The 143,709-nt window shown below is 47.7% G+C and overlaps 1 protein-coding gene across 4 annotated transcripts; it reads left to right on the top strand.

The window, feature by feature from the left end:
- The first annotated feature begins 47,513 nt into the window (after positions 1-47,513).
- Positions 47,514-115,913, top strand: BCORL1 (BCL6 corepressor like 1). 4 transcript variants are annotated; one of them, XM_029607406.1, is made up of 14 exons: positions 47,514-47,647; positions 51,231-51,378; positions 57,224-57,314; positions 61,167-63,857; positions 65,402-65,543; positions 78,532-78,612; positions 85,213-85,605; positions 88,034-88,266; positions 102,130-102,354; positions 105,342-105,508; positions 106,293-106,438; positions 106,603-106,680; positions 108,814-108,961; positions 113,120-115,913. In XM_029607406.1, exons 2-14 carry the CDS (start codon positions 51,293-51,295, stop codon positions 113,388-113,390), a joined length of 4,752 nt encoding a protein of 1,583 aa, XP_029463266.1. In that variant the 5' UTR covers positions 47,514-47,647; positions 51,231-51,292; the 3' UTR covers positions 113,391-115,913. The 4 variants fall into 4 exon arrangements, with proteins under 4 accessions (XP_029463266.1, XP_029463268.1, XP_029463267.1 ...); XM_029607407.1 differs by lacking the exon at positions 47,514-47,647 and adding an exon at positions 50,537-50,630; XM_029607408.1 differs by lacking the exon at positions 78,532-78,612.
- The last annotated feature ends 27,796 nt before the right edge of the window (positions 115,914-143,709 follow it).

The raw sequence follows: 143,709 nt of genomic DNA, 5'->3' as shown, positions 1-143,709 counted from the left end.
AAATAAAGAGAATATAAGGAAGTTTGTATGAGAATGAACATGTGTGTTAGAGAATATGTATATATATGAGAGGAGAAAGTTTGTGCGTATCTCTCACCGCTGACTAATCCACGATAATCTCAGGGTGACTGGAATCTAAAGTTCCCAGGTACGGAGAACAAGGGATTTCTTTTAGCTTAGTTTGAATTATTGGGTGTTTAATGTGTCTGCTGTTTTGAAATATTTTATTGATGTTTAGGAAATTAAAAAAACATATTATATGTTTGTAATCACTGTATGTTCTATTCATCAGCTGTTTTGAAATATTTATCCTTCTTATGAGTTTGGTTTTACTATTATGATTGATGTTTTATATTTCTTAATTTTATTGTTTGATGTTTAATGAGGAATGGAGATGTTCTCTTTTCCATTGTTGCACTGCATACGGAGTCTGGCTTGTTGCGGTTTCCAGTTCAGTTTTTGTTCTCATGTTTCTATTTATACTTTATTATCTCTTTATTCTGTAAGTGCTGAGGGTCTGACTGTGTTCTGTATGTGTGACTGAGGTGAGGTATTCTGTTGGCATGTAGTTTCTGTGTAGGGATCTATAACAGCTTGGTTTGTTCTATTTTCCTAATAGTAAATGTATTGGTGTTTTAGGCGTATTGGTGTTTGTAATATTTGTAGTGTTGTCTTTTCTTTGGTATGGTTGTTACTGTGTCGACAGTCAGTGCTGTTTGAATGTGGGAGGTTTACTATATTGTAATTGTAGTTCAGTTTACTTATGGTTCTTTGAGGGCAAGCCTACACCCAACACTTGTTACAATTGGCCTAATACCATATGGGTTCCAAGTGTCTTTTTTGCAGGGTTTTGTGGTTGCGACCACAATAGTAAATATATATATATATATATATATATATATACACATGTTATAACTGATGTTTTTACCTCATAAGACTGTATATTGAATGTTCTTTTTCCTTTAAACTATTATTATTGCATAATTTTTAGCTGAATGTGGGAACAAAGCTGCGAGTTTTCTCTAGGGCACCTAATACCCATACACACACCCTCACCATTCACCCATTTTCTACTTCCCCAGAGTGTAAATGCTCAGGAAGGATGGGATGCAGGTGGTAAGGTTCCTGGAAGTGTGACAGGGTTACCAGCTTCCTAGAAATATTAGAAGATTTGACACTCTCTCTGCCATTCCTCTAGGAATCCTGATCCTGCCTCCCCCCCTTCCCCAGCATTTCAAATTGCTAAAAAGGCAAAACTCTAAGGGGGACCCCTCCCCCTTTTGCTGATCTGACAGGTGCTACACCTTGTGAGGGGGGGCACCATCTCACCCCTCGTCCCAGACAGCAGATTGCCTTGAGCCGCCCTTGGGTGCACCTGAAATTCAAAGAATTCAAGCTAAACCTTTTGAAGATTTAACATTCTGTGGCTGCTTTATTAAAGTAATTCATGCACTTTTCATGGTGATGGCACTGATTTTTTATCAAGCCTTTTCCCATGTAAACTTAAAACCCTTTAATTCAAATTGTCCTTCAAACCACTATTGTACGCTTTCTGGGTTACATAAGATAAGTGAAATATGTCAAATATTTTGGTGATTGCAGTGCAACAGCACAATTGACTCATGTTTGGAATGAATTTGAGGCATCATAGTAATTCCTGTATTGCCTTTCTTACAATGTTTTCCATTTTCCTTTGATTCTGCAGCACATCTAGTGAATGTGTTGAAAGTCATCAGTGCACATTCTGATACGTTTAATGACTGTATCTTAAAAGAGTTGTGTTAAGTTTGACTGGCAGAATAACTTATGCCCACAGCGATGGGAAAAATATGTACAATTTAATTATGATGTTATATACCAGAGGTGGCCAGTTCTTGAGAGCCACAAACAGGCAAGCTTAACAGGATATTCACAATGAATATGCATGAGATTGATTTGCATACAATGGCTGCCTTAGAGCTGCGCGCGCGGCTGAAGACAGGATTTAAAGGGGCCACGACAGGAAGTTGTCGTGGCTCCCTCCTGAGACTCCTCCCTCAATTTTAGGTACTTAAGGCAAGATCTGCTCCTCAGACCTTGCCTTGGTATTGAGGCTTCTTGCTTAATTTCCGGTGCCCGTGTTCCTGGACTTGCTTGGCTCTTCGTCCCGCTCCTGCTTCTCCTCTTCATTGGATTGACTCTGTGGCTCCTGACCTTTGGCTGTGGTGAGTTCCTGGCGTTGACTTCGGATTGGCTTTGGACCCTTCTCCTGTGTTGCTCCTGGACTGGCTTCGGACCTCTCTCCCGTCTGTTCCTGGACTGGCTTTGGACCGCCCTCTGGACTTCGACCCTTGGACCGGCTTTGGACTCTCCTTTGACTTCTACTCCCAGACTGTCTATGACCAGCTGGAGGCACCAGCTGTCTGGAATCACCAACCTGCAGGAGGCGCCTGCATCCAGACCTTCATTAGTCTTCAGGGAGTTCCTTAAGTCCCAGTGGCCAGATCCCTACAGGCTCCTCCTGGGGGGATCACAAGCTTCCAGAGTGAAGCCTTGCCCTCCGACGGTAAGGGCCTAACAGATTCTCTGTCCGTTTGGGTAGCACCAACTCTACCTTGGAACAGGGGTCCACCTCCTGAATTCGTAACAGAAGCTGGCGTCTATTTGGAAATTTTGTAAGCCCCTTGATTATATGAAATAATTCCTTTCGCCGATTTAATGATGATAGCAACTTAGAGAAAAAGGCCTTGTGGGAAGAATTCACCTGAGATCTATAAACTCTTCAAACTTCTTGATATCATTTCTGATATTCACTAGAAAGATTTTTAAGCCATCTTCGTTCTGCTTTCCTAACCATCTGTTTCGTATCGTGTAAATCCCTACTATACCATGGTACCCTCCCAAATCTGTTTTTATAGCTTTTTTCTGTATCGGAGCTACCCTGCATGTTGATTCCCCCAAAGTATCTAGCAGGGAAGTTGCAAAGGACTCAGTGGAGTCTTGAACTATCTTCCCCTTCATCTTCCTCCATTTGATTGCAAATTTATCTTCATCCGCTTACTACCCACAGAGTAATGGGCAGATGGAGAGAACCAACCAGACCCTCAGGGATTTCTGAGAGCCTATGTCAATGAACAAACAGGATGATTGGGTGTCCCTACTCCTGTGGGCAGAATTTTGTCACAGCAATCACACTGGAGACTCCTTAGGATCATCTCCCTTCCAGATAGTATTTGTCAGGCATCCTTGGATACCACTGCCTATTCCAGTGACAATCCCATGACCCACAGCCAACATCTTGGGCCAAGATCTGGCGAAATTTTAGCAGAAGACTGCCAACTCCTTATATCAGCTTGTGGGAATGAGTGGTGATTCCCACAGGCCTAGAGGCAGAAAATCAGTCTGACTCCAGCCTTTCTTAAAACATGAATTTTATTCACAGCTTCAGTCATACACACAGCAGTAGAATGACTTTACCTTCAGACAATGTTCTCTCTCTCTACTCAGTTATGCTGCTTTGTTTCAGTTCAATGTTTGGACAGTGTTATCAGGGCCGGTGCTAGCCTTTTTGCTGCCCTATGCAAACAATTACTGTGCTGACCCCCTCCTCGTTTGTTTTTTTAACCCATAATACCCCACCTCAATTAAACATGCAGAATACAGACTAACTCTCGCCAAATTCAGAATAAAGAGACTATAAAACTATAAACAGAAACTGAACCGCAAACCGCAACAAGCCAGACTCTGTATGCAATGCAGCAATGGAGAAACAGAAACATCACCAGTCCTCATAAATCATTCATCAAACAATAAAATCAAGAAATATAAATCAATAAGATTAGTAAAACCATTCTTGGAAATATTATTTTTATAATGATCTAAAAAATAGAATAACATCCAATAATTAAGAGCTCATACAAAATTTTAAAAATTTCCCAAACATGAATAAATTATTTTAAAATGGCAGACATAGTCATCCAATAAGTAAAACCAAGGATGGAAAATTCACCGCTCTCCATATCTGAAAACTTTTTATTTCCAGTCATCCTGAGTAAGGCATGGATTAGTTAGGCAGCACAAACTTTCTTCACACACACACACACACACAAACACACCCAGGCAGGCTCCCATTCACACACATACACCCCAGACAGGTTCCCATACACATACAACCCCCCTCAGATAGGATCCCATATGTACACACACACACACACTCCAGCAGATTCCTACCCACCACACACACATCCCAATCAGGTTCTCATGCACACAGAAATACACACACATACACACACATCCCCCAGACGGTCCCTATTCAGACACAAACATCCCAGACAGGTTCCTATTTGCATACACACAACCCTCCAGTCAGGCTCCCATTCATATACTCTTCCTTCCCCCTCCAGTCAGGCCCCATTCATATACTCTTCCTTCCCCCTCCAGTCAAGCTCTAATTCACATAAACCCCACCCCCCAGGTCAGGCTCTCATTCACACACACCACATCTCTATACCCCAATAAGACTCTCGTTCATACACACAACACCCCAGAAAGGCCCTCATTTATACACACCACACCCCCTCACCCCAGTAAGGCTGTTATTTATTCATTCATTCACACACACACACACACACACACACACACACATACCACCAGGAGCCATTCTGCTGCTCCTCTTCATGTGCTGGCCTCTATGCTGATCTCATGCATTGCGAGATCAGCATAGAGGGCCATGAACGCCGGCACTGAGAAGGAGTAGGAGAACGGGCTCCTACTTCTTTCTTCAGCCGCTGATGGGATGGGGTCCACCGGCAGCTTCATGGGCCTCTTCCGGGTCACTGATGAGATGGGGCCCACTGGAGGCCCTCATGGGCCAATTCCTCTTCCAGGCCGCCAGTGAGATGGGAGTCCACCCGTGGCCCGGAAGAGGAATCGGTCTCTACCGATTCCTCTTCCGGGCCGCTGGTGAGATAGAGTCCATCAGCAGCCTTGTGGGCCTTTCCTTGCTCCTGACACCGCCCCACCGGGTATGCTGTCCTGTGCAATTGCACACCCTGACCCTTGGCCTGGTCCTGGACATCATCTGCTTGCTGCCCGCCCTGACCCTTGGCCTGGTCCTGGACATCATCTGCTTGCTGCCCGCTCTGACCCTTGGCCTGGTCCTGGACATCATCTGCTTGCTGCCCGCCCTGACCCTTGGCTTGGTCCTGGACATCATCTGCTCACTGTCTGCCCTGACCGCTGCCCGTATCTTGACTTCACCTAACTGCTCCTTCCGGAAATTCCGCCTAAGCCCCGCCGGCCCCGAGAACCCAAGGACTCGACCTGCAGGAAACGTAGTTGGTACAGGTGAAGCTCCAACTCCTGTCCCAGTAAGGGCGAGCCCATCTGCTATTGGCATGCGCCTGTCGGGTTCACCTACTAGGCTGCGTCAACCACGCCACAGCTCAAGGGCCCATATCCGTGACATCCTGCAGCTGCATCAGGAAACAGAAGGCTATTCTTTGCCGAGTTTGATTCAGCATGGTGGTATGCGAGCAGTTCTTCAGCCAGACTGCTGCCCCCAGATATTTGCAGCCCTAGGCACAGCCTAATGCGCCTATTGACAAATCCAGGCCTGGACATACAATCTGAATATTGACCTCAAAGTCATTCAAATTTTCCAAGTGAGCTAAATTAATTAATTAGATTGTTTAATGGAAATCTCTAGATGAAAATTTAAAACCTGTTAAAATATAGTTATCTGTTGTGGGGATTTTTTATTTTTGTTGGTTTTTCTTTTTACTTGTAAGAAGCACAGGAAGAGGCTTGCTTGAACTCTTGGTGGTGGGTGGGAGAGAAGAATAAGGACTTAGAGGGGGGCAGCAAGGACTGGGAGGTTGGGTGGGAGGAGAACAGCACTTGGATTGTGCGGGAAGAGGGGAGGATTCAGAGACTGGGGGAAAGCTTGGCCTTGGGGATGGGTGAGGAGAGTGTGGACTTGGCAACTGAGCAGTGTTTGAGGGGGGGACTCAGAGATTGGGTGGGGAGTGTTCGATTGGCTGGGGATATGAGTTGGTACTATGAGATACGGCTGTGGGGGAGGGGGTTTCAATCTAGAAAAAAATATCAGAATGAGGCCTATCCACAAACGTGCCTGAGGAAAGGGGAGGTGGGGAAAGGAAATGAGAAAATGCCTGGAGCAAGGGAGAGGTTGGGAGAGAGAGCAAAAGAGGACAGACTGCCTGCAGGGAGGGGGGGGAAGGGAAATGGGGGGAAATGCATGGAGGAAAGGAGAGAGTGCCTGGAGGAGGGAGAGGAAAGAAGGGATGGAGGGAGAAGTGGGACAATGCTGGAAGGGGAAGGGGAGGGGGTGACATTGACAATTTTTGTCTAGTATGCCATTTGCCCTGTGTGTCAGTGTATGCTCAGTCTATCAGTTGCTGAGTGTGTGCTCAGAAAAGCCAGAGTAGGAAGTAGCTGAGAGATAGTTTACTGAAAGCATGACAGAAGACCATGTGCTAGGCTCCTGATAAAGCTACTGGCTCCTGGGAGGACTCTGAGATCTTCATCCATGAAGGAGTTCCAGTCAGGCAAAGACATGGAGCTATAGGTAATAAAGGAGATCCTCCTACAGAGTAAAATGAGGAAAATAGCTTCCTATGGTAACAAGAGGAAGAGCTTTTGTGATAGAGGAGGTGGGTCCAAAGCCCTCTGAGCCAGGATGAGGAAACAGACTGTAAGATGTTAATAGAGCTTAGACTGGTTGATAAAATGGGCAACACAATAATAATGGGAAACTTCAATTATCTGAATACTGATAGGATAAATGTCACATCTGGACATGCAAAGAGCGTAAAGTTCCTAGCTGCCACGAATGACTGCTTCATGCAGCAGTTCGTCATGGAACCAATGAGAAGGGGGATCTGCATTAGATTCAGTTCTCAGTGGAATGCAGGACCTGGTGCAAAACATAAAGGTGGTAGATTCGCTCGGCAACAGCGATCATAATGTAATTAAATTTGACATAATAACTGGAGGGCGAATATTAAGGAAAACTATTGCAATAGCATTTAACTATAAAAAGGGAAACTATGATAAAATGAGGAAATTTGTTAGAAAAAAAAAATCTAAAAGGAGCAAGTCACAAGGTTAAAAGCTTGCAGAAGGTGTGGAGATTTTTTTAAATTACCATCCCTGAAGCCCAGACAAAATGTATTCCATTCATTTTTAAACATTGAAGGGAATGTCTTTGTGAAGTAATACATGTTCCTGCTGAAGCTATTCCTCAGATGTACACACCCTTCTTTTTGCCATCTGAAAGAAGGGTAGTGATATCCACACCAGTTTCTCAGGAGGGAGCTTCTTTAAGGACAATAACCTAAATGTCACTGCACTTACTGAAGGACCCAGCATTGTTCAGGCAGCTGATAGGGGGGCACTTTTGGTTAGTTTTGCTGTTCTGCAGGACAAAGTCATTTGTTTTAAGAATGGGTCTGTGTTGTTTCATGGGCCCAAAGTGTGGATATTTCCAGATGTTGCTAGATCTATCTAGGAACGCAGAAAGAAGTTTCTGGGAATGTGTCGAAAAGCGTTCATGCTTGGCACCTGTTTTGTTGTACGTTATCCATGCAAAGGAATTCTTGTTTTGAATGTTGTTAAATATCTTTTCTTTGAACCCTCTCAACTTCATTTCTTTTTAGATTGTAAGAAAGTGTAAAATCTTTGGATTATGGTGGCATGGGGCAGGCCTCCTCTAGATGGATAATCTCTGCTGTCTTCATGCTTTTTCCTTTTAATTATTTCCTGTAAATATGATCTCCCAAATAGGTGGTCTCTAGGCAAGCAGATTGTGATTCTTTTTCTATTATTTGTTTTTCTTTTCTTGTTTATTATAATTTTCTATTCTGCTTGCATTGCTAATACAAGTTATGCTTGTATATATCTTTTGAAATTGATAAATAAAAAGTTTATTTAAAAAAAAAAAAAAAAAGGTTTGAAGGAAAACCAAACTACTGTCAGCATGGTTTAATAATGAGGTGAAAGAGGCAATTAAAGCCAAAAGGGCATCATTCAGATCTGAAAAGCAGACCCAAAGGAGGAAAACAGGGAGGAGCATAAGCACTGGCATGTTAGATGTAAAAAATGAATTAAACAGACTAAGACAGAATTTGAAAAGCTTTCCATGGAGGTAAAAACAAGTAATAAAACTTTTTCCCAAGTGTATTTGAAGCAAAAAGCCTGTGAGTCAGTTGGGTTGCTAGATGACAGAGGGTAAAAGGGGTGTTCATGGAGGACTAGGAAATAGCAGAAAAACGGAATTAATTATTTGCCTCTGTCTTTATTGAGGAGGTTGTCGGGGGTCATACCCACACTAGAAACATTTTTTGATAGTGATGACTTTGAAAAACTAAACAAAATCATTGTGAAACTGGAGAATGTAATGAATCAGATTGAGAAACTAAAAAATAACAAATCACTGGGACCAGATGGTATTCACCCCAGAGTTCTGAAGGAACTCAAATATGAAATTGAAGACCTGTTTCTGGTGATTTGTAACCTATCACTTAAAACAGCCATGGTACCAGAAGACTAGAGGGTAGCCAATATGATGCCAATTTTTTAAAAGGGCTCCAAAGGTGATCCAGGAAAATATAGACCAGCGAGCCGGACGTCAGTGCTGGGCAAAATGGTAGAAGCTATTCTTAAAAACAAAATTACTGACCACATAGACAGACATGGTTTGATGGGGAAAAGTAAACATGGCTTTTGCAAAGGGAAAATCTTGCCTTAACAATTTACTAGATATTTTTGAAGGTGTAAATAAACATATGGATAAAGGTGAGCTGGTTAAGATAGCGTCTTTGGATTTTTCGGAAGGCATTTATCAAAGTCCCTCATGAGAGACTCCTCAGGAACTTGGGAGGCCATGGGATCGGAGACAGTGCTATTAATAGCAGTCTGGATTTAATGCTGTATCTGTTCTTTCTTCGCATTGTCTGGGTTTCTGGATTGCTCCCCACAGATTTGAGACATGTGATATGGCATAGTATGCTAAGACCTCCATTTCCTTGGGTAGAAGTTTTTCCCTGTGGGGTTTCCTCTCCTTTCTATTCTGTGCCTGCCACGATCCTTGCAGTCAGGTGGTTGATAAAGAGTTGGAGAGTTACCTGAGGTCCTGGTTCGTGCTTGAGACTGTCCAGTCCAGCGTGGCAGAAGTCCCTGAAGGCTGACCTCTCTCTCTCTGGACATAGGATGCTACTTGTTTCCTGCAGCATCAACCATTGTTTCCATTTCCAAGCATATGAATGTGCAGGGTGCATCCAGTTTTCTCTTATATAGGCATTACATCGAGCAATTTCAGGGAAGAAATGTTGTTGGTTTTTTTATTAGATACATCAGAGTTCCATTTCATCTATCCCTGAAAGACGACTCGTGAGCCCTCCATGTAATTTAGCAACTGTTTGCCCTTCTATTATTGACTGGCCCTTGTGAAACACAGGAACATTCATTAGTTTGTCCCAGTTTAATATTTAAACAATTCATTTTCAAACTGATTTTGTACTTATTGTTAACTTTCCACCATGCAGGTATAAGGGACTGATTTATGTTTCTGAAAATCAGTTCTATAGATGTGTATTTGATCAACAAACATGCTTGCATTTTCCATAGAATCCCATGGAGCTACTGATAAAGGTTTCAAAGTTTTTCTAAAGTGTATGTTTAGCATTGGAGTGCAAGTATCCAGAACCTTCCTTCATTTTAACAGTAGCATGTGATGATGCTCAGTATGGTCCCTCTGCTCCTCTTCCAGATATGTACAACATCACTGGGGGTGGGGGAAGGGATGGAGAGGAGGAGACAGCAAAAGAATAATAAGGTCATGCATATTGAAATAAAACTGATGTTTCTTGCACCATTCAGAGCTAAGACTATCCTAAAATACAAAAAAAAACAGATGTCAACAGATAAAGACGAATTGGTCCACCCAGCCTGCCCATTTCTACCTGCCTACTGTGGTGTCGCAGGTCTTACTTGATCTATGGTGCTCTCCCTCCCTCTACTGCTTAAATCCTTTTGTGTCTATCCCAGGCATGCTTGAGTTCTGTCACACATTTGCCTCTGCTGGGAGTCTTTTCCAGGTTGCCACAGTCCACCACATTGTCAGTGAAAAATTATTTTCTCACATTCCTCTCTCCTCCTTCATATGATGACTCCTTGTCCTGGAGCTTTTCATTATATGGAGAATGCTGCTTTCAAAACAATTTATGCATGCATGCTAGATATACTCTCTAGTTCCTTCACTCTCTCTCTATATGGCTTATAGTGCAAGTCAGGCACCATTTAGTGGCCCTCCTTTGAACTGCTTCTACCTTATTAAAGTCTTTTTCAGACATGACTTCCAGAATGGAACACAATTCTAAAGATAGTGTCTCACCAAAGAAGTAAAATTAGTGATACCCTCTTTATGCACCCAAGTATACTATTATCTCTCCCAATTGCTTTGTCTCACACTGACTGACTAACTTGAGGTCATCAGAGATGATGACCCTCAGGTCTGTTTCCTATTTGGTGGCTGCTAGGTCTTCCCCTCCAAAATGGTATCGGGCCCTTGGATTTTTTAAAATGCCAAGCAAAGTGAGTTTTTTTTCGCATTTTCAAAATTTGCGCGCACACACCACACACATACACCAGCTACTTTTAAAAATATAATTTACAAAGGACAAAGAAAATCAACAATAAACTCAATAGTGTTATGTTTGGTGGTCCACGAACTGCTCCTGTAGACCGTTGCACTTACCTCCCCGGTTGGGTCCTTCATCCCTGCTCCCGATGTTCCCGTGTGCCACGCTCCAGCACGGCAAGACATCACTGGCCTCGGTTGACGCTCTCCTCCTTAGGCATGCACATACCAGATCTCATCCCATTTAAAGGGCCAGTAGCGGGAAAAGCCCCATGATGCTGGATGATGATGTCACACACTAAACCCTATAAAGGGATCATTTGCTCCTGCCCTCATCGCCTAAGCAACAAGTCCACATACTCCGGAAGTAGAGTGTTTTGCTTCCAGTGCCTTGTCTTCATTCTTCGTCTCTTTCCATGTTGCCCGCTTGTTCTACTCCTTGCTTGCTTGTCCTGCCTATCCTTCCTTCTTCTCTACTTGGACAGACACCTGGTTTGACCTCGGCCTGATCTTAGACATGTTTGACTGCTGTCTGCCTCTGACCACTGCCTGTTGGACATACCTGACCATTGCCTGCCTCTGACTACTGCCTGAACCTGGATATGCCTGACCACTACCTGCCTCTGACCAATGTCTGGACCTTGGACTCATCTGAACTCTGCCTTTTTCCGACCCAGGACTTCCAAGAACCTCCACCTGCTATCAGCAGAGACCCCACCTAAGATCTGCCGGCCCCAGCACCCAAAGGCTCAATCCGAGGGCTGGTATAGTCGAAGATCATGTTGGGTCTCTGCTTTGCCTGGGTCTGCCTGACAATGGTGGGAACCTGCAGGGCTCCTCCCTGCAGGTTGTACCTATATTGCCTCGGCTCAAGGATCCACAGACACAACAAATAGAAGAGATAATTAGTTAGATATTACTATTATGGTGAAGAGTCTGCCAGTACAAATTTTCTGTATTTAGTTCCCTATTTAAGCTTAACTTTTCTACTCAGAGTTTGTAGGGGAGTGACATTAATAAAAAAAATTATGTGCAAGAAAAAGGAGAAAGGACATTTATACTACTGAAATTCCAAACAATTTACATCCTTATCAAGAATAAAATTATGAGTTGCAATAGAATCTATCAAACAGTTAAGTAGGAAAAACATTAAGAGGCCTATGTACTAAAGTATAGTAAAATTGGCCAGTTACCATGGTTGCCTCAGCTTTCGTATAGCTTGGTGAAAAAATAGCCAGTATCAAATCATGTGCAAAAATATCATGTGGTACTATTTCCCATAGTATTGCATGGTAGTCAACCTAGCTAGTACATAAGTCAATAATAGCAGGGGGGGAAAAACTTGGTTATTTGGAACAAGTAGCAGTAGCAACCTATCCAAGGATAGACATGGCCATCAAACCCATTAGAGGCTGTAAGGTGGCTTGTGGTCAGTACAAATTTCAAAAGCCCAGCTGTACACATACTTGTGAAACTTTTAACTCCAGCTACCAAGTGAGTGTCTCTATATCAATCTGGGCAAAGAAAAGTAGGCAACTGATGCCTCCATGCCATCTGGCAAAGCATAGCCTCAGCGCCATATGATGGGACATCGCAGGTAACTATGAGAGGCCTCTGTTCATCATAGTCAAAGAACACAGAATCAGATGTCAGAAGTTTTTTAATATTCTGAAAAGCAGCCACATGTTGGCAGGTCCTCTTCCTTGGAACTCCTTTATGGAGAAGGCTTTGTAGCAGTTTGGCATTTGTTGCCTTTTGTGGAAGAAACATATGTTAGATGTTGGGCATTCTCGAAAAAGAACTCATCTCATTCTTATGGGGTTCCATCACTGAAATCACTGGACCTCTATCATACAAGGACAGATGTGGTGTTTTACCACATTGAATCAACTGAGAGGCTTTCTTCAAACGTTGGAATGCCTCACGTGTTGTGAGTCTGTCTCCCTACCTTCTTGCTTCCTTGAATGCGGCCAGCCAGGCCGCTGCCGACGTAGTCCCGTGGCAGGCTGTGCCGCTGTCGGGAGCCTTCCTCCGCAGCTGAGGCCACAGCTGCCGCTTCTGCTCTGTCTTCACAGCTGGAGCCGCTGCCGGGGTCCTCGGAGGCAGGGAAGCTGTCCCTGCCGCTGCCTGTGCCTCTTCTTCTGCTTCGCGGCAGGGAGCCATTCCATCTTGGGCCTCCCACGTGGCAGGATGCCGCCAATTCACTTCTGCTTCTCCTGACTCACCACAGGTGCGGGTGCGTGCCTCTCACTGGTATTTAAAGGGCAGTGGCGGGAAAAGTCCCGTGGCCTCGCTGATAATGTCATCCACCTGTTCCTGTTTTAGCCCTATAAAAGGGCCCTGCTGCCTTCCTTCAGGGCCTTCGGATCGGGTTTGCACAGTGTCTGCGATCTTCCTTCTGTTCCAGGGCTTCCGTGGTTTCCTGTGCCTTGATGGATCTTCGTTCCATGCTCGTGTTCCTGAACTTCATCTCCTTGATGTCCCTGGTCGCGTCCCTCGTCGGAGCTCCCTCGTTGCCTGTCTTCTGTTCCTGATGTTCCAGATGTCCCAAGTCCTAAGGTGCCATGTTCCTGATGTCCGATGTTCCTGTCTTGACTCCGTCCGTCTCATCTTCAGCTCTTTGTTCAGTTCCCAGGTCCCTCGTCTGTCCATCTTCTTGGCATGCCATATCGTAGTCTGTGACCAGCCCGTGGGATGGCTGTGTAGGGTGCCTCGTGGTACAAGGCCTTCTTCTTGCCTGCAGTGCAAGCCTCCGGGAGACTTCTGTTTTTAAAGCCTTGTTCCTGAATATCTTGTTCCCAGTCTACGGAGTTCCCTTGTGCCTGAGGGCGCGCTCCGCAACATCACGAGACTACAGAAGTTCCTAATGCTGAGAACACTGTCATCCCAAAGGGACCAGTTCCTTCTTTAGCTCTGGACATACTTACTTTGCCTGAGCCACCTCTGTGAGAACGATGTTCTTGGCTCATTAGGGTCTGAGACTAACTCATAGCCTTTAGAATCACCAGCTGAGCGCAGGAGCCTACCAAGACCTTAGTGCAATTGTGGGCAGCCCCAGTGATTGGATAATTATCTCACCTAGAGGGAAGGGCTGTTATGTGTGCAGTAGGGGCACTCTTGTTATATGGAATGTTCAGAAACTCTCTTGGTTCTTGTTCCTGTCTTTATCTTTTCTGGATTTCAGATGAATAAGTGCAATGGCTGGGTCCAGGTGAAATGACACTGCTGGTCCCTTGTAAGCTCCCAGCTCGTCAGAGAACACCTGAGGGAACTCATCCATGTGGTCCATGAGATGTCCATCAGTGATGACATGGACCCCTCAGATACTGATGCCTAAAGTTATGAACCAGTTCCTTTCTAAGAGGTTCTTGTGGTTACTCCATTTGACTATGAGTGGCAAGGTGTCCTGATAAGGACTGTAGCAGGCACTTAAACACAGATTCCTGTGAGCTCAACCTTCTGCCCATTGTAATCATGGAGGCTTCACTATGGGGTGGGCAACTTGGGAGTAAGAAACAAATTGTTGAGAGTGTCTTCACTGATAACTGACACTCCAGACCTAGAGTCAACCTCCATTTTGCATCAAGACCATTAATATGGACACTTCCAAATTATCTGACTCCATGTTCTGTAAAGTCTGGATGCAATATAGTTTCCCAATCTCATTACTCATTGCTGTGTTGAGCATATTTTTTTGGTGAATCAGGATCTTTGTTGTTCCCCCTATGCCTCTCGTCACTGAGTTTTGATCTGCAACTCATTCAATGTGGCTTTTCTTTTTGCAAAAATGCACTCTTTCCTTTTAAGTTTGCATATAGAGCAATGCTGTCCTCACCATTCCTGCTGCCTGAGTAGCAGAATCCCATCCTTATTACCAACAAATGGGTGTAGAATATTAGAAGGAACCAGCAGCTATTAACCAATATTTATTAGGTAGGTGGGAGCTGCACAGCCTGAAAAGATAAAAGACAGGAACAAGAAACAAAAGAGTGTCTGGCACAGAATTTGTATATTCCATACAACCAGAGTGCCCCTTGCTGCATACGTAATACAGAGAATGAGGCGTTGGATGGAGTGGTCGGAGACAGAAAGAGAGGTGGACAAGCAGAGAAGGGGGAAGGAGAGATAGAGGAGGTGAAGGAACACCAAGTGGAGAAGTAGGAGGAAGAAGAACTGGAAGAGACTGAAGAAGAGTTAGGGGAGAGGGATGAAGAAGAAAAAGGCAGAGGAGATGACAGGAAAGGCTGGAGCCCATTATCCTGAATGAATGGATGTGTAAATGGCATCACAAACAGCGATCACCACAGGGACACTGCCAGCCAAAGTATGGGTCCACAACAGCTTTTCAGAGAAGGACAATGAGCTTCTTCTCCAACAGGCCTTGGATTACTATGCACCATGTTTCAAAGAAGAGGCCTGCAAGAGATCCATGGTGGCAAAGAACAAGTTGTGGAAAGAGACAGACACAGCCGTTATCTAATTTTGAGAGTGTGCCAGTGTACCGTGGATCACTGCAAAAAGAAGGAGGATTCAAGCATCTGCAGCAGCATACAATATCTAAGGTACTGATTTATCCAGCTAAGACCAGAAGGAGGAAGCCAGGCTTTATCCAAATCAGTGCCATAGAAGAAAGACTGAAGGCTGTCCTGGGGCAGGAACAAAGTAAGGCACCATGCAGCATTTGTGAGCCTAGGAAACCTTGCTAAGCAGAGCCTACATGGCCTCCTCTGCAGTGCTACTTGTGGATGGCCTCCTGTCTCATTTGCTCTTCCACGATTCTCTCCTCCCTTTCTCTCTCTCTCATGTCTTCTCTTTTTTGCACATATTTCTCTCTTTCCTTTCCTTCTTCTCTACCTCCTCTCTTTCTTGCTCTCTCAGGGCTGTCTTTAGGCAGGTGCAAAAGGGGTAGCCACCTCAAGATGACCTTCTAGCATGGGTTGATGGTTAGAGGAGGGAGATGGGTTGGGCGCAAAGAAATAATTTCTGGGCTTGGTTTTAAGGGCAGCAAGGTGGCAGTTGGCTGTTAGCATGGGGGCCTATGAAAGCCCTGAATTTCATGACTGCAACAGGCCCCCAACTCCAGCCTACAGATGGCCTTGGTTTCTCTTTCCATTTTTTTGCATTCTGCCCCTTTTGTTTGTCTCTTTCATCTCTTTCTTGCACTTCTTCCTCTCTTTGTCCCTGCCGTTGAGACTCCACATTGACGCGAGAAGTCTGCCTATCTGGTGAACCCTTTATACTTGATGTAGTCTACATTTCATGCCAACTCTATAGTTGGGAAGACATTTTTTTAATTAAAAAAATCTGGGGTAAATACCACAACATTTAAACACTTTAGTACCTAGGGCAGAGCTTTCCAAACTTTTCATGTTGGTGACACACTTTTTAGACAAACATAATTTCACGACACGGTAATTCAGTCTACTAGTAAACCAGAGGTTAAAGGTTAAACGAACGAAACATATTTCGACAATTTATGTATGTTTCCTTAAATATATACATAAATAAAATGTTTCACGACACAACCTATCTCATGAAAACCTTAAATTTATATTAAAAATATATATTCCAAAATTCATGTTATTGTTATAATTTATGAGAAACAATAATAAAACAAATTGTCTGTCCCCCACACACTCATCTCTCTCCTCCCCCAGCACATGTCTGGCCCCCCACACACTCATATCTCCCCCCCTCAAGCACATGTCTGTCCCCCAGCACATTTGCCCCCCCACTCACTCAATCTCTCTTCCCCCAGCACATGTCTGGCCCCCACACTCATGTACCTCGTCTTTTTGATTGTTGCCAGTTAAGTGCTTCACTCCCTTCCATGATCACCAGACACTGCTGCTTGCAGTCAGTACTCCTCATGGCCAGGCCTCATCGGCAGCAGCAGCCAATGCAAGGATGGCTGGGCTCGTTCCACCCACCAAGCCCCCCAAAAAAACGCAATTGACAGCAAAAATCACCCAATAATAAGCAACCCATAAACTGAAAAAAAAAGTGAATCTCTAGGAAAAAAAAAGCCCAAACTCGCATCAGAGTTGACCGGGCTTGCGCGACACACCTGCACACTGCAGGCGACACACTAACGTGTCCCGACACACAGTTTGGAAAGCTCTGACCTAGGGTGTGAATGCCTAAGGCAGCTTTATATCTTTAATTAGTGAGCTCATTTCCTTAACTAGCATACAGAATCAAGATAATGGTTGCTGTGACCACAATACTGCTATCTACCACAACTGCAAAGGTATGATATGATAACAGTTTAGTACATAGGATGAAGTGTTTATCCATGGGAAGTTTATTATTGTGCAGTAAACAACATTTACCCCACTTAGTGTTATCATCATCATCATCGTCATCATTTTGTATAGCGCGTACCAGATGTATGCAGCGCTGTACAGACACACATAATGGGCAGTCCCTGCTCCTTGGAGCTTACAGTCTAGTCAAGGCAGACAAACAAGACATACAACAAAAACAAATAAGAGCCCTTCAGCTAAAACAGCAAGGCCATGGCTGAGAAGAATTAAAGAGATAAAATATTCTGTAGCCAGAAGTCGATTATGCAATCAAACAACACAAACTTAAAATACAAAAATCTGAAGAATAAACCAACCCCACAACAACCATCAATGCACCCATCCCCAACAAAAACATAAAAATAAAACCCCTACTCACAACCCCCAGCAACTCAGAATAAACACAAAACAATCCCATTCTCCCCAATTGCCATCAACTCATTCCACCCCAATCCCACATCCAGCACCCCAGACTCATTTCCTAATAGAAACTCAGAGGAAAGACTATATACTACAGAGAGTATTCCTAACCAAAATCTTAATGTAAAAGCCAAGATTTAAAATATTTCCTAAAGGTTAAGTAGCTACTTTCCAAACATAACTCCACAACACAGGTGCAAAAAAACTAATGGACCACTGCCTAGTTACCGACAACTTGTGGCCAGAAGTGCCTCCTATGACAATTTTAAATTCTTAGATGGTAATCCTGCAGTAGATTAACCAAATATGTAGGAGCTGACTGAAACCTAAGAGAGGATTTTAAATTTTGTTCTATAAATAATGTACCTATGCTTAATTTGAAATCTAATGGTGAGTATATGCCATAGTGTGCAAATGTTAAGGCAATCCTAATCAAATTGTATGTTTCAATGAACCTGACACAATTTCTACAAGGTACAAAGTTAAACATGACATCTTTCTGCAACTTTTAACACAAAATTACTATTTGATGATTATAACAGATTGAAAATAATAAAAATGTAAATATGGCACACGCAAATGTTTAGACACCTTTCCAGTTGATTCATTGTTGTCAATAAGGCCCAAAATGCTAATTGACTTGTTAGACCTTCAGTTAGTCAGGTGAAGACAATTCCATGAATGAAAAAATACTCTGACTCTGAATGTTCTATTTTCAAAAACCATTGGCTCCTCTAATCAGCTATCTGAGCATTTGAAAATAAAGATAATTCACACAAAGCAGGAATGGCTATAAAAACCTTTCTAAATGTTTCCAGCTAGCAATTTCAACTGTCAAAAGCATTATTAAAAAATGGAACTGTTGAGGTCAGGGCAAGATCTGGAAGCGCAAGAAAAGTCTTTGATAGAAAACTGATCAAATCTGCAAAACAGAGCCCTCAAAGCAAATGACCTGCTGAAAAGCTTAGCTGGAGTAGTTGTCCACAGGTACTTAGTACAGTGTTGCTTTCACAATGATCTGCATGGAAAAGTTGCCAATGACTTCTATGACCCCCATCACAGAAGTCATTGTCTAAAGTATGCAAAACAAAACCTGGATAAGACTAAATCTTTTTGGAACAAAATGCTTTGGCTTGATGAAACTAAAATTGAATTGTTCAGCCACAACCACACAAGATATATTGGAAAAGAAAGGAGATATTTCATGAAAAGAACACCTTACTAATCGTTAAGCATGGGGATGGATCCATTATGCTTGGAGTTGTTTTGGTAGGCAGCAGCACAAGAAATACATTCAGTTTATACTAAGATATCCAAGAAGCTAAATTTCCACAGTCAGTGAAGAAGTTGAAGCTGAAAAGAGGCTGGACTTTTTAGCAAAACAATGATCTAAGGCATATCTCAAAATCAACCGTGAAGCACTAACAGGAAAGAAAAATGAAGGATTTGGAAAGGCCTTCAGTCCCCGGATTTGAATATTGTTGGAAATCTGTGGAGAGATGCAAAGAGACCTCAGAACATTTTTAACTAAAAGAGTTCTGCAAGAAAGAATGGGGAAAAAAAAATCCAAAAGTAGGAACATTTCAGTTTTAATTCATAATAACTGTTTTATTTTGCTTTTATTATATATGTTATGTGTTTGATGATTTTGTTTGTTATGCTTATCTTACTGTAAATTACAGTGAACTACCTTGTGAGAAACTAGCGGTATATAAAAATGTATATAACAAATAAATAAATAAAACAGAAAGACTTTTATTTGGCTACAAGAAACTTTTGGAAGCTGCTATATCTGCCAAAGGAGGTGTTATAAGTTCTGCCTGAAAAGGTGCACAAACTTTTGCATGTGCCATGTTGGCTGTATTCTTATTCTGAAGCTGTAAAAAATAGCAAATAAATGTTGCCATGGATTACCTTGATGAAAATTCAATTGCAAACCAAAATATCGGTTTGTGAGTAAAACCGTTTGCCTTTAAATTGCTGGTGTGCTGATTTGTATCCTTTTTTTTTTTTTTGGTACAGCTCTAAGACAGAATCATCGAAGCTTACTCCATTTAACAAAACAGCAGTCCTACTTACTTTCACAAGTGTATTATCCAGAAAATGCTTGGTATCTCCAGGGCCAGCTTTGGCACCCCGTGTGAACATCAGGAATATTGTTCTGCATAGCTCGGAGAGTTCCCTTCTGGGTGCTGCGGCGGTGACGACCTGCTCTCCATGGCTGGAGGGAAGACCCTGCCCCGGAGCACTTGCAATCAGCAGTGCTCCTTCAAAACCCCCACTACAGAGGCCATACCGCTGTTAAGTCGGGCCTGAGTATTGCCATCAATAAAGAAAACACATTTTGGGGTTATCTAGAACTGCTCTGATTTTCACAGATAATGGTCTCACAAATTTGTGACATCAACTTTTATTCTTTGGAAATCCTCTTTTCAGATATCAGGCTTGTCCTAGTCTCAACAAACTACGAACAGTACAGATATGATAACCAATGTGCATTATGATATTTTTTTCTCTTTAACCAGATTCGTTACTAACTCTTCATTGGCCTCCGCATCAAAGGGGATAACCAATGCGGCTGAGACTTTCAGACCCTTTACCAACTGTCTCTCAGTTCTTTCATTCACGGCAATCTGAGACATGGATTTATTTTTTTTAATTCTACATAGTCGGTGAATAATTTTCTGCTAGAAAATGTAAGTCCTTCTGGAATGTACAAGGAACATTAGTTTCCCTTAATACGCCTATAATAATCACACTCGGGTCGATGCAATATAGTGCACTCAGCTGAGCGCCAGTTGTACGAGGGTTGTATAGGCGCCACCTTATGCTATAAGGGGATCAGCACCTCCACAACGCGTGTCCAAGGCAGAGTGAAACTAATTGAACAAATCTTTAAAAAACATTAAAAAAAAAAAAGGTAAAAAAAAAAAACCACCGGCAATCGGGTTCAGGAAATGGATGCTCAGTTAATAAGCGTGTTTCCTGAACCCCTGGCTGTGCGCTGGTTAGGAAAACCGACGCCGATAAATTCGGTGTCCGTTTTCCTAACTGGCGGACGGCTGACCGCTCGCAGGGCGCCAGTTGTCAAGGAGGCGCTAAGGGCTCCTTGAGAACGTGACCCCTAATTTAAATATTTTTAAATATTGCATGGCACCCCCAGGAGGGGTGCCAGGGGCGCGTTAGGAAAGCAGGCGCCGAGTGTTCACGCCCGCTTTCAGTGCACATGTATTGCATCAGCCCCTCAGAAAGAGCCCCAGGACCTACAAACTGGACTTCTAGCTTCATGACCGGGCTTCTTCACCTGTCACTGTACATTTGCCTAAGGCAGATGTAGGCAACTCCGGTCCTGGGGTGCCACAAACAGGTCTTGTTTTCAGGTCATCTGAAATGAATAGGCATGAGATGTATTTGCATACCATAGAGGCAAATATACCCCATGCATATTCATTGCGGATATCCTGAAATCTAAATCTGTTTGTGGCACCCCAGGACTGGAGCTGCTGACGTTTGACAAAAATCATGACTTTAACTTGGTAAAAAAAAAAAAAATCCTTTCATCAGAAATGTTGTGGATGAAATTTCTTATTGTGTTGGTCTCTTACCATATTGCACAGTCGTAGGAAAAACTGAACAGGCATCTGAAGAAGAGGCTGATAAGATCCCAAATGCATCTAGATCTAAAATGTTTGTGTTGATCCAATAAAAGATATCACAACCTCTGAGCTAGCTAATCAGTAATTCTGAAAATATAATGGTTTTCATTTTAAATGTTTATCCATTTGGTCACCTTACCTTAATTACTAAGTAAAAATGACTAGTGCCATGAAATGACTATAGAAACTGATGGAATAGAGAAATAGAATCAGAATCAATCCGGGGTAGAAATGGTAACATGCAGTAATGTTGCTCAGCCCATTGGGTCTAGACTAAATTATTGCAAATATTTTCCTTGTAAAGACGACAGTGGATGCCTGGATACAGCTCTGTAGTGGACTACACTTGGTCTGACCAGGGAAGGGAATTTTGGTATGAAATGTGGAAAGAAATGAAGGCTATGCCCCCCTAGCTCTTCAAGAAAGCCAGATAGAAAGTATGGAGCTTGACCTTGTACAAAATATCCACAAAATACCCCATGCAGATAAATAACTTGTCCTGAAACCCTGACTGGAACCCTTTATTCTAGAACATTATACAGGCTCCCTATAGAACCTTATTCTAGAATATTACAATATTGTTTTTACACGAAGCCCTCCCTTTCTGGCTCTAGAACATTCTAGTACATATCTAAGGAACAAATCCTTCATGCCATACTTTTTCAGTGTCTTCCCAGAATGGGCCCTCTACTCTGTAAAGAATGCTTCCAAATCTGTGTGAAAGAAATCAGCCTTTTCTTTCCTTAAAAAATGGTAGTTTCTGATAATGAATGAAACGAGTTGACTTTCAAGGAGTAAAATTCAGTCTGCCTTTTCTGAAGCTTGATAGAAAACAAGTATTACATTAGTAATTAAGGAATAAATCACCAAAGGAAAAAGATCGCAGGAAGAAGTCTCCTTCCCCCAAGTTGAGCTCCGGAGTGGCTGATATTTGGGTGTTATAAACTGGGGGGGGGGGGGGAATATCTATCAAGCCAATGCAATAATGTGTGCCCAGCCTAGCGCACAGGTTAACCTACGTTTGGACGTGCGTTTAACTCCCGATGCAATAAGGGGATTATCGCACCCAAAACACGCACCCAAACAAACGCGTAGCTAATAGCGCTGATCACATGGAAACTCCGTGTAGATGAGGCTATTAACTATTACCCTCCCCCCCCCCCCAATGCAGAATATCACCGGTCGCTCAGCGCACCCTTTTTAATGCGGCAAATTTAACACCAGCCCCGGAGATGGCGTTAAGTCATTCCGCGAGTCAAGGGCTCATGGCAACAAGATACAACAAAACAAGCCCAGTTTTTAACGCAGCACCAAAACTGTCCAGAACGCACAAGGGCTGCACTCCCCCCCTTAACTTTGCCTCAGGTCTTTTGGACAAGAAAAATAACAAGAACAGAAAAGTCGCTTGAAAACAGCTGAGGATCTTTGGGTTTAATTTCGTTGTGGTTTTTCTCCCACTCCCCCCGTGTCCTGGGCCCACGATGCATTTGAGCACTAGGAACGCACAATTTCTTCCTAGCGCCTCATTTTTAGCGCTGCAGCTCATTATAATGTAGCATCGGGTGCCCAGGAGAGGTGGTTGTGTGTGCGTTAGGAAAACAGACACTCGATGGGGCCGATGCAATAATCTAAATTAGGGGGTTGCACTAGGTGTTGCGGTCCTGGCCGCGAGCACCGCGACCAGGCCCTTACCTCCTTGTCCCTGGACCTGCTCCCGCCTCCGGAGCCCTGGCTTGCGGCCTTGTTTGGCGGCGTCCCCGCTGGGGCTGCCCCGCCGCAAAGGTGCCCGAGGACGCCCTGCTCCTAGGCGCGCGCCACTTGGGCGCCTTTCTAGCCCGTTTCCCGCCAGTAGTGACTCCACCCAGTTCCTGACGTCAGACGCCGCGGCCTTGATAAGCCGGCCGCGGCCATCCGGTCCTTGCCTTGCAACGGGTTGGTTTCCTGTTGCGTTGTGCCCCGGAGTGACTCGCTTGGCTTCGTCGCTCCGTTCCTGCTACAGTACCTGCCTGGTTCCTGCCTGCCCGCTACAGTACCTGCTTGGTTCCTGCCTGCCCGCTACAGTACCTGCTTGGTTCCTGTCTGCCTGCTACAGTACCTGCCTGGTTCCTGCCTGCCTGCTACAGTACCTGCTTGGTTCCTGCCTGCCCGCTACAGTTCCTGCCTGGTTCCTGCCTGCCCGCTACAGTACCTGCTTGGTTCCTGCCTGCCCGCAACAGTTCCTGCCTGGTTCCTGCCTGCCTGCTACAGTACCTGCTTGGTTCCTGCCTGCCCGCTACAGTTCCTGCCTGGTTCCTGCCTGCCTGCTACAGTACCTGCTTGGTTCCTGCCTGCCCGCTACAGTACCTGCTTGGTTCCTGCCTGCCCGCTACAGTTCCTGCCTGGTTCCTGCCTGCCTGCTACAGTACCTGCTTGGTTCCTGCCGGCCTGCTACAGTACCTGCTTGGTTCCTGCCTGCCCGCTACAGTTCCTGCCTGGTTCCTGCCTGCCCGCTACAGTGCCTGCTTGGTTCCTGTCTGCTTGCTACAGTACCTGCCTGGTTCCTGCCTGCCTGCTACAGAACCTGCTTGGTTCCTGCCTGCCTGCTACAGAACCTGCTAGGTTCCTGTTTACCTGCTTCAGTTCCTGCTTGGTTCCAGTACCGAAGTCTTGCTACAGTTCCTGCCTGGTTCCAGAACCCGAACCCAGTTACAGTCTTGCTACTGTCCTATCTGATTCCAGTTACCTGTCCTGGTCCTCGACCCGCCTAATTCCCAGCGGCCGGGCCCCTACTAGGAATGAGGCGCTAGGGTCACTTGCGCGACCTTAGCGCCTCCTTGCTAATGCGACCCGCTGCGGCTGCTGGTTATGAAGACCAACACCGGTAAACTCGGCCTTGGTTTTCATAACCTGCCCGTCTGCCAGTAATGAAAACGGCCACCGAGTTTATCGGTGGCCATTTTCATTACTGGCAGACGGCCAGTAATGAAAATGTACTTTTCTGTACTTCTTTATTTTTTCTGTATTATTTTTATTCTGCTTTTCTGTACTTCTTTTCAATGCGTTCAGCTATTAACGCCTGCTCCAGGCAGGTGTTAATATCTGAGCGATAAAACCAGCCTGGGCTATCCTAGGTCTGGTGCGGAGTGAATGAGTAATAGGCTCATTCACATGCATCTCATTCACTCCGTGTCGGACGCACGTTAAATAGGCGCTAATCCCCCTATTGCATTAGGGGATGGATTAGCGCCTATTTATCCTGCGTCCAACTGCGGGTTATACAGTGCGCTCGGCTCAGCGTACTGTATTGCATCGGCCCCAATACGAACGCCCGCTTTACCGCACGTGATATTGCATCGGCCCCTGAGTGAGTACTGATGTGACCTTTGGGGGAGGTGATTTTGCTGGGGGCGGAGAGGTTGGTCACGGCCCCCTTCCCCCCAGCTCCATGTATTTTCCTGTTTATTATTCAGTCATATTGCTGTGGAAGGATCCCGTGCCAGGGTGACGAATCTTCAGGTGGAGTAAGCTGGGGGGACAGGGGGAGCGAATCTTCACGTGATCCATAAAAGATTATCGTAGAAGCCTACCTGCAGACAGCAAAAACTAGGGTATCCCCAGAGGTGTAATAAGCAGGAGCTTGTTTTTATTTGGCCTACTTTCCGGTGTCCATCAAAGACAGATTTTGCATGCCAAGCTGAAAACGTCTGGCCACCCACCAGTCGACCTCGGCAGCTGTGACATCAGAGACACTGCTGGAGTGCCAAGTGTGACAGGCAGCAAACCCCTACCCACTCAGCCAGAGGTTTGTAGCAGGCAGAAAGAGGCCGGGTCTCCAGGAAGCTCTGCGGCACTGGGGAGGGTCAGGATTTTCACGATCGCGTGATCAGGGCATGCTTCTGGGTGTACACGTAACGTGGGTCAACAACACAAGAGGGGATGTGAAAAGAAATTCCTTTTAGCTTCTGGGAAATGTTTTCTGGATGCTTTCTCGGCGAAATCCGCAGAATCTCGGAAAACTGACTTATACCTAGTCTAGAAGCAGTTGGTCTTCTCAGAAAGTAGACGGATCTTCATGAGAGAGGGGTTGGGAAGAGAAAATCGCTCCAGATAGCTGCCTCGGAGTTACAACCCCTGCCCCTTGCTTGCTAGGAATGCTCCTTCTCTGCAGCCAAGTACCTAGATTTCGTTCTCTCCATTTCATAAAGTGCACCTTCAAGCACAGAGATGAGCACAGAGCAGGCATTTAAAAAAAAAAATCCTCAGGCGCGGAGACAGTCTCATTCCTTCTGCACGGCACTCCGGCTCGCACATCCACAAACCGAAATAACGCACACGCCTAAAGAGTCACCCGCCTTAGCAAATCTGCCTCACACACATGCACAGCTCTAGCAGAGAAAACCCCTTAAAGAAACAGCCTCGCAAATTCCCCTACACAGCGGCATGCGAACTCTTGCTGACGCAGGCACGCTCCGTGCAACCCTTCCGGATAGGCAGCCAGGGCTGACGGATCCGCGTTGGCAGATCAGTTCGGACCGCGCGCCCAGGCACGAGGGCGCGAGGCTTTAAGGCGCGCAGACACGCGCCCCGACTTACCTCCTGTACGGGAGATCGCGCGACCAAAGCCCCGCAGGTTCAAGCTTGCCATTTGCCAACAACTTCCCGTGTGCCCGGTGCACCAGCACTTTACAGTCACGCGAAGAGCACCAGCTACGGCTAGAAAGGCCCGGCATCCCGTCTCCCCGCACTCAGCCCCACGCTTACACTCTTTACGGTCACGGCCCGCCTCAGTGGTCGATAGACCCGAGCTGGCTCGGAAACACATTGCTCCGCGCCGGCAAACGGCTGCCCGCCGACGGCTAGAAGACGCGTGGCCGCGAAACCAGCCTGTTGCAATCTCACACCCCCCTCCCCTCCCAGCCCTCTCGGCGGCTCAGTGCGATCGGGCCGTGAGCTCTCGCGCCAAGCCTCGCCCATTTCTTTCTACCTAGAGAGAACCCCGCACAGCACGTCAGCCAGACTTTGGCAGATTTACAGCCAGGGAAAAGAGGCTGGAAGTATCATTACAAAAAAAAAAAGTATGCGGTGGCAGGAAAAAGAGCGTGGAAATCCGGCCCCGGGCTGCTGGGCGCATACATGCCAACCTGTGACATCAGCTCGTGTCCCGTCCTGCTACCATCAGCGCCCCCGCTGCTGGATACAAGATGGATGCATTCAGCAGCCCCGGGCTGGATTCTCGTGCTGATTCACAGACAAATGACTTCTTTACGAAGCGCGTCCGGGCAGGAGGCCAGGGTCGCCTGTGGAAAGTGCACCCTCGTTGTCTTCTGACCTCATGCACGTCCAAGTGTTGTCACACCAACACAAAAGCAGCCGGTCAAATATGACTCGCTGCACGATCACACGGCGTCCACAGCTAACCGTATGCACAGTTTCGGCACGCTCCCGGGCGCACGGCTTAAACACACCAGCGCAGAATTGCAGATGCTCGCAAACGTTCCAGACACAGGTACAGTTCACATATTTGCAAACCCAAGGAGCTTCTCATATTGGTCGATCCGCAATCTTATACACCCAGTACACCCTCACCTCAGACATTCACAAATATATATACTACACGTTTTGGTGTACACTTACTACAGTCACATACACATACACACACGCAGCAGCAGGTGCAGTAAAATGCTCAGGGTAACCAAACAAAAATCCCAGGAGCAATTTTGGAAGGTGAGTTGGAGCAACCGTTTTGCCGCTGAATACGAAACGCTATTTTCCTGTGCCTGTGTACACGACTGTAACTGAGTAGTACGAATATTTGTTTATATTACTCCTTCCTCTGTCCTTAAGCTATCTGGGTGCTAGAAATGTGCTTACAGCCTGCCCCGCTAGAGATGGCTGCATGCAAGTTTCTGACTTATCAATTGTAAAATGTATTGGGATTCTATTGAGATGAGAGGTGTCAAGCATTATGATGTCACACCTTTTGGGCAGATACTGTACATTCTGCTGGCCAGATAATAGTATTTGTTTTACAAAAATACTGCAGAACTTGGGTTAACCAGAGATGACTGGGAAGGTATTTCATTGGAAATGGGGTATCCTGTGAAGGTGATTAGCAGTGGATGGGCTAAGGAATCATAGGGTGGATGAGATTCGGTGGCTTAGGGGAGCGGATTTTGTATGCCTAGAAGAACTGAATAAATCACAGTTTGTAAATGAAACTGGATTATATGAGTCAGTCTCATGGGAAAGGAAGAGTTTTGGTGTAAGAAGGGGTTAAATTTAAGCCACAGCTCAGATGTCAAGAGCTAATTTAATAATATCTGGAGGAACTTGCTTATTTTGGGTGAAAAGGATAAGAATGGAGGTGACAGAGGGAACATAAGTAAGATTTGGGATACAAGGGTGGTTTGAGTCTAATTAATGGAGTTAAGGTTAGATTCTATGGTGCCAAGAGAGAACTGGTTGAGAATAGAGATGTTGGTAAACTCTGGGCATGATGAGGGGTGCCAGGAAAGAGCTGGCTAGGATTAAAGATGTTTAGAAGAGGTTGGCAAAACTTGGAATTTTTTTAGGCAGAGCTGAAGTGATGTGAAAGATAGGTATGTGGTAAAGCTGGGTAAGAAAGGGGCCTTCTGTGAGAGCTGGCTAAGGTTTTGAGTTGTCCTGGAGAAGATGAGCCTGACTTAACTGTCAGAAGGGGGGCAAGGAAACATGTTGGGATTTGGAACAGATAAAATCTGGAGTTCCCAGAGCGATCTGATGTCAGCCTAGGCATGGAAGGAGTAAAAGTGAGGTTAGAAGATGTTGGTTTTTAATACCTTATTTATTTAAGACCTAAAGGGAAGTCTCTTATGAGATTTACTCTCAGCCACACTGTGTGGCTGGTAGGGGGGTTGCAGCAGTTGAAATAGCCGTTTCCTTCCTTTCCCAGGCTGCAGTGATGCCTCCTTGGCATGCCTGTCTGACAAAAGACTCCAACACAAATCTCCTGCTCTTTTGTTAAATGAAATAAACTTTATTGATAAAAAAAAATGCATACATTCTGTACTAGCGATCATTAATGTAGCATCAGATACACTGCTATTAAAGATGACATGAACAACATGACTGTAATAACCGGCAGATTACATAAAGCATTTCCATACTTGAAATAGTTGAACTAAAAGGTTAAGCAACCGTTAGCATTCAGTATCACAGTACCAGATACATTGCAGTTAGAGAAAATCAAGCTACTTACCTGTTTTGTATGGCAGATTGCAGAAATAATTCACTTATTGTAGATGGTACTCAGCCACCACCCATCTGCCAGCGCTAACCCATTTGATTTCTGGATTGGTACCAACCTTGCTACCCCATGGCTTGCAGCATAACTGACTTAAAAAAAAAATTGTTGTTGGGCTTCTTTCTTCACCTTCCTCCTCGGGCTTGCTGATGATGATGTGGATCAGCTTGCAGCAGGTCTCAATAAATACCTCCTCCATCTAGAGTACAAGACAGTTCCTGTCGAAAGAGGATTCCCTCGATGCAGCAAAAGAGCTTCCAGGTGTCTTGGATGGCTTCCCCGTCTGTGGGTTTTTGAAAAACATTGACTAGTGAATTATGTATTTCCCGAAGATGCAGCCTCTGAATTTTATGTCCATAGCCTTCAGTAGATCCTGTAAAAAAGCACATCCTCAGAACAGGGAAAGAGTTGTCCCTTCGGCTATTCAGTCTTTTGGCAGGGCCAATATTTTTTGCGGCCCCTTGTATCTGTGAATGCTCGTATGGGCAGGCTACTCCATATGGCTATCCTAGGTCTGGATTTTAGGCATAGGCAACTGCCTCCGGCACCAAATGTTTATAGGCATTGGAGTGCAGCTCCTGCCTCCAAACCTTCATCTGTGCCTGCTGCTGCCAGAGCAGCACCGATCCTCCAGCATCCAACTCCATCAAAAAACTTCAACTTAGACATCATAAGATTCCTATTTCAAATCAGGTTAGGGACTTGGGGGTATTATTTGACACCATCCTATCATGTAAGCCTCAGGTAAACACTGTAGTATGTGGATCATTCTGTAATCGCCATGTGCTCCAGAGGCTTAAGCCTTTCTTGTCTACTTAGCAGCTTCAAACAATCCTGTAGGCCTTGGTTATCTCTGGCACAAATGATTGCAATGCAGGGTATATTGGGGTTGCCATCATCTACAATACATAATCTCCAGGTGGTACTGAATGCCACTGCCAGATTGTTGGCAAGGGTAGGCCAATATGAAAAAGGTTCTCCAATTCTGCCTAAACTGCACTGCGTTACCAGGGTACAAATTATATCGAAATGAAAGGATGGATCAAATTGGTGGAGGACTGGCACAGTATGTGAAAGAGGGCATTGAGTCAAACAGGATAAAACTTCTGCAGGAAACAAAATGCAATGTTGAATCTTTATGTATAGAAATTCCAGGTGAAAAGGGGAATAAAATAGCAGGGGGGATCTATAACCATCCATCTGGACAGAATGAACAAACAGACAATGAAATGCTAAAAGAAATTAGAGAAGCTAACAAAATCAGCAGCACCATAATAATGGGTGATTTTATTTGAAATCATTTTATTGTAAGCAAGAACAACATAAACAAATACCGGCACACATTTGATTCTGATGTGCACCAGGACAACTGTGCAGAGCAATAACATTTTCCCTCCCCTTCCATGCCCCACTCCATCCCTCCACCCTTTCATAAAGCACAAAAATTATCCAACAAGAAGCAAAGAGAAAACTAAGAACATTATATCCCACAACAGAGGATATAATCAACATCATTTAAGGATAATTAAGTACCATATTTCTAGCTTTAGGAGGAAAACTATTGGAGATATTTTGTCTCATACAGATACAAACCGCAATTTACTTTTAAAGGACCTTGTGGTATCTACATTTTCCATGTGCATAATACATGCAGGCTAGTCCTCCAGGCCCAGTAGGCAGGACTGTCTTTATCACACTATACAGAAAGCACAGACTTTTTCCCCAACAAGCACGTCTTTCTAAGAAAGAGACGGTCCCCTTTGCCCACCATGACCATCGCCTCCCTGCAATCAAATAGCACGCCTTCTGGAATGAAGGAGAGGGTATTCTGTAGCATCTATTGCAAATATCTTTTCATTTTTTCCCCAAATTCTTGAACTACAGGGCAGGACCAGAAATAATGACCCAGAGTTCTCTCTCAAATTAGCATTCCCTACCAACCCTGGAATCCTAGCAAAGGCTGAAGACAACTGTTTCCCCACCACTTGGATCGGGAGCTCAGTTGTCTATTTATCCAAAAGGGGTCTTAATGAAATTATAGTTCAGAGCCCTGATAATGCCTTCTATGAACAAGAAATACCCTTCAACCTGTATTCTAAACTCTTCCTTAAGGTTAACACTCAACATAGACCGCCAATAGTATCACAATTGATTGCAGGCAAAGCGATGACCTATAATGGGTGATTTTAATTACCGCAGTATTGACCGGGTGAATGTCACATCAGGACATTCTAGAGAGGTAAAGTTCTTAGATGAAATAAATAACTGCTTCATGAAACAACTGGTACAAGAACCAACAAAAGGGGGAAACTATTTAGACCTAGGCTTTACTAGAACACGGAATTTGGTGCGAGAGGAAACAGTGTTGGAGCCACTTTGTAATAATGATCACAACATGATCAAAGTTGACCTCATAACTGGAGGGAGGGCACTAAAGAAATCTACTATGACAGCATTTAACTTTCAAAAAGGTGACTATGATAAAATGAGGAAAATGGTTAGGAAAAAACTGAAAAGAGCAACTGGAAAGGTTAAAAGTTTAGATCGGGCATGGAAGTTGTTTAAAAATACCATCTTGGAAGCCCAGATGAAATGTATTCCACACATTAGAAAAGGTGGAGGGAAGTCTAAAAGACTACCAGCATGATTAAAAGGTGAGGTGAGAGAGGCTGTAATAGCTAAAAGAACATCTTTCAAGAAATGGAAAAGGGAGAAGAAAACAGGAAACAGCATAAGCACTGCTAAATCAGATGCAAAGCATTGATAAGGAAGGCAAAGAGAGAATTTGAAAAGAATCTTTTCGTGGAAGCAAAAACTCATAATAAAATCTCTAACAGGTTCATTTGAGAAAAAAAGCCTGCAAATGAGTCATTAGATGAACAAGGGGTAAAAGGGGCACTTAGGAATGACAAAGCCATTGCAGAGAGACTAAATAAATTATTTGCTTCGGTATTCAGTGAGGAAGATGTAAGAGAGATACCCATGCCAGAAATTATATTCAAAAGTGATGATTCAGAGGAAATGAAACAAATCTCAGTGAACCTCGAAGATGTACTAGGGCAAACTGACAAACTAAAGAGTAGCAAATCATCTGGACAGATGGTATACATCCCAGAGTGCTGAAAGAACTGAGAAATGAAATTGCGGACCTGCTATTGTACAAAGCCACATGGATTAGCTAAGGGAAGTCTTTCCTCACCAATTTCCTACATTTTATTGAGAGTGTAAATAAACATGTGGATAAAGGTGAGCCAGTTGATATGTGTATCTGGATTTCCAGAAATCATTTGACAAAGTCCCTCATAAGAGACTTCTTAGGAAATTAAAATGACAAGGGAAAGGGGGCTCTGTCCTATTGTGGATTGCTTACTGGTTAAAAGATGTAAAACAGAGAGTGGGACTAAATGGTAAATGTTCCCACTGGAAAAAGGTGAATAGTGGAGTGCCCCAGGGATCTGTTCTGGGACCACTGCTTTTTAATATATTTATAAATGTCCTGCAAATGGGAACAACAAGCGAGCTGATCAAATTTGCTGATGACACAAAATTATTCAAGTTGTTAAATCCCAAGAGGATTGTGAGAAACTGCAAGAGGACCTTGCAAAACTGGGAAACTGGGCATGCAAATGGCAAATGAAATTTTATGTGGACAAGTGCAAAGTGATGCACTTAGGGAAGAGTAACCCAAATTATAGCTACACAATGCAAGGCTTCACATTAGGACTCACCATTCAGGAAAAGGATCTAGGCAGCATCATTGATAATAAGTTGAAATGTTCTGCTCAGTCTGCAACAGCAGCCAAGAAAGCCAATAGAATGCTAGGGATTATTAGGAAAGGAATGGAGAATAAAACTGAGAATATCATAATGCCTCTATATCACTCCATGGTGCAACCTCATCTTGAGTACAGTATTGTGTGCAGTTCTAGTCACCAAATCTCAAAAAAGTATAGCAGATTTAGAAAAGGTACAGAGAAGGATGACCAAAATGATAAAGGGGATGGAACAATTCCCTATGAGGAAATGCTAAAGAGGTTTGGACTATTCAGTTTGGAGAAAAGACGGCTGAGAGAATATAAAATAATGAGTGGAATGGAACAAGTAAACGTTAATCAGTTGTTTACTCTTTCAAAAAGTACAAACACTAAGGGACACACAATGAAGGTACTAGATAATATATTTAAAACTAATAAGAGAAAATATTTTTTTACTCAGTACATAATTAAGCTCTGGAATTCATTGCCAGAGGATGTGGAGAAAGCTATTAATATAGCTGCATTTAAAAAAGGTTTGGACAAGTTCCAGGAGGAAAAGTCTATTAACCATTATTAAGGGTAGAGTTGCAGAAATCCACTGCTTATTCTTTGGATAAGCAGCTTGGAATCTATCTATCCCTTGGGATCCTGCCAGGTACTTGTGATCTGGATTGGCCACTGTTGGAAACAGGATATTGGGCTTGGTGGACCCTTGGTCTGATCCAGTATGGCATGTTCTTATGTTCTTACCAGTGGTGTGGAGAATTTTTTAAATTCTCACAATAATTCATCTGGTCCTCTATTTAAAAGGCACCATTCAGTATTAGTGCACTTCTGAAAATGTATATTCCATGCAGAACATTGCGCTCCTAGGAAAAAAAATCTTTTGGGAATTCCCTCCCTGAAAGTTACTTATGTGAAACCAGGGATCATAATTTTGCTACAGCAGGCCCAAAAATGTGGAACGTATTACCCGAGTCATTGAGGGCTGAGTCTGAGTATAAACATTTTCATAAGGATCTTAAGGCAGTTCTGTTTTCTGAGGCGTTTACTGTTTCCTAGGCCCATGTGAAAAAGCAAGTTTGCTTACCGTAAACGGTGTTTTCCGTAGATAGCAGGGAATTTAGCCATGCATAATGGGTTGCGTCGTCCACGACGTCACGGGGCGGAGCCTACTCTCTAAGCTCGAAGAGCTTTGAACTGCGCCTGTGCACGAGTTCCCGCGCTCCTCGAGCTTGCCTCAGTTTGTGACTAAGCTATGAATGGCGTGAGCGTAGCCAAGGTGACGGCTGTCCAGGGAGGTGGGAGGGAATGCATGGCTAAATTCCCTGCTATCTACGGAAAACACCGTTTACGGTAAGCAAACTTGCTTTTTTCCGTCGATAAGCAGGGCATTTAGCCATGCATAATGGGAGTCCCAAGCTGAAAGTTGCAAATAAAGAGTAATTGACATGCAGTAATGAATAAACAACAGTTTAATACTGAATACGGAACAATTTTGCAACTTACGCAGGTGGACAGCCAGAAAAAATTAAGGTAAAACAGAGTGCAAAATGGCAGTACCCAATGGGGAATCTGCTGCCGATTGCTGGTCTAGACAATAGTGAGATGTAAAGGTGTGTATGGAAGACCAGGTTGCTGCCTTACAAATGTCCTGGATGGGTACTCCTTGAATATGTGCGAAGGAGGTCGCAGTTGCTCTGATTTGATGAGCTGTAATAGATCCAGTAAGAGGAAGTGAGGATCTGGAATAACAGTAATGTATGCAAGATGTTAACCAATTGGAAAGAGTTCTCTTGGAAACTGGTTGTCCTGGGTTGTTTGGGTTGAAGGAGACAAACAATTGAGAAGACTTTCTTATTGAGTGAGTAATGTCCTTGTAGCAGGCTAGTGCTCTCTTACAATCGAGGGTATGAAGTACCCGTTGATGCTCTGTGGTGTGAGGTTCTGGATAAAATACTGGTAAGGAGATGGTTTCATTAAGGTGGAAGGCAGAAACTACCTTAGGTAAGAAGGATGGATGAGTCCGTAAGACTACCTTGTCTCGATGAAATTGAAGGTATGGAAAATTAATCACGAGTGCCTGAAGTTCACTGACTCGTCGTGCTGACGTTACTGCCACTAGGAATAGAACTTTCCATGTGAGGAATTTTAACGGAGACGTTAACATAGGTTCAAATGGCTCTTTCATTAGAGCCTCTAGGACTATGTTGATATCCCAAGGTACCATTGGTTTTTTTAATAGGTGGTGAAGGTGGAGTAATCCCTTCATGAATCTGGATATCAAAGGATGAGAGGAGATCGTGCCCTCTTTTTCCAAGCGGTGATAGGCTGCTATGGCACTAAGGTGAACTCGTATGGAAGTGACTGCCAGTCCGGAGAGAGATAAGGTGTGTAAGTAATCTAGTAAAAAGGCAGGTGAACAAGAGTAGGGGTCTATCTGTTGCAGTTCACACCACGCTGAGTATCTTTTCCATTTAAAGGCGTAACTGCGCCTCGTGGAAGGTTTTCGTGCTGCGATTAAAATGTCCGTAACCGCTGTAGAAAGGTGTAAGGAGCTCAGTAAGCGCCGTTCAATCTCCATGCTGTCAAATGAAGGGATGCTTGCATCGGATGTATGAGGTTCCCCCCTTCTTGTGAAAGTAGGAGTGGATCTTTCGGGAGTGGTAGCGGTGGGAATACTGATAGACGGAGGAGATAGGTATACCATGGTTGCCTTGGCCATGCCGGAGCTATCAGTATTAAGTGCGCTTTGTCCCGTATGCATTTCTGAATTGTGCGGGAGATTAGCGGAATCGGGGGAAAGGCATATAGAAGGCCTTTGTTCCAGTGGAGTAGAAAGGCATCCTGCGAAATTCTGTATGGACTGGGGAGAAGAGAACAAAATAGGTGAACCTTCCGATTCTCTTCTGTTGCAAACAGATCTATCTCCGGAGTGCCCCACAGTGCGAAAATCTCGTTCGCGTTCGTTTGATTGAGTGACCATTCGTGCGGGTGGAAAACCCTGCTCAGCTTGTCTGCTCTGGTATTGGCTAGGCCTGGTAAATATGATGCCTGTAGGAAGATGTTGTGGCGTTCCGCCCACTCCCAAATTTGTACTGCTTCCTTGCATAGGGCTAAGGAGCCGGATCCCCCTTGTTTGTTGATATAAAACATTGCTACCTGGTTGTCGGTATGAATCATCAAGGATTTTCCTTGTATCCATGATTGGAATGCTAGGAGTGAATTCTTTATTGCTCTTAGTTCCAGTAAGTTTATTTGATAGGATTTTTCGATGGACGACCAGAAGCCCTGTGTTTCGAGATGGAGGAGATGTGCTCCCCATCCCTTGGTAGATGCATCTGTTGTTACAACTAGTTGATGAGGCGTGATTTGGAACGGGTTTCCTTCTGACAGGACTGAAGGTTGGAGCCACCATCTGATGTCTTTCCTCATGGAGTCCGTGACTTGAACTTTGTAAGACAATGGTTGAGAGAGTTGGTTCCATTGGGATTTTAAACCCCATTGGAGTCGTCTGATATGGAGTCTGGCATTGCGAACTACGTGTATTGCTGCTGCCATATGACCCAGTAATACCATAACCTGGCGAGCTGGAACGGATCGCTGACGTAGAAGAGAGTGAGCTATGGAAGTCAGAGTTTTTATCCTCTCGATAGGTAGAAAAGCTCTTGCCAGTGGAGTGTTGATAACGGCACCTATGAACTGAATGTTTTGTGTTGGATGAAGTTGAGATTTTTCGTAATTTACTATCCATCCTAGTTGATTGAGACACCGGAGTATGGTTGCTATATGTGTCTGCAGTAAGCCAGCATCGTGAGATACAATTAACCAATCGTCTAAATAAGGAAATATAGTTATGCCCTGTTTTCGGAAGTGTGCCACAACAACAGCAAGACATTTTGTAAATACTCTTGGAGCCGATGAGAGGCCGAAGGGAAGTACCTTGTATTGGTAATGTTGGTTTGCTACCTGAAAACAAAGGTATTGCCAACAGCTCTTGTGGATTGGAATGTGAGTATAAGCATCTTTTAGGTCTAGCGAACACATCCAATCGTTTGTTTGGAGAAAAGGTAGAACTGTTTTGAGGGAAACCATTTTGAATTTCTCTGTGTGTAGAAATTTGTTGAGAGCACGAAGATCTAGGATTGGGCGAAGACCTCCCGACTTCTTTGGAATGAGGAAATATTGAGAATAAAAACCGCTGCCCTGCTGATGTAGGGGTAAGAGATTGATCGCTTTTTGTTGAAGGAGGAGTGAGATCTCCTTGAACAGGGCTGGCAATTGAATCTGCGGAACAGAGTGGTGAGTAAGATGGGGCATCAGTGGTATGTTTTTGAAATGAAGCCGGTATCCGTGCTGTATAATACTTAGTACCCATTGGTCCGTGGTAATTTGCGACCATTGCTGATGAAAAATGGACAATCTGCCTCCTATATATGCTGTTGCTGTGGCCTGGAATCTCAAAAAGACTGCTTAGTTGCTTGTTGAGTAGTTTGAGCCTTTTGAGGTCTTTGCGCCCTTTGGCGCGGTCTTTGACCTTGCGATTGAGGTGGAGGACGCTGCTGTTGAAAAGGTTGCGCCCTATAGTGAGGTTGATAAGGCTGGTAGTATCGATATGGTCTTCGGTAGTAGGAACCTCTCTTATATGTAGGATAATAACGTCTGGAAGGAGGTTGTGTCTCTGAAGGAGACGTCAGAGATTGCACTGCGATATTCTGGTCCTTTATGAGAGAAACAGTTTCTTGAAGTTTTACTCCGAAGAGATTGTCAGGTTTACATGGTAAGTTAGCTAGACGATCATGCACATCTTCGCGTATACTGCTAGCTCGAAGCCAAGCCATACGTCTAGCAGAGATGGCTACCGCAGAAGCCCGTGCTGAGGTGTCGAATGCTTCATATGAAGTACGCAGCAAGTGGCGGAGGCCTTCCTGCGTATCATTGAAAATCTGAGAGAATGAAGAGTCTCCTTGTGAATTGTGAATTAAGGGTTGAAGTTTCTGTGTGCATTGAAGCAGATATTGGATAATATAAAATTGGTGGTGATTGATACGGGAATTAAGCATAGAATTTTGATACAATTTCTTGGCGAAATCATCTAAAAGTTTGTTATCTTTCCCGGGAGGAGTATTTGAGAAAAGCCTATTCTTTTTAGCTTTTTTCAAAGCTGATTCTACCACGATGGAATTATGTGGAAGTTGCACATTTGAATAATGTGAGGTCTTTTGAAGTCTGTATTTTAAATCTAACTTCTTTGATAGTGGATTGAGAAGTAGTGGAGTTTCCCAAGACCGTGACATTAGATCTTCTAGAACCTGGTGAGGAGGTAAAGCTGTGGGCTCCGAAGGGAGGTCTAGGATTTGTAAAAGACCCATGACTTCTGTCCTTGGGTCTGGGATTTTTTTAATTTCAATATTTAATGCAAGTCCCAATTTTTCGAGGAATTTAGCATATGTCAAATCCTCTGGAGGAGACGTTGGCTGTGGTAATTCCTGAGGCGGGTCCGATGGAATTCCTGTGGAGCTGGTTGGAGATGATGGAGGAGACCCCGGTGGGGAAACTGTATGTTGTGAAAACACCGGTGAAGTAGAGTGCGATGGAGAAACATGTGGCGAGGGAGAAAAATCCGGATTTTCAGGAATGGTTTGAGGCTCCTGTGGTAAACCTTTAAAAAAGGTGTGGAGTAAAGTAGTTATTTGGAACATCGTGTCTTCAGCCGTAGCTCGAGACTGGGTCTGAGATATGTGCTTAGATTTTTTGAGCCGTTTAAGTGGTGGCGTTGTCGGCGGAGATATTGTCCTCTTTTTTGGCTGAGGAGGATCGCTGCCTAACTCAGGAGAGGTATCCCAACCTGAAGGAGGGTCATCAATTACTATATCTGATATTACAGATGAAGGAGAATGGTGTTCCACATGCTTGGAGGCGGAGTGATGCACGGAGGACACCCGCTGTGGCGAGACATGTTTTGTTTTTGCAATTGATTTCTTTGGGATCTGTTGAGTATCAGACTTATGAGATTTTGTCTTTAAGTGAGTCGAATGAGTCATGATCTTTGAAGCTGCGTCGTGGCGCTTCGTAAGTGAGCTTGAAGCAGCAGTATGCTTCGTAGGTTTTGAAGATGCGTCGTGTCGCTTCGTGAGCAAGCGCGAAGCGTCAGAATGCGTCGTAGGTTTCTTTTTCTCAATATGCTTCGAAGATGTATGACGCGAAGCAGATGGTGTTGACGCATGCGTCAAGGCGGAGTCTTCCGTCGAAGCGACGCGCTTGGTAATCGATGGCGGGTGCGACGCACGGCCTCGTGTGCTCGAAAGTGAGCTTTGTGGGGTTCCAGTTTGGGGCTTTTGCTTACCCTGAGAGGAACCCGTCGATTTGTCTTCCATTGGGGAGGAGGCTTCAGGTACTCTAAGTCTCTCCATTTTCTCCTTTCTTTGTCTCCTAGCTCGCGGGGACATTTTCCCACAGTCCCTGCAAGTAGTTTGGTCGTGGTCGGGACCAAGACATAAATAACAGTAATTGTGGTCATCGGTGACCGACATAATTTTGCCACAGGAGCAATATTTGAATCCTGGGCTTTTCGGCATTTTTATTATTTTTTTTTTTTTTTTTATCTTTACTTCTTCTTTTCCGTCGTCTTCTTTTTTTTTTTTTTTTTTGGTTTTTTGAGGCGAGAGAAAACTACCACACGTCCGTGTAATAGCGCGGAAAACAAAAACTGAGGCAAGCTCGAGGAGCGCGGGAACTCGTGCACAGGCGCAGTTCAAAGCTCTTCGAGCTTAGAGAGTAGGCTCCGCCCCGTGACGTCGTGGACGACGCAACCCATTATGCATGGCTAAATGCCCTGCTTATCGACGGAAAAAATCAGTAACAGGTGTGTTGCGGTGGTTCTCTTCTTCAGCAGTTTGGTCTGTTAGTTAATGTTTAGTAATGTGTACTGTATTTTATGTCATGTTATTGTATGTATGTTGTTTGGAACTCGCTTAGAATTTAAGATAACGTGAGTAAAAAAAATGTTTTTTAACCTAAATTAAAATTCAGCATGGGACCTGTGAGCCCTCCTGTGCTGATGGGCCCTGCGGCAGCCCCACCCCCTCACGCAGGTTTCCATAGTAATAGGAAGCTGGTGTGAGAGGAGAGGGCGGGGCACCACAGGGCCTGTCAGTGCACAGGGGCTTGCAGGCCTCATATTGAAGATTTTATGTTCAACTCCTGTCTATTCATTTTTTCTTGTAACCCTCCCGAATATGGATCCAGATGGTTTCTGTCCGCTGTCAGGATCCAAAAGTCTTTGTAACATCAAAAAATGTTGTACAGAGAAAGGAAATGACTATAAGATGAACATTAACAATAGAACAAATTAACAGAACGCCTTCCCCCACCCCCTGTGATGCAGTCATTGAGACCACAAGTAACAGCAACGTTTGTTATACATCCAATCATACATTAGGCAAATCATTGAAAGTCATACTCCAAGCTCTGTGTGAAAGCGAATGTAAATACCAATCCCATATTTTCAAAAATGCCCTATGTTTTTTGTGACTCACTTCTAACTTATCCTCATATTTTTCCATAATGCACTTGTGATTGACAGCATTCCTAAGTTACATCATTGCAGGAGTCTCTGCTGTTAACCATTTTCACAATATCAAGTTTTTGGCAAGAAAAAAGTATTTTCCTACCCCACAACCTTGAGGTTTTTACTGTAGCAGCTGCTGCTGCTGCAACCCAGGACCAGGGGCAGAGGCCAGAACCTGGGAAGGGGCGACGGTGGGAGGAGGTCTCCTTACATCGCAGGGACTTTTGGGTGGAACCCAGGGACTCTCCCGTTGCCTATGGGCATTGCCTGTTTTAAATCCAGCCGTGGGCTATCCATGTCCCTCTCTCTCCTCATTTCTCAGTCTCTTGGGGGGGTGACGTTCCCTCAAACCATGGTGCAGGTGGGCTTCTGGTAGGTTCCATCATGCCCTTTGTACCTATCAGCTTGTAGGTGGCTCTTGGTATCCCGAAGACCAGGGTGATGTGCTGTAGTCCAAATTCTTTCGTGAGCCAGGCCACCTCCTTGAGGTACAGAGGGAAAATCCACTTGTTGTGCAATGAATTCTCCCACTTGTCCCAGTCCAACCTCTTCTAGGGTGGAAGGAGGAAGTGCAGGTGTGCCAGGTGGGTCTTTTTGGTTTCTCCTCAAAGAGGCTCCAAAGTATGATGATAAGGTTGGAGACTCTCTTCCCTGCTATAGGTGCTTCTTGAAAAGAACTGTACGTTTCAGAGGCTCCATCTTAGCATTCCAGATAAAGGAGATGATTGTCTTGGTAAGGGCTCTGGTCACTGCTGGTGGAGCACAAATTCAGCCTTGTTCTGGAGCACAGGGCCTTTCTCCTGTTGCACAGGTTTGTTTGGTTTGTTTATTTTAATCTCCCCGGTCCTAGCTTCAGATTCATTTTTGCAGATCTCTCATACCACTATTTCTGGACCGTATCTCTCCTGAGCTGCACTCTCAGGATCTCTATCGAGCTTATCCTGATGGGAAAGGGGAGCAGTTCAGAAGCCATGGCCTCTTCTCCAAGCAACATAATCTCTGACTTCCCATTTGATCCCAAAACTCTTCAGAAGCCCTTGCATATATCGCTAGCATCCTCACTGAGGCTGCCTGTGCAGTGCATGTGCAGTGAACACTTTACACTACTCTGGAGTGTCCAGTGTAGTATGATGGCAGGCTAGGCATGGAAAAAGCAAAAGTGAAGTTGGCTTAGAAGTTGATTTTTTTAAATATCCTCTTTGATGATGACACAGGTGTCCTTGCTAGCCCCAAATGCTGAAGAGAAATCTCCTTTAAGAAATAACCTCTGTACTGCTCTGTGACTTGCAGCAATTGCAGCAGTATCTAGTCATCTTCCCCTGCTCCCCAGGCTGAATAGCACCTCTGCAGCCTGCCTGACTACTGCCAGCCCTATTGGACAAGAGATTCCAACACACGTCTCCTGCACCAGGGCACCCAAAGCTGCAACCTGAGCCATACGGTCATCCCAGAAGCTGGGGGTTTGTTTTTTTTAAATACATCTGAAGAAAATATTCTTTGCTGGTTAATGCTGGGAATGGATCCACTTGCAGATAGGTGCAGCTCTAGGGTAAATGTCACCCTGGCCAAGAATTGTTAAAGGCATTCCCCCCCCCCCTGAAAAAAAAATTATCTCTTGCTTCAATCCTGGCATTCTCTCCTTTTCTCATTCCTCCTCCCAGCATTCTTCCTCCATCCATTCTCTTCCCCGTCCCTCCAGGTATTCTTCACCCCTCCATCCATGTATTTATTTATTTAGTGGCTTTTCTATTAGAGGGTACATCATGTCGGTTTACATCAAACAGTAGGTAGAAAGTACAATGAACAGGGTCAGGGAATGGGAGTACAGAGAACAATAACTAGCATAATGGGTTACATGACAGAGAACATGATAGATCCATGTGATCCTCTATCCTCTCTGCTGGCACTAGCTCCCCCTTCTCCTCCCACCCTCTCAGTATTCTCCCCCTTCTTCCTTTTTCTGTCCATGCCTCTTTCTCAACATTTACTTCCCCTTCCTCCAAGCATTCTCTCCCTCCTTCTCTATCTCCTCTCGCCCAGTAGTCTCTCCTCCCTCTCTTTCTCTAGGCATTCTTTCCCTCCCCATCCTGCCCATCCAGGCCTAGCTGCCATGCTGCTTCTCATTCATGGCCAGTGCTCCTCCAGTCCTGGATCCAGGACTGTTTTAATCAATTATAGGGCCCTAAGCAAGCTTTTGTGGATGGGTGCCCTTTTATTTTTTTTCCAATTGACCCCTCACACATCTCACACCACCCACTCATACCCCCAGCTAATCAAAACCTTCCTACCCAATCGCTGAGTACCCCCACCTCAATCCCTGTTTGGCCTCCAAGTGCCAGCTCCCTCCCCCCCCCCCCCCAATCTGAACCTCCATATTCCCCGCTCTTTCCCCACAATCCAACTTCTGCTCTCTCCCCTACCCAGTCTCCCAGTCCCTGCTGCCCCACGTCTCCAAGTTCCCAACTCTCCCTTCCCACCCCACCAAGAGCTTCAAGCGAGCCTCTTCCTGTGCTTCTTGAAAGTAAAAAAAAAAACAAACCCCAGAAAAACAAAGAATCGCCAAAAAATTGTCAGCAACTGATTATTGTAACATGGTTTTCACTTTTAAGTGGAGCTTTCTTTTAAAAGAATGTAGTTCACTTGGAAAATTTGAATGACTCTTGGGTCAAGATTCAGATGGTTTGGCCAGCAAACTTTTGAAGGTAACCAGACAAACCCCTAGGCTTAATGTTTTTCTCCCTGCTTCCCGACTAAGTTTTGTCCAGGCAAAATTTAGCCACACCAAGAAAAATAAGTGGCATTGGGGGTGTTCTCATTCTCACCACATGGTTGCACTTTGCCAGGGCAACGCTGCCTGAACTAAGTTATCCAAGTAACTCTGGATAAATAGCAGTCCTAAAGTCACCCAGACCACTCTGGCCTGGCAACTTTAGACCAGATATTGAGCTGGCATAGCTTTGGGCTGAATTTCCAGATAAAATTACCCAGACATAGCTGGCTGATTGTTAACCTCTGTGAAATTATACATATAAATATGCCCACACACATACATGCACACACACACGAGCAACACAAAAAGCTTTTCAGCTGATTTGGACTCAACAGCATATCTATGGGTTATCCCCTCTCCTGCAAGCTTATACAGACCCACAGGGGACAGCAAGGTACAATAATGTGCTCTACAGCACCTGCAGGCAGTCAGACACAGCAATTTGGAAGACATCACCCCATTTTTGTGCTTTGGCCCTCACTTTGAACAAAGCTGCACCTTTCTCTGTGGTCCCAGCACCTCTGCTCTTTTGTGTGACCCATGTAGCTCTCACAGCTTATCAGTGAACCACACAGCCATGGATAAAAAGGAGCAATCGAGCCTGCCTCCTTAAAAGTGCAAGGGTGAATCGGCCAGCGCTAATTTTGATGCTGCCAACCTGGGAGCACCTACACCCTTTAGGAGGTGGACCCTTTGCAGCTAGCATTTGCCTGAGTTGCCTCTTCTGCATGTCCATACCCAGAGCCAGCATAGCTGCTGCCTAGCCCAACAGGCGATGTCAGAGGTGGACAGGGTGGCTGAGGGCGCCCCTTGTCTCCTGTAATCTGGGTGACTGCCCAGCTCACTGTATGCAAAGACTAGCCCTGGTTATGGGTGAGAAATGGGTCTGGTGCGGAAATGTAGATGACTGCCAATGAGCTCCATTTCTACTGGTCAAGCTGATCCAGTCCAGATCTTACTCCATTATAATTCTGCTTTTCTATGGGAAATGAGAATGAACGGTCCATGTATGCAAAAACTGGATTAGCCGGAACGGCAGAACCGGAACCAGATGGCAACCGTAGTGTGCGATGAGTGAATGTGTCTAGGCCTGCCCTATAAAGGCCTGTTGCTGGGCTCAAGCAAGTCGTAGCATAGGTTACAGACGAGAGCAGTAGCAACACGGGTAGTGCAAGGCTGGGCAAACGATGTGACCGCAGAACAATAGGCTGGCTTCTCGGGAACCTTGGGAGGGGGTGCCACCAGCAACTGAACGGCACCAGACTAGCGTTTTAGCAGAGATCGGTGGGGGAGGGGCTCACATCGGGACTGGGACGGTTATACTCGAGGCGACTGAGGCTGAGGCAGCTCTGGGGTCATGTTGGGGAGGAAATGTCAAGACGAGGGTGGGGCAGCATTAGAGATGCTAAGGCCTCTCTAAAGCACACCACGCGGGGGGGGGGAGCGAGGTTGGTTTAGGAGCTACAGCAAAAAGGGAAATCCTGGGGTCCGAGGGCATAGTAAAACTTCGGGAGCCGGGAAAAGCTCAGGGAAGGCTACAGGTACTGTACTGGGCTGGGCTAGAGCCCTGGTCCCGTGGTGTCTCCTTCTCAGGTCTGGCTTAGGCCGCGCTGGAGGAGAAGGAGGGTTACAGATTTCACAGAGGGTGCTCTCAGGAGGTGAGGATTTCCTCCTTTTCTTCACACTGATTCCGGGTAAAGAGGAGCCAGAAAGCTTCCGACAGTGCAAAGGAGAGTCCCCAGCGGCGGCTCCTGGTCGCTGCATGTCCCGGGAGAAGACGGGGACGGAGGGTTTTCGCAGCGGATCCCAGGGCCCCGCAGTTCCCCCTCTACACAGCTCTCACGAGTTCCGCCTTTCTCTCTTCCCCCCCCCCCCCCCCCCCGGAACCCGGCTCCGTTCTACCACCTCCGAGCTTTGTTTCTTTAAGGATTTCAGCGCACCGAGTCACCTCTTCCACCTACTAATGTGGTTTATGTGTAGCTTTTTTTTTTTTTAATTATTATTATTATTATTGTTGCTTTTCAAGGTGAATGTCTACGACCACAAAGCAGAGTTTTGGCTTTGGCGTCCAGGCCACCAAACAATCCGGATTTGGATCCGAACCGATTCGGCCGCTGCTGCGAATGAATGCCGGGAGCCGCACTCCGTACAGCCCAGTTCCTCTTTATTTGCTCTCCGACTAAAGGGGTCCGTCCGCCACCGTGCCCCAGATCGGAGGATCCTCACAGTAGGGTGGCGACGCCTCCCCGCCCCCCTCCAGAGCGCCTCTCCCTCTCTTGACGGTCACGCCCTCCAGTGCCCCCCCCCCCTCCCTCCGGACAAAGCGCCTCCTCTCCCCCAGCCGCTCGCGGCACTGCTCGTCCCTCTCTCTGCGTCCTCCTCCCCCACCCCACCACCGTGTTCCCGTCCCTTTGAGCACAGCTGTGCCCTACCTTCTGAGTCCAGCTGTGCCCTTCCCTCTCTAACCCTGCAGTGTCCCTCCATCTGCACTCTGAAATGCCCCCTTCCTTTTGAATCCAGTTGTGCCCCTCCATCTCTGGTCCTGACGTTTCCAAATCGAAGGAAATAAAATTAAATTAAATACATAAGGGCCAACTCTAGTCTGGCAGTGTTGAGTTTATTGAATGTACTTTACGTATTCGCCCCATGCAGTGTCCTCTCCTCTCCCTCTGCACGCAGCAGTACCTTCCTCCCCCTTGCAACCTTGCAGTGTTCCCTCCCCCAGCACCTTTGCAGTGTTCCCTCCCCCTGCACCTTGCAGTGTTCCCTCCCCCAGCACCTTTGCAGTGTTCCCTCCCCCTGCACCTTGCAATATTCCTCTCTTCTGCATGCAACAGTGTCCTCCTTCTGCATCCTTGCAATGTTCCCTCTCTCAGCACCCTTGTGGTGTCCCCCTCCCATTGCACCCTACAGCGTTTTCTCTCTGCACCTTGGCAGTGCCTCCTCCCTTTGGGCCCTGCATTGTTCCCTCCCTCTGCACCATGCAGTGCCTCTTCCCTTTGGGCCACACAGTGACCTCCTTCTTCTGAGCACTTGCAGTAGCCTTTCCTCTGCTCCTAGCTGTTATTTTTTTTATATTTCTGTGACTGAAGTAAAGTGTCAGTTTTCTCTGTTCAAAACAGTGCGCTTATGCCCGATGGCCCCATCTTTCTCTATGCCTAGCAATGCTCTTTCACTCATGATCATCAGTACCCAATTCCCTTTAGCAGTATCTCTCTGAGCTAGCAGGGCTGCCTTGTTTCCGTCTGTCCCCTTTGCCTCGGTATTCCCGACTACCCCGCCTTATTTGTCCTTCAACTCTCTCTCTCTGTGCCCGGCTTTGCTTGCTCCTTTCCCCTCTGAAAGGCCCCTTCCTTTACCTATCTTTCCTTCTGTGCCCGGTAGGGTTCTCCACCTCACAGGTACCTGGTAGTGCTCCCTTTCCGTTTTGTATTCCGTACCCAGGATTGCCTCTTCCCGTCTCTCTTTTCTACTCTTGGTACTTCTTCTTCCCTTCTTTATACTCAGCAGCACACCTTCCTTTCTGCCCTCCACGTCCTGACAGCGCTCCCAGCCTCGCACCTAGCCCATGCTCTCCTCTCTCATGCTTACTCGCTAGTGCCACCACCCCCTTTGGCAGTGGCCGCCCCCTCTCTCGCGTCCAGGCCCGCTATCTCCCCTCCTCGGGGACTGGGAGGTGAAATGGCTTCAGTCCCCGGCTGTACATCCGCCTTCAGCTGGTTTCTTCCCTTCTCTGACTTGGCAGGTTCCCGAGGCCTGGGGCAGGACAGGAGCCGAGACTCGACTCTGCAGCCGAGAAAGGGCTTCGGCTGCCCGGGGCTGCCGATAGATCCAGGGGCGCATTGGCTAATTAGAGGGGGTGGGGGCAGTCCTAGGGCTGTGCGCGTCTGTTTATCTCTGCTTTGCCCTGGTGCTCCCTCCTTGTGTGTACAGGGAGGAGAGCTGGGACTCTGGCCCCCTTTCAGGGCTAGGTTACATTTCAGCTCAGCACATGGCATCAGTCTGAAGGTTGTGCGTTTCTTAGGCAGGAAGGAAGAGGTCAGGAAAAACACTTTCGCTCGGTAGTGCGACTGGAAAGACAGAATATTAAAACGTTCAGCTGTTCAGAGGGGCCCCCCACCCCCACCCCTACAACTTCTTCCCTCCCTCCCTTCTATAAACTCGTCAGCCATTTGACCATCATGCCAGCTCGCCCTCTGGCATATGGAGGCCAAGCAGCAGGGACAGATCCAGAGCCCGTGAGATGGAGCTAAAGCCTGCCGAGGCCTGGGGGATCGGGGTGTGTGTGTGTGCGTGTGTGCGTGTTTTTGTTATCTCGACTTGGAAGTGAGGGTATTCCGCTGTGCGGCGTACGAGATCCACTCGGCACCTGGATTTACTTCCTGGGGGTCCGTCGCTTTGCATCTTCTATAGCGTGTATTTTTTTTTTTCTTTTACCGTGGCGAATTCTGCCATCACCTCTGTTAGGAGCTAGAGTTATGGGAAGAATGAACTTCAAGGGGGGATCGAGGGAGACCTGACAATTCACCACTGCATGTTGGATTCAGAAAAATTGCCTCCTTCTGTCGAACTTGAAAGAACACTGAACCTACTGCTCTGTGCCTTTCCTCTCACCTGCACAAGTATCTTTCGGAGAAGTGGGAAGAAGCAGTGATTCGGGGGACACGATACGAGAACCCCCAAATCATTCTAACTGTAATTTTAACGGATCAGAAAAATAAAACTAGTTTAAGTCAGTATTTGAGAGATCCCTCTTTAGATGCTTCCCCGCTGCTGGTATTTTATTTCCCCTGTGGGAGTGCAGAGGCAGGAGTTTGGGGGTGGGGGGAGTATTTATATTCACCTTTTCCCTTCCGAATCTACTCTTTGCGGAACAGAGGCATCGGCTGCGCCGCGATCCCCTGTCCTTCTCCCTCCCTCCCCCTCTGGGTCTCTCCCTGGGCTGCTTTTTTTTTTTCCTCGTTTTGCGCACCTGGTGCACTGTGGGAATCGTAGTTTCCCGGCGGCCTCGCCCTGCCTCTGCGGCTGCGGGGGTGTCGCGACTGCGGGACTACACTTCCCGTCACGCCCCCAGAGCGACACTAGCTTTCGCTCGCCCTCTCTCTCTCTCTCTCCCCTCACTCACCCCCCCCCCTGCTCCTCTCTCTCTCTCTCTTCTTTCCCAGTGTCTCCGCCGAACCTCCTCTCGCCAGCTTGGAGAGTCCGACCTGCGGCGGGCAGGGAAGGGGGCGGCCCGAGCCTCCCCAGCCGGCCGAAGAGGATCGAGAACAGGTGCGTGTCTGTGCCCCCCCCCCCTTCCTCGGAGCCTCCCCCCCCCCCACCACCACCCCGATCCCCGTCCTCTCCCGTGTCCGCGCCCGCTCGCTCGCTCAGGACATTTAAACCCCCGGGGGCTGGCCGGCCGCGACCGACCGGCCGCGCAGAGCGCTGCAGCTGCTGCCCCGGGGAGGGACCCTCGGCCCTGGCTCTCCACTGGCGCTGGGGGGGGGGGGAGGGAAGGAAGGGAGACCGTGCTCGCTTCTCTCCGCCAGTTTAGGTATCGATTTCTCGGTGTAATTTTTTTTTTTTGAGGGGGGGAGGAAATGGACTCGTTGCCTCTCCGCCTCCCCCGCTGCCTTCCTCTCTCCCACCCTCGGGCGGGGGGTCTCCATGGAAACGGGAGGGGGACGTGTGCTCATGCCCATCTTGCACACCGGGCGCTACTACCAGCTTGTATTGCCCAGATCGCGGCGAGATCCGTCCGTGTGTCCGTGCCCCTCCTTGGGGAGGGGGGGGAGGGGAAGGAGCCGGGGATCAGGAAGGGGGATGTCCCGGGGAAGGTAGTGCCCAGAGACTGCAGCAGCAGCAGCATCCCCCTTCCTCACCTGAAGGAGGGAGTTCTCTGCTCATCCCCACTGTGCAACCCGGGGTGGATGGAAGGGGGGGAGAGATTATTTTCCTGCGGTTGTTGCGAATCACTTGTCCGGGGATCGCTTTGGAGGGAGGGAGGAAGGGAGGGGGTTTGGGTGTGTTTGTGTGTGTGTGTTGGGAGGGGGGGGGGGGGAGTGTTGATGCTCGGGACGTGGGGCAGCCGGGGGGTGGGGGGGAGAGGTTGCCTGTTGGGGAGTGTTTTCTGGCCCTCCCTTGTCACATGCGGCCGGCTGGGGGGCACGTGTACTGAGTCCCGGACCCCGGAGGGCTCGCTGCTTCCGGAGGTGCTGCTGGCAGATCTCCGCCGGGTGATGTTTACCCACTTTCTGCCGCTCTCTCTGCGCCGAGTGCTGGAGCCTTCCCCAGCCAGCGCTGCTGGGCTTTCGCTTCTCAGCGCACGCAAGTTTTCCTCTTGTTTTGGGTTTCTTTTCTTTTCTTCTTTTGCTCGGGATTAACGTTTTCTCTCTCTCCAGTTCATGCCTTGTATTGATCTGATATATGTCACGATGTCTTCTTAATATGGAAACTTTTAATCCTGAAACCTGGAACATGCACATGTGATCCTTAACGTGCAGTATAAAGTGGGAATTCAGCAGTTTACGGAGAACTGGTTATTTGAGATACAAGATGCAGTGGATGCCCGTGGAGCCCAATTGTTAGGTTAATTTTATTCATTAAGTTGATGATCATATGCAAATACGTATGTGAGTGTTCAGAAGTGCAACTTCTTTCCATGATAGAAAAAGATCTGTGATCTAGTTTATATTGCAAAATGTTCTCCTCCCTTACTGGGATTAAGGTTTAAAGTGTTCAAATGTCAAAAGCACCAAACCGTTACAGCTTTCTTACTGGGAAAGTTTTAAGATCCTGTCAAAAAAGGACTTGAAACAAAATGTACTAGGGTTTAAATTTACATATTTTGGTAATATGCAGATGCTTAATGCCAGTATCACAACGTTTGCACCATGCATTGGTTGTTTTTGCTAGAAAAATAAAGAAACTTTAACCTCCATCTAGATTGTTTTAACTTAAAAAAATAAATAAATAAAAAACTCTTGGAAATAAGAAGGTGAAAATAATTGCCATCCAAACATCTTTTTTCTTAATGAGAATATTTCCAGATTTGTATACATGGAATTTATGGATTTCCGAGGACTAAAATTTAACTGAATACAAGGGTTATATTGTAACCTTGTTTTTGCCTGGAGGGAGATTGCCTTTCTAAATTCTGCTCTGGATAATGTCTCCCAGAATTGTCTCTCCAAGAAGTTTGTAGCAAAGCTGATTGTTCTAAACATAGAAGCACAGAATATGAGGGCAGATAAGGACCATAAGGTCCATCTAGTCTGCCCATTCCTGGGGCCATGCGATAGACCATAGTTGATATTTGACTTTCTCTTCACTTCATTCCAACTAGCTTGCTTGCTTGAATTCTGTAACCATTATTTTTCTACTGTGAGGCCTTTCCATGCATCCACTAGCCTTTCTGTGAAAAAAATATTATCCTGATGCTACTCCTGACTCTGTCCCATTGAAGCCTTGCACTGTGACCGCTTGTTCTAGGATAAAATAGTTTCTCTTGTTCTAGAACAGTGTTTTGATGCCAGGGACTGGTTAGCTGACCTAAATTGATGGGGGCTGGCTGGTAGATTTGGGGGAGGTTCAAGAAGAGTGGGGGAGGAGGCGCACAGGGCTCCTCTCCGTGGCTAAAGTGCAGTGGAGAAGTGTGCATACACTCATTCCCCCCCCCCCCCCCCCCAATGTTTTAATTACAAGTATTATGATAGAGGAGCTGTGCTTCTTGTACCCATCGGGGGGCAGGGGAATTAGATTTCCTCATTTCAGAGGATAGTGCAGCCAGGGGCTGAAATACTTATGCTGGCGCAGCGGGGCTAGGTGCTGCCCCTTTAAGGGGTCTAGCGCTGTTGGATATTTTTCTGTTTATTTCCAGAGCCAGAGTGAGGGCAGTCTGATCCCGCTGGTCATGTTTGGTTGGCCGGCCCGATCAGCTGTTCAGCGCCAGTGAAGAGCCGGAGAGTGCCCAGCAGGCTGCCCCTGCACCTAGAAGCAGCAGTGTGCAGTGGTGGTGGTGGGATCTGCAGTGAAACCGCCATCAGGACGTTCTGACCCAGTAGTTTAGAGCAGTAGAGAATTGTGCCGCTCAAAGCCGCAGGCGACTTGGGTGGGTACCGGTACCTGGGCGACGGCTGTGCGGGTCTGCTTCCTCCTGCAATAACTGCCTCTCTGCAGGTCTGCAAAAAGAAAAATGCTGCTAGGGACTGCTGCCACTCCACGACCAGTGATTGAGAAATAGCGTTCTAGAGCATTCCTTCCTCTGAAAAAGGTTTGCCTGTGCATTATTGATAACTGAGATCTTTGAATGTCTCTATCATATCACCCCTGCCCCCAGGGCTGGATTTAAGATTTTGGCATCCGTAGGCAGAGTGCCATGGTGGCACCCCTTGGAAACTGGGCCAGCACATGGCTCTGTGTCAAGCAGAAGCCAGCACCTCTTTGGCTGGACATTTGGTGCCTTGAAAATTTGGCACTCCAGGCAGTTGCCTATGTCTACATCTGGGCCTGCCTGTCTCTATTTTCTTTGGAACTAAAGAGGTGTTTCCCTTTCCTTAAGGCCATGCTGCCTGTTAAACATCCCTCTGCATTCATTTTTTTTTAATATACCCCCCAAAAATGGACCTAAATATGTAGACATGTTTAGGGCCTTAAGTCTCAGCTTGTATGGATTTTGGTGGAGGCCCTGCCCCATTTTGCTAGCCTTTTTCTGGACTGTTTCGACCTTGCTTATATCCTCTAGAACCGTACACAAATGGCCTGTACAGAGGCCATATCACCTTTTTTTCCTGCTAGTTATAACATTGAGTCATCAAATGAAAAGGCATCTAATGAACAAAAAACTGCTTCTTCATATGTGTCCATTTTGCAGGTGACATCACTGAGGTGGGGTCAGACGGAGCCTCAGCAGGTCCTTGCCAGTGAGTGCCTGTCATGATCTCAGCGGCACCGCTCTACAGCGGTGTGCACAACTGGACCAGCGGCGACCGTATCCGGATGTGCGGCATCAGCGAGGACAGGTGAGAACCATAGTTCACCTCGGCCAGAGCCTTCAGTGAAAACCGACGTGCGTGGGTCTGCAAACAACCCGAGAGCAATCCTCCTTCCTGCTGAAGAAGCAAACCAAATCTGTTCAACCGATTTGTCTTTCCTGCAGGCACATGGGGGCTTGGTTATTTCTCAGTGGTGATCCTTGCAGGCAGTTCCTGTTGCTTGTGGCCTGGCTTGCAGAGCTCGCCAGCTCAGACTTCCAGGGGGTCATGCACCTAGCATGGTAGGGAAGAGGATAACCACAGGATCTGAAGCTGGGCGAATAATACGATGTACAGATTGACCAGAGCCTTATGTACAAGGAATATCAAGTACTGAGGAAGATAGTGGTGAACCAGAGAGAGCGACAAATTTTTGGTTAGGGCAGTTGTGATCTTCATGAGCTGTTTGCAGAAAGAAAGTCAGCCATGTATAAAAGTTTGGTTTTGTAGGGATGGTAGGCAATGCTTTACTGTCTTATCACAGGTATGTTGGGAGGTGCAAAGCTGAAAGCTTCTTGATTTCAGCTATGTGAGAAGGTTTATAATGTCTTAAGTGTAACAGGCATAATTTGTCTTGATTGAATTAAGAAATAATTGCATCTAAAAAGATATATTTTTTTTAAGGTCCCGGTAATGAATACATCGTTCACTATTGAGAAATAAGTATCTGAACTACCAAAAGGAAAGCTTTCGGCTCTCTCTTAACATGGAGCAGTGCAAAAAAAAAAGATGGCTGGATTTTTCAGTTACTTCAGAAACCTAAGTAGTAAACCAGTAGGGCCCGTTCAAGGCTGTGCTTAGCGGTGGATTGGATCTCGATTTGGTTTCAGCATGGCCTCGTGCTGCAAGGCTTCCTGTTAGAGTGCCTCTTGCTCAGTTATAGTTTTTTGAAGCCAATGCCAGTGCAAATCACCGGGCGTCACAACATGCGTAGAACATTGCAGAAATAACCCTTGGCCCATTAAGACGGCTGCTTTTGGTGAACCACTGCCCCAAAACGTATCTCCTCCTTTGCACTATTATATTTTTTTTTTTGGGAGTTCCTCCAGAAAGCGTCTTTGTTTTGGATGGCCATCTTCCAGCGCTGTTGGATTCCAACGCACGGTGAGGGGGAAAAAGGGAGCAATGCAACAGCGCTGGAAACAGCCCGCCACCCCTCTGGCACCTGTCAGGAGGGGCAGGGAACATTCAGAGCAAAGCACTAAACACACAAAATGAGTTAAATGATCTTTTATAAGGCTAATGAATGGTTAAAGATGTCAGCTTTCATTCCATTCAATTCCTCGGGGGGGACGATGACGACTAGGATAGGGACCTTTAGTAGTCTCCAAAGCTTGCGGTATCTTGAAATATTCGTTAGTCTTAGAAAATTGTCATTTTTACCCCATGCTTTCTTGGCTCTTTTTCAAGTAGCTTGGCGATGGGTTGACACTGCTGTGTTTAACTTGTGGGCAGATGACCATCTCTACAGACAAATGAGCCAATACAGTACAGTGCGCTCCGGCGCGCACTGTTAACCCTCGATTGGACGTGCTTTTTTGACGCGCTAGCATTACCCCTTATTCAGTAAGGGGTCGAAAACGCGCGTCCAACCCCCCCCCCCCAAACCTAATAGCGCCCGCAACATGCAAATGCATGTTGATGGCCCTATTAGGTATGCCCGCAAGATTCAGAAAGGAAAATGTGCAGCCAAGCCGCACATTTTACTTTCGGAAATTAGCGCCTACCCAAAGGTAGGCGCTAATTTCTTCGGGCACCGGGAAAGTGCACAGAAAAGCAGTAAAAACTGCTTTTCTGTGCACCCTCCAACTTAATATCATGGCGATATTAAGTCGGAGGTCCCGAAAATTACCAAAAGTTAAAAAAAAAAAAAAAAATTGAAGGCGGTTCACGGGTCGAAAACCGGGCGCTCAATTTTGCCGGCGTCCGGTTTCCAAACCCGTGGCTGTCGGCGGGCTCGAGAACCGACGCCGGCAAAATTGAGCGTCGGCTGTCAAACCCGCTGACAGCCGCCGCTCCGGTCCTAGCGCGTCCCTAGCGCCTCTTTTTACCTATTTTTACCGCCGGGCCTAATTTGCATACTGAATCGTGTGCACAGGAGAGTGGCCTGTGTTCGCGCCGGGAGAGCTGGCGTTCGCCCGCTCTCCCGCGGACTTTACTGTATCGTCCCGAAAGAGAGCAGGGAGCAGTGTATCAGTGTAGCATAAATTGATGCTTCTGGTTTGTGAAAAAGAACTACGTTCACCAGTGGCAGAGGGGTCATTTTACCAGCCTGTCTGCATGTTTGATTAATCAGTCCATTGCCCTGAGTGGTGCATATCTACATCTCCATAAAGCTGTTATAGGTTCTAGGTAGATTCATTGCTGGATGTGACCTTTATTGTACACACGAAGAGATGAAGACCCTTTTAAATTTACTGTAAATGTTCTTTTAACACAACTCTTGAAATTCTGTTAGCCTTCGGGCCTGAGTAAGACACTTTATAATGGAGTCTAGCAGGACAACCTGCTCACGTTTAATTAACAAGATCCTTTGGAATCGTAGGGCCTGATCCATCAAGCCATTTTCTCATAGACACAAAATAGGAGAAATGCCCTGGTGAATCAGGCCCTTAAACTGGAAGATTCCAAAGTCCTGATGAATGGTCTGCATGGTAGGGATGTGTCTTGAGACACACAACTGCCAAGGACCATAAGGAAGGTAGTTTTCGAAAGAGAGCAGAAGGGGTCCCCAGCATTCTCCTGGGCCAGACCCAGGCTTCCCCTCCCTGACCTAATACTCCCCTCAGCTAGACTTTAGGGACCCCCTTCCTGATTCCAGAGTTTCTCTGCCAGCCCCCAGGACCCCTACCCCAGACATTGAGTCCTCGCTGATGAAGTTGGGTGGGTGCGTCAGCAGACTGGATGCAATGCAGAACGCATTCTGGGTAGATGGGCCATGAGAAAGGGAGAGGAGGGCTCGGTCTGGCCCACAGGCTGGAGTTTGCCCATCCTTGCCTCAAGCTTTGTTTAGTTTCTGTAATACATAGAGAGAGATTTATGATTTATGTTTGCGTATCTTTAAAACATACAGGGGACGTGCTGATTGGTTTGGAGCCTTTTTGCAGTATTGTGTGGGGGCCCTGATCCTGTCTGGCTGATAACGGCATTTCTCTTCGGGGACTGGAGGATTCTATCCAACTTTAGACGGTGCCTGCAATGAGATCAGTTCAGAGTGAAACACTTTAACACAGTGAGGGCAATTTCATAGCCGTGTACCCAGATGAAGTGCGATTTACCTGGGTGGCTGTCTGGCGAAAGTATGCATGGACATCTACTGTGTGCATCGCTTTTTAGCAAGAGGTGTTGCCGAGGGGAGGGCAATCAGATGGGGAAGTAAAACAGCAGGCACTCATGGGATTTCCAAAAGCACTCGTGGTGTTTATCCCCTCCCTGGCCATCCCCGCAGATAGCAGGTGTGAGAGTACAGCAGGCACTTGTAGCACGCGCACTTCACGCTGGCTGATGCTCGAAGAGAAACTGCCCAGGTAAGTTAGCTGCAAGTACGCGCACTAAAATTGCCTATGCGCCGAGCAACTATCTAGGGCTATTTGTAAAACTGACTCCGTAGTATGCACAAGCCTGGCCTGAATTAGAAATGAATGCTCATCTCTGGCTTCCATAATGAATTATTAGATTGCCAAAGATTTAAGTGCACGCTTTCTGAAAGATTTCTGCTTTTCTCAGGTGCTGAAGCCTTCTGCCTTTTTTTTTTTTTAAACATGCCTTCCAAGTATCCAAGGCTCAAGCGTGCCTAGCTCCCCCATCATTTGCTTGTTCTCCGGCATTGCGTTTGAGTTGCATTTTGCTAGTGAAGCTGTGTGGATCTGTCCAGCAAGAAGGGCAGTGGAGCTGCTGGATCACCTATCTGACTAATAACTTCAGGATTTTTTTTGTAGCCCACCCATCCAAATAATGCTAAAGGTGACTTACTGGCTCATTGATTTTCAGGTACAATAAGTCCTTGCCTTAAAGAGCTTATACTCTAAGTGGGGACAAGAGGCAATGGGAGATAACGTAACTTACCCAAGGTCACAAAGGAGTGTCAGCGGGGGGAGTGGGATTTGAACTCCGCTTCTTAGCCCATTGCTCCAAGCACTAGGCCACGCCTCCTCAGGTGGATGCAAGATGCTCTTTTCTACGAGCGTATTATCCCCTGCAGTTCCTAAATTTCATTAGTTGTTATAGTTTACTCAAGCTCCCAATGAGTCCCAATGGGAAGCAGGGCCTTTGTAGCTCTCAATTTCTTTTTTATTCCTATGTGCTGTACAGATGAGAGAGAGTTAGATCCATATTAGATATTCAGATGTGTGTATGCAGAGAATAATGTACTGCTTGCCCTTTGATTTTTCCCTGAGAAGGAATTGAGGATGACTCTCTATTTCATGAGTTGCAAAGCCAAAAATTACTTTTGGAAACTCCTTAACCTCTTAAACTCTGTGTTTGAACCAGCAGCACTGGCTTATTCCTGTTTGCTCTTTTTTGACTTCACTACTTCTTCTAGTTATTCCTTATCTTTTTCAGCCTATTGTGCTTTGTTTTAATGTTGGACATTTTGGGGTGGGAGGGGCATTAAATTCTGCGGGGTTTTTTTCTGTTATGTTCATGCTTTGCATGTGATTCCAGCATGGGGTTCTGACGTAGAACAACACAGCAGCACCCTCATATATGATTCATAATGGTGGGAGGAGCTGAGGAGGGAAATGGGAGGAGCTATAAAAAACTTTAAAGGAACAGTGCTATAAAAGAAACAGTCTTCAAGTGTTCTCATTTTTTGTTCCAGTTATGTTTTATTTCCGAGGGGCTGTTAATTGCTTAAAGACTTTGATAGCCTCTCATAAATTAGAAATATAAGTCAGGCCTTCCAAAACCTGTCCTGTTGATTTGATAGCCAGTCCGTTTTTTGGGATATCCACAATGCAGGAGAAATGTTTATAGATGTCGTGTCTCCAGTGTCTTCAAATGTATCCCTTGCATATTCATTGTGGATATCCCGGAAATCGGACTGTCTTGGGGGGGTCCCCAAGACAGTTGTAAATATGTGAGGGTGGTGCTGTGCTGATCTTTATCAGAACCCTCATACAGGCCCCTTTATAAAGAATTTTTTTGTGGCATATTCGAAGAGTGAATACAGGCAGGAGTCATTTAACAGGCAGCATGGCCTTAAGGAAATGGGCACACCTTTTTAGTTCCAAAATATTGGCAGAAAAGAAAGATGTATTAATACGATCAAAGAGGAATAGACAAGCTAATATTTTGAAGACTCTAGTTAGTACTGCTGATTGAAACAGAAATACCTTCTTGGGAATACAATAGAAAGCAGAACATTAACAAAATCATAGAAATAGTTACAAAACAACTGGTCATTAAAATCCGGGGCAGATGAGCAAATGAAACCCCCTTGCTTCCCTCCCCCATGGGCACTCATGCATCTTAAAAACTTGCTTTAACTGTCAAAGGAATTATTGAAAAATGGTTTTGGTAGTACAGCTTTAATGGGCAGGCATTATGGGAATGACATTTTGTGTTCCAAGGAGTGACATCTTAACCCTGTCGTGGCTGCTTTAGACTGCGTTGCTTCGTGTCATTGTGACATCAGCAGCTCTCTTAAGCCACCTCCTTTGTGACATCGATCGTGGTTGGCTGGCCAGAGATGGACTCTGTTTCACTCTCTGTTTGGACTGCTCCACTGGAATTTGTTTAGGAGTTGCAGACATGATGGCTAGTGAGCCCATATAAATATATAGGGTGTGCATATAGTTTAAGTGGATTGTTTGTTTGTTCCTTGTTGTAGAAGAACATCTTTGTCTGATGAGGAGTCCAAGACTGGCAGCTCTGAATGTCTGAGTACTCAGGAATGTTGTGTAAGCAGTGGCCTCTCTAAGGTGAGTTCCCATGATGATGCCATCCTGTCTGTATCATTCAGCTTGGATTTCTTGCAGATGGGGTGACTGAACAACAGAGGATGATGCATAGATTTGAGGGGGGGGGGGGAAGAAGGAAATTCCCCCGCAGGCCACAACCCCCTCCCCCTCCCCAAGCCAGAGTCCAGCACATTCCTTCCCAACCCAAACCCAGCACACTCTTCCACCCTTCCTAGTCCACCCCAACACACTCCGACCCCCCCCCCCCCCCCAGCCTAATCCAATAATTTTCTCCCCCTCCCTTCCTAATCCACCCCCGGCACTCTCCAACCCCTCATCAGCCTGAGCCAAGAACTCTTTTCCTGTATGTACCCGGATCAGTCCAGACCGTGGGTTGAGCCTCCTGTCCAGCAGATGGAGACAGACCAAAACTGAAAGGGTATCCTATATCAGGACAGAACTTACCCTGCACCCCTTCAGTATTTGTCTGTCTCTTGCAGATGCAGGCAGCTGAACCTGTGGTTCCCCTTCTTCTTAATTTCTTCTCCCTGTAGGGACTTTGTTCTTATTATTAGTCTCAGGATCAAGCAAGTATTATCTTTTATTGATAATTTGAAAAAAAAAAGAAAGTTTGAAAGAATTTCTCTGTTTGTTGTCTCGGAGACAGCTCTGTTTCCTCGTTCTGCTGGGGGCCTAGGGGGGCTTGCCCCTTGATTCGTCAGCCTAGGCTCCCCATTTTCCCGGTGACCCTTTGGGGCAATACTGATGGTCCAGTCACTCCCCCTTGCTGGCTGTCTAACCCCGGGAAGTTTCATTCCTCGGGTCTTTGGCAGGGAAGATCATTCCCCTGCCCATGCTGTTAAAAAAAAAAAAACAAAACCAAACTAGCAAGTAAGAACCAATTTTCCTTTCTCTCCCTTCCTGAGCTCGACCCCCAGCACACTCGACCCTTTGCTAGCGTGAGCCCAGTACTCGCTTCCAGCACATTCTAGCTCCCTTCCCATTAAGATATTTGCTACTTTACCATTCTCAGTTAGAACCCCCCTGCTCTGACGCTATCCAAAGAATTTTGCTATATCCACCCCCCCCCCCCCTCTCCCACATCTGACTACTTCTCTCCAGCTCTGCAGTCCCCTTTTCCAGGCCACCTACCACTGAGGCTCCATCTGGTCTCTCTGGTTCTGAGGTGTTCCCATATCTTAGAGAGCACACGCCTATGCTTCTCAGAGGATGTTGGAGTGTGCATGAGAGCTGATTTGTACCCTGCTGACCACCGAGGAGTGTAATCACATACTTTACAAAGGACACACATAGCTCAGAACTTACCATGTGTACTCGGTGAGCTAGGTACGTAGATCGGACTCTATGCACGCAAGTTCCCTGTTATACACATACTCATACACGCATGCTCATAAGTTCCAACCTATGCTCGTATGCTTTGCTGCGAGACCAGTGGACACGGGGCTGTCAGCAGGGCCACAGAAAACCAGAGAGCTTCGGGACCAGATGGGGCCATATATATATATTTACATGCATATTGATAGATAGATTGCTGGGGTCGTTAAAGAGAGGGGAAAGAGGGTTGCTATTATCTGGGTGAACTTGGCTGAATCTGAACTCTTCTCCTTTGGGTGAATAATCTAGCACAGGGGTGGCCAATTCTGCTCCTCAAGAGCCACAAACAGGCCTGCTTTTCAGGAGATCCCCAATGAGTATGCACGAGAGAGATTTGCAGGCACTGCCTCCATTGTAAACAAATCTCTCTCATGCAGACTTATTATGGATATCCTAAACATCTGGCCTATTTGTGGCTCTTGAGGACCGGAGTTGGCCACCCCTGATCTAGCAGCTCTTTCATTCTATGGTAATACCGAGTTCCAGAAAAATACTTGTAAGACTGATTTTGATGGACCACCCTTTGCATTCCTGATTCCCCCAACTGGTAATTATTCTCTTGTAGTATGGAGTAGAAGATTCCCTTGATTGAAGAATGGAGCAAAGGGGTATAAGGACAGTGTTGATATAAAGATTCTAAAACCTAGAAAACCTTGTGGCAACCCTACCCCCAAATGAGACTTACCGGGAAGAGAAACAATGCTGCAGATAAAAAAAAATAAATAATAATAATAATAATGCAAAACAAAAAAAAAGTCGCAGAGGCTAGTGAAGGCATTTTCCCATCTTTTTAGGGATATGTCATTATACGGCAGTGCTGCTTTGACTGCTGAGCTGTCAGGCCCGGGCATGCTGGGTCTCTGTGAAACAGAAAACCAGGGAAAGCAAACAGGTCTGGCTTCCACAGCAGGAAGTTCAACTCATTCCTCTCCTCCTTCCTTCTTTCTTTTTTTGTACCACTTTTTCTTCCGAGGCCTGTGTCTTCCCTCTCCTGCAGCTCCCATTGGGTCCTCTATTCTTTTTATTTAAATTTTAATCTTTCATTAAACTTTTTTTATGCCAGGATTACAGTGGAATCACAGTGTCGAAAGTACAATTGCTCAACTCGCCAAACTACAAGACAAAACATAATATCTCCACAAGATACACCTAGATCCCTCCCCCCTTCCATGCACATCTATTCTGTTAAGGTCAATATCCTGTCCCAGTCCTCAAAGATTCCTCAAAGATTCTATTCTTAACCATACAAAATCATTGCCTTCCTGCAGCTGTGCCCAGCTGGGGGGCACAGCTGCACGTTGTAACATAGTAGATGACGGCAGAAAAAGGCCAATTGACTCATCCAGTCTACCCAGTTTTTAACAGTCTGTATTGCCAAGGATATTTCCCAGCTGCCAGCCATACAGCGTGACCACCTGTAGGGTATTGCTTCTTGTCCAATACAGTCTTTGTCGTTTTGCACCTTTTGTACTTCACTCTCTTAGATAATTTATCCCCGGCCCCTCTCCCTTCCTTTTGACCTCAAAGCTTTGTACTAATCTAAATGGCTACCAATACTAGCATGGCTGCTTCCTAAACCTCTGGCCTTCTAGTTCACCCTGCAGCCTTTCCGGATGGTTTTGCACCATCCCCAACCCACTGCCTCAATTCAGGCACATAGCCTGCCAGATAGACCCAGCTATGGTAAGCACCTGCATTTCCTCTGGGGTTTCTAGTTATTACTGCACTTACAAAAGCAGGACATGTTGGCTAAGCAGGAGGACTTGTGACAAAGCTATGGTAGCCATATGACCTTCCTGCTTTCCTTCCCGGGGCTGGGTTTTGAAGAGACCTCCTGAGGCTGAGAGCAGCTATCAGTTCTCACAAGAGTTACTTCCAGGACAGCCTTGGCATCACCCAGTAGATGTTGCCTTGAGAGTTGTCCATACTTTAGCTCTTATTTTCTTAGCTGTTGTGAGAATTTGTGATACGTGCCCAAAATGGCATTCAAGGTCAGTTGTACTGACGCTGAGGAATCAGAGCCTCTTGCTGAAAACTAATAAGTTCACCCTGATTTTGGTATCCGATAGCCTGGTAATTCTGAGTGCTGAACACTTTTTTTTTTTGTTAACTAACGGTCAAGAACGGCTCCCAGGGTTGAAAAGTGAACTGTCACAGCTGCTTTTGCAGTTCTTGTAACCTTGACTGGCCTGAAATGCAGGAGCCTTTCCTGATAACTGAACTGAGATCTCCCAGTTGACGACCTCTGAACACTACTGGACTGCCAGCAAGGCCTTGGAATTCTAGTTTGTAAGAATTAACCTATTTTACCTTTTTTCTTTCTCTTGGTTTATTCTCCTCAAGCGAATAACCAGCTCTGTAGTGTTTTGCTTTGTGAAAACTCATGACAAAGTAGAAAATAGGAGATGTGACTTGGCCTAGCAGCCAGGTCCAAGGCTTGGCTATTTTTGCTAACTTCGCCTCTTTTGTTTGTTTCAGGCGGAGCTCACACCAGTGAAGAACTGCATTGATGTCCGGATGCAGGATGAAGATGGAAGCGTGGAGGAGAAAGCTGGGCACAGAAAAGACGAGATACCTCTGGATCCCCTGACAGACAAGCCAGTAACACCAGAGACCAGCAAGTTAGCTGCACCATTGACAGACAAGGGAGATCTCAGGATGCTCGACGCGTTGCTTTCAGGAACTGCGGACCTGGAGAATAGCAGGGTGGAGGCAGCGAGGACCCCGACGCTGGTCCCAGAGAAACCGATGGAAGGTCCACCTGCTTGCCTCCAGTGTGCAGAGACTGAGAGCTCTGGGAAACAAAAGACAGCCTTGAATTCTGGGGTACAAATTCCAGGGCAACCACTGGAGGGTACACACCCTGTGGCGTCTTCCAGTTTCAGCACTTTGACCCCTTTCAGCATGAGCAGGGTCTGTTACTCCACCCCCCGGGGCCCCGCTGTGCAAGAACTGCCCCTGCCCTTTCAGCCCGGAACAGTTTTAACTCAGAGCCAACCCCTCGTGTACATACCCCCGCCTACAAGCTGCAGACAGCCTCTCGGTGTGACCACCCTGGGGGTCGCGCCCACATTCACGCTCCCAGTTCTGCCCGCTTACCTGCAGGATAGGTGTCTCTCCAGTATCATGGCACCTCCAGAGCTGCGGTCCTACCCTTACACCTCCTCCGTGGGCAGGCCCTTGACTTCGGATTCCAAAGTGGTTTCCATGGAGATAAACAGACTTGCTGGCACCATGCCACCCCATTCAACCAGCTGCAGCAATAGTGTCACACCTCCCATGAATTGTGCAGATGCCTCTCTACCTTCCACTACCAAGCAGACGTCCTCTCCCCATCCTGCTCTGCCAGTGTCCTGTGGGAGCCCGGCTCCCCTCATAGGCCTCAGCACGTACGGCAGGCCGCCGTGCCCCTCTGATCAGCACGCCGAGGGCGTTGCTGGCTCCTTTTCTCCGTTGAAATCCCCGCCACAGTTGGAACGTGAGATGGTTTCCCCTCCGGACTGCAACGAAATGCCCCTTGACCTCTCCTCCAAATCCAAGCGCCAGAAGCTTATGCCGCCCAACCAGCGCAAAACACCTCCCATGCCAGTATTAACCCCTGTCCACACCAGTGGGAAGGCCATCCTTTCCACGGTATTGTCAAAGTCTGACTGCGGTTCGCTGCGTGCCGCGCAGAACTACACTAGCAGCAGTGTTGCACCGGGGCTCCGGGCCCCTTCCCCCTTTGTAATGTTCCCAGAATTACTGAGAAACGGGGACACCGGCTCCTCGCAGCTATTGGGTGCCTCAGGCGCCTGGGTGAAAAGCTCTGCTGCCTTGATCAGCACTATTCCTGGCACCTATGTGGGCGTGGCCAGTCCAGTGCCTGCCTCCCTGTTGCTCAACAAGGATCCTACTGTGGGATTTAGCAGTGACTTGCGGCATGCTGCTAAGCAGGAGCCCATTTCGATTGTTGACCAGGGGGAACCAAAGAATCCAGTGACCTGTGGGAAGAAAGGCAGCCAGGCCATCTTAGAGGGGCAGCAGACAGCCAGGCGCTTCCATCATGGTCGAATCCCTTCTGGAACCACAGTCTGTTCTTCAAAGGAATTGTCCTTATGGAATCCACATGGGCATGGGACTGTTTACCCCAAATGCCCAGTCAGTGGGAAACCCTCCGGTCCCCAGGTTCTGCCAGTGGCTTGGCCTCCGTACCATCCGACCTCGTCTTTGTCAAGCGGGGTCTCAGCTACTGGACAGCTACACGCACATCAAGGTACTCTTCCCAAAGCTGCTGTGTCTGTGAACGAGTACCCCTCGTTTCCCAGCATCCACCCCACCGAGACCAGTATCCCGTCTCCAAAATCCACTGGTGAAAAGAGCCTGGAAGTGCAGCAGCGAATGACGAGGCCCTCTTCTCTGGAACGGGAGCTACCGGCAAAAGGCAGGGCCTGGGAGCCACTGCTGAAGTCACCCAAGGACGCTGTCGGCCACTCCCTCTTGGCTCCTGTGCCACAGGCTTCTCCTTTGTTCAGTCAGACAAGTGCCGTAGAGGTAGGAGGAATGCTTGGTACTCATCTAAAAGGGAAGAAAGAGAATCCTAGTGCAAACCCCCCGTCTGAAGCACTGGACTGTGATCCCTGTGTTGGGAAGACTCTGATGCAGGCTGATGGACCTAAGATGACTTGTAGTCAGAAACCTAAGGGAGATGCCAAGCCAAAAAACAAAGTGTTAGCCACTTACTTATCCCATGAGCACCCCTTAGTTAGTCAGCAAAGACATAGAAAGCTGCACGAGCAGCCTGTAGCGAGGAAGGATTTGGACGCCGACGTGTGTGGCGGCAAGGTCTTTGTCAGCCGGCACAGCCTCCGGAAGGGCCCGGAGGCCAGTGCCCTTCATTCTGTTCAGGAAGTGGACTTGAGCAAAGTGAAAATAGAGAAGGAGGAGTACGAGGAGGACCTCGCCTGCTCCACCTCCTATGGCAGAGCAGGCTGGCGCCCGGCAGACGTGCCGGGAGCCCACACCGAAACGAAAATCAAGATGAAGACCCGAATCAAAAAGGAGGGAAGTAGTGCGAGGTGCAAATCCAAAGAGCGGCTGGCCAAGGGCGTGCTAAAGAAACTGAAATGCCAAGCAAAGGGAGCAGAGGAGGCGCCCAGCAGACTGGGGAGAGGTCCTTGCAAGAGGAAGGTGAGTCAGGGGGGGGTTAGGCCTGTAACCTTTTTTTTCCTCCAGATGCAAAGCTTCTTTTGGATTGATCTGGCTGAGGCCGGCCGGCCCAGCGCGGCGGTTGCGTTTTGGTGATTTCTGCTTTGTTTCTCTGAAACTGCAAATCCTGCGGCACAGGAAGGGGAGGGTTGGTTCAGTCCCGGAGGCTGCCTAGATTTAGGCCCGCTATTGCAGTGACCGCGTTTGGGTCCCTAAGTTGGATGCCTAGCACTGACAATCAGCTAACTGCTTCACTTTTATCCCGCAACCTAACCCCGGCCACCCGCTCTTTTTTTTTCGCAGCTAAATTTAGCCGACCAGCCCCATTCAGTTTTCAGTGGGGCCGATCTAGCTGCCTAACTCTTGAAATTAAGTGGTTAGATCGTTCCAAAATTGACCCCTAAATGCTACCCAAACCACCTAGAGTTGGGACTATGTGTATCGAAGGGCAAAAAAATACTGTTCTGACCCATGATCACTAATCAGAATTCCATGGTATTTTAACGCTGTTTATCCTGATCAGAATGTCATTCCTGTTGCTGACTAAATAGTCCCACCGGTTCCTTTCCTTTTTTTTTTTGTGCATTTTAGCACAGCCCAGCAAACCCTCAGGGAGTTGTGCTGAATACCTTTTTTTGCACACTTAACCAGAGGTACCAATAAATGCAAAACAATGTAGCTTCGGCAAATATTTCCCTGGTAAGGGCTGCCTCCGACTTGTCAGGTGTAAAAGACGTGTCGTTTCGCTTCTGACGGGGGGGGGGGGGGGGTTCAGACAGGGCTCGGAGGTGGTGCACTCGGGCTCCGTGTCATGCTTTTGGGAGGCTTTCGTCTCTCCTTCAGCAGTTAGCCAGCGACTGAAGCCATCGGAGGGGAAGGAGAGCGAGAGGTGGGGGTGGGGGGTGGAGGAGTTGCTGAAAGAGGAGGAAAGCAGGAGTGCAAAGAACTGCGAATAGCAGAGAGCTACTTTGGACCAGAAGGAACCGGTCTTTGGGGAAAGGTGTGGCAATTTCAGGGGCATATGGATGGGGGAGAGAGCAGTGGCCGAACCCATCTCCCGCAGGTAACTAGTGGTTTGCCCGGGTGACTTAGCCTGCCTGTATGCTGCCCTTCTCACTAGGGTTCACGATGCACGCGCTTTCAGCTGCATTAAAGAGGGATGTTCCTTTGGGCCCTGTTTAGCGCCACGGAGGAGAAAACGATACGCGTACATGACATTTTTCAAAAGCGCGAGGGGCTAATTTTTCCTGTCGCAGTCGCCCAAACCAACAAAGCAGAGCTGAGCTACGTGGTTGGTTTGAATTCGCGTACTTTGACCTGACTTTTCAAAGGTACAGTCCCTGTGGGGGGGGGGGGTTTCTTTTGAAAATCGGGATTTAGTCTGCGCGCTGCACTCGCTAGTTGCAAGCTGCCCCCACAAGGAGGAGAAGCTGCCTCGCTGTCAGGCGTGAGAGATTGCGGCTCCCTGCCAGCCGAGCGTGCGTTACCCCACAGCCTGAGGAGATGCCTCTCTCTGTCTTTCTCAGTGGCGCAAGCAGCAGCAGCAGACCGCCGGGAAGAACTGCCACCTGCAGCTGGAGAGCGGGAAAGGGTTCGCCGTGGTCCGGCAGAAGCGTCGGCGAAGGAAAGCCATAAAGACCGAACCTGAATATTTCCAGCAGGAGGAAGGTAGGTTGGTTGGTTGGTTGGCTTATTTCATTATTTGAACTTCTTCTATTCCGCCGATGTAACACTTTAGTCTAAGCGGATTACAGAATAAAACATCAAGCAATGTTACCCTAACAGCACAGGCAGAACATAAAATCAAATTGAAGCAAAAGCTTCGCTAAAAAGAGCTGCCTTTTTACATGTTTCCAGAACAGTTTAAAGTCTGCCAGCTCATGAAGAGCTTTGGGTAAAATGTAGAGAGGTGACAGAACTCCAAAGAAGGAAGAGAAGCGAAAGTGAACCCATGGCTCCCAGCTGAAGATCAGCTGAATTGTCTGTTGTCACATCAGACACTAGCTAGGTAGTGGCCGGCAGCTGCGGCCCAGTCTTTCAAGCTTCCGCCTCACTCAGAACCTGCCCCCATCTAGGCCTACGATACCGTGAGCCTTCATTCACAGCTACTTTTCCCCATTTTTATTTTCTCCACCCATCCTTTCACCCTCCATAACGCAGACAGTGCAGCGACAGTCCGTGATAGGGGGGGTGTCACATACTGCGACTTCCTTTGGAACCCAGTTTGCCCTGAATCTCGCCTATAAGCGACACTGTTGTGCGGTGGCTGGGCTTTCCTCCTCCTTTCAGAGGCTGTGAAACACTGCCTCTGCCACATCCCTAGCCAGCCCAGGGAGCAGAAGCTGAGCCCAAACCGGGCTCAGGTTTCTCCCACAGCAGCGTGCCAAACTGCCATCGAGCTACAGAGTTGGCGATGAATTTCTTTATAACCCTTTAGTATGTGGGGAGGGAGCTAGGGAAGGGAGAGCGTCACATGCATTATTTGTTCAGTACTGGATCAGAGAGAAGAGTGGCCCCCTTTCTGAATCACCAATAGTACTTTCTACAGCATTTATGTTCCATGGAGTTCTTTCCATGAAGTGCTGTCCAGGCCTGACCTTGTTTAACTTCTGAAATCCACGGTATCTGAACCCAGGGCACTGTGGCTGCGATATCTTGATCACAAGTGGTTGACCTTCCAGATGACCGAGGAGTTTGTCTCTTGGGGCCTGAGCTACTAAACTTTTTTTTGTCATAGACACAGAATGGGTAAAAGACCTTGGGAGTTCAGACCCTTCAGGTTGTAACGTCTTCTGCTTTTTGTAGAGAAGTTTGCAAAGGGCCTCCACTAGAAGCAGAAGGCCAGGCCTTTCGTTGCGCGGGGGCTGCACATATCTTTTCATGGCACAGCGCTTCTCCACAAGCCTTTCCTAACATTCTCCTGTCGCTTCCCGCGCTGGGCAGGCACCAGACAATAAAGCAGTGAGAAGGTCGGCTCCCTCGCCCAACTGTACTGTGAGTGATGGGTCTGTTTAGTGAGTTTCTCCCCCACCTGTCCTGAGTTGTGAGCTTACTCTAGCTCACCTTACCATCGGGGTGCAGGAAATTTAACTTTGCATGTCACTGACAGCCAATGCAAAATGTTTGTTTGGCTTTATGAAAAGATCATCCCTTAGCATGCCCAAAGTCGTATTGCTTTGCTGATCACTATTACAACTCCGTAGCATCTTGTTCTGCAGATGTTTTGGTTTCCCTTGCCTCCTCAACCCCCAACCTTTCAGCTGTCTGAAGAGAAGTTAGGAATGACTTTCAGTCTCATTAGAAAGGAATTTTCGAAATACTTTGAAAACAAAAGTGCGTTTTCACTGCCTGTAGGCCGTTATGTAATCACTGAAACGTAGACTGCAGCACTTCCTGTGTCCCTCCGCTCGCTTCCTGTTGTTACTTGGTTACAGATCCCCTTCCCTCAGCCTATAAGCTGTTTGGGTGTCAGAGTGCAAGTTATATTCCAGTGATGTTTCACGTTTTGTTTCCCTGCAGCCAGTCTCCTCTCCAGGTCTGAGAGACGTAGTTAAACCTGCTAGGAGGAAGCACAGGGTCCCATGATGGGCTGGGAGTGCAGTTCTGCAATGTCAGTACAGCCACTCAGACTGGCAGAGAATTTTTTTCCAGCATAGGGGAGGAGAAAAGTTTTTTCTAATAACTTGGGCACTAGCCAAACTTTTTTAGGAGCTAAGGTAAAATGGGTTTTTATCCCAATAACTTCTTTTTCACTTTCACTTAGCTAAATTTGTTTACATTGCTCATTTTAATTTGTAGTTTTCTTATTTTGCTTATTTTTTGTTTGTCTTTCTCTACCCTCTCTCTTTCCAACAAACTCCCTTTTTCCTCCTCTTGAGGTCCTTGATCTTTCTATCTCTTCTCAGTTCCTTCCTGATTCCTCCCCTCCTAAGCTCTTCCCTCACCCCTTCCCACATTTATTCCCCCAAATTCTTTCCCAATTCCTCTGCCTTTCTATCCCTCCTCAGCTCTATCCCTCCTCAGCTCTATCCCTCCTCAGCTCTTTCTCCAGCCTGGCTCCATTGAGGGAGGGGGGCTAGCCTGGCATCTGGGACCTGCAGTGGCAGCTACTTGTCAGCCTTGGGATTTATTGAGAGCTAAGCCCCAAATTCTAGGTGCCCAGGTAACTTGGTGCCTGAGAATTTTCCAGCCCTGATCAGAGGACAAGTTCATTTACAAGGTTAATTTTTTTGGGGGTTGGGAGGGAACTGAGGATAGAATGACATGTTAGGTCTAGGGGCTATGAAGTCAAATTTCAAACAGGCTTTTCCTAGCATGTAGCTCTCAGGACCAATGGGTTTATGCTCCCCTGCCAGCAGATGGAGACAGTCAGGTTTCAAAGCTGACGTCACCCTACATACACTCCTGCAGTGACCTAAGCCTTTCAGTATTTCTCTGTCTCCAGCAGATAGAGGACATGCTTTCCCTATGGGGATTGCTGTACCCTTTGGAAAAAGAAATTCTACTTTTAAATTGGAGAGAAAATTGAGCCCCGCTCTCCTGCGGTGATAACTAAATGTCTCTCCCCCAGTTGAGAATTCCTGTGGTGATTTCCAAGATCCCTCAGAGGTGTGCCTTGGTCTGGTAGCCGGTTCCCGGCATGGACTTTGCTGCTGCAGCAGGTGCAGGAAGCAGAGCACAGCAATGACTGCCAAAGCCCTCTCCCCCCCGCAGCCGGAGACCGGCTTTGTACTCATCCGGTAAGCGCTGGGCCCAAGTAAGTAAGTAAATAAAAAGAAGAGAATTTCCTCTCGATTTGGAAATGTTTGGAGGGATTTCAATAACACTTCCTCCGATCTCCTTGCACGGTGCGCCATACCGACATCGTTCCCGATCCCATTGGATAAGGGGAAGTGTCTTTTGAGCGGGTTGAGCGGCCTCCCGGTAGGCTAGGGTCCACTTTAGGCTTGGTCGGCACACTGCGTGGTAGGCCATGGCGGCGCCATCTTGGGCGCATCTTTGTGCATGCTGTATTTCCCTCCATAGAGCATCAGTACGTGCAGTGTGTCAGCTCTGTACACGTGCTGTGCACATAATGCCATGCGCGTACGTACGCGCACAACTTACTAGGAGCAGAATACAAGAAAAGCCGGGCACACGGGCCATGCGTGCACCTTGCCGCAGCCTGCGTAGGTGCCCGAAACCTGTGCACACAAAATTGTAAGCGTGAGCCGACTGAACACGCAGTTACCTTCGCCATTGGCTCCGGCAGCAAAGAAACATAAAAGCCTTTCTCTCTGCACTGCTTGTCATATTAAAACTGCACAGTCTAACCTGGATTCTTGTTTGTCAGCACTTTGAGGAAGCCCAGGGAGCGTTGGCCTCCCCAGACTTTGCTAAGCTCGGCTTCTTCCAGTCAGAGGATGGGTCAGCCACAGCCTTAACTGGAAGTACCCTGGATCTGAGTACCCCCAGGACGGGGTCATCCATGGGAGAGGGAAGTTTGGCAGCACCTAACCCAATACCTCCTGGGCTGGGCATGCACCCGGCTGCCTTCTCTTGGGTGGAAGTTTTTCAAGGCTTTCAAGCCTTCGTACAGGCGCAGTCTGCCACTTCACTTGCCTCTTCCAGACAGAACCTCAGCCGGTAAGCTCTTCCTCTCACAGTCCTATCGGCAGACCTTGAGGCATGCCTCGCCTCACCAAGGGTATCCCTGGCAGGGACCCAGACGGCATGGACGAAGAGGAGGATACAGATTTCTTGGAAGATGGGGAAATTGCCCCTGGTTTAGAACCATATTGGACCATGTTACAGTTTTTCCATAGAAATGAATTGCCGGCCCTGGTTTCCCAGACCCTGAAGATGCTGGGAGTTCCTGGGGAAGACTCTGTGACAGAAGAATCCCATTTTGATTTCCCTACGGAAAGCCTCTTGCTACTTTTCAGTACTGGAAGCCATCGAAGAGTTGATTGACCTGGAATGGGATGCCCCAAAAGCAAGTTTTAAAGGTGGATGAGCATTAGAAGCTCTATACCCACTGGATCTGGCAGTGAGAGAACATTTGCATTTCCCTAAAGTGGATCTGATGGTCTGTGCCGTCTCTAAGCGAACAACTATCCCAGTGGAGGGAGGAGCAACCTTAAAGGATGCGCAAGCTAGATGGCCTTTGACGCAATAGCAGTGACCTTACAGATTACTTCTTGTTGTGCCCTGGTAGCTCGTTCGTGCCTGCTCCTCTCTCTGGAGGTGGATGACCCGGGGGCAAATTCCAGAGTGGTTATGGAACCTGCCACCATCTTTATAGCTGACGCAGGCTCAGATTTATTCCATACTTCGGCCAGAGGATGGCCTCAGTGGTGGTGGCCAGAAGACAGCTATGGCTGCGGAATTGGTCAGCAGACGCAACCTCCAAGGCAAATCTCACAAATATGCCCTTTAAAGGATCACTTCTCTTCAGAAGCGAATTGGAAAAACTGGCCAGTAAATGGGGCAAATCTCCAGTTCCCCTGCTTCCAGAAGATAAGAGAAAGCAGTAACAACACCCCTCACCTATGAGGGGTCGATCCAGGAGCTCCCGATGCTTTTGCCCCTACAGAAAGTCAACATTTCAGAGGTCTTAGTCCTTTTGGAGCTGACAGTCTAAGAGACGGGCAGGCTTGAGTTCAGGTTCATCCCGAGCCACCCTTGGAACAAGGAGATAGAGGATTGACTGTCCCTCTTCTACCAACGGTGGGTCGAGATCACTTCGGACAAATGGGTACTGAAGGTCATACGAGAAGGATATGTGCTGGCATTTTGCAGCACTCCTCAGGATATATTCATGATATCTTCTTGCCACTCCCAGCACAAGAAGCAGGCAGTGGAGGCTACCCTGTTAAGGCTCCTCAGGATAAGGGCTATAATCCCAGTACCTGCGCCCCAAGAAAATACGGGGCGTTATTCCATCTGTATCATCGTACCCAAGAAGGAAAGTTTCTTTTGCCCCCATCCTGGACCTCAAGAGTATCAACAGACATGTATGAGTGATTCATTTCCGCACGGAAACCGTACGCTTCATGATAATGGCCATACAATCGGGAGAGTTTTTAACTTCCCTGGACCTATCCAAGGCCTACCTACATATTCCAATCCATCAAGAACATCAAGGTTTCCTACGCTTTGCAGTACTGGTCGCCATTATCTGTTTCGGGCACTGCCCTTTGGCCTGGCCACTGCCCCCAGAACATTTTTCCAAGATTATGGTGGTTCTAGCAGCAGCATTGAGAAAAGAGGGAATCCTGGTGCACCCGTACTTGGACAACTGGTTGATCCAGGCAAAGTCCGAGGAAGAGAGTCTCCAGTTAATCAACAGGGTGACCTCCTTGCTTCAGGAACTTGGTTGTGTCATAAATGTGGACAAAAGCAGTCTCAAACCTTCCCTGTCCTTGGAATATCTGGGAGTCTGTTTCAACACCAAGCAGAGTAAGATCATCCTTCCGACTACACAGATAAGGAAGTTGATGTCCCAAGTGTGTCAGTTGATGAGCACGATACACCTGACGATGTGGAGCTATCTTCAAGTTCTCGATTTGATGGCAACCCTGGAAGTAGTGCCTTGGGCGAGGGCACACATGCGACCTCTTCAACGCTCCCTGCTGTCACGTTGGAACCCGCAGTCTCTTCGATTCACCTCCACTTACCGGCGGAAGAATGCTCTTGACTCCAGTGGTGACTGCATGAAGCTCATCTGGGCAGGGGGTTCCCCCTGTCCTCTCTGAACTGGCTAGTCCTCACAAAAGATGCGAGTTTCCGGGGCTGGGGAGCTCACTGTCAGGAACTGATGGCCCAGGGACGTTGGACCAAGGAAGAGACCCTCTGGAACATAAACCGCCTGGAAACCCGGGCAGTCAGATTGGCATATATACAATTAAGCCACATTCTCCAGGGTCAAGCAGGCCGCATGATGTCTGACAATGCAATGACGGTAGCCTATATCAAGTATCACAGGAGATAGACCTCCTTTTGGAATGGGCAGAAATACGTCCACAGATGATCCTAGCCTCCCACATCGCAGGAAAAGACAATGTCAGAGCAGACTTTCTAAGCAGGGAGAGTCTGGATCCAGGAGAGTGGGCGTTGTCGGCCAAAACCTTTAACTAGTATTAGATCACTGGGGTCTCCCGTCCATTGACTTGCTGGCCGCATCTCACAACGTGAAGGTTCCCCGATTCTTCAGTGGCAGAAAAGATTCGTGGTCCCTGGGGCTCGACGCTCTCATTCAGACCTGGCCAGAAGAGGAGTTGCTATACACCTTCCCTCCATGGCCCCTGCTGGGCAGGGTCTTTTGCAGAATCAAGCACCACAGGGGATTAGTCCTACTAGTAGCTCCAGATTGGCCCAGGCATCCATGGTATGCGGACATGCAGAGACTCCTGGTGGAGACCCCCTGTGCCTTCCACAACACAGGGACCTGCCACAGCAGGGACCTGTTCTTCACGAGGATCCGACTCAGATCTGTCTTACAGTCTGGCCCTTGAGAGGGCTCACCTGATGAAGCAAAGATATTCGGCGGAAGTAATTGCCACCTTACTCCGTGCGTAGAAGTTCTCTATGTCCCTAGCGTATGTGCAGATCTGGAGAGTATTGGAGACCTGGTGCAAGGAATGTGGTGTTTCCCTTCGAATGGTCAAAATCCCACTAATTCTAGAACTTTTGCAGGATGGCTTGAATAAAGGTTTCATCCTTAACTTCTTGAAGGTCCAGATAGCGGCTCTCTCCTGTTCAGGGGCGAGGTGCATGGAGCCCACCTGTCAGCTCATCCATGCGTGGCCTGTTTTCTGAAAGGGGTGAAGCACCTCCAGCCACCCCTATGGTGGCCGGTTCCCTTGTGGAATCTTAATCTAGTATTAGAGTTTTTGGCAGGGCCTTCCTTTCGGCCGCTACACAGTCTTTCCTTGCGTTTATTAACCTTGAAAACGGTGTTCCTGGTGGCTATATACTCAGCATGTCGCATCTCTGAACTACAGGCATTGTTGTGTCGGGAACCGTTCCTCCGGATGACTCCAGGAGCATTACAGCTTCGTACCTTTCCATCCTTCTTGCCCAAGGTAGTCTCAGACTTTCGTTTGAATCAGTCCATTTCATTACCATCCATAGATAAGTACAAAGACGCGGAAGAATACACCACCTCCGTCATTTGAATGTCAGTAGGCTTTTGGTGCGGTATCTGGAAGTTTCAGAACCAGTCCGAAAGATGGACTGCCTAGGAAGCAGGGCGAGCCAACTTCACAGGCTATCATAGCTTGCTGGATTAAGGAGGTGGTCATGGGAGCCTATGTGGAGGCAGGAAAGCCATTACCTTTTCAGATTAAAGCTCATTCCACAAGGGCTCAGGCAGTATCCTGGGTGAAAGCTAGACTGCTGTCTCCTGTCGACATCTGCCTAGTGGCGATGTGGTCCTCATTGCACATCTTCTCCAGGTTCTATCGCCTGGACGTTCAGGCCCGAGAGGACGCAGCCTTTGCAAGGGCGGTGTTAACCGGACTGCGGGCAGCCTCCTGCCCCGATTGGGAGTAGCTTTTGTACATCCCATTGTTCCTGAGTCCATCTGGCTACACTCTAGGAAATGGAGAAATTACTTACCTGATAATTTCATTTTCCTTAGTGTAGACAGATGGATTCAGCATCCCACCCACTGCTGCCCAAGAACAGTGCCAAGGATTCACCTGTGGAGTGGATATCGATTCCAAGAGATTATGGGTAAGCTGTCACCCAATCCCTAGATCAGGGCATCTATAACCTTACTGGGGTTCAGTGTTTGTTTGTTTGGTTGAGTAAAGTTACGGTTATCCGTTTTTAATCGTTTTTTCAATAGTATATTCACAGTGGCTTTTGAAGAGATTACTGAAGGGCTGAGGTCACTTCAGGTGTGTATGTAGGGTGACGTCAGCTTTGAAACCTGACTCTGTCTCCACCTGCTGGCAGGGGAGGATAACTCATTGGTCCTGAATCCATCTGTCTACACTAAGGAAAACAAAATTATCAGGTAATTTCTCCATTTAAGTGCACAAGATAACAGTCTTCCATTAGGAAGATATAAGAAATCACTTAGAGCATGGCCATTTTGACGGTGGAACCAGAGACTTCCCTGTGCATGTGCATGCAGAGATTTGTTCTAGTGACCCAAATCTCAGGCAGCAGAGAACAACCATCTACTTCCTGCTTCAGCCTCTCACGTCTTTGGCAGTATGCAAGGAACAGGAGGGAAGGGTGTGAGGATGGAGCAGGCAGAGCCACTCTGCTCCTTAATCCAGCCCCGTCTATTCTGTCCTGCAGCAACAGGATGGGAGGGGGATGTGGCTGGAGTGGGCAAGAGTTCAGTTTTTGTCTGTATATTTCTGTTCATAATTTGTGATAACGTATTCTGTATTTGGTGAGGAGTTTTCTGAGTTCTGTGTGCATGACTGCCGTGAAGTATCCTCTAATGTATAGTTTCTGTGTATTCCAGCTTGTTCTGTTTTTCCAGTAGGAAGTGTATTGCTGCTAATTTGGATTTTTTTTAGCCTGCCTTTCCAAATAATGTTCAAGGCATCTTGCAGCATTTTTAGAATTGTGATGCAGTGTCTCTGCCCCAAAGAACTTACAATATCAGTGAAAACCTGAGGTGACAGGAGATAAAGCGATCACAAGGAGTGTCAGTGGGGGAAGTGATTTCCCTAGTCCTTAGCCCATTGCTCTGTCCACTAGACTACTCCTTTTCCCTGCTGGGAAGAATAGCAGTGCTGTTCTAGGACCCAGTGTAATATCTGCAGTGTTGCTTTTTCAAAGTTAAGAATATTGCTGTTTGAGTTCTAGGAGTTAGTGCTGTTTTGGTACGGGAGGTTTGCTATATAGGCTCTGAGTGATGTCTTTGCAGGGTTTTGTGTTACTTCACAACATGCCTGATAATGGAGAGAGTTTGTTTCACTGTTACCGAGACGACAAACAGATATGAAATGTGTTTGTCTGGTGAGTTGTAAGGGGAAACTCAAGAGTTCAGCCCAGCTAGAGAGGCCAGCCAGTCATTTCAAACATTACCTTTGGCCAATGCAGTATAGATTTCTTTTAATTTATACATTTTATGTTTTTGTCTTTTGGGGATTTTTTTTTAGCAGTCTATCCCCAGAAATCACAGATGACACATTCACCAGACCAGTGACATGATTTCTGAAACATATATATATATATATATATATATATACACTCGTCCTTGCCTCATCCTCCACGGACCTTCTCTTCCTAAGCTCAGATGCCTAAGCACTTTTTCTTCCGCTGCCTAAGCTATTTAATATATGTATATTAGTTTCATTAAATCTATGGTAACCCTCCACTACCCTCCCCCCCCCCACCTTCCAACCCCCTTACAATCCCTCATTCCTACCCCCTCCCTCGGAATACCTTGTTACCCCAAAAAGCCAACTCTTATCAATTCTTACCAGTTTTGACACGTTACTCCCCATGCTTAAGCTGTATCCAAGTTTTTCTCTCCCCCTGTTCTATGTAAGACAACTTTGTCACTGTTTTATGGTTGCAATGTAAACCAGAGTGATAATTAACTCTGTTATTTGAACTTCGGTATAGAAAAGTTATAAATATATATATATATATTTGCATATATAATATAAGGCTTGTGTCGGTCAGTCGGTCTGTCTGTGGCACTGGCGGCACTCTGAACAATGAAAAGTGCACTGCGCAAAGACAAGCGGCGGCAGGGGGAGTAGAATGCCTTTTTGGTTGGGGGAGGGACCATGCAAATTGCCCCAACTGTCATTCCCTTAACATCCATTCTTCATGTAGACCATATAAAGCCAATTTCTAATTCAAGTTAAAATACTGTGCAGGAAGAATAACTCTTCTCACTCTCCCGCATTCACTTCCTCCTATCCCCTCACTCTCCCCCCCCCCCTCCCCCTATCAACCTGATCCCTTCGCTCCCACCCCCCTACAATCCCTTTACTCCGACCTCTCCCCCACATTCTGCTCAGCCACCTCTTTCACTCCAACCCCCACAATCCCCTCGTTCTTTCACTCCCTTCCCGTCACAGTCCTCTCACCCCATGTTTCACTTCCACCCTCCCAATCTCTTCACTCATCTCCTTCACTTCCACCCTTTACAATCCCATCGTCCAGCTCCTTCACTCCCGCCCCCTCCCATGATCCCCTCACCTCCTTCACTCCCTCACCTTGACTCACCTTCATTCCTCTCTGGAAGAAGAGCCTCACTAGTGGCAGGTGGGATGGCGCATTATTTCCTTTCTGCATCCCCTGGCAGTTGCCCCCCATCCCCCCTCGCTCCTCCTCAGGCCGCTTCCTTCTCCTCGGCTGTTGGTGCCCAAATGATATTCAGACACTGGCAGCTGGTGGTGGGGGGGGGGGGGGGGTGGGGAAAGCAAGCCGATGCTTTGCAAGGCCGTGATTCTCCTCCTCCCTTCAGAATATGGAGGAGGAGTGAGGGGATCGGGGCAGTGGTGGCCAGCGGGGGAGGGGAGAGGGGAACACGAATAGAAAATAATGCACTGCCCCATTCGTCCCAGTGAGGCTTGTCTTCCGTGTGAGGGGTGGGGTGGAGTGCAGGTACAGGACCACAAAGGGCCTACATGTGCTTTCAGGCCCTTTTTAAGCTGTAGCACTTGTTCGGTTAGGAAAAGAGGAGCAGGAGGGGGCAGGCCTCATTGTTGGTGGCAGCCACATTTTTTTTTAGGGGGGGCGGTCATGGCCCCTGTGGGCCCACCCCATTCCAACAGCTATGAGCCATGGGACCAAGGGGCAACAAGGAAGCGGACAGATGCAGCAGGAGGGAAGAAAAGGGATATGTGGAGATGGGGGGCAGTGCTGGGCTTGGTCTTGGGAAGTAGGAGCGTTATTTGCCTGTCACGTTTTCCTCCCCTGAGCGAAGTGGCTGTTCCTCCTGTGAACAGGTATATGTAGTGCCCGCTAGAGCTGGCCAGCGGGAGAAGTCAAATGTGCTGATCCTGCCAGATAACAAGGCTGTCAAATGTAGTTTATGGAGAGGTTCTCTAGGTTTTAAAATGCTTTCTGTTAAGTAGTTAATGAAATGAAACCATACTTATCTGTTTCATTTTTGTTTTGTTTTTATCATGTAACTGAGCTCCGCACCAGGCAACCTGAGCCAGGCCGGATTGTTTCAGCTCACGTATACATGTGAAACAAAGTTTAATGTTCAGTGGCGAGGGGCAGTTTTTGGTGCAAAGTTTATCCATGGGCTTGCATTCATTCTCGAAGTAGGAGCAGGCTTTCCTTTGGAGCCCTGCCTACTTGTGCAACCTTTTTAAGGTGGGCGCTTTTCAGAAAGTCCTTTTATCTGGGTAAATCAGCATTTATGTGCCCTCTCTCTGTCCAGCTGTGGGTGCTTACAGGATTGTTCCGGGAGGGCTGAGAGTTAGGTAGCCACGACTGCTCTTAGAACCTGGGGGGGGGGGGCTAGGGGGCTAATAGCCTTCCACTGGCCCTGGTTTAACTGGTTATCGTTACATGAAGTTTCAGCTGAACCTAACTGGTTAGGTTTTCAGCAGAAAATTCTCCTAAAATTTAGGCCACTCATTCAGATCTTAACCAGCTAGAGCTGGAAGTCGGTGCTAGGTCCTCTCCAGAGTCCCAAGCTGGACGTCCAGGAGGGAGCCGCCAACCCCCTGGCTATCCCCTCTCCCTTCCACCACGGGATCCCCCCTCCTGCCTAAAGATTAATGGCAGGTGGGGTGGGGGAGGGGAGGTCCCACAGCCCCTCCCCAAGCTGAGCCATGAGATGGCAAGGGTACAGCCTTGTCTTGGTTCAGCTTGTGGGGGGAGGGAGGGGGGTCAGTTGGCTGCCTGCCCCCTCCCCCCAAATCCCAGTTTAATCTTCAGCAGGGCAACTTGAACTTTCAGGCAGGAGGAAAGGGGGGGGAAATCCTGTGGAGGAGGACTGTATATCCCCTGCACCACTTTTAGGAGGGATGAAGGCCCTGGAGTGCCAAATTTATGCCTGCTGTTGCAGCGTCTGGATTTGTCAGGTCAAATTACATTTGAGAACTATGCCCCGGGTCACTTCTGACCAGCCTCTTTTTTTTTTTTTGCCTGCGTAATCTGTGAGTTCTATGAATTTGGCCGGACGGATTAGAGAGGCCTGATTTAAAACGGGGCAGACTTGGCTGAAACCCAGTTTTAGCCAGGTACGTCTATTGAAAGTCAGCCCCGTGCAATAATATGAGAGCCCAGGAGAGGGCAGCATGCACTGCAAGGAGGGAGCAGAGGATTTGTGGGGTGTGGCTCTGGGAACACGTCCTCTGCCGGGAAGAAGGCCAAGCATGGGGGCAGCTGTTGTCAAGAGTGGCCCAAGAGTTTAGGCCTGTATTTGCAGTCCTGTGCGCCCCACAGAGTATGCACAGAACGTGTACACCAAAGGGGCAGCCATCCTTCATCCTGAGCAGAAAAGGACTGAAAAAAACCCCCCCCCAACATATCTCGAGTACTAACTATAGCTGGAAGGTTTGCAGAGTCTGGGGGAAGGCAAAGCTAAGAAGTTGACCGTGCAGTTTCCTTAGGACCATGCCGTCACTTCTGTCTGAACAGGATTTGTAGTTTTCGCAGTCTTGATTTCTCCAGGGCTCTCACGTTGGTGTTTTTCCTCCCTTGCTTCACTCTCTGCCTCTCCCTCTCCCAGACTACGCCGAGAAGAAATGCAAGAGCAGCTTTCAAGACTTTATCCCCGTGGTCCTGACCAGCAGAACCCGCAGTCAGTCAGGTGAGCTGTTTGCAACCCTCGCCCGCTGGTGCATGTAGAAAAGGCTGCAATGTGTCCGCTGATTCGGGGCCGGAACGGCAACAGTACAGCACGGACATGGGACAAAAGGAAGTTGGGTGGGTGGGTGGGTGGGCATAACAGAGAAGCCCTGCCCAGCCCCACACCGCTGTATTAACAGCAGGTGATTTGCCTCTTGCCTCCGCCTTTCAAATCTTAGTAGCTTTCTGCAGACAGCCTCGATAGTTTGGTTCCATACAAAAATTCACTTTCATTTAAAGTCAGGGAAAGATCTAGCAAAAATACTTTTACTATCGATAAAGGGCACCCGACATACTTACCCAGAGTTATCGCAAGGGGTGGGTAATCATCAAGGGGATACCCCCGCAGCTGCCCGAGTTGCTGTTGTTTCTGGTGGCATTCTTGTAGTCGCCAACTTGTGCCGTGACATAAGAAAGAGGCTAAGCTGGGCCTGGTTTTGCCCCATTGCATTTTATGGACATTCCAGTTCCAAATTCGGATTACATGATGATTCCGCCCTCCCTCTAGTTGTACTCAATGGAAGATTTGCCCCCATCCCTACCCACCACCAAGATTACTCCACCTAAAGATTTGTCCTCCTGGCATGGGATCCTCACACAGCAGCCTGACTGGTTAATATGGAAATGCAAAGGCGTATTTTGGGGAGAGGCTATGGGGGGGGGGGGGCCAGTGCCCCCTCCCCCAATCTGACCTCCTCTAAACAGTCACATCTGGTGTCACTTGAAGCTGCTACCACCTGAAGATCAACCACTCTGCTGCCAGCCTGGGATGGGGGGGGTGCAAATCTTCATGTGATCCCCAGTTTTGTCAAAGCCAAGCAGGATCACAAATGCAAGGGGGCCAACCCTCTGCCCTCGCCCCCCCAGATAAATCTTAAGCGAGTGTCACTTCTGAAACCTTGGACTTGTGACTGGTTGAGAGGAGACCATGTGACCACAGCTAGCATGCAGGACCCCAGTGTGTTTCATGCACGAGTGGTTGCACGGTAGCCACTAATTGGGACAGGGGGAGGCTCCTCATTCCCGGCTTGCAACACCCTGACACGTGGAAAGCAAGGGAGGGCGCCTGGGGGGCCAAACACACTATTTGGTGACATTTTCAAGGGCCGCGACTAACTCTTGGACTGACTATAGAGTAGTTACAGCAGCACACACTTTTACTAGAAATCACTCAGCTAGAGCTTTTCTGACCTTCTCTCGTGTGATTTATTTATTTATTGTTTATTATTATTCAACTGCAACGGTTTTCTTTCCTTCTGTTTTCTCCCCCTCCACTTCAGAATGTTGCAGGTGTCCCTCAAGGCTCAGCGCTCTCTGCAGCCCTTTTTAACACATATTCGGCCCTCCTGTGCAGCTTACCTGCTGCATTAGGTGTAGATTATAAAATAGATGCTGATGGCAATCAGCTTTTCATACTGGTTACATCGTCTTGACAGACAACGTTTTAAGTTTCTGACCGTTTCAGCAGTCAAACAATGGCTTTACCATAAAAAATTGGCTCATAATAGAAGCAAAACTGAACTATTCATATTGAGTAGATTTTCATCATCAGACATTCCCTCTGTTTTCTCCTTGGAGAACCATCAGTTGCCTATTCAGTCGCAAGACCAGAATCTAGGTGTGACCTTGGGCTCCGAGCTTTCGGTGCACCCTCACATAAAATCCGTTTCATCAGCCTTTTTGAAGCTACGAACGTCACATAGGTTAAAACTGTTGCTTGATCCTTGTGACTTTCATGCTACGCTGTAGACTCTGGTTTTTCCTGTATTGGATTATTGTAGCTCTCTCTTTACTGGTCTTCCGGCCAGTTCCCTAAGAGCCTTGCCAATCATGCAGAATTCTGCTGCCTGTATTTTAACTGGTACTGTGGTTCGTGAACTTATAACATCTGTGCTCTGTTCTTTGCATTGGTTACCAACTCAATGGTGGGTTAAGTTTTAAAATTGCGATATTAATCCATAAATTCATTTATAATACCAATTTTTCATGGATTAGCTCGATCCTGCGTATTTAAAATCCGTCTTGATCACTCAGATCTGCAAGTCGTGGGTTGTTGGAAGTGTCCTCTCCTACGCTTGCACATTTTGTGGAAACCCATGAGCGGGTGTTCTCGGTTGCAGTTCCAACTTTTGGAACTCGCTGCCAGAACACCTCTGCTTGATGACAGATGCGTCACTATTTAAAAAACGTTTTTGGGATGCCTTTGGATTGACAGATTTAAGTCCTCCTCTCTCTTGTTACTTCTTTTTTTTGTCTGATGTCCTTCCAGTTGTTTGAAATCTCCAGTCTCGCTTAGGGGTGAATTTTAAAAGCGTTGCTCGCATTAGAAGGCCTAGTTGTGCGAGGTAACTGGGGCGAGGGTGAGGGACTCTTATTTTAAAATGTCCCAATTACATGCGTATATGCGTATGCCTGAGGAACCAAACATGCGAGGGGAAAAGGGGTGGAGTCAGGGCATAGCAGGGGTGTTCCATGACGGGGCCAACATGAATGCTCGTAAATCCATATTTTAAATCCGGCGGCCGCAGTGCGCAGCGGGCTGTTAACCGCATATCTTTACTTCTGCTCTTGATGGAGTGTAAGTCTGCAGAAATCTCCATTTAGGCCTAAAATGACAGGGGGGGAGGGGTCTGGGTAACCTGGAGGGAATGCAGGCTGAAGAACCAGAGGGGTCTGGATGACCTCGAGATGGACTGGGCAAACTGGTGGACTAATTGGTAAAACTAGGATTGTCCTTCACGCACACATGTATTAAACTCCACTTATGTGCGCGTGTTAAAACAGAGCTCAAAGGAAGATACACAAAGTGCGCTTGCTCTTGTAAGCACTTCAAATTAAGAGAAAACATACACATGCTTGGTGTATTTTAAATCGTACGTGCGCAGTTGAAGTTTCTGCATATATATGCACTCACGCTCTCATTTTAAAGTTACCGTCCTTGGATTTATTGTATTTTTATATGTTTGGAGTTTTTTTCATTGTTTTTCAGCTATTGATTTATATTTGTTGCTGTTTCTTGTGTTATGCCCTTTTGTTTTTATGAATATCTTTATTGTACCCAGCCTCGATCTTTGAAGAATGTGGGTAACCAATCTATTAAATAAAGAAATATTCCTGTCTTTTTTTAAGTTTCTGGTCCTCCTGTCTTTCTGCTCATTCATCTTACTTTCAGCACTGTTTCTTTTTATATTTTACCCTTTCTCTCTTACTAACACTAACTTACACTGTCTAACGGTGATCACAGGCAGCCTTCCTTACTGACTCGGCCTCGTGCAAGCATGGCCGCCCTCACATAACCCCAAATACCCGACATACATGTACACAGTCCCAGACACATATACAGCTCACACAGGCTTGCACACACACACACAAGTCACAGCCTCAGACATGTAATGTTATCCTCCATCACCCAAATACTGCCTCAGCCTCAACCACACACACTCACACAACCGTGCACACACAAGTATAGCCAGAGCTATTGTTTTAATGTATGTTTCCATTGTTCACCACTTTTTGAATGGTTGAATGACTAGGAAAGGAGTATATAAATAAACTCACACAGCCACACACACACATACGAACACGCTTACACAGTCTTAGACATACAAATAGTAACAGCCTCCCTCACACAAGTACAGCCACAGCTTCTTCAAACACATTCACTTCCAGCCACATCGTCCATCACACAACCTCACACTCACAAATAGAGCCACAGCCTCAAACACATACACTCAGTCGCTCACACTTACATATCCTCACACACACACACACACACACAGAGCTACAGCCTCCCTCACACAGCCTTAAATACACACCAATACTGCCACAGCTTCAAACACACACATCCTTACACAGCCTCAGATACACATGCTCATAGATACAGCCTCCCTCACAAAATCTCAGACATACAAGTACAGTCATGCCTCAGACACACAATCTGTCTCACACAGATGCTAACAGCTACATCCTTGCTCACACAAACTCAGAAATACCCATAATCTATTTTCTTTCACAGACAGATGAACATGCACACAAACTGATTTATAAAGACTCACCTCCCCTCCCCTTTTGCAGAGACAATTATATTCTCTGTGTCTCCTTTTCACTCTTCACGCACACACCTCCAGTCGTAATTTCTCTCTGTCTCTCATGGAGACATTAAAAAGTGGAGAAAATCTCACTCGCCTGCCTCTATCTCACCTATGTGCCCCACCCACCACCACCACTGTATCTCACCTTTTCTTCCCAGTCCATTCTCTTTTCACTTGCTATAGCTCACTCTACTCCTCCTCCTCTCCCTCTTCTGGGCTTTCTTCCCCAGCCAGAAAGCTTTAGGTGTCTCCACATCACACTTCTGGGAGTGAGAGATGGGGAATGGACTCTCCTATAGGGATCTGCTGCCTCCTTCCAAGTTGGCCACTGTCAGAGCCAGGAAGACGGTCTTTGATGAACCATCAAGTCGTCAGAGGTTCACAGTGCTGGTGGTCACGCACTGCTCTCTTGAGACAGAGTGAGCGCGTGCACGGCGAGCTCGCCAGCGAGAGGACGTTCTCAACCACACCCTCCCCATCTCCTCGTTCCAGCCTCTGAATCCTACAAAATCCAAAGTCTATCTGGTTGTGCCGTGGCCATCCCTGCCTGCCCACAAACCAGGCGGAGGCAGTGGGATCTGGTAGGGACTTTCTTGGGACGAGCTTTTCACCGTCGCATGGGCTCGGTGAAGCTCGCTGCCGTCCTTTCCCCAACCCTGCCTGTCTCTCCTTCTCTTCGCCCCCATCTCTTGTGCGATGGGGCAGGGCCAGTCTGGGGCCTTCCTTTCATCCTCCCATATTGTCACCTGCCTCTTTTCCCTGGCCCCGTGTCTCTTTTATTCTTTTTCTCTCCTTGTTGATCTGCACTTTTTATTTATTTATTTATTTTATTTATTTGAAGTCTTTTATATACCGAAGTATAGCAATCTGCCTTCACTCCGGTTTACAGAATAACAGACAAAGAACGATATAAACGGGCATCATAATAACTAAACGCAACAAAAATGTTGAAGAAATAGTTGAGGTTAAACAGGTATTTTATGTATTTAAAAACGTTTCAGAATCGCCTTACAGATTACAGTAAACCTCTCAAAGCGATGTACATCTCCACAAAAAACCACTGGACATCTAATTAAAAAGATAATTGAAACAAAATCAGGAAGAACATGGGAGTAAAGAAAGTCCACACTTAAACTGCAGCCACGTGTGGCTGTTGAGCTGAGACTCTTCAATGCATGACTACTGGGCTGCTGATTTCTACCGTGGCAGACTGTACCACGGTAGAAATAATAATACCACGGTAGAAATAATAAGGCTTCTGAACTCTACCAGCAGAGTTCAGAAGCCTTATTATTATTTCAGTATTAGAGAAGACGTTTCACTGCCTCTCCCCCCCCCCCCTTCTCCCTTTTGTCTCTGTTATGCCTCTCTTCTGCCCTCCCCCCCCCTCTGAAAAGAGTACCTTTTATTTCCCCCAGCCGGGCAGCTCTGCCTGCAGCATGTCCTGGGTTTGAGGGAGACCCAGCTCCTGCGCTCTTCCACTTTTGTGGTGGTTTTGGGGAGCACAGCTCTCCCGTACTGGTAGAGATGGAAGCGGAGATGACTGGAAAGGAGGCGCGCTACCCGCGGTCAGACCTCCCCGCCGCCTTCTTTCGGCCTTGCCGGCAGGAGAGTTTGCCCATCTCCCCAGCAGCAGCAGCTTGATTGTGGCATATTGAGGGAGGGCTGCACAGAGCTGGCGTGTGGGCTGTCAAGTGAGCATCTGGGACCTAGCGTGTAAATGCGGTCTAAGCATACCAGTAACGCCTACCCTGAAGATGATTTATTTAAACAGGGTAGGATCATAGTATAAGGTGATTGGCATCGTTTCTAAACATAAATAAAGCATCTTTGGCAGGTTAAGACCAAGGGCAGAGAAATGGATCCAACCACCGTGCACGGTATGATGTTTGAGGACCATAGGCCGTGCTTCTACTTGAACAGTGATGGTGGATTTAAATCAAATGCTAGGCTTCAGCAGAAGTGTGTATCTCTGGGTTTCAGCCATTGTACGACCCGGCTAGTTAGCCAAACGGACACATCCAGCTAACTAGCAAGGTATATTCAGTGGCACGGCAGCACCATTGATAGTTACTTATGTCTAACCGGCTAACTTTAGGGAAGCCCTCGGCCCGACCCAGCGTTAGCCTCATAAGTGAAGCTAACTCTGCCCCTCCTCCGAACAGTTTTGGTCAATTGTCCAGTAGTGAGAACACAGGAATTTGTGGGTGCACCATAACATGAAAAGATACTGAAAGATGCTCCCTTTTTATGGATGGACTGGAGAGGAGATGGGCATTTCTCTTTAAACTGGTTTTTATCCATGAGAAGAAAGCCGGAAGAGAGAGAGAGAGAGAGATTTACCAACACTCCAGTCATTGGGAGGGTCTGTTGCTTTTAAGTCCTGATTTGGCTTGCGTTGTTTAGCTGGTTTAAACGCGGTTTGCTTTCTCTTTTTTTTTTTTTTTAATCTTTCTTCCCTTCTCTTGTAGGAAATCTCAGCAGCCATTTTGCCGGCGTAGCAGGATTATGCGGTGACTCCCTGCACGATGTCTTACCCACGCTGGAGGAAGACGAGGAGAAAGACGTGCCGTCGAAGAGGCGGAAGTTGAGGAAGGGCTATCGAGTGTCCCGGTATCACGGACGGAAGGCAAGAGATGGGCCCGTGCTCGAGAGGAGTTCCCACTACCTCAGGGGCTCTCGGAGAACAGGGGCCGCAGGAAAGCTTTGGGCCGCCTTGGAAGGTGAGGATGAGGAAGGCCATGTCAAAAGGAGGAAGAGGAGACGGCAGAAAAACAGGAAGTACCAGAATGGGGAGTACTTGACAGAACGAGAGGACGAGAAGGAAGTGCCCTACTGCTATCGGAGGCGGCGAGCCAAAGCAGGTAGAGGCAGCAAACAGGTCTTGCACACACACTCCCCTCTGTTAATAAACCCTTTCCCTGTAGCCACAGCGTCTAAGGCTTCTGACCCCCCCCCCCCCCGACCTGTCCTGGGGATCATCACAGTCAGTCAGATTTTCTGGCTATCCATAATGAATATGCATGAGATGAATATGCATAAACTTGAGACTCAGTATATGTAAATGTTGTCTCATACATATTCATTGTGGGTATCCTGAAAACCTGACTAGCTGTGGTCCCCAGAACAGGTCTGGGAAGCCCTGAATTGGAATGGCGCAGAGGATCCAGCCTGGTGGCAAGTGCAGTGCACTGGCCATGAAGAAGATCCTCAGTTTGATATCCCTAAGTCGGATCCTCCACGTCCCTAGTTGGCTGGGGATGCTGTCGAGGAAAAGGGGAATCTGGATCATTGCGCAAGGGTGACACCTAGTGGCTGGATTCAGGGCCCATGATCGCAGGGTTCCTGAAGGAGCTCTGGTACTTGGTCTCTGGGCTAAACATAAGTTGAGAGAATGGGATATAAAATAGAGGAGAAACTCCTCGGGTAGTTGAGAATGAAGGCTGAGGGCTCCAGATCCCATCCCTGTTTCCGACGGAGCTGGAAGAGCAAAAGGATAGGAAGAAACTGCTGGGTCAAAAAAAAAACAAAAACAAACGAGAATGCCTCAAAGGCAGAAGCAGCTTGTCCGTGTATCGGCTAAAAGGGGTTTGTTTTTTTGGAACGGTCGTGGTATTTTCACAGCTCCTTATTGTCCCATCACAGCTCAGGTCTGCATGTCCTGATGTTGGGGATTTGCAGCCCCCTTTCCTTGCCACTGATGTGGGTATCGCTTAGTGCACTAAAGCAGTCCCCTTGCTGTGACATTTGGGGGCTTCCTTTGGAAAGAACAGGGGATTTTGCTGTGCACGGTGGGGGGGGGGGGGGGGTGCGCTCACAGGCTGGGACGTGCAGCGCACTGTGCCAGACTCCACGGCAGGAGTGCAGAGCCACTTGCATGCTCGAGGAAGGGGGGATCTGGGCCGGGTCAGCCTCCCTAGCACAGAAAGCCTTGCCCTGCTCGGCGACTGGATCCGGCGGCACTTCTGTGTGCCCGGCCTCTTCTAAACAGGAAACAAATAGGCAGACACACCCCAGAGTAACAGGGGGGAAGGCGAAAGGCAATTTCCTCTCCCTTTGCCTGCAGCGCGTAAGATGCGTGCTGGGGTTTGGACGCTTCCTGGAGCCTTGACCAGCTGAAGCACTGGCGGTTTTGTTTTTTCCCCATTGGAGGTGTCTTCCTGTTTCTGGGCCTGGTCGCTGGCACTCAGGTGTCCAATGCTTGCAACAGCCGCAACGTCCCAGCTGCCAAGTGGAATGAATCGAGCTTTGAGCAGGAGGCTTGGCTGTTTTTGTAAGAACTTTTTAGAACAGGCCATGCACGCGACACACGTGATGCAGATAACACTCTCGGTCTGTTTTCACCTCCCTTGTGTACCATGTGAAATATAGCGCCCCGTTTTTGTTTTTTTCCTGGGATTTCCCCCGTTTTGCCACTCTTGTAGCCCTTTTCGTTATTTCCCCAAGTCATGCTTGCCTCCGTTTCAGGAAGAGCAAAGCAGGCGACGAGGTCACGGTGCTTCAGGCGCCTGCGGTGTCGCCATCCACTCGTCCTCGTTCCTGCTTGGGCGAAGCTTGGGTGGCAGTGCCCGCCGCGAGGAGAATCGAGTACCCGTGGCATGGCGCTCTTCAGCCTTGGCAACTGTTTCCTTGCTCAGCAGTTAGCTGCTGTTATCCATTTCCATGTTTTCTGCCTCTTCAATATCAGTCACTCACTGTGCCAGTGCTCGTTCTCCTTGGACCTGCTGTTCATGTTTGCTGCCCCCAACTGCGAGCACTGTGACATTTTGACCCACACATGGTGTTGGTAATTGACTTGATCTTATTGGTACCAGCTTCGTTTGTAAGAATATAATGGCTGGGATGCAGGCCTTGGCTATCAGCATTCCATGCTTTTCCAGTGGAAGAGAGCGGTTCTGACCATCTCTTTCCTGCTTTCGCATTAAACTGCAGGACCAAATGTGCGAAGATCAGAATCTTCTGGGGTTTTAGGCCACGAGGGCGAGAGTCACCTCTGGGCAGTTATGACGAGCCATGTGGCCAATGAGCCTCCCTTCTCTGGGCAGAGGATGGGGGAGTAAGCCTTCTGCGAAACCATGCCCATAGGTATCTGTCCGCACTTGGCCTGCCGGGGGTCCTAGACATGGACAGACACATTTGCGCAGCACTGAACTCTGGGTCCTGCTGTGTGTTCAGAGACAGAGTGGGAGACACAACATTTAGGGTAGGCTTGAGGGATTTTTAGCTGATAGTCGCTGCTAGCTTTCAGGTGTCTTTCCTCTGCTGCCTACTCACCTGATTTCCAAACATCAGATTTCAGGCTTCGGAAGAGGAAACGCTCTCCCGTGGGCAGAGCCTCGGAGATGCGGGCAAGAGGCAAGATATCTCCTCCAAGCCGGGACTCCCGGAGGCACTCTGAATTCAAAAGCAGCCTCTCCAAGGAGTGCCTGGAGATCTCGCCTGGACACGGAAGCCCAGAGAAACCTGCCGGAAAACGCAAGTGCAAAACCAAACACCTTGGGGGTGACCCAGAGGAGGAAGTGAAGGTACAAGCGGCCACCCTGTATGTCAGAGAAAGGGGGAGGTGTCGGTTTTGGGGAGGGGGTAATTAGTGGAGGGCATGGAGATGAGATCTGGGGACTTCACAGCTGGGGGGCGGGGGGTGCATCAGTAATGATGTGCCGCCTTCAGCTTTCTAATAGGTATTCATGGAAGGGAGTGGCGGGAAGAGAATGGGCTTTGTTTCAGGGTGGGGCAGGCTGGGTCACTCTTCTGGGGACCAGTTGATTTGAGTTGTAAGTTAACCTCTCTTAACTTGTAGCTATGGCTTCTTAGGCGTTTCCAATGTGTTGCCCCAGGGCACGATGTGCTGCAAGACCTCTGCTTGGAATCGGACAGATGTAGGGAGAGGCTTGCCCTGTTTGTCCTGGTTCTTCGTCTCATGCGCTGACTTTGAGGTCCATCTTCAAAACATTTGTCAGGCCAAACCTTCGGCGTTGAACTTCTACACCCCCCCCCCTCCCCCAGGCGGGTACATTTTGTGTAGGTAAATCGTTGTGCAGGTAAAGTTTACCCCTGTAAAAAGAGGTGGGTCTGGAGGCATTCCTGGAGTGCAGTAAACCTTTAAGACGCTCCGCGCTGGCATCCAGTGCTGGGCAGATTCAGTTGGGAGCATGAGGTCTGGGTGGGGAAGAGGGCTGGGCATAGCTTTCTCTGGAAACATTTGCTAAAATTGTGTACATAACTTAATGCGCCTAACTTTCCTGCATGCCATCCTTTCAGTGAAGGTAATTTTACAGGGATTTCTGCTGGGAAAGTAGTGCTCTTAACCATAGATGGGGCCCGTATGCAAAAGCCAGTTAGACGGATAATGTGATAGTGAGCCGGATAAAAAAAGGGGCATTTCAAGGGCCATCCTGGGAGGGGATGATTTATCCGGCTAACCTAACCGAATATCAGCTATATCCGGCTTTGTGTGGCCAGATAACAGGCTGCTTAACCGGATATCTTTAAAAGTTATCTGGCTAAGTAGTGCGGCAAGACCCTACAAAATAAAGGTAAGGCGAGAGGGTGGCCAATCCCTGCCTCCTACCCCCCAAAGCGTGATGATAAAGTCTTTGCAGCCCGTAGTCTCCTACCCCCATCCCCACAAACCTTATTAAAACGTGAAAGAGTGCCCCCCGGCCATGATTGTTAAACCCTCCGGCTGCCTCCCAGCCTCCCTCACCCACCCACAATGAAGAATCATGGCGCTTATCTCCCCCCTCCCCTCCCCCCTCCTCATCTCGCCCTTATTTTTATCTCAGCCTGGAGCGAGAGACCCTGTGCCCTGCTCCTTGCGCTTCCAGCTCCTGACTTGCTCTGCCTCGATGGAGGCTGTCTGCCCTGCTGGAACATCAGGCCCTTTGACTTCTTGGGCCCCTGCTGTGGGTGAAACGGACACTGTTCCTGCTCTGCGCAGCTGTTTCCCCGGCTCTGCTGTCATCGGAGGCGTCTGTCCTCCGCCCCCCCTGCTGATGTCATCAACACGGGGAGGGGAAGAGCTGGTGACTGATGCCGGAGGTGTCACGTGCCAGAGGTACGCGCCCTCCGTCGCGTGCACGAAGGAACGCAACAAAGGAGCTCTTGTTCGCTCCTTCGTGTGCGATGAGGGCAGATGAGTCCTGTCTTCTGGCTGCTGCTTCTCCTAATCTCGAAGCCTTTGGCAGTTCCTTCTTGATTCCGGTTCCCTGTACGTACCAGGATCAGTCCAGACTGCTGGGTTGTGTCTCCCTTTCAGCAGGTGGAGTCAGAGAAAAAAGTTCAAGGCGCACCCTATGATAACCCAGTGTGCCACCTGCGATCCTCCAGTATTTCTCTGACTCCAGCAGGTGAAGGAAGACATCCCCTGCGGTCCTGATCTTCTCTAAAGCTGAGTGTTTTCTTTCTATTACAGCAAAGGGGTTCTTTAATCCCTGATGATCATTGACTAGATCAACTTTTAGTAAGTAAAAAAAAAAAAAAAAAATTTTTTTTAATTATATGAGAGAAGTACGGTCCCTGTGCCCATAAGCCTTGTTACCCGGAGGAGGTTTGTTAATACCCGGGTAGGGGGGGATTTACCGGTGGGCCGGTCCCTCCCCCCTCTGATTCCAGAGACGCTTAATTCCTCTGAAGGGAGCTAAATTACAGTGGCATTCCAGGGAGGTACATTCCCCTGAGGTAGTGGCTCCATTTTTTTGTAAAAAAAAAAAAAAAAAAATAATAATAATAATAAAGATAAAAGCAAGGCCTGATTTTTTCTCATTACCCGGCACAGGAGATCTTTCAGATTTTTTTTCTCTCTCTCTCTCTCTCTGTCATGCCGCGGGGGTCCAGGTGTTCGGCGTGTGGGGAGCCGGCAGCGCAGCTTTCCCGAGACAGCCTCTGTTTTCGTTGCCTCCCCGGGGGCGAAGGGCCTTCTGATCTGCTTGTTTCAGGCAGAAGACCGTCTCTGCTGCGTGCGCGTGGCTCCGGCAGGGCTCACTCGGTTCCTCTTCATCAGCCTGCCCCGTCCCCGCTTAGCGCGGGAATGGCAGCCATTTTGAATTCCTCCAGCGTCGATGATGCTCAAGCTCTAGGGGGAGGGGATCTTCCTCCGCCACTTCCCCTCATAATTTAAGCCCCAAATGCCCAGTTTTGGCAGAATCGGAAGCCCTGCCTTGCCCTTGGGGGGGGGGGGGAGGGGGGTCTTAAATCGCCAGCATCCTTTTTCTTCACAGTTTATTTTATTGCTGCATAAAGCCTATTTAGAGGCAGAGGCGGATTTCGATGGCCAGCAGCCCCCACCGGCTAAGGTACCTAGACCTGTAGAGGGACCTGTACCCCGTCTAGCTCCTATTCCGGTTCCACCACCAGCTATCTCCCAGGATCCTGTGCCCCAAGACCCGCCCTCGGTGGACACGGTGGCCAATGAGGTCGAAGATGCTGCTCTCGTAGAAGGGGTTGACCCACAGGTGCTCCGATTATTTGGCAGGGAGGAGTTGGACCCTCTCATACCTTATGTTCTGGAAGAGCTTGCTATTCCGGCACCGCTGCCAGTAGCGGATCCTTCCCCAGGGGATCCGGTTCTTGCTGGGCTCAGGGCTCCACCTAAAGCCTTTCCCTTTCATCAGAAGTTTCGGCAGCTGCTTACTCGGAAGTGGGACGTGCCAGAGGCCAGCCTGAGGGTTAGTAGGGCCATGGAAAAGCTCTATCCGCTTCCGCAAGACTCCTTAAAGTTGCTGAAGGTCCCTCAAGTGGACGCTGCCGTCTCTGCGATGGCTAAGCACACGACCATTCCGTTATGGGAGGCACTGCTCTGAAGGACCTCCAGGATAGGAAGCTCGAGGTTCTTCTCAAATGGATTTTTGAGATTTCAGCATTAGGTGTTAGGGCGGCAGTGTGCAGTAGTCTCATGCAGAGGGCTACCCTTCGGTGGGTGCAGCAGTTGCTCACCTCTCAGGATCTTCCCTCGACAGAACTAGAACAGGCGAATTGTTTGGAGTCAGTGGTGGCCTATACGGCTGATGCGTTATATGATCTCCTATGTACCTCCTCTCGCACGATGGCCTCTGCAGTTTCGGCTAGAAGGCTTCTTTGGCTCCGCCACTGGGCGGCTGACGCCACGTCAAAGTGGCTGGGTTTCTTCCCATTTAAGGGAAGCTTGTTATTCGGTGAGGATCTGGAACATCTCATTAAAGACTTGGGGGATAATAAGGTTTACAAACTTCCAGATGATAAGCCTTGTTCGTCTCGCACTTTTGGATCGTTCAAGGGTCATTTTCGGGGTCAATGCCGTTTCCAGACGGGTAGGACCCTGTCCTCTGCTCCGCGGCAGCAGCCCTCACGGTCCCAGGCTTGGGCCCATTCCTTTCGTGGGAGGCGGCCTCTCCATACAGGAAACTCCCAATCCTTCGCTACCACCAAGTCTGCCCAATGAAGGTGCGCCGGCCCGTTCCTTGGTTCCAGAGATCGGAGGACGTCTCTCTCTGTTTCACGAGGAGTGGGTCAAAATCACCTCGGATCAGTGGGTTCTAAGTATCATAGAACACTGTTACATGTCGGATTTTGCTTGCCCGTTACAGGACCTTTTCTTGGTGTCCCCTTGCGGGTCCCAGCTAAAGCAACAGTTGATACTCCAGACTTTGAACCGGTTGAAAGACCTAGGGGTGATTGTTCTGGTCCCAATGTCCGAGCATCGGACCGGACGATACTCCATCTATTTCGTGGTTCCCAAGAAGGAAGGTTCCTTCTGTCCGATACTAGACTTAAAGACGGTCAACAGGGCGCTTCCGGTGCCTCGTTTTCGCATGGAAACATTGAGGTCCGTCATTGCGGCCGTCCATAAAGGCGAATTTTTGGCCTCTTTGGACCTGTCCGAAGCTTATCTACACATAGGAATCCAGGAGAGTCACCAGAGATTTCTCCGGTTTATGGTCTTGGGCGAACATTACCAGTTTTGGGCCTCCCGTTCAGTCTAGCAACGGCTCCTCGAGTGTTTACCAAGGTGATGGTGGTGGTAGCAGCAGCCCTCAGACAAGAAGGTATTCTGGTTCATCCCTATTTGGACAACTGGCTCATCCGGGCGAAGTCGGAAACTCTTTGCAAGGTGGCGATTAGGAGGTCTTACATCGTCTTCAGGCCCTCGGTTGGGTAGTCAACTTCGAAAAGAGTCAATTGGTATCATCCCAGGTTTTGCAGTTCCTGGGCGCCCGTTTCAACACGGCTGTGGGCAAAGTTTTTCTCCCACAGGAAGAATGCTCAAGTTGATGTCTCAAGTGTGCCGCCTTATGGCTCTCCCATTACCCATGGTTCTATGGCATCTACTCTGGAGGTAGTCCCCTGGGCGTTTGCACATCTGCGACCTTTACAGAGAGCATTGCTTTCCCGTTGGGACCCCAAGTCGGAGGAGTTCCATCTGCCTCTGCCCCTCATGGAGCCAGTCCGGTCCAGTCTCGAATGGTGGTTAGTTCCCGATCACTTACAGAAGGGAATGGATCTCAAAAATCCACAGTGGATAATTGTGACGACGGATGCCAGTCTTTTCGGATAAGGAGCGGTCTGCCAGTCACAATCGGCTCAGGGACAGTGGACACCCCAGCAGTTCAAGTGGTCCATCAATCGCTTGGTGACAAGAGCGGTTCATCTGGCGTTACACAGTTTTCTCCCATTGGTTCAGCATCGGTCAGTAAGCGTTCTCTCCGACAATGCGACGACGGTGGCGTACAACAGGCAAGGCGGTACGAAGAGTCGTCCGGTTGCCACAGAGGCAGACAGGCTGATGGTCTGAGCAGAACATCATCTGGTTTGTTTAGCGGCCTCTCACATAGCCGGAGTGGACAACGTTCAAGCAGACTTTCTCAGCCGCCAGCAGCTCGACCCCGGAGAGTGGGAGCTGTCCGGGGAGGCAATGAGGCTCCTCACTCGTCGCTGGGGGACACCCCGGCTAGACCTGATGGCTACACGCATGAATGCGAAGGCGATTCGTTTTTTCAGTCGATGGAGGGAGCACGGGGCGGAAGGGGTAGATGCCCTGGTCCTCCCGTGGCCCCACGACGTGCTCCTCTGTGTTTCCTCCGTGACCACTAGTGGGAAAGGTCTTGCAATGGATAGAGTCACACAGGGGTCCCGTGATTCTCTTGGCTCTGGAGTGGCCACGGAGACCGTGGTTGCAGACCTCATCAACCTAGCGGTCGACGGCCCCTTGCATCTCAGCCATCTTCCCAACCTGCTTCGACAGGGTCCGGTATTTTTCGATCATGCAGCTCGCTTTTGTCTAGCGGCTTGGCTTATGAGAGGCGGCAGCTGAGAAAGAAGGGATACCCGGAGGCGGTTATTACCACTCTGCTCCGCTCGAGAAAAACCTCTACCTCTATTACTTATGTTCGAGTATGGAAGGTCTTCGATACTTGGTGCAGCGGATTGAACGTGTCTCCACGCCGAGCCACTGTAGTTAACATTTTGGCATTCTTGCAGGAAGGTTTAAAGAAGGGACTCGCTTACAGTTTGCTCCATGTTCAGGTAGCAGCATTGGGCTGTTTGCGTGGTACGGTTGATGGTACATCTCTTGCAGCACATCCAGATGTGGCTCGTTTTTTGAAGGGGGCCAAACATTTGAATCCGCCAATTCGAGCACTCTGTCCGTTGTGGAGTTTGAATTTGGTTCTTCGTGGGCTATGCGACCCTCCTTTTGAACCTCCTAAGCGTGCTACCTTGAAGGATTTAACCCCCAAGACGGTATTCCTTGTGGCGGTCTGTTCCGCTAGGCATATATTGGAAATTCAGGCCTTGTCCTGCTGGGAACCATTCTTGCGCATCTCGGATTTGGGGATTTCACTGCGGACAGTTCCCTCCTTTCTGCCAAAGGTGGTTTCCACATTTCATCTCAACCAGTCGGTAGAGCTGCCGGCGTTTCCAGATTTAGATCGGTCTTCTCCTCAGGCTAGAGACTTACGGAGGCTTGATGTACGCTGGGTGCTCCTGCAAAACTTGGAAGTGACTAATGCCTTTCGTCTCTCAGACCACCTTTTTGTCTTATGGAGCGGTCCTAAGAAGGGATGTCAGGCTTCCAAGGCTACCATTGCGCGATGGCTGAAGGAAACCATCGCTTCGGCATACATTTGTCATGGCCGGCCAGTTCCTGATGGTCTGAAGGCTCATTCGATTCGGTCTCAGGTGGCTTCCTGGGCTGAGAGCCAATGTGTTTCGCCGCAGGAGATTTGCAGAGCGGCGACTTGAAAGTCTTTGCACACTTTTGCTAAGCATTATCGTTTAGATGTTAGGGCTCCGGACGTCGAATCCTTCGGCAGCAGTGTGCTGCGGGCGGGACTGTCCGGATCCCACCCCATATAGGGCAGCTTGGGTACATCCCAGCAGTCTGGGATGTACCCAAGCTGTATCCTGGTACCCAAGATGTATCCTGGTACATACAGGGAAAGGAAAATTGGTTCTTACCTGCTAATTTTTGTTCCTGCAGTACCAAGGATCAGTCCAGATGCCCACCCAGATACTCTTTCCGGAGAGTCCACTGATTTGCTTTTTGTATCTCTTTCTCTACAAGGTTTAGGAGACTCTGAAGAATGCCAATTTTTTATTCTCTCCGTGTTATTTTTCCTGTTTATAGTTTTTTGCGTCTTGATCTAGTCATTGATTGTTCTACTTCCATAATTTCTGCTTTGTTATTCAATATACTGGAGGATCGCAGGTGGCACACTGGGTTATCATAGGGTGCCTTGAACTTTTTTCTCTGACTCCACCTGCTGAAAGGGAGACACAACCCAGCAGTCTGGACTGATCCTTGGTACTACAGGAACGAAAATTAGCATGTAAGAACCAATTTTCCTTTATCAGAGGCCAGGGGTGATCTGGCGAGCTTTCTCATTGCTGGCGTTGGAATCTGAAGAGATTCCCATAACCTGCTCTACTTCTCCTCCTTCCCCAGATAGCCTGCTTATTGTGCCCAAACCAGTGATCCCTAACGTTTCGGTTATGCTCGTCTGCTCAGTCTGTTTGTAAGCAGGTTTTCTGTCTTATTTGATATTTTTTTCCACGTTACCTGATTTATTTTGCATTTCTGAATCTTGGCTGTTAAACTCTGGCCAAATTTTGCTTAGCCAGTTGTGTCCACCTGGTTATACTTATATATCGCAAGCTTGTGTAAAAGGTCATGGAAGATGAATATGAAAATCTTAGCTGCCTGTCTTGTCTTATTTTCTGATACTCTGAGCATTTGTCTAACATATTTGCCCTCCTAGTTTGTTACAGTCTGATTTTTCTACTTTTTTTTTTCAACAAATTTTGTCTAAAGCAAACTTAAATAACATGATTGTACTTGGTGATTTCAATGTTCATGTTTATCTCTCCCACTCTTGTTTTTTTTTTGCAAGCAGTTTCTGGACTCTATGACTTTACTTGGGTGGCATCAACTTGTGAGTTCCCCAAGGCATAATAATGGACACATTTTAGATCTTGTTTTGTTTTATTTTGTTTTAACTCTAGTGCTCTGATGTTTGTGTATGATTTAACTCTCTCTCCAGGACCATTATTTGATTTCTTTTAAGTTAACTAGTCCCTCTCTACTCAAGTCCGCCAATCATATTCCTCCCCGCTTTAAAAGGGGTTTTATTGATTCAGAACGCTTTGCTGAGAACTTGGTAAAGAGTTAATTTCAATTCATCAAATGTGGTCGATGCTTTAACAGTCTGGACAGCCAGCATTTCTAAAAGTTGCGGGTACGGTAGCCCATTGAAACAAGTAAAATCTCTGTACAATCCTTGCGCTATTTGGCTCACCCCTGAATTAAAATCTGAGTGACGGCAGTTGCGCTGCCTGGAAAGGATTGGAAACTACTTAATCATACTCTTAACGGTCTTACCATTTATCATTCTTATTTAGTTGCATATAAGAATAACATTTTACAGGTTAAAAAGGAATTTTTCTCTAAACAAATTTATAGTGTAGGTAATAATTTAAAACATTTGCTTTGTTTGGTTCAGAAGTTAACTAGTGCCTATCCCCCTCTTAGCAACCTATCCGGCCGATACAGAAAAAAGTGCGGGACAGCGGGCGAGCGCCCACTCTCCAACGCGCGCACAGGCCACTCTCCTATGCGTGCGATTTAGTATCGCCCGCATGTAAATGAGGGCCCGCGGTAAAAAGAGGTGCTAGGGATACTAGCGCGTCCCTAGCGCCTCCTTTTTGGCAGGAGCGTCGGCTGTCAGCGGGTTTGACAGCCGACGCTCAATTTTGCCGGCGTCAGTTCTCGAGCCCGCTGACAGCTACGGGTTGAGAAAACGGTCACCAGCATAATTGAGCGTCCCTCTTCCGACCCGTGGGCCGCAGGCTGTCGGCCGATGTAAATTTTTTTTTTTTTTTTTATTTTGGGGCCTCCGACTTAATATCGCTAAGATATTAATTTGGAGGGTGTACAGAAAAGCAGTTTTTTTTGCTTTTCTGTACACTTCCCCGGTGACTGCAGAAATTAACGCCTGCCTTTGTGTAGGCGTTAATTTCTGAAAGTAAAATGTGTGGCTTGGCTACACATTTTACTTTCTGAATCGCGCGGGAATAACTAATAGGGCCATCAACATGCATTAGCATGTTGGACGTGCGTTTTTGATGCGCTATTATCCCTTACTGTATAAACGGTAAAGCTAGCGCGTCGAAAACGCGTGTCCAAACCCGGGCTAACAGAGCGCTCCACCGGAACGCACTGTACTGTATCGGCCCGTTTGTCAGGCCCTAGTTGTGACACTTTATAACCTTTTTAGAGAGAAGGTCACAAACTCTGTTCTTTTTGCCTCAGTACCTCCATGGTACCTAACTAGTTCAGTAGACCATCTATCTTTATGGTCTTCTTTTGATCCTGTCTCTACTCTTGAGGTCTCTATAGCCATCTCCAAAGTGAATAGTTACTTCTCGCCCTTGAATGTTTGTAACCCTTCGAGTTTTAGACTTCTCAAGCCATTAGTTGAGCCTTTTTTAGCAAAGATCGTCTGCCCAGTTCTCCTCACTATTCTGTTATTCAACTACTAAGAAAAAATGTTTACTGTTCACAATACTCTACTGTTCCCAACTACCATGTTAACTCCATTTGATTGTATGCTAATTGCATATTTTGTATGCTAATTGCATATTTTGTAAACCGTTATGATGGCTCTACCGAATAACGGTATATAAAACTCTACAAATAAATAAATAAATAAACTTGGTTTAGATTGCTCTGAACTTTCCAACTACAGACCAGTTTCCTCTGTTTTGAGGCAAAGATTTTGGAATTTATTGTTCTCCAAACAGTTGAATGACTTTTTATATGATCATGGTCTCTTTGACCCCTTTCAGTTTTGTTTCCATAAGGCACTTAGCACAGAAACTCTGGTTATCTTCTTATTGGATTCCTTTTGCACAACTGGCGATTTTAAGAAATTTTAATAAACAGTAAATGTGTACTGATGTGATACCCTCCCCGGCAAATCGTTACTGACATGGCCCGACCTCTCCAGTGCTGCATCTTTAGTGAGGCGGCTCCCACCCCCGGCAGTGCATCTTCAGGGAGGCCACGCTAGCCAAAAAAAAAGAAGAAACTTGATGGGGCAGCTGCAAATAAGGTCCATAAGAGAGTGGGAGACCTTGAATGTAGGTCTTTTGAGAGAAAGAGAGAGCCATTGAGTGTGAGAGTGCCTGTGAGTGTGTGTGTGGGTGTGTGTGAGGGAGAGAACCACTGAATGTGAGGAAGATGGAGCCACTGAGTGTGTGTGTGTGTGTGTGTGTGTGAGGCAGATAGAGCCACAGTGTGAAAGAGAAACACTGAGCAGGAGATAGTGCTTGTGTATGTGAGGGGAAGAGAGTCACTGAGCGTGAGAGAGTCCTGTGTATATATGTGTGTGTGTGTAAAGGAGCAAGAGGCACTAAGTGTGTATGTGGGGGACAGGGAGAGAGAGCCACTGAGTGTGTGAGAGCTTGCGCGTGTGTATGAGGGGAGAAAGTCAATGAATGAGCATGTGTGTGTGAGGGACTGTGCGTGAATATGAACACGTGTTAGTGTGTGTGTGTGAAAGAGAATGAACATGTGTGATAGTGTGTGTGTGAGAAAGAGGAAAATGTTTGTGCACCCTTGTCCTCCCCCCAGTAATTTAGGACAATCTAAGGGGTGGCTGGAAATCAAAAGTTCTCTATTAGTTTTAAATAATTGGATGCTTTATTTGTTGTATCTTCTGTTTTGAAATATTTTATTGGTGTTTGGTAAATGTTTTATATTTTTTGTATTCGACAGCTGATTTGACATATTTATTCTTTTCATTGGTATAGCTGATGTTTTATATATTTTTGAGTGTATTTGATGCTTAATGACGAATAGTGATGTTTCTTTTTTTCCCCTGTTGCACTGTTTCACCTTTGCATTGTTGCGATTTCCACTTCAGTTTTTGTCTGCCTGTTTCTGTATGTATTTTATAGTCTGTTTAGTCTATTTAGCAATGTGACTGAGGTGAGGTATTCTGCTAGCATGTAGTTTCTGGGTAGGGATCTATAGTAGCCTGGCTTGTTCTGTTTTCCTAATAGGAGATGTATTGGTGTTCATAGGTAGGGTTGTTACTGTTTGAGTGCTGGCATTTAGAGCTGTTTTGGTATGGAAGATTTACTATATTGTAATTGTAATTTAGTTTTCTCATGGCTATCTGAGGGCCTAGCCTACATCCAAAATGCTGTACAGTAGGCCTAATTCCATATGGGTTCCAAGTGTATTTTTTTGCAGGGTTTTCTGGTTGGCACCACAGCTGTGTCTGTAAACATAATCGACGTTGTGATATTTTTATCTCAGAAGAGTGTGCTTTGAATGGCCTTTTTCATGTAAAATCTCTCTTTTTGGGTTGGGGAATTGGTTACTATGATATTTTTAAATAAATGCGTCATTTTAAATTGTGTGTGTGTGTGTTTTGGGGGTGGAGGCGCAGGGATTGTAAGGTTTGCCTAGGGCGCCCTGAGAGAACGCCTTCCCAGGTCCCTAGCAATGTGATCACTGACACTTATCTGCCACTCCTCCGGGAGCCCTGACCCCTGCTTCCCCAGCATTTGAAATCAGTGAAAGGGCAGACTCCAGGGGGGGGACCCCTCTCCTGGCTCCTTCACCCTGATGGGGGTGGGCGCCATCCTATCCCTGGTCTCAGGCAGCAGATTGTCTTGAGCCCCCCCCCCTGATAACACAAGGCCGGACAACAGAAACTTAAGCAGCTATGTTCCAGCATAGCTTGTTAGGTTTTTATTATCCGGCTACAGGTAGCTGGATAACTTTATCCCACTGAGTGTACGGGAGAAGGGATCCGGCTAACTGCAAACAGCAGGTGTAATTGTGTGTGCAGAGGTTTGCCGGGGGGATTTTCGGGCAGCCTTGCTGACCTAAGTCCGCTTTGAGAATTGGTGAGTCCGAGGTGCATCCTTGCCAGCTGATTTCTGTGCGAAGATCACTCCCCGAATATTGACCTCGTTTCTCTTATTCCGGTTCAGGTGTGAGGCTCGCATTACTGGGAACGTTGAGGATTTTGGGGTTGGGGGGTGGGGAATTCCCCACATTCTCCTGTATTCTTGATAGTGCCAGACGGAAATTGCCCTGTTCGCACTGCGCGCTGGCACATTAATTTCTGGCACCGTGAAGTGTCCTAGAAAACACCAGTGCCCTGCATCTCCTCCTCTTCTCTCCCCTTGCCACCCTCTCGCCTTTGTCCCCCGCTTGTGTTCTTCTTCCTCCATCCTCGGTGCAAGGCTCCGACTTCCTCTCTCTGTGCCCTTCTCCAACTGTAACGCTCTCCATCTCTTCTCTCTGCTCCTCCTCCTCCACTGTGCCCTCTCCTCTTCCTCTCTGTCTTTCTGTCCTCCCTGGTGCCCCTCTCTTCTTTCTTCTCCTCTTTTTGCCCTTCTGTCTTTCCCTCTCCTTACCATGTTCTGCCCCTCAGTGCCCACTCCTTTCCCCCCCCTCTGTCTTTCTCTCCCCCCCCCCCCATATAACCCCCCTGTCCCTCTGTCCTGCTCCCCTTCCTCTCTCTGCCCGTGGCTGAATTCTGATGCCTCTCTGTACTTCTCTCCTCCATCCCTTCCACCTTTTCTCCTCCTTCCCCTTTTCTCTGTGCCCTTTTTTTCTCTTTCAGTCCCTCCCCTCTCCCCCACACTCTCCAAGCGTTAAAACGCAACGGCTGCAGCGCTGGTAGGGAAGGAAGAGGCCTCTTCCACACGTGCACGCTGAACCGGAGAGCTGGCGCGACCCCTCCCCACGGAGCGCTTTGAAAGGACCGCCTCGCCGCCAGCCTGTGCCCCAAAGCGCCTGTTCAAACCATGGGGATTTCCCAGGTTTGGCCATGCAGTGAAGTGGAGGCAGGAATTTGTGCAAACAGGAGAAATATTAGGGAGAGGGTGTGGCTTAGAATAATGGGCTGGGTTCAAATCTTCCTCCTGCCACTGCGACTCCCTGCGCCCTCGGGCAAGTCACTTTAGTTCCCTCGTTGACTCTCCACGGCAGGGAGTCCCTGGTACCTGTTATGTCATTTGTTACACCACCTGGGCAGTGAACCGTGAGCAGCAATAATAGAAAGCACAAACGACACCGTTTTGCTTTCCTTATGGCCATAGGGAATGGTTGTGGGGGGGACGGGATTTGCACCTTTTTTTTTTTTTTCCCCTTGGGTACTTTTTCCCTCAGGCAGAATAAGGCCCGTCGTTTTGGAAATCCCAAACCTATGCCTGGCGTTGCTCCCCCCCCCCCCCCCCCCCCCCCGATCTAATTCCCTTGGCGGGGGTCCCCTCCACAGCAGGCAGGTACCAGGGCACCGTGCTTCTGCTTCCCCCCCCCCCCAGAGCGAGCACCGCAAAGCCCATGTCCGTGGATAGAGCATGGTTTTTCCCTCCCGGAAATGGCCTCGATCATTGGTCTCCATCTAAATATGCAGAGGTGGCCCTTTTCCTGTGGGTGTGGTACCACAAAGAGTTGGATCTTCATTGCAGTTTGAAACCACTTTTAAATGAAGCCTTTGTTGAGGGGCTCGGCTGCCCAGGCAGGGAGCATGTTTAAGCAGAAAAGGCCTGAGCTGCCCCCATTAAAGGATCCCGCGAGTCCGCCCCGTGAGAAGGCCGGAGTGCAAAGTCATTCAAAGCAACAAGAATTGCTCACAGCATGCGGCACCTGCTGTAATTGGTTGATTTGTGTGTCGGTTGAATTTGGTTTAAGTTCTAGATTTCCCTCTTGCGGGCTTCCCTTTCCCTGGACGAGGGAGTGTACGTGGGCTTTGAGGTTTACCTCTGCTCTTGCGTGTGGTGTTGTTCCTTTGAGCTTACCGTAGCACTGTTCCTAACTTCTCTCTGCCTTCCTCCCCTGCCCCCATTCCTACATAAACAAATGACTTTTTTTTTTGTTGTTGCTTGTCCAGGGAAAGGCACTGCGGTGGGGTCAGTCACCCAAGAGCCGTGCTCTGAAATCTCCGTCCCCCAGGAAGGCCCGGGACACGTGGCCTCCCTGCAAAGGGAGGCGGACTAGTGCATTCAGCTCCCCGGACACTCCTGCTCAGCACATCCCCCCAGAGGCTCGGAGACTGATTGTGAACAAAAACGCCGGCGAGACACTCCTCCAGCGCGCTGCCCGCCTCGGCTACAAGGTGAGAAAGAGGCAGCTGGCAGAGAACGGCCTTAGGGTTTATTACACTGTCTCTTCCATCCGCAGCCCCTGAGAGGGAGGGAAGGAGGGAGGAGCAACACCTCTGGGCTGCTGTGGAGCATACTGACACCAGGCGCCATAGGGAACCGCAGTCTGTGCCTCTCGGGCAAGGACGTGTGTGTGTGTGTGTGTGTGAGTGAGACATAACACAGGAAAGAGTCCTGCTCGCCGTGAATGATGGCTGAGAGCAATTGAAAGGCAGCCATAGCTCAAAGCCCAGTAATAAGCAGCAATAAAAGTTGCCAGGCAGAAAAAAAAGACAAGAAAATAGGCCTCCCTCTGCATAACAAGTGCGCTTTTTATAAATGTGTTAAAATGAGGCGCTAGTGTAGTTCCAAACTCTGGCAAACACCATGCCTGTGTCTTTACACCTGTCTGTACTGGGAATTCCTCATCTTCTCTTGCCCCTTAGTCAAAAGATTTTTCCCCTTGGTTTTAGCTACTTGATACGAACTTGTGAAATATTTGCCCGAGTCTTAGTTTGTAAGTGGAAAAGGAGTACAGGGTTAGCCCGCTAAATCCAAATTCCATCTCGTCCCGCTACACCATCCCAGCAGACGGAGGCAGACGACACGGATTTCCTGCGTGACATCACAGCCACCAGTTAGGACGCGGTGCTAGCGGCAGAAATCCAGGATTTTCTGCAGCAGCTCAACACTGGCTCTGGATCAGACCCTGGGGGGGCCCAGGCCATCGGTTTAGGCCAGCAGGGCGAGCCCAAGGAATGTGGCTGGGTAGAGAGAATACCTTTATAAGGCACAGTCCATTTAGTAGCCCTCTTAAAAGAGTCTTTTTTTTTTTTTTTTAATAAGAACATTTTTTGTAACATTTTGCAGGCTGTGTGTTGAGTAAGCAATACTTGCAAGCAAAACGATAGCTGGAGAGAAGTCGTGACTCACACACACACACAAAGCCCTGGGTTATGCACGTAAGTGGCGCTTTGAAAGTCAATTAGGGGGCTGTGCGTGTCAAAGTAGGCACGGAACCCCATTTCGCGGACAAACCGCAGTAACCAGAGGCGGAGAAGGCATTTACGTGCACGCTTTTTTTTTTTTTTAAGTTTCAAAAGTCCACGCAGAAACATCCACACACAGTCGCAGCGGCTTGGGAGCAGGTGTAACTTTCTGCATGGGTACATAGTAGGACAACCTGCACATCTGCAACAAGTCGGCTTTGAAAATTTGAGCCACTAGAAAATTGCATGCAAGCTTTATCGAGTATTTGCAGAGTGAACCCTTGCGCTCAGGTGTACTTTGGCAATCAGGTTATGGACCGGGTCCGCCCACAAATTACCTCACACGGCGATACATCTGCTCCGAGCGGGCCGTAAAATTGTGCAGAGGAGCTTACACGCCTGCTTCCTGAAATTACAAAGTCTGCATGTAAATTCCAAGTCCACTCCCCTTCACAGTGTGCGTAGAAATATGAGCCTGGGTCAGATTCAGAAGAGTCGTTTCCATGCAGAAAGACAGTAATTTTATAGTCACCCTCCCAGAGCTAAAGCCTGCAGGCCCTATTTACCTGCAGAATTCAGCTTGCGCGCACAAGTCCGCTAATCCACTGGGGTACGCACGAGGACGTACGCACATGCTTTCGAAAATCCAAAGCATGCACGTAAATCCTCTCCCCTGCCCACCCACCCCCCCCCCCCGAAAAATTCCTACTGCAACTGTGGGTGAATGCGTACGTGAAATCGGGTTTTGCGCATAACATACGCACTCAGAGCCCCCCCAGTTCATTTTCAAAACACTTCATGCACATAAAACCGGGAAACGTCAGCCCTTAAGAGAACAACTTTGGAAGTGGCAAGTCTGCAGATAAAGGTTCCCGTTTGAAAAATGGGATTGGAAGGCGCGCCCACCGAGATGTGCACCTGCCGTTTTGTTCCAGCAGAATTACACGCACAAGCAGTAAACCCCCTTCCTGATTCCACCCCCCCTCAGGATAAGCTCCTCTGTGCGCGGAAAATACTCGTCCCGGCACGATGCGCCCGCTTTTCTATGCAGAGAGGGTAAGGCAGTTTGCAAAGAGTGAACTTCACTATCCTATTTTAAATTTCAAAAAAATGTACTTTAAAGAGTGCGTAAAAAAATAAAAATAAAAAGACTAGCAATCTTTTCTTTAAAGAACTCCGTTGTAGAAATGTCCCGTGCGTTAAAAGAAATGCCCTGCATTTGCGCTGGTGCACTTTGCTGTCACAGAGGCGCCTTGATGCCGGAAAGAACTGGGTATCAAAATAAAAATGTCCACCCGATCCGCTTTGTGAAGCCCAAAATATAACGGAGGTTTCTATGAGCAATGGTACTAGGCAGCAGCCTTTCTGAGGTCTTTTCCTTGTAATTATACGCACTCTTCAGGAATATTTTTTGAGGTCTAAAATAGCATAGTGAAGCTCATGTTTTTTTTTTTTTCCTTGGACTACAGAACTTGGTCGCTCTGTTAGAGAATTTTGAGAGCCCCTTTCCACGTGTCAAACACTGTTTTACCCACGGAAGTGCCTTTCAGTATGTGGGGAGGCCGGTGAAGAGTTTTCCTCTGCAGCAGCTTTTACTGCTGGCATTTGGAGGGTGTTTTGGGGCCCCAGCCTATCAGATGCTGTGTGGAAGCCTGTAATGTACTGGAAATTTGGGCATTTAAACCCAATTTACAGAAATCTGAAAGGCAGTTAGAGACCTAAGTGAACCTATGTGCACTGTGTGTGTGTGTGTGTGTGTGTGTGAGTGGCACCTGCCTGCTCATGGGGGTTAAGCTTCGCCAGCTTCTCTTGGTCAGTTCTGTTCCCTTGGAACACAGAAAGGGAAGAGGAGCAGCTGGGGCACAGTGCTTGTGGGCATGGAGGATCTTGTTTGAAAAGCTGTGGAATGAAAGCCCAGCACCCGTTGCTGAGCTTTCAGTCACCTCTTCCCGCACGGGTGTGTTTGCCTCTAGGATGTGGTGTTGTATTGCCTGCAGCGAGACCTGGGGGACGTGAATCACAGGGACAACGCTGGCTACACGGCCCTGCATGAGGCCTGCTCCCGAGGATGGACAGACATCCTGCAGATCCTGCTGGAGCACGGAGCAAACGTGAACTGCAGTGCCCAGGACGGCACAAGGTGAGCAGGGTGAAGGCCTTCCCGGTGGGGAAGTGGGGAGCGTGAACAAGGCAAGGAGCTCTCGTGTGCTCGGATCCTGAGCCAGCGAAGCTCGAGGAACCAAGGTTAGGGGGCAGGGGGAAGGCAAAGGGAAAGGGCGCTTGCTGGCATTGCAGCGAACTCTTCGATGGAGACCGTGCCTTTGAGATTGGCGTAGGGCTCTTGGGCTGCCACAACCCAGAGACCAGAGAAAACCAGCTGCCCTGGCAGTAGGTGGTCCTGCAGGTCTCTCGTGTTTAGGAGGAAAGGGAGAATCTGTTTTACATCTGCTTTCAGCGGAAAGTAATGGCAGAATCTGCTACTTGGGAAAGGCCTGCTTCCTCAGTGGATAAAAAATAACTTTCTTATTCATAAAGCTGGTGATCCTCCGCAGCACCAGATAGCACCCGTGGGATCATCCTTGGGACAGAGGTACTGAGAAGGCACCCCAGAGGCTTCTCTGTGTGTTTCCCTCTAGCTAAGTCCATGGATTTCAGTGAGTTCCAGCCCCTGGCTGCCGTTGGCTGGGCACGAATAGGCAGGATTTGCATTGAGCAGACTGGGGCCCGGCAATGCAGCAGCTTCTCCCTCTCCTGTCTCACAGAGCCTGCAGACACCCCCACAAGGGTGCCGTAGCCTTCCACGCCTCCCAGGAAGGAGGCCCGCGCCGAGGCTCAGGATAGTTCTGAACCGGTCTTGAACATGATGTCCTCAAAACCACTGACATAAGCTTTTTCCTTCCTGTCTGTTTCTCTGGGATGACCAGACCCATCCACGATGCCGTGGTGAATGACAACCTGGAGACAGTGTGGCTTCTGCTCTCTTACGGTGCCGACCCCACATTAGCCACATACTCAGGACACACAGCCATGAAGCTAGCCAGCAGCAATGTGATGAGGGGCTTTCTGAGTGGTAAGCACTTGGGCTAGTGCCTGCTGCATCTGGCTAGTTTATTTTCTGAGGAGTCTGATGTTCAGTAGTAACGTTTGCTTCTTTCCCTTTTATCCCCTCTCGTTTCAATTCCCCGTTCTCTGTATTCCTCTCTCTGTGCCCCCATCCCTTCCCAATGCTGCCAGATTACCTCTCTGACCTCCGAGGGCGTTCTGAAGGGGACCCTCGCACATCCTGGGATTTCTACAGCAGCGCTATATTTGGTGAGTTCCCCTGGATTCCCCCCGCCGCTTTCTGCTGCACCCTGTCATGGAAGCTGAAGTGTTCCCTCTAGATCCGAGGCGCTCACGGGCCGTGCCAGATTATATCCCAGGAGCCCTGTCTGAGAGGCTTGAGGGCCCCGAGGGAAAGCTGCTGGCCTTAAACGTACCTTGGGTCTCATACTGGTGATGCTGTGAAAGACTCTGCCTCTTCCCTTAACGCGCTCCAGAGCACAGCGTGACCGCCTAGCACCTTTCCTTCAGGGAAGCAGCCGAGACACAGCCAGATACCTCCCCCAGGCCAGCCTCGGCACCCCCATGTCACTTGTGATTAGAAGAACACTTTTTCTTTACTCCTTTCATCTTCTTGCCTTACTTACTTCAGTGAGGCTGGTTATCTTGAAAAATCAAATGCATGTTGGCCAAAAGGCCCAGACACGTAAGATTCTGAGTAACCAGACCGTTCTACAGCCGAGCCTCCCCCGAGCAAGGTGGATTGCATTCGGTGCTGTCTGTTACCATAAGAAGATTATTATAGCTATTGTTAAAGAAACTGCGGTACAGGCCACAGACTGGAAGAGTAGCACACCCTAACATCTTATCTTCTGACTCCATCTGCTGGATTGGGGACATAACCCACTGTCTGGACTGATCCAGGTACGTACAGGGAACCAGGTTTAAAGACGTGCAGAGGAGAGGCGATCCGAGAGGCGGAGTCTGTGCAAGTTTTCCTGCACAAGTCACCAGAGGTAACCGTGCAAGGTAATTTGTGTGCATACTCAGCCAGTTACCTGAGAATTTTCAAAGCAGACTTGCATGCACGAGTTTGCTTTGAAAACACTCTGTAAAGGCTGCGTGTGCAATGTAAAATTACCCTCGTATAAAGCACCCCTCTAGGGTAGTGCTGCTTGGCTAGCCACAGGGTCTCCCTCAATTCCACCCTCATAACATCACCTTGTATTGGAAGACTGCCATCAAGTCGCCCCGCATCCTGTTTTCCAGATACAACAAACCCAACTCTCTTCTGCTGTCCTTGTAGCCCTATTACCTTAGCTTCTTAACAGTTGTATTTGCTGAGGGATGTGGACCTGCTCTCCTCTGAACTTTCTTGAGTTTCTCCACGTGCTTCCTGAAGAATGGAGCCCAAAACTGAACCCAGTACTCCAGGAGGAGCCTTAGCAGTGTTAAATGGAATAGGAAAATTACTTTATTTGTCATTTTTGTATTTTATTTTATTTGTTTACTGATCATTTTCTTCAAAATGTCAAAATTCCGTAAAATTTGAATCCTTTTCTTCAGGGTAGTTGCAACTCTTCCCAACTTGGTGTCATCCATATGTTTTATAAGTGTACCCCTGTCCAGTGATTCCCAAACCAGGCCTGGAGACCCCCTAGCCAGTTGGGTTTGGGGGATAGCCATTATGAATATGCATATGAGAAATTTGCATGCACTGCCTTTGTTCTGTGCAAATTTATCTCATCGACTTTGATTGTGGATATCCTGAAAACCCAACTAGTTGAGGCTCCCCAAGGACAGCTTTGGAAACCACTGCCCTGGTCCAAGGATGGTCAACTCTGGTCCTCGAGAGCCACAAACAGGCCAGGTTTTTAGACTGTGCACAATGAATATGCATGAGACAAATTTGCATGTACTGCTTGCATGGTATGCAGATCCATCGCCTGCATATTTATTGCAGATAGCCTGAAAACCTGGCCTGTTTGTGGCTCTTGAAGACCAGAGTTGGCCACTACTGCCCTAGTCCTAATTGTTGTTCAAAATGTTTAACAGCACTGGACTCCTAACAATTTCTGTAGAGCCCTTTTAGATCTCCCAGGCCGACACTGTCCTATTAATGGTGACTCTTTGGATTTGCTCTAGCTGTACCTGCACCCACCTAGCAGTAGATATTAGATAGGTCAGTCAGAAGCTATTAAATGTACCATTTGCCGATGTCACTTCCATGCCTAAGATATGACTTCCAGAAACTGAGAGAGGGTGGCAGGGAATGGCCCACCCGAGCTGTGCCTTGTAAGCCCCTGCTGCTAGCCACAGTCTGAGGCATGGAGGCCATGCGATCTAACCCAGTATCACAGTAAAGAAAGGAAAGGAAACAAATGTTCTCTTTTTATGTTTCAGAGGGGAAGGAAGAGATCGGTGGTGACTTATTCCTAAACCCCCCCGAGAGCTCAGAGGAAGGGATCCCTGAATCAGATGGCTTTCTGTTTGAGTTCTCAGACAAACCTTTCCTGCCCTCCTATAACATCCAGGTTTCGGTCTCTTGCGGGTGAGTAGCGTGTCTCTAGAGCGCTTACTTGTAAGGAACCAGAAGTATGTGAGATTGTCCAAGGGGGTCCTCCATATGCAAACAGGGCCCCCCCCCCTTCTGGAGGGATGCACGTATGGAGTGGGAAGACTGTCCATCCTTATTTTGGTTTGTTACCTATGTGCACGTGGCTGCCTTTTACTCCTGCTGTCTGCTTTCCTATCTTTCTGCTGAAAGGAGCCTGAGAGCAGGTAATGCTAATTAAAAGACAGGGGGAAGAAGGGTTAAATTAGGATCTTGATGGTATGGACAGACCGGGTTTAAATTTCAGGCACAGCCGAGTACGAGGCTGGAAGCTGGGTCAGGGGGTTTGCACATAAAGCCCGGTGTTTATGGGCCGTTCCACGGAGGGGAGGGGAGGAGAGGGATTAAGAGAAGACAACTCGACACGCACAGCAGTCAGGTTTTTGGCAGTTTTGCACAAATGTGATCACTTACTTCATTTCGGTGCGTTTTCAGTCTGGGTTTCGGATTAAGGTCAGCTCGGCTGAATTCTGGTTTGAGATTTGTATGGGGAGATTATTTTCCCCTTACTTTGGGTAATTTCTCACTTAATTGTAGCATTTGGTTATTGTAACAATTTGTGTTGGAGCGGTTTTCATAGTTTGTTTATATGAATTTTAGGATTTGTTTTATGATTGTATTTTATGTATTGTATCTTTGATGTGGTTATGGCGTTGGATGCTGTGCTATTGTTATACCACGCTCTGGACACCATTTGTGGCAAAGCGTGTAATAAATCTTTTTACTGTTATTATTGTTGTTATTTTGTCATGTTCCAGTAATGGATTCATCCTCATGAAACCCATTATGAGCTCCCATGACACTGCTTATGGTGCTGCTTCCATTTCTGCTCTGTTCAAATTCATGAATCCTGAAGTGGACTGGGAGTTTGTTTTACCATGCGATTTATTTTTCTTTGTATTTACATTACCTGTTCCCGCCACTCCACAACCATTGTACGAGATACTTCCAGCTGGCAGAGGGCCAAGGGGGAAACATCCTCTGAAACCGAGCCCTGCAGTGCTGGGCCTGGGTTAGGTAGGCCACATCCAGCTCAGTGTGGAATGAAGTATACAATGTTTCAAGTGCTTTGTGGTTTTGATCCCCAATTAGAAACTCATTAAATGCAAGGAAAACATGAAAAAAAAGTCAACGATTTACCATCTTAAAAAGTCAGCCAGTTGTGCAAAGTAACCCATGGAGTACCAAGAGTGGAACGAGAATTCAGAGGTTTTGTGGCATTGGTGACGTGATGGAAGAGCCGAAGAGAGGGCACTGTGAAACAAAGAGGGTCTTGACACATGAGCTATAAACAGGGCTTCAGTTTACCTTGTTCTGGTAGGTTCTCTGTACTGACAACCTCACAAAAATTAGAGGGTGGTGGTGGTGCTGCTGCTGCTACTACTACTACTACTACTACTACTACTACCATTTATCATTTCTAAAGTATCGCTTCCTGCTATACAGGTTCACATAAGAGACTGACTCTGCCCCATGTAGCTTACAGTCTAAGTCAAGGCAACCATACAAGACAAACGAGAATATGGAAAGTGTATTTATTGTAAAAAAAAAAAAAAAAGTGGTTAAAAGCAGCTTGAAAAAGTTGAATTTTTAAAACTGGACTTGAATATGGCCAGAGAGAGAGCATGACACACTGACTCTGGAAAACCTTTGCAGGCATACAGCACAGCAAGGAGGTAAGCACGGAGACAGGAGTTGGCAGTAGAGGAGAAGGGCATAGATAAGAGTGACTTACTCGATGGACGGAGTTCACAAGGAGGAGAGAAGAAAGGTGTAATGAGCTGCAGAGCGAATACATTCATAAGTAAATAAATACATTCGTAGGTAAAACAAATGCAATGACTTGAGAAGAGAGGTTCTCCAAGGGCAAGCAGGATGGCAGTCCTCACACATGGGTGACATCATCCGATGGAGCCTGGCACGGAAAAATTATGTCAAAATTTCTGGAACTTTGACTGAGCCTCTCTGAGCTTGCTCAGGCATGCATTATACCATGCAGCCATGAAGGGTCCCTTCAGACTTTTCTTTTCCATGGAACCCAGTGTTTCATGGTAGAAGTGAGTCTCAAATATGTTCTCCTTTTCTGGATATTTTTCTTGGTGGTTTTTTCACTAAAAGGTGTATCGTCAGGATCACATGAATTGACACGGGGTCCCTCTATCTTATTTAGACAGGGGTTTTGATGTTTTGGTATGTTTCATTTTGTAGTCTGTCCCTGGAGCAGTGGTGCACTCTGTGCCAGCCAGCCATCGATGGGCCACCATCGATTTTGATATCCTGTCCCTTTTATTTTGCGACACTGTCATCTGTGGGGTTCTAGCGACGCCTTCAGTGCGGGAGGACTATGTCTATCATGGATCCCCATGATGTGTTCTCTGCCTGGAGGCATTGCATGATGTCCAGGGTTGCCACAAGTATGCTCAAATGACCCCAAAAGGACTCTGGGTCTGGTTTGGAAGATGGATCAACACTTCAGGCTCTGGAAGACCAATCCATGGACATTAGCATCAGAGACATCACATGGAGGGATTTCTAGCCATTGAAATTGGAGGGGCCATCGGTTTTGTTGAAGCCAGTAGCTTCCAGGATCTCCAGAGATGGGCCATCACCCAGCTATTCCAGGTCAAAGACATTTGTCATCGTCAACCTCTGCACTGGGGAAGGACTGAGCTAAGCATTGAGGGAAGCTGAAGAAGCATTGGCATCAGTCCCCATCGATGCACTGTGCCGGGCATGGGGATGCACCAACCTTGGCTGCGAGGTTCCCAAAGTGATCCAGTAGTGAGGAGCACCAGTCTTCCACCGGCCCTCATGTCCACAACTGATCCTCCTCTTGTTTCCATAGAGGATCTGGTCACACCTCCTGGATCCCAGTCTTTCTTGGCTTTGGTGATCTTCAAGAAGGAGCTGGAGATGCGAGTTTAGCAGGCTATGGTGGTGGAACATCCAGACAGCAATTTCAGACAATGAAGCTGAAGTTTAGGACTGGATCTGTGGTGAAATTTGTGGTGTAGAGAGATAGATCTGGGAGTCATCAGCATAAAGTGGTATTGAAAGCCATGGGAGGAGATTGGAGCGCTGAGAGAGGAAGTGTTGGTAGACGAGAGAATGCGGCCCAGGACAGAGCCTTGAGGCACACCGACCAATAGCAGAATAGTGGAGGAGGATACAGTAAAAGTACAGTGGGTTCTAATTAATGTCTCAGATTGTTGCTTTTTTTTTTAAATCTAAAAGGGAGCTTGTATTTTCTCCCTTCAAATGAAAATACTTCCATAGCGAACATGTGCAAATTCTAACATACAAACATGCTGAGATGCTTCCCTTGCTATCAGAAATTGGGAGATGTGGGTGTTTTGTTTTTTTTTTAATCAAAAGGGAGGTCCCAATTCATTAGATTCCTTTCACATTACTGTTTGAGCATGCCAAACCACTCCCTCAGCTCTCGTGCTTTCTGGCAGCCTACGTTTTCTGTGTTATCTGGGGCAGGAATGGGTGTGTGTGGTGAGAGGTGGGGGAGTTGTGAATGTGGAACCCTGCAATGAGAAGTAGCGCAGAGCAGGCGGCGGATTTGAGGAAGAAGGAAATTGAGGGCCTGAATGTGTGGCAGTGTGGGAAGCGCGTTTTTGTCAGAATGCCGATGGGGAGACGGTTCGTAGCCTGCCCCTGCGTGCAAAGTGTCAGCCAGGGAGGAAAAGGGGAAGGTTTTAGAACTTGGAAATGAAACACAGATATTCAGTGAACCTATTGCTCCTAGGTTCCACCTTTTTTTTGTGGTTGTCCAAGCTACCTAGTTAGTCACCATTACCATCCCTAATTTTCGTGAAGTTCTTTAATTTTCTGTGAATAATATCCATTGGGGTTGCCTTGTCAGGTAAGAATTGCTGTATTGGTGGATTTCAGATCAGCAATGATGAGGGTGGTGACAAGAGGATACAATGCCCGGGAGGTGAGAGTTGTCTGCCCTGGCACAGTAGGCAGGACAACTGAACAAATGAGGTGGCTCCAGTGCTCCTTATGTGCCAGCAGCTACTTTGTTATGATATTTCTATGGCATGTTTTCGACAACAATAACTCTTTCCTGATCCATTTCCACAGGCCAAGTAACTGGTTCCTGTTCTCTGATGTCCTCAAGAGGCTGAAGCTTTCTTCCCGGATATTCCAGGCGCGTTTCCCCCAGTTTGACATAGCCAGCCTGTCCAGGAAAGAGTTTTACCGACAGGTGTCCAGCAGCCAGCTGCTGTCCCAGCTTGAGGACCCCGAGCTGCGGCCCCAGGAGGGCGGGGAGACTGTGGAGCTGGTGAGGTATGAGGCGGAGCTGCTGAAGCTTCTGGGCTCAGATGTGGAATTCCAGGCCGACAGTAGCTGACGGGGGGGAGCGAAGCTTCAGGTTGGCACCCGCTGCGTCTGACTCCATCATCAGGCAATAACGTGGACCGATGGGAGGCAGCCTTACACACGCCAGCTGTGGTGGCTGGAGTCTTTTTGCTTACTTTAGTTCTTTCTCCACCCTGTCACACAGAGTTGTTCTTGACTGGTGAAGAAGAAATGAAGAGATAAGAGACACACACACACACACACACACTCACACTCTACATGGGAGGTCATCTGAGGGACCTTGTGGTACAGGCAGCTGTGCATGTGAGGCCTGAGGAATCCACCACTGCATCTTGTCTTTAACTCTCCTGGAAGTGTCCTATAAAAGAGTTAAATTTTGTCTGAACTTCTAAATGGAGGAAGAGGAGAAGGAGGAGGAGCAAAGTAGCAGAGACATTGAGGGGAAGGCAGGTGCCCCCTTCCCTGACCTACACCTGTACTCTTGTGCTGACAGGATATGTTGACTTCTTGCAGGGTCTCACAAGTTTGGGTTGGATCCTCTTCAAGAGGTGGGATGGTGCTGGCCAAAGCTGGGAGTTACCATACAGGGGGGAAATGTGCTGCTTGCTCTCTCCCTCTCTCCCTTTCTGTCACCCTCCCACCCAAAACCAAATCCCCCCTCCCCCTCTGGCCTTGTCAGAGCTCCATCTTCCTTTCCCACCGCATCTGCCTGATAATTATTTGAGTGCCTCCTGGTTGCCTAGCGAGTCTCAGGAAAACAGAAGCACAGTGGTGATCCTGGCTCTCCTTACCCAGCACACCCCCCCCCCCCCCCCAGTTCCTCCTTCCAGGTGATGGAGAGAGAGTTGTGCTCCCAGAGGGGGAAAATTCCAGCTGCTTGTCGTTGTACAGGAGCAAGCCTAGCCGACTGTCCCAGCCTTCTCCAAAGCAAATGCAGAGCAGGCACGGCAAAAACGGCTGTAGACACAAGGAACCCTTCTGCTGGTGCTGGGGCATCCTGCAGATGGGAAGCCGAGCCGCTGCAGGGGTCTTCCAGTGCTCGCTCTCTCTCTCTCCTTCTGCCATGGAGGGTGAGAGCTGTGCCGGCTGGGTTTGGGTGGAGCAAAGGCAAGCTTCCAGCCCGGAAAAGAAAAACCTCTCTGTACAGCAGGACCATTGAGCATCAAAAGAGGAGCAAGGGGATGGAGATGGGGGCGTTGCTAAACGTCCTGCCGAGGACAAAGTGTCTGTTGATGGCAGCCCGCTCCAGGCAAGGGATTGTGGCTCTTGGCCTGAAACCGGGGTTCCCGGAACCTCTCTTGGGCTGCGTGTGCTGTCTCAGACAGACAGACGGACGGAAGAGCCCAAGCTACCTTTACAAACCAGCAGGAGTTCATCAGTCGCCAGGGGAGCTCCTGTGGTGGGGGGAGGAAGCCGGGGAGCACTGATTGCTGGGAGAGGCAGGGTGAAGGGGAGGGCTCGTGCCTCATCGCCCCCTCCTTCCCTACTTCTTACTTTTATAAGAAATACTATTTTTAAAGCAGCGAGAGAGAGAGAATGAGTGAGCCAGCTACCGAAAGGAGCGAGGAAACCCCCTTTTGTCAGAAGACTTAACAATATGTTTAAAAAGTAAATATGGTGACACTTTAACTTCTTTTTGGAACTGAGATTTTTTTTTTTTAATTATTATTATTGTAAATGGTACAGTTTTATTGTACGGGTGCTACAAAAAAAAAAAGAAAGAAAAAAATGACTTTGAAGGTCAGACAATCCATTTTTCTCAAATCCCCTCCACGCTGGAGCGTTTGGGTTGTGCTATTGATTTTCCCATCTCTTGTCTCCTTTTTGCTTGGTTGGCCTGTTTCCCCTGGGAGGTTCCAGCTTTGCCCTGCTGACGCACACGTTCCCCGTGTGAAGGGGGGGGACAATTAGATGGCTGTTCCCCTCCCCCTTGCCTCCCCTTAGCGTTAGGGAGATTTTCCAAAATGGGCTTTAAATAGCAGCTGTCCCTTGGGATTGTGACCCGGTCTTGCTGGTCTCAGATTTCAGTCTGGTCTGGGCTTTGGGTCTTCCCTGCCATTGCCGTCTGGCCCCCCTTTTCAATGCTGCTTTTGCAGTGGCATCGCCCATCCTTCCCTGGTTAGGTGGGGGACTCTCCCACTTACTCCAGAATATTAACTATTTCCCCAGTTTCCTCCTTTAAAAAGGCTTCCCCATTCCAGTGCCTGTGGGAGATTGACATGTCCCTAGTTCCTCACTACACATTATCCCTCTTAAGAGCTTCCAGATGTTTGCATCTGTTCTGCCTTAGCATGGGTGACAAGAGCCAGAATGCAATGGAACAGGAGCTCAAAAAGCAGGACTCGGCTGAAATCTCACAGAAATGAGGTTACTGTTGGTTAGCAACATTGTGGAAATCTGCGTGACATGCAACACTTCCCCAGTGGAGAATTCTCCCTAAATGCTGTTGGTTTCTTTTATATTTATGCAACAAAAAAAAAAAGTGTGTTTGCATTTTGATGATTCCTTTATTCTTGCTGCTGTTTCTAATAATATATTTTATGTTAGCAATGGACTGCAGTGTCAGAACCCCTTCTATACCAAACATCTGTGTGTTTAATTTACCAAAAAGAAGAAAAAAGGGTGAAGGACATTTTAACATTTGAAAAAATGGTACTGAAAGAAAATGTCATGGGGCTAAAGCAGCATTTCCTGCTAGCTTTAAATGTTTTGGGATCCTGCTAGTTAGGTGTGAACCGAGTGACTGAGCAGTGCTGGTGTGTGCTTTATTTGCATGTACAGGGCTGGATTTAGGGTTTGGGCACCTATAGGCAGGATTGGAGAACGAGGGGATGGGAGACCCTGGAGATCATTTAGTGGGTGAAGTCCCTCTATCTCCACTCCCCTCCAAAGTGCCAACAGCAGTGCCCCTTGGCACAGTTGCACTTGTATTTGGCACCCTAGGCAATTGCCTATGTTGTCTATAATCTAAATTCAGGCCTGTGCAGGTACTTGTGCTGGGTGCATCCATTCAGAAAGCGTCTGCAACCCGAGCTACCAGTCAGTAAGTAGCTGCAGCACAGGGCACACCATTCAGACAGCTGTGTTCACAACAGCTGCCCTCTAGGTCAGGGATGGCCAGCTCTAGCCCTCAAGAGCCTCAAGCAGGCCAGCTTTTCTGGACATCCATAATGAATATGCATGAGATATTTGCATACAATGGCGGCAGTGCATGCACATTTATCTCATGCATATTCATTGTGGGTATCCTGAAAATCAAGCCTGTTTTGTGGCTTTTGAGGATTGGAGTTGACCTCGCCCGCTCTAGTTGATGGTATTTATTTATTTATTTGGTCTGGTGGTTCCCTCTCTTCGTTGAGGTTTCCAGTTCAGTTATAACCAGCCTTTATTGGGCCACACGCCCTCACTAACAACTACCCAAGGATGTGTGTCCTGTATTTATTTATAGTCCCATTCAACTAAGCTCACCCATTTCAGTGACAGTCCTCAGGCAGGCACCACACATCATGGCTCTTTCCAGAGCCCCAGTTACCATGAACCATCAGTCTGGCCCCCAGGGGTGGTTGTTGTTTGTTGAGCAATTCCTGGGATTCTGCCCAGTGTCTCTGAATGCTGCCTCTGCAGCATTCCCAGCCATCGTCGTCGTTTTTGACTGAAGAAGCAGGGTCAGGACTGTAAACAAATCCAGTTTTAAAAATGTGTTTGGCTCACTCGTACCTGAGTGATTCATTAGCCTAGAAGGCGAGTTGGTTTCACCTTAGCTAGATCATGCAGTACTGCCCATTAGCCAGCAGAGGTCTCTAGCTGAGCCTACAGTCCCATCCTTCCCCAGCAGAACCCAAGGACAGCCCCCGGTGAGACAGGTCCCCGGCCATTGCAGCCTTCAGCACAGAGAGATGGGAAGCAGCAGCTCCTGCTCCCACACCACAGAATCCAACCCTTTGGAAGGCTTTACATTTCATATTTTTGCAAAGAACGTGCAGAGAGCTATTTTGCAGCATTATCCACAGTGACGGAGCTAAGTTAGACTGCAGCTTGCGTAAGCCGAGAAATGTCAGAACAGCTAGGGATTGTGTGTTTGTGTGTGTGTTTATATATCTATGCAGTTCTGAAGATGAGCTTTGTAAGAATTAAGAAAACACTGCCTCCCCTCTCCTTATTCATCCTCGGGAGGGGAAGCTTGGTGCTTGTATTGTGTCATTTCCTGAGTTCCGCAGAAAACAGCAAAGGTTGCTTCCTGCTGTTTGTGAGCAGAGCTACTGCAATGTGCCAGTTCCTCCTGCGGAAAGGAATTCCAGGGTAGCCAGGGCACTGATGCACAGCCTGAACAGGGCAAAGCTTGGGGGGCGGGGTGTTTTTATTGACAAAGCATGCCATAAAGCTTTTCTTTCCGTCAGCAGAAATCCATGCATTTCTGCCTCCATGGATTTCTACTCTAGGAGTGCTTTTCCCCTAAACTCTTATTCCAGCTTCCCCACCACCTTTTGTATACTCCATGAGAGCCGGAAGTTGTGTGTGGGACGCACACACGAATCGAGGCTTTCTTCTAGTCTGATGTGCTTTTCTAACCATCTTTTACCTAATTAGGTATCTATCAGGCTGTCTTACGCCCTGTGCTTGGTCCTGGGAATCCAGCAGCCTGGTGGATGACGTTTCAGTTGGTTGTAGCTTGCCATTTGTTTTGATATTTTTGCCCAGCCCATCCAGGCTTTAGGGCAGGAATGGATGCTTTTAGGGAGCGCCCTTACGTGACACTGACGGTCAGCCCTTCGCAGCCTGGCTTTCATTAGCAGTCCTCTCCAGCTCCCTTTTTTCTGCAGTATGTGAGTGTCATGGAGGGTGGGGAGAGACGTTTTGTAGCTAAGAAACCTCATTTGCTCCCAGGCATATTAGAAGGGGTAAGGAGAGATGACGATTATATCCCTCAGCTTTTATCTGATACTTAGCAGATTTGGTATGATAGTGTGAGGAATACCCCTCTTGCTGGTTATTTTATTAATTTATTTATTGTAAGGTGTTCATAGGGCTTCTTTCTTTTGAGTTCATGAATTAAAAGTGGGTTGTGTTTTGTTTTTTTTTTTCATTTTCATCCAGAAAAATGTATCTTCATTGGTCCCTATACCTCTATTTAGAAGGGTTCCCTGCCAGAGAGAGAGAGACCCCCTTTGGAGTTTGTCATGTGTATTCTCTCTGTTTTGAAGGTTTATTTTTATAATGCTCAGAACTTTGTTTTGTTTTTTTTTTGTTTTTTTTGCAGAGCAGGGCAGTGTAGCACCATCCTAGGTGTCCATGTATCAATCCTCTCCCTTCCCAACTCATGAGCTCTCGGACACTGCCTGAGTAGAAAGTACCATTTACACACATCTAGCGACGAAAACAGGTTTAATCAATTAATAGGAGAGTTTAACAGTAGTGAAATTTAAAAAAAAAACCAAATTTTTTTTTTTTTTTTTTTTTGAAAAATGCATAGATTGATTTCATGCTTGCTTGGTGCCAGAGAGCCCGCAGCGCAGGAGGGACGCCTGGTGATAGCGTGACATCACAGACTATAGCGGCAGAGCCCGCTAGGCCCTAATATGGTTCCGCTCTGCCCTGCTAAAGCTGTCTCGAGGAGACGGATGAAAAAGAAATTCTTAGGATGGAGACCTCATTAGAGATTCCCAGCCCCCCAAAGCTTAGGATCCCCTTTTAAAGAAACTGATATTCTTGATATGCAGAATCTCCAAATGTATGTGTAAATATGTATATTGACAAAAGTTTGGAACTTTGGGGAGGCGGCGAAAATATTTTCAGGGGTTTTCTCGCCTTAGAGCCTCAACGGGGAATGAGAAGCACTGTTGGATTTGACTACATTTTTAGGAAGAAAGAGGACTCCCCCCATCCAACAGAAACTGCTTATTGACCACTGAGAGTTTTAGATGTGTGTACATTTGGAAAGACTTTATAACAAAAATAATTTTTTTAATATATATCTGTATAAAATATAGTAAAAAAAAAAACCAAACTTGTGCAGTGTTTTCCCTTATTTGGATGGGTTACAATAAAGTGTAACACTGCATGGATTTAAGCCAGAGAGGGACTCTCCTTCCAGGTGGCTTGTAAGAGGGATGATCCGGTTTCTCCCTGTGCCTGCGGATGGGGTATTACGGTCAGCAATGGTTGCCATCCGGGTAGCTGGTCCTCTTTCCAATAGAACGGCCCCAGAATGCAGGACATCCCTCTGGTAAAAGCCACACCAAACTTTATTGCGTTTATAAAAGGCTGATCTGCTTGCATCTCTCTATGCCTGCTATGCGGTCAAATCAACTGCTGTGGGGCCGTGGTAAGCATGCACTACTTGTTTCGGTTCTGCCTACTCTGCTTCCTAATTACAAAGGAAGCATGCACCATGGGGGAAAGCAAGCACATGTTCACTGCGTCCCTGCCCCGTTTGCTTGCCACTAGTACTGTGTTCTAAAAGCTCAGAGGAACCCGAGGGAGAGGTGAGGTGGATGGAAGAGAGAGAATTATGGAAACTGGGGAGAGGCAGACCCGGATTTGGACATAGGCCACCTAGGCAACGGCTTCCAATGCCAAGTTTTCACAGGTGCCAAAGTACTGCCAGCTTGCCTTACCATCAGTCCGAGCTTGCTGCCACACCATTGTCCTCCCTCCAAGCACCGGCCCCACAGCAGCAGTAACTTCAGGAAGCAACTGGGGTGCGGCTTCTCGTGCTGAATTTGCTTCCTGACGCTACTGCTGCCACAGAGCTGGCACCCGTATGGAGGACAAAGACAGCGATGATGATTTCAAGATGGGAGGGATACCAGGAGGTGGAGGATCTGACCAAGGGTGATTGGTTGAGGGATGATCCCCCCCCTTACCCCAAATTGCTTATGGGCACCAACATGGTAAAGCCAGCCCCGGGGAGAGGAGAGCTGGAGAAGAATCTAAGGGCAGGGGGAGATGAAGATCTTGGTGGGAGGGGGAGGAGATGGAAATGAACTTCAGGGGGAATACGGAGATGATCTTAAGAGGGAGAAGAAATGAGAAGAAGTAAGTGAAGAGGAACCTGGAAGGAGAAGGGGACGTGCTCTGATCAGTAGGTCAGTTGTGTCAGACGGACATTCTCTTCACCTCCGCCTGCTGCCTTGTTAACGTCCCGCGACTTATCCTATCCACAGTCTTCATTTGTTCTGGAAAAATGAGAACTAACTGCTGATGGCGACAACTTTTTTTCCTGAATGGGCTTTCCTAACAAACTATGATGTCTTCTGTCTGTGACAGGGCGTTCCATTTTTTGACTTAGTGGAACACATTATTTTCAAAACTTAACAATTTAGCTGATTAGGAAAGTTCAGTTAGGTTCTTTCTTGCTAATTGTTTTTACTGGAGTCCTGACAGACCAATCTGTATAAGTGGCATTATCCTCCGGCCAGCAGGTGGGGCAGACCCCAAAGGTTCACCATTGAGCTCCTCCTCCCTGTGAAGGTCTGGTGCTGCCTCGGTTGCTCAGTTCCCTATGCCAAACCTAAAAACATCCAAAGACAATTGTTAGTTTTGGTTTCCAAATCTACAGGCCGATACAGAAATTAACGCCTACCTTTGGGTAGGTGCTAATTTCTGAAAGTAAAATGTGCGGCTTGGCTGCCCCTAATAGGGCCATCAACATGCATGTTGCGGGCGCTATTAGGTTCGGGGGGATTGAACACGGGTTTTCGACATGCTAGCTTTACCCCTTATTCAGTAAGGGGTAATAGTGCGTCGAAAACATGTGTCCAACCCCCCCAAACCTAATAGCGCCCGCAACATGCATGCTGATGGCCCTATTAGGTATTCCCACGTGATTCAGAAAGCAAAATGTGCAGCCAAGCCGCACATTTTACTTTCAGAAATTAGCGCCTACCCAAAGGTAGGCGTTAATTTTTCCGGGCACCGGGAAAGTGCACAGAAAAGCAGTAAAAACTGCTTTTCTGTGCACCCTCCGACTTAATATCATGGCGATATTAAGTCGGAGGTCCCGAAAGTTTAAAAAAAAATAAATTTTGAAATCGGCCTGCGGCTCGTGGGTTGAAAACCGGACGCTGAATTTTGCCGGCATCCGGTTTCCAAACCCGTGGCTGTCAGCTGGTTTGAGAACCGACGCTGGCAAAATTGAGCGTCAGCTGTCAAACCCGCTGACAGCCGCCGCTCCTGTCCAAAAAGAGGCTCTAGAGACGCACTAGTGCCTAGCGCCTCTTTTTGCCGCGGGCCCTCATTTGAATACAGAATCGCGCGCACAGGAGAGTGGGCGTTTGCCCGCTCTCCTGCGACTTTTACTGTATCGGCCCGCTAGTTAGTTGTTTGAAATCTAGACAATTGTTGGTTTGGTTTCCCTTCATAACCAAAACCTGATATAATTACCAATGTTTAGTTCCTAGTTACTAGCACAGGAGCAAGAATTCCTACTCCATGCTCACTATTAGGATTGCTGCTTTCTGTATGGCCAACAATGTACTCGCCATTCGTTTTCTGAGGATAAGGAGCCCCTGGAACTCAAAGAAAGATATTAGACACAAACAACATCTTTTTGCTCATTTCTATGTGTTTGTCAAACCTATATACCTATATACATTCTGTATATATACGCACACACAGTTTGTTTTTTTTTAAACACCGGTTCTCTTCCCTAGGTGGGGCTATAGACTAGGTCTGTCAGGAGGCCAATAAATCCAATTAACACGTAAGAACCTAACTGAACCTTCCTGATCATCCTTCCAGACCAGTCTGTACAAGTGGGACATACCAAAGTTTTACCTATGCTGCATTGTGCCCTTCTCCTGAAGATTCAGCCTTAAATGTGCTGTAAATGCCTGCAGAAATGCCCCTGTATCCACCCTGCAGATATCTGCTGGGTCCACTAATTTATACTATGCCTGGGCTTATGCCGAGAATAGTTTAGGCCCTCGGGGCATTGGCTTTGCCTTCAGTATACCTGTTCCCTCAATTGCTTGCTTAATCTTGTGTGCAATTGCTTCATTAGAGGCTTCTTGCCCTCCGTGGGCCTCTGTGCCTGACACCCAAGTTTGTCTGCTTTCTTGTTCTCCTTGTGATGTCTCACTGTCGCCTAAGAGCCTTGTGCACCTCTAGTGCTCTGAGCTCCTGCTTCTGATTTTGACCTTCTGTTTTCCAAAAGCTCAGTAATGAAATCTCTTGATTTAAGAGAAACCACTATTTCTGAAACACTGGGCCCCCCTTTAAAATTTTCTAAGCCACTGGAGAGGCAAGATTTCCGCAACCATCTCCCAGATGTTACCCTACAACATCTGCAAAGAGGGTGATTGCCAATCTCCTCCTAAGCGAGTGCACCTCAAAGTTGAGGAGGCCTGATCTCGACTCCTCAGAAGAAAGTCATCTGAGGGGAAGGGAGGTAGCATTCGTCCTTTTTGGCAAGCCAGACTGAGTTTGCCCTTGTAATCCTTGTGCATCATGCCTTCCTCTCTATCTCCTTTAGTGGCAGGACACCATCGGGAGCTTGGACCCCTTGACCAGGAATATTATATCTCTCATAAGCTGAACTTGCAGAGACTCAAACTCTACATTTTGTGGTCCTCCTTTGAACCCCCGGTAGCCATGACACTTGTCATTGACTATCCTCCTTATGTAGTCTGATTCTCTTAACTGAGATGTCATAGATCTTCTAGGGAAGAATTATTTGGTTATGTTGAAAAATGCATTCCTTTCGTGCACCTCCCGGACCAAGTCCAGGGATTATACAGGCTTCTGGCTGCTCCATCCTGTGAAGGCTGGAAACTAGTTATAGTCTTCCCAGGAGATATGAAAACCCATGGTTCCTGTTTTCCCTTTTTGACCTAAGAACTTGCTCATCTAAGACTTAATGAGGTTATCCCAAAATGCTTATGACAGCGCATTACCTGACCCTTGGTAGGGCAAAGGCTCCGTCTGCCAGAGCTTAAACTTCTGGGTCTGCAGCATGTCAGCTCCTCATGCGTAGGTCGATTATGTTGGCCCTGTGAGTTGCTGCTCAGTTCTGCAGGAGAACTCCATCATAGCCTGAATCTGACCGACTTCTCAGGGTATGTGAGTGCTAGTCATTCTCTCTGTTTACTCCAAGCCACTAAGGGTACACTATTGGCTACTACCTCCTAGGCTGTCGATACTGTGGAATTCTAGACCATCGGGGAAATTCTAGATGGTTGGCTCTTGTCCTCTGCCTGGGCCCAGCCACCTTGGTTCTCTGCGGGGATTCCCATCCAAGCTTCTGCTGGTTCTGACCATATCTCATTCAATCTATATGGCTCATGCCAAGGGTGCAAGGGCAGGAGGGGTAGCTGTGAGTACTGCTCTATACTGACGCTCGGGAAGGCTAGTTAGTATTTGAAATCCTGATCTGTGGAGCATAGGGCTTCACCTCAGCCCTATGCTAATGTCTGCTTAAAAGGAGGCACTAGTTTCCCTCCTGGCAGGGCTGGTGCAAGGATCTGTAGCACCCTAGGCAGATCAATGTCACACATTCCCCCCCCCTCCCCAAACCCATCCTGAGTTGAATGTGCGCTCTGAGAGTGGTAAATATAGAGAGTTATGGTCACTCTCTAACAATTCTTTCTTCCTCTTTCTCATCTCCTGTATTTCCGCCCTGGAGGCGACTGTTCAGTTCCTTGTAAACCAGTGCGATATGTATTCTTTACAGGAACATCGGTTTATAAAAATTAAAAATAAATAAATAAATCTAGCGAGAGCTCTGTGACTGCTGTTGCCCTTTCCTTCACATTTTGAAAATGGCGCCCTCGTGTACCCCGGCGGTGCCCAACCCACTGATACCACCCTAGGCAACCGCCTAGTCCCGCCTAATGGTTGCACCAGCTCTGCCTCCCGGTATAGGGAGGCTTTACTTGGATAGGTGGAGTTGCAGCAAACCCTTCCTGCTGTCCTTGAGGGCTCCAGGAGAAATATCTGAGCACTAATTTGTGCATAGGCCTACCTTGGGGGACAGGAAATTCCCCTTGTTGGTGTTCTCCCACCCAGAGGGGAGACTCCCTGTGTTTCTGTGACTTAAGAACACCAGAAACTGGGAATGCATAATGCCAATAGTGACTAATGCCTGATGAATCTCATGACATGGCTTCCTTCCCTGAGGAAGAGAGAAAATTCCTAAGCGGATTGCTTTTAGCCTTTAAACATCCCCCACTCCCCAGTCAGGACCGATTCTAGGTGGAGAAGGGGGGGCTGATGTGCAGGGGGAGCTTCTGATGAGCACTACTCTATCAGGATCAATCCATAAAAAGGGGTTTTTCACAGTGGAAAAACACTGTACAGCAAGGATTTCCTGTATTGGGATTTATTACATGATAACTGCAAACATTCTGTGTATCAAAGCCCTAGCAAATGACCTAAGTTTATTCCTAAGGTAATGGAGGGCAAAGTGACCTATCACAAATAGTAGCCACTAGACTTTAACCCTGGTCTTGTCTGTCCACAGCTTGCTGTCTCAAACACCAGGCTATTCCTCCACTCGCACTTTGAGGGAGCTCTGCAGAGGGCCTCTGGTCCTTCTTGAACTTGCCCCAACCATGCTAGATGGGGGCATCTGACAAAGGGCAACCCCTAGCATAAGATATGCCATACTGGGTCAGACCAAGGGTTCATCCAGCTCAGTATCCTGTTTCTAACAGTGGCCAATCCAAGTCACAAGTACCTGGCAAATACCAGACATTAAATAGATCCAATGCTACTAATGCCAGCAACAAGCAGTGGCTATTCCATGTTGATTAATAGCAGTTTATGGACTTTTTCTCCAGGAACTTATCCAAACGGTTTTTAAACCCAGCTACACTAACTGCCTTAACCATATCCTCTGGCAATGAATTCCAGAGCTAATTGTGTGTTGAGTGAAAGAATTTCTCCAATTTGTTTTAAATGTGCTCCTTGCTAACTTCTTGGTGTGCTCCCCTGGTCCTTATATTATCCAAAAGAGTAAATAACTGATTCACATTTACCCATTCAAGTCCTTTCATAATTTGGTAGACCTCTCATATCCCCTGTCAGGCATCCCTTCTCCAAGCTGAACAGCCCTAACTTCATTAGGCTTTCCTCATAGGGGAGCCATTCCATGTACTATATCATTTTGGTCGCCCTTCTCTGTATTTTCTTCAGTGCAACTATATCTTTTTTTAAATGCAGCAACCAGAATTTCACACAATATTCATAGTGCGGTCTCATCATAGACCAATACAGATGGATTATGACATTCTCTGTTTTATTTGTCATATCCTTCCTAATAATTCCTAATATTCTGTTTGCTTTTTTGACTGCCACAGCACACTGAGCCAACAATTTCAATGTAATATCAACTATGATGACCAGATCTTTTTACTAGGTTGTAACTCCTAATATGGAACCTAACCATGTAACTACTGCATGGGTTATTTTTCCTATATGCATCACCTTGCACTTGTCCACATCCTATTTCATCTGCCATTTGGATGCCCAATTTTCCAGCCTCGCAAGGTCCTCCTGCATTTTATCACAATCAGCTTGTGATTTAACTACTCTGAATAATTTTGTGTCTTCTATAAATTTGATCACCTCATTCATTGTACCCCTTTCCAGGTCATTTATAAATATACAAGCCGTAAAGCCCGTTAAAACGGGCTACATCCCTCTGTCTCTCACCTCCCCCTCATTCTCTCTCCCCTCACTCTTCACCACCCCCCTCCCCACTCCTCCCCACCCTCCCTCTCCTCTCACTCAGTCCCCCCCTCTCCCTCACTCCCTCCCACTCAGTCCCCCCTCTCCCTCCCTCCCACTCACTCAGTCCCCCTCTCCCTCCCTCCCACTCACTTAGTCCCCCTCTCCCTCCCTCCCACTCAGTCCCTCCCTTCACCCACCTCCATTTCCTCCCGGCGCCGTAAGCGCGACTTCCCGCAACCCTCACCCGGCTCCATTAACTCCTCCCGCTCCTGCCGGCAGATCTCGGGGGGGGGGGGGTCACTCCCCGCGCGCGCGGCAGTGACCCCCCCGAGATCTGCCGGCAGATCTGGGGAGAAGTAGCGGCACCGAGCGCGCGCGGTGCCGCTACTTCTCCTCCCGCTCCTGCCGGCAGATCTCGGGGGGGGGGGGGGGGGGGCGCGGGAGTGACACCCCCCCCCCGAGATCTGCCGGCAGATCTGGGGAGGAGAAGTAGCGGCACCGCGCGCACGCGACGCCACTGCTTCTCCTCCCGCTCCTGCGGCCCCACCGCCATTTTTTTTTTCTGACCAACGTCCTTGCCCGCACATGCGCAGTAGAGCTGCGCTCTACTGCGCATTTGCGGGCCGTCGGTCACAGGCCATTTATAAGGTAGATTAAAAAGCACCAGTCCAAGTACAGATCCCTGAAGCACTCTGCTGTTTATATTTTCCACTGTGAAAACAGACCATTTAATCCTACTTTCTATTTCCTATCTTTTAACCAGTTTGCAGTCCACAATAGGATCTCACCTCTTATACCATGACTTTTTAGTTTTCTTAGAAGCCTCTCATGAGAGACTTTGTCAAATGCCTTCTGAAAATCCAAATACACTACATCTACCATTTCACCTATATCCACGTTTATTCACCGCTTCAAAAAAATGTATCAGATTTGTGAGGCAAGACTTCCCTTGGGTAAATCCATGCTGGCTGTGTCCCATTAAACCATATCTATCTAAATGTTCTGTGATTTTATTCTTTATAATAGTTTCCATGATTTTTCCAGGCACTGAAGTCAGTCTCACTGGTCTATAGTTTCCCAGATTACTGCTGGAGCCCTTTTTAAATGTTGGGATTACATTGGCCACCTTCTAGTCTTCAGGTACAATGGATGATTTTAATGATAGGTTACTTATTACTTGTAATAGGTCTGAAATTTCATTTTTTAGTTGTTTCAGAACCCTGGGATGTATAGTCCAGGTGATTTGCTACTCTTCAATTTGTCAATTTGGCCTACTACATCTTTTAGGTTCACTGTGATTTTGTTCAGTTCATCTGAATTTTCACCTTTGAAAACTGTCTCTGGAACAGGTATCTCCCCAACATCCTCTTCAGTAAACACTGAAGCAAAGAATTAATTTAATCTTTCCACGATGGCCTTATCTTCCCTAAGTGATCCTTTAACCTCTTGATCATCAGTTGACTCCCTTGTAGGCTTCCTGCTTCAAATATATTTAAAACACCTATGATATAAAGACCTTGATGCCAATAAAGACCTTGATGCCAGTGTGCATTTTGGTTTTAATGGTCTTGCTGTGGGACTAAATGCTAGATTTAAATATAATCTGTTTGCACACTGAATTTAAAAGTGTTAATCTGAATCCAAAAACTGGATGATCTATGGTTGTCAGCTTACACATTTGCTTGAGTTAAATGACCCATTATGAAAGCTATTAGCAACTGTATTCCATGTACAGGAATTTGCTTGCCTGGCAGTAGTACGATAAGCCTTGTGGGAATAAATAGGTGTGAAACTTGAATTCATACTTTATGAAAATGTTGTGCTCGGCCTGCGTTCATTTTGCCAGTGGTATATGGACTATACCACTGCCTACCACCCTCAAGCCAGTGGTCAGGCGGAACAGACAAGCTGCCCACTGAAGCCTTCCTGAGCGCATTCATTAATGAATGCCAGGACAACTGGTCCACTCTCCTTCCATGGGCAGAATTTTCTCATAATTCCCATATTAATGCTGCTATGGCATCCTCCCCATTTTTTATTGTATATGGAAGGCAACCAGCCCCTCCACTACCCATCCCGCTCTCCATCTCTTCTCCAGCAGCCCAATTGACTACGCGTGAACTCCAAGACCTCTGGGTCGAAGAGATGAAATGAACCAGAAAACTGCCCAATGAGATAAAAGTCCAATAGACACCCACCAGCGACCTGCTCTACAGTTTAAACCTGGAGACAAGGTCTGGTTGAGTACCCGCCCTATCAGGCTCAGGGTGCAATCCATGAGACTCGTGCCCCGGTACATCGGGCCTTTTTCTATCACCCGTCAAGTAGGGCCCGTGACCTACCAACTCCGTCTACCCGCTAAGTTGAGGATCCACAACATGTTCCATGTTTCCATTCTCAAGCCCCTAATTCTTTCATGGCCATCCCGGAGGGTGCCAGAACTTCAGGAAATGTCTACCAGGTTTACCAAGTAAGCGAAGTACTAGGGGGTAGATTTTAAAAAGCATTTACTCGAGCAAAACTGGTTTTTGCTCGAGTAAATGTATGCCATTCAATATATGCCATTGAATTGTCCATAGGATTTACTCAAGTAAGTGCACTTTACTCGAGTAAATAGCTTTTGAAAATTGCTACGATAGTATGTCACATTTACATGCGTAACTCCTTTGAAAATGACCCCCTAGGTGTCCAAGGGTGGAACCAAAGGTGGGAATGTTTGATCTCCTAAGAGGGGTACGGCCTGGAGAAGAATACATGGGAACCTGCCTCGAATATCATGGACAAAAATCTCTTAAAAGCATTCCATGCCTCTCACCCCAATAAACCCCGACCACTGGGGAAGGGCATAGGAGAGGGGGGTTACTGTTGCAGTCGGTCACCTTCACCTCTGACCCCGGAGGAAGCAGGAACCGCCGATGCCACGATGGCTCCGAAGGCGCCAGGCCGCCGCACGGACCAAGCCACTCCGTGCTGGGGATGCCGTTCTGAGTAGGTGCCTCTAGACGCACATGCGCGCAGTTTTTCTGCATTTAAAGGGCCCAAAGTGGGAACTCCACTGCAGTGCCCGCCGCTGACATCACAGATTCTTCCATATTTAAGGGCAGTCCAGACTAGCATCAGATGCCTTGGCAGCAGGCCAACTCCAGGGAGTAGTTAGTTGCCTCGCTGTTCCTGCATCTGCCTTGTTCCTGTGTTCCAACCTTGTCTCCTGGTTCCTGGTTTGCTTCCTTCTTGCCTTGTCTGTCCCTTGTTCTTGGATTGATTCTTCGGCTGACCTCGGACTTCCTCTTCAACTCTGCCGCCTGCCACAACCATGGTTTGTTCTCAACCCTCTTGTCTGCTGCCTGACCCGACCTTGGCCTGTACCATTTTCTTCTTCCACTGGCCACCCCTTCTGTGACTGAGTTTTCATCCACCAGAGGCCCGGGCCTAAGTCGAACCGGCTCCGGCACCCAAGGGCTCAACCTGCAGGGAACGTGGTCTGGTATTGGTGAAGTTCCTGCTGGGCCTCTGCTCCAGCCAGCTCCGCCTGCCAATGGTGAGGACCTGCAGGGCTCTTCCCCGCAGACAGCATCAACCTCACCTCTGTCCAAGGCTCCACACGAACAAAAGAAAATGTACTAATGTAGGGCTACACCTTCCTTATCTCTTTTGTCCTGTAGGTGGTGTTGCAACAAAGGCTGCCCAAGCCTACACTCAGACAGCATGTTGGCAGAAAAAGTTTAGCATCACTGTGACATGGACTTAACTTCTGTTTTGTTTTTTTTTTTTAGCAATGATACACTTAAAAAGTGTGTGTGTGTGTGTGTGTGTGTGTGTACACACATATATATATATATATATATATATATATATATATTAGAGATGTGAATCTGAACCGGAATCTGATCGGTTCCGGTTCCGATCCAAATCTTGAAATTTTTATCGCCCGGCCCGATTTGAATTTTGATTATCGGCTGCGCCCGATCCGATAATCAAAAAATCCTCCCCCACCCTCCCAAACCCCTAAAAAAGGTTTTAAAATTACCTGGTGGTCTAGTGGCGGCGCGGGGAGCTCTCAGGCGATCGGCTGCGTTAATAAAAATGGCGCCGATTGCCCTTTGCCCTTACCATGTGACAGGGTATCCGTGCCATTGGCCGGCCCCTGTCACATGGTAGGAGCACTGGATGGCCGGCGCCATCTTTAAAAATGGCGCCGGCCATTGTATCTGACGATTTTTTTTAAATCATCAAAAAACAATTCACATCCCTAATATATATACATACAGGATGAGCCCTTCAGTCTGAAGGAAATCAGATTCAATGGTCTTGAAGGAGTAAGTTGCTAAAATCATGAGCCACCCACCATAAGCACAGAGTCTGTTGTTTCCAGTTCATGAGCAAATGTCACAGAAATTACATAGCAATAGAAAAAGGGGGTGGAGCGAGGCAATCTGCTGCCTGAGGTGAGGGGTGAAATGTTGCCCCCCTCCCTGGTGTGTGTGGGGGGGCTAAAGGAGTGGCAGATGTCACTGACACTCTTTCTAGGAAGCTGACAAAGAGTTCACTGATAATGGCTGAAAGATAGATAATATATCTTTCAGCCATTTCAAAGCAGCCTATGTTCAGATTCTGCCGGCATATCCCTGTCCTCAGAGGGCTCGCAATCTAAGTTTGTACCTGAGGCGATGAAGAGTGAAGTGATTTGCCCAAGGTCACAAGGAGCAGCAGCAGTGGGATTTGAACCCTGGCTTCCCTTGTTTGCTGCCTGCTGCTGTAGCCACTTGGTTACTCCTCCATTCCCTAGTGCCTGCCTCCCAACCTTCCCCAGGATCTGCCCCCTGGGGGTGTGAGAGGTTGGTGAGTGGTGGGAGTCTGTGTGTGTGTCACTCTCACTTAGGGCCCATGCAAGGGTATCAGATGCCCTAGACGAACCTTACAGCCTTTCGTTACCCCTTCCCTCCCCACAGCATTAAAAATTATGCATTCTTTTCCATTTTCAAATTTATTAACCACTTCCCCAGCCTAAAAAAGGGAGATTGTATAGGGGGAAGGGCCATTCTAAGTACAATATTCTGAAGTAAAAATATAGGGGTAGATTTTCAGACGAGCGCGAACAGCCTACTTTTGTTTGCGCTCCAGGCGCAAACAAAAGTACGCTGGATTTTAGTAGATACGCGCGGAGCCGCGCGTATCCACTAAGGGGCGGATTTTCAGAGCCCTGCTCGCCGGGAAGCCTATTTTACATAGGCCTCCCGGCGCGCGCAGAGCCCCGGGACTCGCGTAAGTCCCGGGGTTCTCGGAGGGGGGCGTGTCGGGGGCGGGCCCGGTCGTCGCGGCGTTCCGGGGGCGTGTCGGCAGCGTTTTGGGGGCGGGTACGGGGGCATGGCTACGGCCCGGGGGCGTGGCCGCGCCCTCCGTACCCGCCCCCAGGTCGCGGCCCGGCGCGCAGCAGGCCCGCTGGCGCGCGGGGATTTACGTCTCCCTCCGGGAGGCGTAAATCCCCCGACAAAGGTAAGGGGGGGGTGTAGACAGGGCCGGGTGGGTGGGTTAGGTAGGGGAAGGGAGGGTAAGGTGAGGGGAGGGCAAAGGAAAGTTCCCTCCGAGGCCGCTCCGATTTCGGAGCGGCCTTGGAGGGAACGGGGGGAGGCAGCGCGGCTCGGCGCGCGCAGGCTATACAAAATCGATAGCCTTGCACGCGCCGATCCAGGATTTTAGTGGATACGCGCGGCTCCGCGCGTATCTACTAAAATCCAGCGTACTTTTGCTTGAGTCTGATGCGCAAGCAAAAGTAGGCTGATCGCGCTTCTTTTAAAATCTACCCCTAAAATCCTGGATCGGCGCGCGCAAGGCTATCGATTTTGTATAGCCTGCGTGCGCCGAGCCGCGCTGCCTCCCCCCGTTCCCTCCAAGGCCGCTCCGAAATCGGAGCGGCCTCGGAGGGAACTTTCCTTTGCCCTCCCCTCACCTTACCCTCCCTTCCCCTACCTAACCCACCCACCCGGCCCTGTCTACACCCCCCCTTACCTTTGGTCGGGGGATTTACGCCTCCCGGAGGGAGACGTAAATCCCCGCGCGCCAGCGGGCCTGCTGCGCGCCGGGCCGCGACCTGGGGGCGGGTACGGAGGGCGCGGCCACGCCCCCGGGCCGTAGCCACGCCCCCGTACCCGCCCCCAAAACGCTGCCGACACGCCCCCGGAACGCCGTGACGACCGGGCCCGCCCCCCGACACGCCCCCCTCCGAGAACCCCGGTGACTTACGCGAGTCTCGGGCTCTGTGCGCGCCGGGAGGCCTATGTAAAATAGGCTTCCCGGCGCGCAGGGCCCTGCTCGCGTAAATCCGCCCGGTTTTGGGCGGATTTACGCGAGCAGGGCTCTGAAAATCCGCCCCTTAATTAGCAACATGGCAAAAAAGTCACTTTCAATAATAATAGTTTAATAGACTTAATAAACTACCTCTCTCATAGTAATCAAGGCAGTTTACTGGATCCCATATTGGATTAGGCCTCTGGTAAAGTGCAGTGGGTGTGGACTTGGACCACAGAAAGCCAGGAATAAACTGAACTACAATTCCGTATCATAATTGCCAGCACTCAACCTATGAAAAAGCCATACTGCAAATATTACCATCAGGCCCCAAACACCAATACACCTCATATTAGGAAAACATATTAAAGCCAGGTTGTTCTAAATCCCTACACAGAAACTGCATGCTAGCAGAATACCTAAAGCCCCGGTCACACAAGCAGAACACAGACTCTCACCAAATACAGAATAAAGAGATCATAAAATATAAATTGAAACGTGCAGACAAAAACTGAACTGGAAATCCAAGAAGCCAAACTCTGTAAACAATGCAAACACAATACAAGAAATATAAAACATTAAACATACCAATAAAAACAATGTCAAATTTACTGATAAATTCAGACAATTAAAAACATGTATAAAAATATTTAAAATAAGCCGTTAAGACCGTAACAACGGGCTACAATCAATTTTTTTTTTCAGTCCATTTTCGAACACAGCACCTTTCTACACTTTTTCTCCCTCACTCATTCACCTCGGTCACTCACCCCTTCCCTCCCCTCAGTCTTACTCATCCTCTGTCTCCCATTGCCTCCCTCCCCTCCCCTCAGTCACTCCCCACCCTCTCTCAATCCCATCCCTCACTCTCATCCCCTCCAATCCCCTCTCAGCTCATCCGCAACCCCTTCCCTCTCCCTCAGCCCTCCTCCACTCCCTCTTTTTCTCTTCTCCACAACGTCTTACCCTTCCCACTTACTCACTCCCCCCCTGTCCCCCTCCCCCTCTGTCCCCCTCCCCCTCAGTCTCCCTCCCCCTCAGTTACTCCCCCCTCCCCGTCACTACTCGTCACTTCCCCCTTTCCCTCAGTCACTCCCCCTCCCCCTCAATCACTCCCCCTCCCTCAGTCCCCTCCCCTCAGTCACTCCCCCCCCTCTGTCCCCCTCCCCCAGCCTTCCTCCACTTCCTCTTTTTCTCTTCTCCACAACTTATTACCCTTCCCACTTACTCATGCCCCCCCCCGTCCCCCTCAGTCCCCCTCCCCTCAGTCTCTCCCCTTCCCCTCAGTCACTCCCCCCTCCCGTCACTACCCCAGTCACTCCTCCTTCCCCTCAGTCACTCCCCCCTTCCCCTCAGTCTTCCCCCCTGTCCCCTCCCCTCCCCTCAGTCACTCCCCCTTCCCCTCAGTCACTCCCCCCCTCACTACCCCAGTCACTCCCCATTCCCCTCAGTCACTCCCCCCTTCCCCTCAGTCATTCCCCCCTTCCCCTCAGTCACTCCCCCTTCCCCTCAGTCACTCCCCTTCTCCCCTTCAGTCACCCTCGGACGGCGCAGACAGAAGATCTCCGGGGGTCCCTCCCTCACGCGCTCCTCGCCGCCACCGCCGCTACTGATCCTCACTGCCACCGCCGCCGCCGCTACTGCTCCTCCCAGCGCCATGTTTTATAGCAGGTCACGCTCCGCTCTGACCCACGTGCTCTTCTCCACAACTTGCGCTCTACTTGCGCAAATGCTCAATAGAGCTGCTCTCTACTGCACATTTGCGGGCCGTCGGTCAGAGCCCGTTTATAAGGTAGATATTACCAAACACTAATAAAATATTTCAAAACAGTAGATACATCACATCCAATAATTAGAACTAACAAGGATTAAAAAAAAAAAAAAAAGTCTCCCACTCTCCATACCTGGGAACTTTAGATTTCCAGTCCTCCTGGGATTGTCGTATATTGGAGGAGGGTGTACAGATTTTAACCTCTCTCACACACATTTATACAGGTACTCTCACACACACACACACTCACAAAGGCACTCTCTCTCACAGAGAGACAGAAACACATACAGAGGCCCACACAGACACCCACTTATACATACACACGCAGACACCCTCTCATATACCAACAGGCATCACCTAATACACATAAACAGTCGCTTATACACACACATGCAGTCAGCTTCTCTTACACACTGACCCTATCACACACAAACAGAGGCACTCTCTCACTCCACCCTAACCAGTCTCTCTCTTGAGTCATGTCACCCCCTCCCCCAGACCAGTCTCTCTTTCAGCAGTCACTGTCACCCCTCTCCCAGACTACTGTCTCACTAGTCACCCCTCCCCTCAGACAACTCTCTTGTCATTGTAACTCCTTCCCCTCCCATCTCTCTTGTCACCCTCCCCCACAAGGTGTCACCCACCTCATGTCATTTTTTTCTTTCATCAGTTTCACCCCTCCCAGCCAAGATCAGCCTCTGTCTCTCATCAGTCACCGTCACCCCCCCCCCCCCCCAATCAGCCTCTCTCTTTCAGTCACTATCTTCTCCTACTCCACAACCAGTCTCTCACTCCAGGAGTGCTAAGGAGCCATTGCGTGTTCAGTAGGTTCCAGCAGGAGCGTCAATGCAGGCAGCGCTGCTACTGCAGAATGGGGCCTGCAGCCTGCCTTTTCAATGCCTTCAAGGTCTCCTGTTCTGTTCCCCCAGCCGCCTTGCCCTGCCCCAGACTCAGAACCGGCTCCGCTGCAAGCTAAAGCTGCCTGTCCCACCCTGTGGTCTCCTCATTAACATTCTCAGCAGACTCGGCTTTTTTTTCTACAATTCCCCCGCCTGTCCGCCTCCCATCCTATGGGCCATCGAGATGAGTGGCCAAGCAGCAAAGGGGACGCAGAACGGGAATCGATGCTCAGCTTTCCAGGCCTCTGTTTTTGGGGGGGGGGTTTACATACTTTTATTTTTGACTGATGATTGGCGGAGGCAGGCACGCGGCCGCTTGGGAACCAAACACTCCCAAGCAGAAAGCAGCTCTGCACAAGCACTGACGAAGGTTACAACCGGCAGGGATCTTGCTTAGCCAGGCACCAAAGCACCAGGCAGGTAGGCAGCAGAAAATGGTCAGCCTGCACTGCGCCTGTATCGCAGTAATGTGAGTCGCCGCACTTTTTATTAATGTGTGCAAGCTTGCGAGGCAGCGAGAGGCTGATAATACCATAGGGGCGTTTTGAGAGGGTCATATTTTGCCGCCTCAAAATTCTGCCCCTATCTGCTTCATTATAGAACCGCCCCTGAGCATAGTCCCTACACAACATCTTCGAGACACAATCAGCTCAGACGGGGGTGACGGTCCTGATGGCTGGGCCTGACAGGGAAGAGTTGGGACAGCCTGGGCTAGACCTTATTCTCTTCCCTGCCCCCTCCCACTGATGTTCTTCACAATCATAGGAGAGCTTGAGCCTGCTAGCAGCTTTGGAGCAGGCTGATGATATCAGCGCTCAAGCCATGCAAAGGAAATCTAGAACAGCTGCGTTTCCTCCTGAGTTAGAGAGTGGAGGCCCCGCAGGTTCAGCATTTTGAATGAGGAGCCTTGTTACGTATATTTCCGTACAGGACGTCAAAGCTTCCTCTATATCACTCCCCACAAGTCTTGAAAGGCCTGTCATGATCACACATGATTCTATTTGGTTTGCTTTTGTGAGTGTGAATACTCAATTTGTAGGGAACCTTTGATTTTCTTAACGAAAAGGAGTGTGCCAATGAAATGGGGAGGTTCTGTACAGAAATTAGTGAGAGAGGTTTGGGTTTTGCTCCCCCCATGTGGGATGTGCAGATGGTGTCTCCTAACTGTTTATCATCCTAAGGTTCTGTCTATCCTCGTGAATTTTAGCTTGGATTTTGTTGAAGCAAGATGCTTTCTGCCTCCTGTTTTACATTTTTTTTCTAAGTTATGGGAAAGCAGTAAGGAGGTTTTCCCATTGAAGGGTCAGCCTCCCATTGACTTGTCTATCCAGCCTTTAAGCTTACTTTGGATTCTTTTAAGCCAATTTTTGAGAATCCCTCTGTGAGAGCCGGTCCCCCTTGTTACAGTGCATTGGACTGTCCCTGTGTTCAAGGCTGGATCTGGAGTAAGGAAGACCTGCAGTATGTTCTCTCTCCTTCAGAGGACAGACCTGACAGTAACCTGATGCAAAGGCGTTATATGTTTTAAGTAACTGTCTGTTTGCATTATCTCCTCTGTTCGAGGCAAGGATGTTTTATTTTGCCCTTCCTGCTTCTTGATTGATTTTTTTCCCCATTTTGGGTTCAAAGACTATTTTTGTTTCACTGGGATTTGATGGCCCTTGTTACCCTGGACTCAATAACCAAACAAGTGTGAGTGCAGTGTCTTTCACCCTGAAAGAACCTAGGAGCTTGGAGGAGTTCATCTGAAGAAAAGATCCTTGCCCATGGCATATTAAGGAAAGGAACTAGAAGAAATAAAGTAAAGGTAACAAGAACTTTATTGCTGCTAACTGAGGAGAAATACAAAGGGACGGGACGTGCCCTTCAGGTGCTGCTTATGGAGTGAAGAAGAATAACTGGGACTAAGTTCTGATAAACTATCTGGACCGTATTCTGTCCACTTTCAGTGGGAAAAGTTGAGAAACTAAATTGGGAGAGTTAAAGGGGGATTGAACTAACTTTGATCTGCTAATTTTGAAGCAATTGGAGTAATTGGGAAGAAGGAGGAATGCAGTGTGAATAAAAATGCTTCCAGAGAAAAGTAGAGACTTTGATAAAGAAGAGGAGGCGCAAGATTATTAATCTATCTGCTATCATATTATTTATGGACTTTAATTAAATCCAAATTGGAAACCACCCTGCTTCTCATAGATGTCTGTGGACTGTAAACTGGTTAAAGGACAGTAAGAGAGTAGGATTAATGGTCTGTTTTTATAGTGGAAAAAGGTAAACAGTGGAGTGCCTCAGGGATCTGTACTTGGACCTGTATTTTTCAATATATTTATAAATGATCTGGAAAGGAATACGACGAGTGAGGTCATCAAATTTGCAAATGACACAAAATTATTAGTTAAGTCACAAGAAGATTATGATAAATTGCAGGAGGACTTTGCGAGACTGGAAGATTGGACGTCCACATGGCAGATGAAATTTAATGTGGACAAGTGCAAGGTGATGCACATAGGGAAAAATAACCCTTGCTGTGGTTACACGATGTTAGGTTCCATATTAGGAGCTACCACCCAGGAAAGAGATCTGGGCGTCATAGTTGATATGCTGTGCCAGTCAAAAAAGCAAACAGAATGTTGGGAATTATTAGGAAGGGAATGGTGAATAAAACGGAAAATGTCATAATGCCTCTGTATCGCTCCATGGTGAGACTGCACCTTGAATACTGGGTACAATTCTGGTTCTCGCATCTCAAAAAATATATCGTTGCGATGAAGAAGGTACAGAGAAGGGCAACCAAAATGATAAAGGGAATGGAACGGCTCCCCTATGAGGAAAAACTAAAGAGGTTAGGGTTGTTCAGCTGGGGGAAGAAATGGCTGAGGAGGGATATGATAGAGGTCTTTAAAATCATGAGAGGTCTAGAATGGGTAGATGTGAATCTGCTATTTACTCTTTCGGATAATACAAGGACTAGGGGGCACTCCATGAAGTTAGCAAGTAACACATTTAAAAAGAATCGGAGAAAATTCTTTTTCACTCAATGCATAATTAAGCTCTGGAATCCATTGCCAGAGGATGTGGTTAAGGCAGTTACAGGCCGATACAGTAAAGTTCGCGGGAGAGCAGGCGAGTGCCCGCTCTCCCGGCCTGTGCATAGGCCAGTGTCCTGTGCGCGCAATACAGTAAAACAAAATATTTAAATTAGATCCCACGGTAAAAAGAGGCACTAGGGACACTAGCACGTCCCTAGTGCCTCTTTTTGGACAGGAGCGGTGGCTATCAGCGGGTTTGACAGCCGACGCTCAATTTTGCTGGCGTCGGTTCTCGAGCCCGCTGACAGCCACGGGTTCGGAAATTGGAAGCTGGCTAAATTGAGCATCGGGTTTTCAATCCACGAGCCGTGGGCTGATTTAAAATTTTTTTTTAATTTTTAACTTTTTTTTAACTTTTGGGACCTCTGACTTCATATCGCCATGATATTAAGTCGGAGGGTGCACAGAAAAGCAGTTTTTACTGCTTTTATGTGCACTTCCCCGGCGCTGGCAGAAATTAACACCTACCTTTGGGTAGGCGCTAATTTCTTAAAGTAAAATGGCTTGGCTGCACATTTTACTTACTGTATCGCACGGGAATGAGTAATAGGGCCATCAACATGCATTTGCATGTTGCAAGCGCTATTAGTCTTGGGGGGTTGGACGCGCATCCAAATGCAGGTTAACAGCACTGTACTGTACTGTACTGTATCGGCCTTTTAGTGAAACCTGGTTTAATAAAGGTTTGGATAAGCTCCTGGAGAAGTCCATAAACTATTAATCAATAGGGAATAGCCACTCTCTGTTGCCAGCATTAATAACGTGATCTATTTAATGTTTGGGTACTTGCCAGGTACTTGTGACTTGCATTGGCCACTGTGGGAAACAGGATGCTGGGCTTGATGGACCCTTGATCTAACCCTGTATGGCAACTTCTTATGTTCTTGCTTTATGTGTTTTTTTGTATTCATAGACTGTGCTGTACACAAGGGATGGAAAGGGCTTATTGTAAAAAGGAACCAGATATAAGAACTACTATTTGTTCCCACACTGGAATCCTGGGCCTCAGAAAATAAAGCTATCTGATGGGTGAAGGAGAGACTGAGGGACAGTGAAAAAGTGTGGTGCATAAAAAGTCCTTTTTCTTTTCTGTGTGCCCCTGGGTGTTACAAATTGCTTTTCTTTTTAAAGATATTAAAACTCGACTGGACAAACAGATCTTGGGTTTACAACAGACTAAATTACAGTGTAACACGCTTGCTAAGGGTGATATCAGCCTTGAGGAAACCAATGCAGCACTTATTATAGATAGTATTTTACTTCACATAAAAATTGAACATCTAGAGAACTACTTAGGGCATTTAAATTTGGGACTTCTGAATTGTCCGAGTTCTAAGTCATTTCCTTCTATAGCTGTGCTGAAAAAAATAAGTTTTCCTGAAGTATTGCAAATTTCAGAAATGTTTATCCTGCTATTAATAGAGTGTATTATTTATCTACTGGGAATAAGATTCTCCTGCAGTATCATCTGAAGCAGTTCATTCTACTGAAGCATCGGCATTATCTGTTCAAGATATTTTTCAAACGGCAGAAAAGTAGGCGTTAATTTGGTGTTCCTTCAGTAAAATCAAGGAGACCTTTTTGGGTCAGAGAGTCTGGATTTTTCCACATTTTTCAAAGACTACTTAAGAGCGTTGGCAGTCCTTTCTTGCTATGCGTCATGAGACCTTAGCTATTGGTGTGAGGTTTTTTTTTTCTCCTTCGGTTCCCTTGTAAATGTTTTGTGAATTTGGACAATGTGAAATATGTCTTTTTCGAACCTCATCAATTGAGAAGCTTTTTGGATGGGAAGAAATTGTCTTCTACTCCCTTGGATGATAGAGTTGAGCCCATCGGCTGAATTGTTTGGCTTTGGAATATGCTCGTCTATTTCATGTTGTTTGCGTTTTTTTCCCTTGACCGCTCCTTTCTATTTTCTTGAAGGTTTCGTTTGCAATACCATAAAGTTTTCTTTGTTATAATTGTTTATTTGTGTGTGTGTGTGGCGGGGGGGGGGGGGTGTTTACTTTTTTATTTTTTTCTTCATTCCATGTAATATAAATTATTTTGATAAAAATAAAGTTTAAAAAAAAAAAGGAAGAAGTTACATAGCGATAGCCTCTCACTATTCCCGATTCAGAAACCTGTGCAGGTTTGCCTTGGTCTGCAGTGCCATGGAAGCCCACCTTTCATCATGGCAGACCTTGGGGGGGGGGAGAGAGAGAGAGGCAGTGAAGAAAGAAAAATAAAGGAGGAGAAAGAAGGCGGCGTGGAGGGTCTGCAACAGAAAGAAGGATCCCAGCCTCGCGTGTTAGCAGTAGCAGAGTGCCTCAGTGCTGGAAACTGCTAGGGTGTGCTGCTGGCATCCTGGGTCTGAGAGCAAGGCAAAACCGCTTCAGTGTACATGAATATCTTTTCCGCTCATATCATTACTTCCCCCCCCCCCCCCCCCCCCCCCCCATTCCACTCCCCCTGCAACTTGGCAGCTTGGGAGTTAAGTCAAGTCAGACCTGGCTGGTACCTGGGAGACACTGGGGAAGAGCTGGTGCAGACATCAATGGCACGTCATTGCTGTTTCCTTCCAATAACGGGGCAGCCCAGGCCCCCGTGGTCCTATCCCACCCTCGCCCATACGGGCCAGTCATTCAGCACTACATACACACACACACACACACAGGGAAAACGTGAGTCATCACTGGGTTGCAAATCGCCGCAGCCGTTTATTAGGGCCCGCCCACTGGCTGACTGCGGTGGGTTCCGCACCCTAGCATCAGACCTGGGGTGGCATGAAGACAGCCTACGCGATATTTTCTTCAAAGGTCTGGCTCCCCGCATTAAGGACGAACTGGTCGCCCAAGACCTACCAGTCGCTCTCATCGACCTGGCTGGCCACATTGATCGGCGGATACAGCAACGGGCTAGAGAAGTCAAGCCTGCCCCTCATCCGGTCTCCTTAGCTCCGTCCTTCATACATCCTATGATCACACCTGCTACACCAGTGGGTTCGTCCGACCGCGGAGAGGAGCCCATGCAACTCGGCCATAGTCGCTTGACTGCAGCAGAGAAACAGCGCCGACGAACCTTGGGATTATGCCTCTATTGCGGTGCTAAGGGGCATTTATTGGCTCAGTGCCCTGAATGTCCGGGAAACTCTCGGGCCTAGGTGTCTCCGGGGGCTGACCCTAGGTTGCATCAATCCTGCTCCCCAATGCACTGTCCCAGTCACTCTCCAGTTCTCTGGCGGGTCATTCACGACTTTGGCTCTCATTGACTCAGGGGCTGGCGGCGACTTTATCCTAGAGGAATTGGTACAGCAACTGCAACTGTCAGTGCTCCACCGCAGCCCACCTCTAGTCATCTCGTCCATTCAAGGAGAACCACTCCCAGTCGGGTTTCCACCTGCACAAGCCCCATGACTCTCCACACAGGAATTCTCCACATGGAAGAGATATTCTTCCTGGTCCTAGCGAAGTCTGTCCATCCAGTTGTATTGGGCCTCCCCTGGCTACAAAAGCATTCACCCACCATCAACTGGAGGACTCTCCAAATTACATCTTGGGGAGCCAAGTGTTTCACCACCTGCCTCCATCAGAGGCCTACCCCGCGGATCCAACTCGCTGCTACTACCCTCCAGGTTCCATCTCAATATGCTGACTTTTTAGATGTTTTTTCTAAAGAGAAAGCTGAGACCCTTCCAGCGCATCGTCCCTTTGACTGCGCCATTGATCTGCTACCAGATATGGTTCCACTCCGAGGCCGGGTATACCCATTGTCTTTGCCAGAAACTCAGGCAATGTCAAAATACATAAAAGAGAACCTGGACTGAGGGTTCATCCGTCCCTTGTCGTCCCCAGTGGGCACAGGATTCTTCTTTGTTTCAAAAAAGGACGGCTCCTTAAGACCCTGCATAGATTATAGAGGACTCAACGCCATTACATGCAAGGCCCGCTACCTGCTTCCCTTAATCCCTGAACTTTTGGATCGTCTCCATGGAGCCAGGGTATTCACCAAGTTGGACCTGCATGGGGCCTACAATTTGGTCCGAATAAAACCGGGAAACGAATGGAAGACCGCGTTTAACACACGCGACGGTCATTATGAGTACCTCGTAATGCCATTTGGATTATGCAATGCACCCGCAGTCTTCCAGAATCTCATGAATGAGGTCTTTCGGGATATGCTACATGACAAGGTGATAATCTACTTTGACGATGTTTTAATTTACTCTAAGGACATCGCTACCCATCGCGCCGATGTCCGTCGAGTCCTTCAGCGTCTCAGAGAGAACCGGCTATTCGTGAAATTGGAGAAGTGTCTCTTCGAGCAACAGTCATTACCCTTCTTGAGCTTTATTGTTTCCACCACCGGCTTCCGAATGGACCCGGATATGTTAACCAACATCCGGGAGTGGCTGCAGCCGATGGGACTTCGTTCACTACAACGCTTTCTCGGTTTCGCTAACTTTTATAGGAACTTCATTCCACATTATTCCCACATCGTAGCGCCTATCACAGCTATGACCAGGAAAGGCGCAGACCCATGACATTGGTCCACCAAGGCTATCCAAGCCTTCCAAGAACTCAAAGCAGAATCCATCATCCAGATTCCACCAGACCCTTTATCGTGGAGGTGGATGCCTCTGCCGTTGCTGTAGGGGCTGTCCTCAGCCAGCACTCCGATCGAGGGACACTACTACCCTGTTCTTATTTCTCTCGCAAGTTCTCTCTGGCAGAGAAGAATTACACCATTGGGGACAAGGAGTTGCTGGCAATAAAGATGGACTTTGAAGAATGGAGACAATGGCTGGAAGGGAAGCAACATCCCATCACGGTTTATACTGATCATAAGAACTTGAAATACCTCACGTCAGGCTCAATGGTCCTTGTTCTTTAGCCGCTTTAATTTTTGTCTACAATACCGCCCCGCGGCAAGGAATACCCGCGCTGACGCTCTATCTATATTGTATGAACCTGAGGTCACACAAGATTCCCCTAGCTACATTTTGGACCTATCCAAGGTCCTAATCGCTGTCTTGGGAAGACAGTGGTTCCACTACGCCTGTGGGCCAAGGTACTTTCTTGGGCACATGACTCCCTCACTGCAGGGCACTCGGGGAGGATGCAGACTCTGGCGCTACTGTCCCACTATTACTGGTGGCCACACATGTCACAAGATGTTCGGGCCTACGTCAACTCCTGCCCAACTTGTGCTGAGCAGAAGCCCTTAAATGGCAACCCCTGGGGGCTCCTTCAACCCTTACCACCACCACAAGAACCATGGACTCATATCTCCACCGACTTTGTGGTGGACCTACCCATGTCATCAGGAAACCAAGTGATATGGGTTATCGTCGATCGGTTCTCTAAGATGGCTCACTTTATTTCCTTGCCTAAGCTGCCGTCTGCCCTAGAACTGGCACGTCTGTTTACCCTACATGTGTTCCGATTACATGGCCTTCCACGACACATCACCTTGGATCGGGGTCCTCAATTTACGGCCAAATACTGGAGGGCGCTATATAAAAAGCTCGGAGTACAGCTGGATTTCACCACAGCCTTCCATTCCCAAGGAAATGGACAAGCGGAACGGGTCAATAGAGGTTTTAAGACCTTCACCCACTCCTTCGTAAACTGTCACCAGGATGATTGGTCTTCACTCCTA

This window comes from Rhinatrema bivittatum, chromosome 6, assembly GCF_901001135.1.
Source record: "Rhinatrema bivittatum chromosome 6, aRhiBiv1.1, whole genome shotgun sequence".
Lineage (NCBI taxonomy): Eukaryota > Metazoa > Chordata > Amphibia > Gymnophiona > Rhinatrematidae > Rhinatrema > Rhinatrema bivittatum.
This window is presented reverse-complemented; position numbering and strand designations above follow the sequence as displayed.

What these genes read in the sequence shown, in the direction of transcription:
- BCORL1 (XM_029607406.1), top strand. Translation starts at nt 51,293, where the DNA reads ATGATCTCAGCGGCACCGCTCTACAGCGGTGTGCACAACTGGACCAGC. An exon ending in TGCGGCATCAGCGAGGACAG is followed by an intron (nt 51,379 to 57,223) that starts GTGAGAACCATA and finishes TCCTTGTTGTAG; the next exon opens with AAGAACATCTTTGTCTGATG. An exon ending in ATATTTCCAGCAGGAGGAAG is followed by an intron (nt 65,544 to 78,531) that starts GTAGGTTGGTTG and finishes TCCCTCTCCCAG; the next exon opens with ACTACGCCGAGAAGAAATGC.